This window comes from Macrosteles quadrilineatus, unplaced genomic scaffold (assembly GCF_028750875.1).
Source record: "Macrosteles quadrilineatus isolate MER2022 unplaced genomic scaffold, UCM_ALF_1.0 Scaffold_2__2_contigs__length_208266976, whole genome shotgun sequence".
Taxonomy (NCBI): Eukaryota; Metazoa; Arthropoda; class Insecta; order Hemiptera; family Cicadellidae; genus Macrosteles; species Macrosteles quadrilineatus.
Genome location: NW_026542595.1, coordinates 12845603 through 12989781, shown reverse-complemented (window position 1 = coordinate 12989781; position 144179 = coordinate 12845603). Strand labels below are relative to the sequence as shown.

Below are 144179 nucleotides of genomic sequence, written 5' to 3'. Positions count from 1 at the left end.
GCATGCGCCCCGCGTTTTTCGTTTTAAATCTTACAAATATTTATTCTTTCCGCATATTTATAAATTATTTTATACTTTTTAGTGCGTTTGAAAACGTGGTATTTACAAACAGTTTGTATTTATAAATTATGTTTTTTACATTGATCTCTTAACGTTTGTCCGTTCCCGCACATATTGATTTACATATAGTTTTTAACGGCTGGTTTTCACAACAGCAAAAAAGTCATTTTGTGCTTATCTTTACATTGTAATTTTAGTTTTGTAGCTTAGTTGGTTGAAATATTAGTCCAATATGACGAAAACATAGTTCATCAAACGGGCCAAAAAGTCTCATTAATTAAACTTGAGGTCGTGTCAAAATGGGCCAATTTACGGCCTAGTGTTACATTACATCTTTTACAGTACCTAGTTATTGCAGCCAAACAGTAAACGTTTGACAATATATACAACATATACACATACACCGATCGTGGTATAGTCGAGGCTGTAAGTACTCAGCCCATGTGTTATTTCCCGTACATGAGTTTAAGAGTACATTAGTGTCACGTGGATCGCTACATCTGTCTCTGTGGCATTCCTGGCGAGCTAAGAATGTGGCATGCGATTGTTTAACTTTACGTGTACAACTGGTGTTTGAGATTGTAATTGAATAGTCGTGCCACTGGCCATTGATTCTTACATGGCAACCTTTTTTTGGTTCTCACCCCTACGCAATTCAACTGCCTAGGACTAAATTCAAAAATGCATCACTTGGGGTGTATAATAATGTCTCTCAGAATATTGCCATACAGTAAAACTTATCCGCTAAAACATTTTTTACAAATAGAATCCACACGCATGGGAAACTGCATTGTTATTCACAAAATCACAGGTCACCCTATTGTATATTTCCATTTTCAATACCTCAGTCTACATCACAACTAAATAAAACGCATGCATCTAAGGACGCTGTGATGTACGCTTCATTAAGTAGATATGTAAGGGTAAGTAGATAAGTTCAATTATAGATTTTAAGGGATAAGTAGGTGTACGAAAGCTGAGATTAGGCATTGACGCACGATCATTTATGATACAAACAAAATAGTCCTAAATTGTGCAGAGTTAAAACTATGTACGACTTGGAGAGGATATATATTTTATGTCATTTTTACCAACGCTTTTTAACGACTTTTGCATTTAACAGTGTGATAAGGACAGACAATATGGATTGCTACAGCTTATTACCTTGAATTTAGATTTGTTAATTTATTTGATGTTGAATTGTCCTTTAAACGTTTGTTCTAGCCTACACATACTAATGTACATATAATTTTAAAACCTTAAAATATGTGATTCCTGGTATACAATATAACAGCCCAAACAGTTTTAAATTTGTAACTGTAGACAGTGAAATAGTTCATATTAAGAGCACACAATTCAATTGTTAGTATGATTGTACGGTTACTAATAAAGTAATTTGTATTGTAAAATACACCTACCACAGCAAACCTACAGATAAGCAAGTTTTAATTTGTCTGATTGGATTTTAACTGAAATATTTCCGAAAACAAGACTTAATCGTATTTATTCGCCATTTAAATCACATTATATTAAACGAATACCTAGGTTTGCTGTTGCGGGGAAGGTAAAAAGTGTTTTTTTTTTCACCAAATGAATAGTATAGGATTAAATAAAATAATTACAAATTTAAACAACATACATTAATAAAAAGCAAACTAAAATAGTTTTCTTTTTCTCCATAAGAATATCATGGGAATCTTAAGTGTGCTGTTATGGGGATTTTCTCTGTAACGCTCAATTTTACAATGACGATTGTAAAATTGTTGTGTGTACACAAAATTAATCGTATTTTTAAGCTTGACATGATAGTGGTAATGAAAATTGGGCAGTTCATGTTTTAAGGGAAAAAGGGTTTATTTATTTTTAACATTAAAACTATACTGCATAAAACAGTTAACTATATTTTCAAAGACAAAATCTTCCATCAACCAACTCTAGAATGTTTTTTATTGTGGGTGTCTCTTATTGAGTTCCTAATTTAATTATGCCGTGACACAAGCCTTGTTAACGTATTCATGAAAGCTTTTAATTATTACCATCCAATTTAGCCAAGGCAGCTTTAAACTGTACAGTTGCAAATTTAACGGGTTATATCCTTATGATAAATCATGTTAAAAAGAAATAATTTTGTTTTTGTTTTTACCGATTAACTTTATAGTATATTTAATACTTTACGAGGACTGGAAGTACAATACAAGCATGATATTTCCCGTAGAAGGCTTGCCTATTACGAAAGTGCAATGTGCCTGGTACAAACCCATCTGGTATTTACTATGTATCTCGTTGAGAACCTAGTAAAGAAACTCGGACGATGCCCTGCTGAAGAAAATTCCAGTAAGAGTGATTGGTAATTTTCCAAACTCAAACTAATTTTACCTATCCTTTTTGTAAACAACTATAGTTATTAATGAGAGCGGCACGGAAAGACCTAGATGCAGGACCGATTTACTTTTTTATTATGATTTACGGAAAGTAAATACGTTTCTTTTATTTACTTTCCGTAAGTTTAATAACACGTACAATGCTGATCAAAAAGTTATTTATTATGATGTCACAAGAGGCCAAAACCCCTATTCGTTTAATTTGTTATATATTTTTGAACATATTTTTTCACATCAAAAGAAACAATTATGTTTATACAAAACTTCGTTGTTTAATTAAAGGTTACAGAGAAAATAACTGTACATTTAAAACTACCATCTCATTCTTAAGGTGAAAAGAACAATGTAGTTTACTTGTTTATAAGTGTTTTGATGAAATTTAGCGAAATTGATTGATTTCATCCTATATTTTTAATATTTTATCAAAAACACACGTTGTTCCGTCTCCATCGCAGCAAACCGAAGTACTCGTGAAATCTAATGTTATTTAAAAGCAGAATAAATATAATTTGTTTATGGGAATATTCTTAGTTAATCCAATCAGACAAAGATATTACCTTGGTCTGCAGGTTTGCTGGGGTGAGAGTAAATATTTGTATTTTACAATTTAGACATGCATGTTTTAATATTTAACACGCTTATGGAATTGTTACGATTGAAAGTAAGATGTTATGCTCGTTATACCTTTTTTTCATTCAATAGAATAAGTATATGGAATCTCTACACTAGGCTGGAACATTTTCAGGTTTTAGATGACTTAAGTCTTTGAGTACTTTGGTAGCATATTGTTAAGTGAATCTTACGAAGCAAACTTGAAAGAGAAAGTAGACCCAAGAAAACAGAGGGTAAAATAAAATATATATTGAGACCGATGTTCAAACAGCAACTGATGTATAATGTCTGCATTTTCGATTCCTATTATTACCTTATTACCGGATAATTAGTTTGTTCTAGCTAATAAAAATAATATATTTTTTCACTTTTTACAATAATTAATTATTTCATAAGATTTTATATTTTATTAATAATTAATAACTTTCGACATAATATTATGAAGGAGACTATAAAACAAAAATCCATCAAATTAACAACGTATGTGTGTGGATCGTTTTTACACACTTAAAACTATAACATTATTTAGTTCAAATTATTCAACATTTTTCAAAGTCATAAAAACTAAATCACTTAAATACTGATCTTAAGCCAATATAAGAGCACAATACTGTACGTTACAAGTTTTGCTTGACTACAGCAATTCCTAGCCTCGGGGTGGATTAGCCGTTCTGGTGGTACATAGGAGGGCACTTATCGACCTTGTTAAAGGTATGATATAAATGTAAATAGATTGATACATCAGTTAGTACTTACCTTCATTGTTATTGGCACGTCCATACATTTTATAGTATTGGTCACAACCTTACAAATTTATAATGTGTGTTTCAAACATCATAAACTTTAGCTTACATTAATATGCTGTTTATGGGCGTGCAAATCATTCAAAATTGTTGTACATTGTACTGTACCTAATTTTTGTTTTCTTACTCAAGACATAATGGTTTAAGGTAGTAGATATCTAAGCTGAAATATAAACATAAACCGGGTGATTTACATTATACAGTTTCAGAATAGACAGGACGGTGGACGGTACAAAGATTTACGAGTGGTTAATTGACTACATTCAATTCTGGTTTGTTATGTTAAATGGGCGTTTTACACCCATCATGTAACACAAAATACAATATTAATTATGCCCTTAAAAACAAACTTACAATAGAACTTATGCATTAACTTATGTTCTTATTCTATGGGATATTTTGTTTGGACATAGAGTGGTTTAAATGGTGGGACTTATACTAGTGGGTAACGAGTCAGTAAGGACTTTAATTTCAAACAATGGTGATTCAAATTGTAAGCGAATTGAAGTAAATAAATGTAACTACTGTAAACTACTAAATACGTACTTGCGAGTAACTCAACAATAGACATTCCAAACCGATTTATTTTGAATGTGTACTCTTCAATTATTATTTATTGTTATCTTGTCTTTTCCCCAGTTAAGAGAAATCCTTAAATTATAGAGTAGGGGAAATAAAATAAAAACTTGACATACTTTGTCAGTATAACGTAGTTTTGAAACTATTAAAATCAAAGTATTTACTTTTAAAAAGAAAACGCAAATCACTAGAAGTACGTTTAAGTATTTAGAGTTATTGTAAGTAGGTATTTTGTAATACAGTAATTAAGTTAGACTCAAGAAGTAATGATAAATTAATCCGAAATAATAATATTTATACTGTATAACAATATTGTTTATACACACAGATACAGGTTTTATACCCAGCCTATATTACTTTGAAAGTTTGATCGGAGTATTAGTGGCAATAACCCCACAAAGCATCGCACCTAGTCAAGCAAAATACTCTCTCCACTAAATTAAGAGAACTGTTGGGTTCGGTGTCTAAAGGAAGGTCTTGGTCTGTAGATGTGTTATCAAAAGAGGAATAGGGTTTTTTAAGGCCAAGCCCCGGTGGCATTTAATGTTTCCTCCCCATGTAATTCTTATGGAGAAACGTATTGTTTATTTTGTCTTCACTAAATTGAGAGAACTGTTGGGGGTAGAAACCTGGTTGAGGTGTCTAGAGAAATGTCTTTGTAGATGTGCCATCATAAGAAAATTAAGGTTAAACTCCTTTTGGGATCAGCCCTAGTGACCTTTAAAGTAAGCCCCCTTCTCATATTATTACTATGGAGAAAAGATTTGTTTATATTAAGATCAGCTAGGTAGTTTTACTCTATCATTTATTAAAACAGCTGTTCACATTTGAATTGAAATTCAATTATGTTAAATATAATGATTTAGTTTTTAGATTATTTTTGTGCTTTTAAACATAATTTTTACTGCATTTTGTTAAGAGGGTTCTACCCGGCAGCATGAACTTCAATTCAAGAGGGCGGATTATATGGATCGAAATATAGTTCGGGATTGAACATGCCTTTATTGTAAAAGCTCTCAACATTCTAAAACTAATTTGTTTCCAATGATTTTGAGCTGTTTGTGATCTTAACATATCATAGCTTACAATGGATGGAGAAAATTAATTTTTAACTATTATTTAGAAATTAAAATAACATATAAAAAGACTAATTTACGAGTTTTCAAAATTATTTTGTAAATACTTAAAGAAACAATTACGAAGTTCCAGTTCATCCATAGCTTGGATCATTGTTGAATATTTTACAGTTTATTTCAACTCGATAAACACTTAACACTCCATAGTGCAACGAGGTATTTTTTGTAGGACCATGTTTACGTGGAAACAGCCGGCAGGTGGAACTCCCTTGGATAGTTTAAGGAAAATTGAATTTTAAATATTTCATTGTGTCATAATATTATAATCTATGTTTAATACAACTAAAATCACAAATTCAGTGGACAATATTAATATTATAGGAACGATTGAATGTCCTTATTGAGTTATGGGGATAGTTTCTGCCTTTATCAACCACTTTCACAGCTTCAACCTACAACTGCCGAAATGTAATCTGTGTTTATTTCGATTGATATATTGAATTTGCTCTATATTTGTATTATTACCAAGCTATTGGTTCATAACATAATTATTGATCTCAGCAGCAATATTGATAGGACAAGCAAAGGGATGAAATTGACAACTAGAAAATTGGCGGTGAATTGTGATTTTAATTGTATATTGCAGGGAAAAAATGGATAAAAACGGATAATGTGAAAAAGAATTTTAGCTAAAACACAAGTTAGTTATTAAAGGTCCACATTAATAGTTAAGTACTTATTTTACATAATCATTGTAATATATCAGCCAATTACCTTAAGTGAAATTTGACGACAAAGGAAGCAAGATATTCCATGGAGAAAATAATAAAGTTGTTAAGAGTATTAAGTAAAGAGTCCTTGAAGTATTTTACTGTTCTTCATCCTACGAAGACTTTTAGCCTATAAATGGCCTGGAAATAGTTTTCTTGGTGAGGATTTTCTTATTGAAAAAGGATGAAACAAAATAAAAATACTGCCCAGATTTCTTTAATATTTACTTCTCATTCATCTTAAATTTTACCTTTACTGTACATCTATATATTAATTACGTAAGCCGATTCTTTGAGTCAAAATTGTGGGCGACTGGGAAGTCGTAGAACGACGGGAGAGGGCTCAAATTAAAAGGAAAAATAGTGAAATTCCCAAAATTTTAACACAACATTGGATATAACGTAAAATGTTCTCCATAAGAAATGCATTAGAAGCCATTTACTGCTGATTTTTGTTTACTTCAATACAGCTGATCGTGATTAATCATCAAACCAGTAAGCAATATTACATTTGGATTACTCATTTGCCAGTCAATTCTGCAATGTACTGTATACTATATAAAACCAGGGATAACTTTAGGCCTACCTATAATAATAAATACTTTTTAGTTACGTCTTAGAATGTTGAAATCAATTATTTTACTTTGCAATTGGCAAACTTGTGTATTTTTAAGTAAATTCGTTAAGCGTATGATAAGTAGTAGAATCATAGGAGATGGCTCAAATCAAAGGAATTAAACTTAGAATGGCTGAAAAAAATTATGAAGTTTTTTTCTTCTAACTTAACGGTTATTGTTGTGTTGAAGGAATGTTCAACATGAAATAACTACATTGACTAATTAATAATCGATTCAAGATTGTTGAAAACTTCTGCTTTGTTTTGATTTCAAAACATTTGTTAAAGATTTATTCTACACTTTTTTGTATACTTCCTAACATTTTGAATTTGAGATTTATTGTAGTGTTTACAAAAGGAGCATGCACTTAGAAATAATAACTGGGTCGGGGTGCTAATTTAGCGGTTTCAACTAAGAACTAAGCTTGTCTCAACACACCTTTATTTGCCTTTTCATATATGACGAAGAAAATTTCCAATATTTTAATCAGGAAAGCCTTTTTATTATCAAAAGACCAAAGCTACCTTAGTAATTGCTGCCTTTAGCAGAGTTAAACCTTTGGAGTAATTTAAATTAATTAAAAATAACATCAACAAAAGCAAACAAAGACCAACAACAAACTATTTTTTACACAAAATATATGTTGTACTGGGATATATATCTGATATATGTATTAGATTTATTTAAGCTTGTTTATACTGTATTACAATAGTTTGTTTTACATTTGAGCTTTTCAGGGACTTGTGTCCCTTCAAGCCACTAGTTTCATTTTAAATTCAGATAGTTATTGATTTACAGATACAACCCTTTTAAAATTTACGATACATTATGTTTTCAAATAATAGTTAATAAAGCTATCATTTCTTCAATTGGAGTATTAAGGAGAATTTTGGCTGTATTATTGTTCTTTTAAACAATTTAAGCCTATATACAGTAAACTAAATTATAAATCTGTTAAGTCCTTCTAGTTAAGTTTGACGAATTATTACCCTAATTTTAAATGTTGGAATATCAACACCGGATAGTGACAAAAAGACCAAATCATAAAAATATATCATTACATATAATTTCAAATTTTAATTACGACAAGCAGCTTAAGAAAATACAACATTGAATGTGTAATCTATAATATTAAAACGAAACAGTGTTTTTTATTTCACGATTCTGAATCAACCACTCGACAGATTTTCATGATTTTTTTGTTGATATAAAGATAATTTTGAGAACTTGAGAATGTCGAAGCCATAATTTTATTTAGGGTCCCAGTTTTTTAGAAATTAAATTTTAATTTTTAAAAAGTCTAACAGCCGACGCTAAGATTCTAAACTAGCTTTTGTCATAAAATGATTTGCTTAACATAACAGCTGAAAACATTCAGCTTTTGTGTCACAAATTCAGCATTTGGATAAAAATGTAAAGACATACTAAGGGTTGACTTATTTATTCTATATGTAATGCTAATCAATGATACGTTCAATTCTTCGGTAAGAGGATTACAATATAATTAAATATACATAGTAAAATACTAGGATATTCAAATTATTTTTTAAAGCAATCTTTGTAATCTTCGATTTGTTTTAGAGCAATATAATTTGTTTTAACTAACAGCTGGTTAAATATAAAATATGGAACTATGAGGTTATTTTATTTACTTTTATTTTGTCATTGATTATAGGAAATAAGTAAGATTAGTAGAGATAATTAGACCACAGTTTTAACCAAAATTAATTAAACCAAAGTACAAATCGAGGCTCTGTACACGAGTCTTAATAAAAAAGGATAAATGCAAATTATTTTACTGTTCCACTTTTCAAGGAAAGATTAAAAAAATAACAGTGTTTACATGTATTAATTCTTAATGGTAGCTTTATGTTTACAATTAATGTTTGTGTTTGTCTGCTTTAACTTTGTTTGGATTAGGCCCGGAAATATTTATGTCATAAAAAGAAGATCAAGAATAATCAGGAATCACGATTTTAAATTACCACCACAACCTCAGCCGGGTTTTATACAAAGATAAACAGATGGATGACAGATTGAACACAACGTCAACATTGAAATTGACCAACATTGACCTAGGATACTGCAATTAGACAAACCATCCTTTTATGAAATCGTGTTCAGTTGTGGTTACGTTTCAGGGTGCCTACACCAACGCCCCCAAACGTGAAAATATCACTTTTATTTCAACGATGAATATATTGTAGTATTGTAGTAGTTTTTAAATTAACTAATTACGATGTACATTTATTCAATGAGGGTGGGTAATTATCAAGGATAGAACTGATAACGGTATGGAATATAAACATTGACAATTACGTCATTAGCTTTACTAGCGTGTTTACTTTTTATATTCCTGCTACATGTGACCAGTTCTTTTTTCAAATGAATGTTATTTGAACCAAACAGCTGTTTCAAAACAAACTGTTGTTGTTTTTACTTTCCTTTGTTTACACTTATTTATTTAGCAATTAATGCAGTGAAATTGATATAAAGGATAGGTGTGACGATTAGTTTTGATGTCAGGACACCTAAGTTAAATTATGTGTACTGTGAATTTTTATGGATATTATCGTTTTATTTTAGGTCGTTTCTATTCAGACCTACTGGAAATTGTGTATAGTAATTGTATTTTGCTGATAATAATTATGGAAGAGGCAGGTATGCTATGGAAGCTGGTATCGTTGACGAGGCCTATACACTTCTCAATTGATAATTACTCTTTCTACTGTAGGCTGCAATAGAATTTGTCTTTATACGTGTAAACTAGCTGTTCTGAATTATAGGCCTACACAGTTTTAACTGACTACTCCCGTACGTAGGACGGGCTAACACCTCGTACTTATTTTATTATTATTGTTATTATTTTATTTTATGTTTTATAAAGAGGGCCAAGGCTTTTAAGTAGACTATTGGATTGCATCGCAGATGGAACAGCTTATCGTGCACCGTCGTTCTAATAGTTTGGTTTTAGGTGTATTATAATAAATAGTAAGGCAATTTTTGTTGTTTAACCTCGAATGAAATGTCTCGCGTAAGGAGTGACTTTCCAGTGCAGCTTTAATCAGCTGTCTACTTTGGATCTTGTGTTTTTGTTAACCACTTCGTATTTTCCAAACAATGTCTAACGTTGAGGCAATTCGCTTTGGGTTGTAACAGCATCTTTTTAACTTTGGCTTTAATTTTAGCTTTTCATTAAAGCAAACTTATTGTGCGTATCATAGTTATGTAGCCTTTATAATTCATGATATTACTGCAATGCCTAATATATCATTAACTATTATTGTTATACATTATCCAATTATACCTTTAAACTTTATGCATATAAAGCCTTTACAAATTTTATCAAATTAATTTTTAAATCAAATATTGAAGTACTCCATAAATAGGATCGGTGGTTAGCTAGGGCGTTTAGTAGTAGGTTTAGTACTTAAGACCAATTACTTATTTACCCTAAATTTACTTTACAGAGGACCACTGTTTCAATGATGTTATACAAAGTTTTAATATTACATATTTTTGTTAGGATGATGTTGTCATGATTGTGTAGCTACATAACCAGATGATTCTTAAACTAGATAACAAACATTGACTTACGTGTTAATACAAAATATATGTCTGTATGTTTAAAGCGGAGTGTATCACATACTAGTTGGATACTGATATTTTTGGCCTACTCCATTTAATGGCTTTTCGATTTTTAAATGATAAATACATAAATACATTATTTAAAATTTGTTGTATAGTGTAGTAACTTGAATACAACGGTCAGAAGTCACATAGAGGTCTTTATCACAAGGGACGTCAAATCAATTTAAACGGCAACACAATCCTGAAAGTAGGCGTAACGTCAGCAGTGCGTATTACGTTGTGACAATTCCAGAGAATTGAAGGTAACCTTATATTTCCCGGTGCTCAATTTAGCTGAATTACCCTGTTGTTTTCCGACTTTTGACAACACGATACTAACGTGTAAGTGTAGGAAAGAATTCTCCGAAATAAAATTTCCTAGAAAGTTGAGCCTTTGTAGAGACTAACTCTACATCAAGCATTATATCTTTATCACGTATGTTTCTGTGTTTATTCTCTTCAATAAATTGTTCTATCACATTTTATGCAATTGTCTAAAAGTTAAAACTTCATCCGTAGTTATATTTCCCGTACAAATAAAGAGTTTTGCTAATTTTAGGTAAATAATTATTAACTTATTTTGTATGTCTTTTGTATGGATAATATATTTTAGACTATCGTGTGAATGTAAGTTTAGGATGTTAACTGTTAAATGTTTAACAAGTCCAATATCAAAACTCTATAACAATATGAAGCTGAGGAATATCTTACCAAAAGAATCGGAGATATAATTAAATACATTAAGGAACTGAAAAAATTCTACAAAATATTATATTCTTATCAATAGAAGAAATGTGTTTAGAAAGTAGGAAGTAACCAAAAAATGTTTTTTCTCACTTTTACCATCAAAACACAACATTTACTAAATTCTCCCTGGACCTTTTTAAAGAGCGTAAACAAATGATTTAGTATACCAAAGTGTTTTGTACGGTTCTTGGTAATGGAAAAAACAAACAATTTTAAAATTCCCACGTTATTCTTATGAAAAATATTGTAAAATGTTGTAGTTTGCTTGTTTGCTTGTGTTGTGGATATATTTTTATAAAACTTAGCAAATTTATTTATTTTATACTAAGCTATTAATATTTTACTAAAAACCACACTTTATTAGCCTTCCTGTAGCAGCAAACCTAGGTACTCGTTAAACCTAATGTTATTTAAATAGATTTGATTAAAAATCAATTCAAACAAATATAAATTCGCTTTGTCTGCAGGTTTGCTGCAGAGGGGGTATTTTTAAGTTCAGCTAATAAACTACTCAACAACTTTTGATAAGGGGATCAAAATAATCCTCTTAACATAAGATCCATAACGAAGGAGGGCACTCATTATCTCTAATAGATGTCTGCTCAAATTTCTCGACTTTTCAAGAGGCAATTAATCTTAGGTTTAAAACCATGTCTGTGATATTTTCGTATACAATCCTGTTTATATGATCACTTTTTTGAATCTTAGACCATGTGCCACTCAGAATGTTGGGTTGATAATTAATTTATTAAAAGAACATATTATGTTCCTATGATTATTCTTGTATTAAGAATGAAAATTATGCTTGCTTTCAATTTAAAAAGTCTTACATATTTTCTGCACCTTTTTGAAAACGGAATATATTTTATCGTATGAATGAACAGTAAGGTCACAGTAAAATGATGAGAGGGGTAACAAAACTATTTATAAACATATTTTAATCAAGTAAAATATATAAAAACATAAGTCCTATAAGAACACCCCATCCACACGAATGGAGCATTTGAATTTTAGTGCTAGAAGGAGGTTATTCTTTGAATCGGCACTATTCTTGTGATGGAAAGTTTTCGAAGACTTAATCCAAAAAACACTTAAAAAATAAAAAGACTAAAAATTGTACAAACGAATATGGTTTGACTTAAAAGAGTACACCACTGTTTTAACACGAGTATTTGTAATCGTTATGGATAAAAGGTACGTTCCTTTTACTTATACAGTAGTATTTTTTGACATAGGCTACAATAACATAAACAAATGGATATACCATAGTAAGATGCCTTATCTTATAATCTTATCGATCGTATTACCTAAATGATAGTTAAATTTAATAAGTCTTAATAACTAAAACGACGACACGCTGTAGTTGGTTTATTAAACCGGGTTTAGCTAATATTTTCTGAAAATATGCCTCTTATTATAAAAGAAGAGTACTATTTTCACATAGGTTACTTAACAAGAAATAATAAAATGGATATTATAAAATAACATGGAAGAGTTAAGTAATTGTAATTGAAATTTAATTAAACAAAGCAAAATAAAATTTGCTTTTAAAAATCTGTTACATGAAAGCAAAAAATTATTTAAATTTAACCCTAAATTTCAAAATGTAAAAGGATATTCCATATAGGCTAATTCAATAAAACCATTAAACATGCAGAAAACGCTGTTGTAATAATTACAAAGGTGATTCACTTAATGAGTTTTCTGTTTTAGGATTACTTTTAAATGTATTCTGCTAATTGGATGTAATTACGAGTATTATGTGTTACTGCCCTGTACAAGGAAAAGAGATTAGTTAAAATCAAATTGGATATTGGGAATCGTATCTGTTAATAAAAATATATTTTAAAAGCCACAAAAAAGCATTGTTTTAGATAGCTAATAAAACATTAAAAGGAAATTAATTATTATATACTGTATTAAATTGTATACAATAAAAGGTATAAACAAACTGAAACATACCTTTCCCATTTGCTTATCATCAACCAACCCTTATAAGGGTAAGCGGTGGGAGTAACTATGATATTTTATGGTGAAAATAAAAGTTGAAGTACATTTTGCCACTTAATTTTCTATGGGTAGCCTGTGTTCGTGCACACACACACACATTTTTGGATACAAGGGGACCCAAAACGGAAACCAGGACATTAAAAACAAATTCATACTATTTATGTAAACCATGTTAGGAAGGGAAAGAAATAGTTCTAAAATTAAAATAAATTACTATTCTTCCTCATATGATACAAACTATAAAATATGCATAGTAGACTGTGTTGAAATCAAAGATTACATATAACCAATTAAATGGAGCACGTATGACATGACACAGTGTGAAGCAAGGATATTTCACTCATCTACAGCAAGATGCTGAAACGAGCCCTAGTTGCAAGCTCTAATAACAAAATTGGTTATTGATATCAACAACTACTCGATATACCTGTGCTTCGGTGAAGAAAAACGATAGAGAAAAACTTGGTTCTTTATACCATATTAAAATAATTACACATCTGTCATTGATTTTAAAGACAAAAATTCAATTTCGCTATATAATTAATAAAAGCACCGCTAAGTAAAATCAGGTATGTAAATAAAAATGATCTGTCACTACTTATGCACTAAGTTCGAAGTCAATCGCTTAAGGAGCTCAAAGGCTACGGATACATTATTTGTAAAAATCACATACAGAAAGACAGAAAACCAGGCATTTCAGAACCATGTCTATATATTATTTTTTATTGTTTGGACCTAAGGAACAAACATGATAAAGCATTCCAGAGAGTTTGTTTGTACCCTGCATTAATTAATGATACACTGTACAATCTTAAAATAGATGTTGTTACAACAATCTACAGAACATTCTTGATCTAGCATGAACAAGCAATTGAAATACACCACACAAAACTAGAGCTCTTATAAGTTGAACCAAAAGCACTAGAGGATATCAATCACAGTTAAACAAGTAGATCCGACATCAATGGCATGCCGGGAATGCCACAGAGACAAGTGTACGATCTCTGCGACACTTTTATGTGTTCTTGGATTTATCTGTGGTATAAACGTAAAGCGATTTACACTGTTGGAATAATACGTCTACATTGTAAACACGGTACCTTATATGTGAAAAATGAGTTTGAGCATTTTTAGATCTACTGATTAAAACTGTCGGATCAAAATATAGTTATTGTAAAGTGAATAAGTCGTGAAAAATAACAACTTTACTTTATTTTATTATCATTTAGCTGCCTGATAGCATTTAAATAATGAAAAAATCATGCAAGTAGTTGAGTTCATGCAACCCAGAATATCGTAGCAAGACAAACTAGTTTCGACGATAAAGTGACCATCTTCAGGCTCAAAACTGGATGTCTTGTCGCTTCACTGTGTCAACCGTAAAATTAAGTGAAATTATATCAAGGATTGACCCTCAAGATGACTAATAATTTGTATCGTCTAAATTAGTTGTTCTATACCAACATTATGGATTGCATGAATGCAGGTTCTTACTGGTTACTATCACCTAGAAAAATTTAGGTTTAGGATTAAATATAAAACCACTAAGCACAGTTTAGCAATGAGTTTAAATGCTGGGGATCAATTTATGATACCCTATTTCCTTAGGTTGAAAGGTTTTCCTTAAAACTTAACAAACAAGGTATTTTAGTTTAAAGTTAACAACTGTGTATTAAACGTCAATCTGTCAAGAAAACAATTAATAAACGTATACAGAGTTGTACATAACTTGCTAAAGTAAAGAGGTTGGTGGAACTTAATCAAATATACTTTACTTTGTACATAGTGGGAGCCATTTTCTAACAACAAAATAAACTAGGTGTACAATGCAGTTATCTGCTTGCGATTTTGAGAGATGCTAGCATATTAATACAATATAATTCACGTAAATGAGATGTCTCCTTACAGTATCCAAAGTCAATTGTACATCTGCTTCACATAAATGGAATGTCTTCTTGCAGTATCCAAAGTCAATACTTCATATGTTTCTCATAAATGAGATTTCTACTTGCAGTATCTAAAGTCAATATTATATTTGTTCATCCTATGTGCAGTATCCAAAGTCAAAGCTTCATTTGGTTCACAAAATGGAATGCCTTTTTTCAGTATCCGGAGTCAATGGTATGTGGTTTACATAAATGGAATGCCTATTAAAATTTCTTAAGTCAATGGTGGTACATCAGCCTAATTCCGGTGACCCTATTGGTTATTTATATTGTAGTAAACTATGCTCAACAATATAAATCCGTATGTTCTTCCCTTTTGTTTTGTATTTGTAATGTAGTGGTTTAGACAATTAATTCGTTTACTAACATTATGTTACAACTCATTTGTTTAACTTTTTATTGCTATCTTGCAAATGATATCATGGTGAGCAATAAAACCATAAGGCCCGTGTTAAATTTCAAAAAAATAAATTCACGTAGAGAAAAGCCCATAAGTTCAATTTGTACCTTTTAAGATCTATACCTTCCCATATTTGGTTACTATAGCTGTGCTTAATTTCAAGTAAGTGGATCCATTCAACCGTCCAGGAGGAGTATTTGTAAACCAAAAGCAGAAGTGAACGCTTCAATAGCTCCGTTCAATAACATAATTATGAGACCATAACATTTATATATAGTTTTGAGTTGGATACTATCAAATACCTTCGTAGTTTTTAAATACAAAGATACTTCATACTTTTCAATGAAATTGTGACCATACAAAATAGGTATTTTAAGCCAAGTATGAATGGAGATGAGTGTAGGATGAGTGGTGTGATCTTGTAGTCTTGTTAGTGACTAAGGCCGACATATTCCTTAGACACAGCTGTTAATTAATAGCCAATACAGCTAATGGCAACTAAGGGACCTACAGTTTATAATGGAATCCGAACCACATTTTGCCTTTGGTATATATGAATTGGTCTAATTATCAGGATAGTACTTAATAGTTTCTTACGAATAAAAAACCACTAAATTTAATACATTAACGTAGCACAGCTTTAGCTTCTTTAGGAAATTTAAAACTGGAATAGAAAGATTCTGCATATCATGTTAAAAAGAAAAATATCGGAGTGTTTTTAAAAGAGGAAACAAAATTTAAGGAACGATTATAGACAGCGCAATCGCCTCAGGCTAGGAAGATGAAAAGCAACCTTAAGATTGAAACTCCTTTATAATAAAGTTCTACATTAAACTATTTATATACAGACCATTCCAACTCTGTTTTATATCAATAATAAATGTTTTCTATAAGAATGTTTTGTCTTAATTGTGTTATTGACGATAAAAAAAGAAAATCCCAGTTTTCCCATTGAGACCTCCGAAATAGTGTAAATGTAAAACAAAATTAATTTAATGAGAGAAATGTAGAAAAAGTAATGGAACTTTATAATTCACTAGGAATGTCTTAATCGAGACTACTAGAATAGTATTCGAGGATAATCCTGTTATGATCAACAACACATGCTCAACAAGGTAATAGAGTAGCTTTAGTATTGAGCATGACTGTTGATCATATTGAAAAAGCAGTCTGGTGTAAAGAAGCTAACTATGTAATAAATAAAACTATAATACAATATGAATTTTGGACTGATTTGGGTTTTTTAAATTAGTTTATATCATGCAAGGTGAATTATGTTCAAAATATAGGCAGTCTTTTAGTTGCTATTTATCTTTTTTTTTTATTAGCTGTTATAAAATGTTCAAACCATCCAATCAGATGGTATTTATATGTAAATACATGTACAACATTACACATATTTACCTTATAAAACTATAGTGAAGGGTTATAATAAAATGTAAGTATTTTTTTATAAGAACAAAAATAAGATCGGAGTTGCGTTAACGTTGTTCAAACACTGCAATTATCTGGTTAGACGACCCCGAAGCTAATTAGAAGTTAATTACTGATATCATAATTATTCAGAGAGACTAACAACCACTTTCAGTTTGTAATATTAGCTAGATGTTGCAATTACTGTAAACACGATCAAATTTCTTGTAATTAAGCTGGAGTAGTAATTAAACAACTAACTAATCAACATCATGAACTATTTAAAACAACCTTTAGATTATACATCCACACATTTTTTTTAATGAATATCAGCATGCTTATGATTTTTGAAATACCCGCAAAATAAATATGAACCTAATAAGTAAAAATAAATGAGCAAAAATTATATTTAGCAATATTACTATAGTGTGTTATTTAGTTTGATTAACACCGTTTCATACTGGCCGAGCATATCCCATATTAATAGTAGTTTACGCATCGATCGTGTAAAGATAGTGTTAACGACATCAGTAGAAATTCAAGGTAGGAGCCTTGGCGAGGAGAGATAGCTCGTATTAGAGAATACGTATAATAAATAGGTATAATAAATAATAAATACGTATTAGAGAAAATATATAATAAAAGGCCTAGAAGTATAAATGCCAAGAATATTTCCCAGACAGTTTCATAATATTCACCAGATGTAAAATCATTCCATCCAGTTACGACCCTCTGAGTTTAAACCCTCTAACATAACACTTAAAGACGGTTTATGATGAGCGGACCAAATGAGATATCCTAACTCTTTGAAAATACCTATTTCCGGCAAGTTATTGCTGGGGGGTTGCTACTGAAAAGTAACAAAGGGAAGGATTTCTAAAAGTCGTTTTATCTGTGAAATAAATTCACATAGTATCATGCAAAGCAGCTGTATTCAATAAATCGTTAATATTTCCATATAGTTTACTGGGACTAAATACCCCTTTGGAGGAGGTCCTGCGTTGGAACGTTATGAAACAGACTAGGGAACAAAAGAGAACACAGATTTAAACTACTTCGCTGGGTTGTGACGGGAGCTCGATTTAATCTTAAATTTTTAGCTTACGCACTGGCCTCGTACATAATTTTGAATAGATTATAAGATAAAATTAAATACTAATGACATCGTCCATGTTTTATGCATAAAGGTTGGTTATCAAGTATTTTTCAAATCCAAGAATCAATCATGGCAGCTGTTGGGATGATTTCATGATGTGTATTCGTGTCCTTAATAGGGGATTACAGAGGGACGCCACAACAATCAACAGCTGGGACATTGTCTGGCTGTCGCAGCCTGTCGCAGCCAGCTGGCTACACTGCCGACTGCTCCACTGATCGGATTTGACGGCAACATTGTTGTTAGGTAAAGAGTGGAAAATCATCTCAATAGTGCTAAGAGCAATGTCAATTCAAAGCAACTTACGTAAATTTATATTTACTTAAAAAAAAACTCTTACTTTAAAAAAAAAACCCTGTGGTTATATTGATACAGGGTGAGTCTTCTAAGCTGTCCTAAACAGATTACAGACGAACGGCTTGACATTCAGAGATGAAACAAAACTTTTCCCCACTAATTCATACCCAAGGAACAACGTAAAAATATTTTTACCATTTTTAAAATACAGGGTGTTCAAGAAACTGGGGGTCATGGGTTCGAATCTCAGAGTTTTCAAATGTAAACATATGTCATGTTATGCATCATTTTAAAGCTCTAGACTAGACAAACAATTTAGTGAAAACAGAACTCATTTATCTTTGTCCGTTTCAAAATGGCGGCCATTTTTATAGAAAATATTGATACTTACAGAATACCCTGTATCTTGAAAACCACTAAACTTATTTTCGTTCTGTTTGAAAATTCTTAATCCTCGTAGGTTCAGCTTTAATTTGATATACAACAAGTCAACATTCTAAAAACTTAATATTTTTTCTATGATTTTAATCTTTTTTTTAAGTTGGTAGCCTTGTAAATGAAATTTTTTAAATGGCAACATATGTAAAATTGTGTATCATTTTTAGGGTCTTGTAAAAAAAAAACAACTTTTGAATTTAAACCTACCGTCTATCTTTGGTAGTTTTCTAGTAATAAACCAAAAACCCCAATTGCCCATATAAAACCCATGTTAAACGTGCAGTACTGAAGATTAGTGAATGCAGATACACTATTCCTATGATACTGTGCGTTTAACATGGGTTTTATATGGGCAATTGGAGTTTTTGGTCAATTACTAGAAAACGACCAAAAAAAGACGGTAGGTTTAAATTCAAAAGTTGTTTGCTTTTACAAGACCCTAAAAATGATACACAATTTTACATATGTTGCCATTTAAAAATTTTCATTTACAAGGCTACCAACTTAAAAAAAAAGATTAAAATCATAGGAAAAATATTAAGTTTTTAAAATGTTGACTTGTTGTTTTGCCTCTTTATCATGTCATGTTTTGCAATATAACGTTCTATTACGAAATCAGTGGAAAATCCTTTTATCACAGAAATTCTTAAATTATTTCTTATTTAACTATCTTATATCTATTGTACGGGTTGGTGTCTGACTTTTTCACCACTTTTGCCTACATTTTATCATATTATTTTACACATATCAAGTATTTATGTAGAAAAATCTGCTCTTATCGTGTCTAATAAAATCCAAACATAGAAACCTTGCCTAAAATGGTACCCATCTTGACAAATTATATGCGCCTGCCTATATTACGGACTTTGGTGCACTGGGTTGGTAACATTATTGAAAATAACTCTACATTTTGGCTGTAAAATATGGTACAAAGAGAAAATACGATTTAAGCAGCTACTGTCATGACAGAAAGGTCATATTCCTTTTAAGCTAAATCACATAATCCTTTATAAGATACGTTTTTTTTTTTTTTTTTGTCCTAGGACGCTAGGCACGAGCCTGGGATTGTTTTACACATTACTTCAGGCTAGACCTAGGGGTTGCGGCATTATCACCTAGATAAAATCCATTGGTGACTTGGCGGGGATCGAACCCGGGGCCTCACGGACCGAAGTCCCGCGCTCTAGCCACTACGCCAGCTCGCTCCCCATATATCACATAATCCAACATTGTTGAATGTATTATAAGATACGTTGCTGATTACCAATATGTTAACGTCAAAACGTAACAGCCAATTTACAGTATTTTTGCTTTTTGGAAACGTCCCATTGCTATGTCATTTGCATTATTTGTTGCCAATGAAGCCGCCAAGACCATATAAATGAGGAGGCCCCTAACAGTTCAAGAATAAAAGCCAACTTCACTTCAAGTATTCCACTACACCTAACATTCCGTAGAGAGATTATTTTGACAACTTTATGTTATTGATAAGGCTGAGACAACTAACTGACATCCCCCATGTCAAGGAATTCCAGCTTTAATAGTAACCCCACAATCAATTTCTCAAAACTATGCTAGAGGGTTCATTCATTGGAACAGAAGTACGATATGAGCTGACGCGACGTGACGAAGGAAAAATCAAACTTACACTGTAACGGATATACCTCCCTTTGAAGTTAGAACATGTCTTCCCAAAAAATATTTTCTTTTCAAATAAAATCATATTACACTGATGAAATCACAGAAGTTTTTAACTACAAAATACCCACCAATACGATTTTAATACTATTTAAAGGTTCTTCCAAAGGAAGAGATATCATATAACATACTAATAATAACTCCGATGAGTCAAATGACGTACGGTATGGGAAATATTTTAATCATTGAATGATCAACCAAATTTCGCAACTAACGAAATTAAAATCATTATTGTTTTCACACTTATTACCCTTTAAACAATGCTAAATGCTCAAAATATGTATATTTCACCCAATTTATCGCAGTTAGATGAATCAACGTAAGCCTTGAAAGTAACCGTCGATTTTGACGGGTTTCCCCTAGTTAAATAATACGAGCTGTTGGCCCGTTCTACGTACGAGAATCGAATAGTCCATTAAAACTGTATATAGTGAGTCTAAATTCAATCATAGTTTAAGCAGTTCAAAATTGTATAGTAAATAAAAAGCTTCCAAGATGAATTAAAACATGTCATCATTGTAATTTTCCCTACCTTTCCTCAAAAAGTCGAGTAGTAAAATAATTTTCATAAGCTTTCTTTTGAAGATTCGTGAGCTTTGATTCGTATACAGCAATGGTTATAGAATCTTACTTATTTCCTATAATCAATGTCAAAATCACAGAGTAAATAAACTAACCTCATAGTTATATAGAATATTATTTATTCAACCAGATGTTAGTTATAACAAATTATATTTCACTAAAACAAACTAAATATTTTAAAGACTAGTCAAAGTAATAAATTAGAACATCTAGTATTTTACTATGTATATTTAAGTAAACTCTAATGATTATATCATTACACACAGTATAAATAAGTCAATTCTACGTATGTCATTTCATTTGTATCCAAAAGCTGAATTTGTGTCAAAATGCTGAATGTTTACAGCTGTTACGTTAAGCAAATGGTATTATACCAAAAGCTACAGTAGAATGTTAGCGTCGGCTGCTAGACTTTTTAAAATTTTAAACTTAATTTCTAAAAAACTGAAACCCTAAATTAAAATTATGGCTTCGACCTTCCCTAGTTCTCAAAATTATCTTTCTTTCAACACAAAAATCATGAAAATCCGTCAAGTAGTTGATTCATAATCGTGAAATAAAAAAACCCTGTCACGTTCGTATTTTTTTAAAGAGTACTTTAACTACATAGAAAGTACATTATGTAGGCCTATCCATAAAAATAAACTATGAACTGGAAAAACAGATAAGTTAAGCTAGGATAAAAATGGAATATTATCCAAAACTATGTAAACATATATACATTTGCTATAAGTAAAAAAAAAACGGTTATTCATCCATACTATGTAACATTAACATAGATCTTGGCTACAAGTTAGTATGTTTTTAAACAGCTAAAGAATCACCTTTGATAAAATGAAGTTATCAGAGTGAAAACTGTGTAAAACAATAAATTCGGCTTTTCAAAGAACCGGATGTAATTTATAGAAGCGGAGTTTTATCTCGACGTTATTACTGGGCCAACAAAGAAACGAAAACACTCTTGAAGCCGAGGACGGGGAAGTCTATTGATTCACCAATGTCGAAATAAAGTTAGAATTTAGGAAATGATGCCAAATACTGCATCTCATTTAGAGATAATATGTCGAAGAATAAAAAATGTTTTGGATATAATAGAGAATAATAATAACATTTTAGTCGTATTGAATTAAAATTTGAAAAAATATAATTTTCTGAATAAATTCTTTATAGAGTATAAGTACTTATGGAAATGTTTGTAAGTAGTAAATTTAGTAGTTATTAGACTGATTTCAGAATTAATTAAATTACAAAGAAATATTTTTGAACTACAATAGAAAACATACTACGAAATAAAAGAAAAAAAATGGGGAAAAGTTGAAACAAAGACCATAAACAGTAAGTAGTTTTATGAATTTTAAATTTTAAAAAGTCATAAAAACTACAGAAATAAACTCTTTGAATGAAATTGTATTATTATCTAAGGTTCCAAAGGTTTATTAATTATGAAATTTGTTGCTAAAACTGTGTTGCAAACCTACTCAGATCAGCCAAGCCCTGACAAAGAGGTCTGAGTAGAATAAACAAAAGGCAGGAGTTCACTTACCTGGGTTACAGAGACTGTTTTTGTCTCTTAATTCTCGGGGAAACAAAAGAACAAGGACAATTACTCTGGCCAAATAATTTCTGTTGAAGAACGGTTGAGGGATGATTACAAGAAAGATCCACCTCCGTTGTACTTGCTAAACTGAATATATTTTCATCTGAAACATTCATATGGGACTGAGAAATAGGTTTCATATAAAAATAAATTAGGAAAACCTTTTGATCTCTGTTTTAAATAAAAAAGTTAACACAAAGGGATTATAATTACAATCATAAAGATTAAGGAATTTTCACTACTTATGTTAAAAATAAATTGCCACTAAGTGTAGAAAATACAAACAGCGTAGCGAAGCGCAACGTAGCGCAGCGCAGCATAGCGTAGCCGAGCACAGCATAGTCCAATCATAGATCTCTATGAAAAATAATTCGAGGAGACCAATTGGTGCAGAAAGGAGACTAGTATTAACTTAAACGTTAAATGTCGAATGCGTTCCAATACGCTCTGAGAAAAACAAAATAGTTTGTTCCTCGGTCGTAAGCTGCGCTGCAATGCGCTACGCTACGCCGAAATACGCTACTACAGTAGTATGTCATAACTAATTTCAATGCATGGTTTTGATTTAAAACATTCGCTGCGCTAAGCTAAGCTGCGCTGCGCTACGCTGTATGTATGTATTTACAAGATCGCCAACGTTAACCTAAGAATACTTATATTTTTTGCTTTAAGAAAAAAAAAAACATTCATTGCATTTTATAAGCCCACAATAAAACAAGGAACTTCCAATGTTTAAAGTTGTATTAAGATTAATAAGCAAGCAGCCTGCAGAAATCATTTCATCCCACATAAGAATAATCTTGGGGTACTTTTGGAAAGATGTCAATTTTAGCAGGCTTACAAACTGCCTCTCCCCCTAGAAAAAAACCTACCCATTTATGAGTATGGGTTTTATTTATGAGGACGTTAATCCACACCAGGGAGTGTCATATCCACAGTGCATTCCTATGAATATCCAAATTCGTGACCTCCAAGTAGTAGCTGGATTACAGGACGACGCTACCGTTCCAGTCTTACTTACAGTGTCACGTACTTTATTTAAAAACTTTACAAATAATAGCTTATCTTCTGGGAACGTAATTCTGTAAAGCGTGTAATGTAATGTAGAAAAGGTGACAAGGACGCCCCAACCTCATATATCTAAGCGTTTTGGATGTTGTTAGGCTGTTACTTGCTATACATCTACCAGTCGAATGCCCATTTTAATCATTCTCAAAAATTTAATAAATAAAAGGCTGACAAGAATACATTTGGAACCAGTAAATTTAAAGGAAATTATTTAAATTTGTTAAAAATAGAGAGAAGTAGTGATAGCTTGACATAATTAATATACAAGTCCTTCGTACGTCCTATAATTTAAAGTTTAGGAGCTACGCTCACCACAGCAAACCTGCAGACTAAGCAAATTTCCATTTGCCTGGAAATGGGAGTAAGTACCGAATTACTCATTACGTTTAGGCTAGCTACTGCAGGGAATGTAATAAGGTGTCTTTTTTACTGAAATGTAGCTTAGTAAGAATATAAATGAATATCCCAAATTTGAATTAAAATGTATCCCTGCACAAGCTTACAACAGTTTATTTATTCCCCACAACTATGACGTAGAAACAACCAATAATTTTATTTTTTTTTAATTTTTCCGTAACCTTTGGATTTACAACAAGGTACTCATTTACTAAATTATTTGTTTTCTTTGTAAGATGTACACATTGTTCGGAAAGAAATTGCAAAAGCTTATGTTTTATAGCTTAAGAAATGGGAAAACCCATTTTTCACCCACTATAAAAAACCCGTTCTCGCTATCCGACCATGCTGGTTCGTGTATACGTTTGGTTTGCACATGCACATAAATACAGGGTTGCTGAAAAGTAACTTGCACTCCCCCCAGTTAACTTTTCAGCCATTTGAGATATTTGAAATCTGTTTGCGGCATTATTCTTAGATATGAGGCGCTACAATAGTTATGGTCAATTTTTTAAATTTTTTCGTTAGGGGTAGTGGGGGTTGGGGGTAGCAAAATTTTCAAATGTCAAGTATAGTCGACTTTGGTATCATTTTACAGGCCTTGAGAAAACTGACATAAAGAAAACCAAAATCGGCCCACTAATAACCAAATGGCGCCCTAAAACGTTTCGAATTAAAAATCTTCCTAATTTTCAAAATTGACCATAATTATTGCAGTCCTTCATATCTAAGAAGGGTGCCGCAAACAGACTTCAAATATCTCAAATGGTTGAAAAGTTAAGGGGGTTGCAAGTTACTTTTCAGCCACCCTGTATACATATGTATGAATTTGAACGGTTTGTCAGCCAAAGTGAAAAGTAAACTGGTTCCTTGTCTCAGTCTTACCCTGAGATCCACCGTAATAGCTTAATCCCTATAAGAATTTCGTAATATTCCTTATATAGTAAATTCGCTTTATGAATTAAGCTTGCAATGTCTTAAGGCTGCAAGCTTAGCTTGATCTGAAGCAAATAGGGAGGAGATTTATTAGTTCCGGGAATGTGACGTAGAAGTCTAGCGCCGGGAGAGAAGTACTAATTACTTTCTATTGTTTGGCAACAACAATGAGATTGATAGGAACTGGCTGGAATCCATCTAGAAGACTAAGTCTTTCATTGATTAAATGCGATGATTATTATTAATGGCTTAGGAGTATGCTTGATTGTTTAACACATTTACAAGCAATCCATCGTCTGACTAACTATAATACCTGTTCAAATAATAGCGTCTGTGATATTTCTGTTAGATAATTTTATAAATAACAACGTAGAACAAGGGTATGCATTTCTAACTGTCGTAAAAAGATAATTCGAGAACTAGTCAAATTGATATAACGTATAAACTCTACATTAACTCTGCCTGGTAAAAGTATTTCCAGAAGGAAGTAGATATAATTAAAATAATGTACTGTAAAAGCATCATCAGCCTTCATTGCCATAACAATAGTGTTAGTTGCACCTATGTCATCCCATGGTACGGCTAATCCATGGTTTGACTCGTTTTCTGCATGACAAATTTAAAGTAATTTAAAGCACAGTTTGCGGAATGAAAGAGCCCATAACAGGAGTAATATTTTCCCAACTTTGTCATCTGTACGCTTTATGCCGGTTTCCACCAAATTACCTTTTGTAAACTGTTGAGAGTGGTTTTCTTAAACTTGAGTTTTTCTAAACTGAGATAAATTTTAGTAATTATTAATGAATTAATTTGATTTGCATTTGTGTTTGGTACAGTGAAACATAATTACATAAGTTTGGTGGCTTATGTTTGTTTGTAGTCTAAGTCATAAAGCAATATTTAACACAAAATTTGCACTTTGAAGAGTCGGACGTTTACCATTAGGTTAGTTTTACCGTTTTACTTAGTAAGGATGAATTGATAATCCTATAAGGTTGATTTTAAATAGGATATGAACAAGGAGAGGGCTGTTATATATCCTTTAAATCAACAGAAATTATATAGTTTATAAAAGGCTTGTCCAGTAAGCAAATTAAAATGAATTGAATTTTGTAGTTTTTCTAACACAAAATGTTTAAAGAGTTAATTTTTATTCAATTTACCAATATGGAAAAAGCTGTTACTTTAGAAATATTTAAAAGTAGTACGTTTAAGATAGCTGTAAGTTATAATTTTAAGATTGCCAGAAGTAAAATTAGTTTTCGTCCAAATAAAAATGCTACGATAACCATTCTTCATGTGAACCAGTTCATGTGAAGTTCTATAATTATTAGTACACCAGCTCCTGTTAGTATGAATTTGCGAAATTACATAATACGATAATGGAAAAACATCTTAGCTTAAGTTTTCACTCAAAGAATACTTGTAGGGAATTTATTTTTAGCGTTTACTAAAACACGTTTGAAAACCGTTGCGCACTCATTTGAGGCCAACCGTATTCTTTTATACTATTTTTTAGTGAACTTCCCATATAGGACATAACCTAATACCGTGGGTCTCATGATAAGTCCCAGGACCAATTTATTTTTAATTTTTAGTTCCCCAGAAACAAAAAACACCAACTGTTCGAATAAATAGGCTATGTGTGTACAGTCCACGATGACAACTCTAGTAAAATTGATCCGATATGACGAGTATGCCAACCTGCATAATCGAATTAAGGGAATGGGATTTAAGGGTTTTAAATTAGGTTATATGTAAAAAACGGGATTTTTACACTCAAAACAAACATTTTCAATTTATTTCCAAATAATTTGGTGAATCTTAAAAAAATTAACAAATAATGAAGAATATTAAAGTGTTGTTGAACACCTAATGATTATGGAGAAAATTTGTAATTCACATTTTCCATGTTATTCTTATGGAGTGTAAAAAAAGTAAAGTGTTGTAGTTTGCTTCTTTGTGGATATTTAAAAAATCCTATTTTTCCGTTCTTCCAATTTTGAAGAAAAAACAATACTTTCTCTATATACTATGGTATAAGGGGGAGAAAGTGATACATCTTAATAATTTCTTTCCGTCTTTATGTACTAATCTATTGAAATTGACATGTTTATAAAAACTTACTTTATTAGCTTACCTGTAGTAACAAACCTAGTTATTACTAAACACATTTTTTATTAAAAATATAGTAAATCCGAAATTTTCAAGGAAATAGTGAAAATAAAATTAGGCTAGTTTAAATTCACTTGGTCTACAGGTTTGCCGAGTTGGGAGTATTTTCCCAATACTTAAAGCATTAAAATAATTTTCACAAAATTTTAAATCTTGTTTAAACATATTTTTTATTTTTGGTTTTAGACAACAAATTTGTCTGAATGCCATATCATGTCAACAATTTGGTGGCCTTAAAATGCATTGGCATCGAATAATTAAAGATAGTTATAATTTAATATTTTTAATAATTCTAATTAATTTATCCTTTCGTGTTGGACTCAAGGTAGCAATAATAGCCGATGAAGCAGACCGTTCACTTTAGTTGATTCATGAAGAAGACTCAGTGAGTCTAGCACCCTTCAATGTTGCTAATTAATTGCAAACATCGTGCGATTGGTGTTTACAAGACCTTGAAACTGATTTCAGCGCAACGATATCCGAGGAGATTGGTTATTGTGTTGGGTTAAGTAGATTTGTTCAAGAAATTCAACCCCAGGATGTAAAATGTACTTTTCAAATCACCACAACCAATTTTTAGAAATGTAAAATTTTGTTGTGCGTGTTGGTTTTTAAATCGATTAGCAAACGTCTTTAATACTATTTAAAAATTGTAGTATAACCTTTTTTATATTAAGTACTATGATACAAATAAATCATAGTTCGTTTTGAAACGTTTCAACTCAAATAATTCTGGAACTGTCGAACGCTTGAAAATATACTGAAAGTGAATACTAATTACAATAAAATATTTTACTACAATATTCGTACAAGTTTTACTATAAGACGTTTATGAACATATAAAATATAATTTCATCATATTGTTCGGAAAAGAGACGTTTTTAGTTCTTTAAAATCGTCCGCACAGTTATCTTTTTCGTGTAACTTCAAATATGGACCTGAAAACACATATGGTAAATTTTTCATTTTGTTAACAGCACATTATAAGTGATTTACTATTTTAAACGCACATTATGAAAGCGCTGCTAATCACTCGAAATTTTATCTTATGTTTGTAAGCAAGATAAATGTAAACATTGATGACAACTTTGTATCATTCAAATTGTGTGGTATAATTGTGTAATGCAGATTACAATGAAAATTCTTGTTCATTACACGGAGCGAAAGTGTCTTTTTGGTAAATAATCGTATTTCCAAAATTTCTTGGATTGCGTACCAAAAAAAACTACTTACGCTCCTAGTGATGAAATATACCATGCTATATACATATTTAATGAACAGTACTTTAACTGCACGTCATATATTTTTCTATGACTCACGTCATATATTTCTCGTTACGTATATACTGTATTTTTTCCTTTATGAAAAACCCCCCAAGTGTTATATGTTAAGATTCAGGAATAAAATCCATTTAACAACATAAATTTAGCAGCATCAGTAATTTTAGTAATCTCAAATCCTAACTTGACTCATATGCTAAGGCTAAATTTTTTAATTTTTTTATCAACAACGTTATGTTTACTTAGTTATTTTGTGGTATTCAGTGTATAGTAAAACCCAATACAGCAAGGTTTTTCACGTATTTGGTCTGCAAACTAACCACAATATTACTAAAATACCTTTCACACTAGGATAATATACATGAATACACATGCACCGTGGTCTTGCATACAAGAGTTGGCCTTTGGTATTTGATGGTTTGACCTGTAGATGTGACTGACAGGGGCTGGCTGGCTTGACGTGGCATGTCAGAGGAAACATGTGGTATTGGGCTAACCGCTTGACAGCTACCATTAGGTTTATGAAGTAAAGGATTAAGTTCATAGTAAAAAAATGTTCTGTTGATACAAATTGTATGCTTTTTGATGGCAGTTCTATAGTACGAAAAAGGTTCTATTCATTGAATATCCATCTTTTTCTATTTCCTGGAAGGTGAACCAAAAACTTAATTCGTCCTTTAAACCACCAAGTCACATAGTGTTGTTAGATTGCTAACAGTCATATCTAACAAATATAATTGAAACCCCTGACTCTATGACAGAATATCTCTGAATGTTTTGTAGAGAATGAAATTAAATGGAGATTATAAGATGAGAAAAAAATGAACACACTTTTGGGATAGGAGAACAAGCACTGTTTTTATTTACTTTTTTATACACAACATGTGTTAGCAATAGAGAATAATTTAATTTGATTAAGAACACATGTTAGTTGCCAGGAAAAGAGATGTACATTAAATAAAACATAGAGTGTTAAATAATATGAATGGTTAAAGTTTACTGAACATACCGGGGGCCTTGAATCCCCAGTGGATTCAACAAAAACAGTTCACGAATCCACAGTTGGCAGGGGAAACACTTTGTGGGCAGATCTTCTGAGGTTGCCACTTGATGTTTTTAAGTCTATCACTCGCACAACCCCATCAGCCCCTGGATGAACTGCTGTTATTCGAGCGAGAGGCCACGAGAGAGGTGGTGAGTCCATATGTACCAAAACAAGGTCACCCACTTCAAGATTTTTTGATTTCCGAGTCCACTTGGTACGTTGTTGCAAGTTGTTTAAGTATTCTAGGTGCCATCTATGCCATATGCGTTGATGAAATGCTTGAACTAGCTGCCATTGCTTGAGACGGTTTTCAGGAACTGTCAGGAGATTAGGTTCAGGTACTGCTGTGAGGGGTGCACCAATCAGGAAGTGTCCGGGAGTCAGTGCTGCGAGATCCGAAGGATCATTTGAAAGAGGTGTCAGTGGTCGGGAATTGAGCATTGCTTCGATTTGGGTCAACAATGTGATGAATTCAATGAGTGTTAAGACTGAGTTTCCCATTACTCGACGGAGATGATGTTTCACATTCTTTACAGACGATTCCCACAATCCTCCTTGATGCGGAGCGGCTGGTGGATTAAAATGAAAATTGATGCCTTTAAGTGAAGAGAATCGTTGAATCTTCCGTTTGGAGTCTTGACAATAAAGAGATTTTTCAACAATCTTGCGTAGGGTAGAGTCAGCACCAATGAAGTTGGACCCACAATCCGAGTAAATGTCGGAAGAATGTCCTCTGCGAGATACAAATCGAGTCATTGCAGCAATGAAAGATTCAGTCGTTAGGTCTGTTACTACTTCCAAATGTACAGCTTTCGTGACGAGGCAGATGAAAGTACAAAAGTATGACTTTATGTGTCTCACTGCCTTGAGGTTGAAGATTTTAACAGTAAAAGGCCCTGCATAATCTATGCCGGTGTGGAGGAAAGGTCGAGCAGGAGTTACACGAGACTGAGGGAGATCAGCCATGAGAGGACACACATTTCTAGGTTTGACTTTGAAACATCTGACACATTTATGGATACGAGAGCGTATGGCACAACGGGCAGACAGTATCCAAACATGTTTGTAAAGTAATGCTTGAGTAAGCTGAGGGCCTGAATGAAGATTGTAGATATGGTAGTGGTCAATGAGGTGATTTACCACATGATGCTTTTTTGGCAGAATAATGGGATGTCGAGCATCTTCAGGAAGTGATGTCTGAGAAAGACGTCCTCCAACACGCAATAATCCAAATGAGTCAATGAAAGGTGAAAGACGTTGTAAACGAGTGGAGCAAAATGATTTCCGTTTGAGGCAGTTGATTTCTTCTGTGAATACTTCTTTTTGTACAAGTTTAAAAATGTGATATTTTGTGTCTTTCAGTTCCTGTGTTGAGATGAAACCTTGGCGTTTTTCAGAACCTTTACAGTTGTGTATGAAACGAAGGACGTAAGCAAAAATCCTAAGAAGTCGTTCCCATGAAGAATATTTAATGAGAAGATTGGTCAGCGTAGATTCAGTGGTAGTTGACACAAGTACAGTTAGAGGAGTGTGTTTTACTTCATCTAATGTTGAGATATCTGTAGGTGAAAAAGTTACATCAGGCCAGTTTGAAGGGGGAAGAGAAAGCCAAGAAGGCCCTGACCACCAAAGGGGGTGAGACACAAGCTCAGTGGCTAGAATACCTCTTGAAGCACAATCAGCAGGGTTTTCCTTGCTAGGGATGTAACGCCAACAGTGATAGGGGACAAGTTCTTGTGTTTGGGCGACTCTGTTAGCCACGAATGTTTTCAGCCTGTAAGATGGAGTTTGAAGCCATGTCAAGGTTACTGAAGAATCACACCACAAATAACATTGGTTGAGTGAAATTAAGGGTTTGAATGAAGAACAACAGAAGTTTACGAGTTGAGCTAATAAGTGGGCAGCGCAGAGTTCTAATCGTGGAAGAGTCACCTTCTTGAGAGGGGCGACTCTAGTTTTAGATAAAACCATACGTGTAGTCACTTCTCCGTTGGGTTGGGAACATCGTACATAGACAACAGCTGAAAATCCACGTTCAGAGGCGTCTGAGAAGCCGTGAAGTTCAACACTAGAATTTGGAGAGATTTTCAATGCTCTAGGGATCTGAATGTCTGCAAGTGCTGGTATCGCTGAGATAAAGTTACTCCAAATTGCACTAAGTTCTGGAGTGAGAGGTTCATCCCATTGTAGACCGGTCGTCCAGAGAAGTTGAATAAAACATTTCGCTGTCATAGTACATGGGCTAAGAAATCCACAAGGATCGTATATTTTAGCGACTAGACTGAGAACGTGACGTTTAGTTAGTGTTTTTGGCGGTAGGTTGAGATGAAATGAAAAATTGTCCGAGTCTGGAGACCAGTGTAGGCCAAGAATTGAGAAATGGGGATCAGGTGTATTTTCAAGAAAGACTGGAGAGTCTTTATGAGTGTCTGGAAGAGACTGAAGAAGCTCGGGAGAATTTGAAGTCCATTTTCGAAGTTCAAAGTGTCCACGGTTGAGTAGTTGAATGAGTTGATTTTGAAGGTTCTTTGCTTCATCTACCGTGTCTGCTCCAGTTACAATGTCGTCTACGTAAGTCTGAGTGCACAAGACATTTGCTGCTTCAGGGAAGTCTTTACCTTCGTCTTCAGCTAACTGGTGGAGGGTACGAATCGCTAAGTAGGGTGAGCTATTTACTCCAAAAGTCACTCGAGTGAGTTTGTATGTGGATATATCTTCAGAGGGATTGTCACGCCACAAGACGAGTTGGAACAGTTGATCGGAAGGTTTGATTAAGATTTGAAGATACATTTGGCGAATATCGCAAGTGAAAACGATATTGTGTATTCTGAAATGTAGCAATATATCACAAATGTTGGTCTGTAATTTAGGGCCGGTCATGAGAGAATCATTGAGGGAAATTCCAGAGCTGGTTTTGCAGCTTGCATCATAAACGATTCGGAGTTTAGTTGAGGTACTGGATGGTTTCACAACTGCATGGTGTGGCAAGAAATAGTGAGGAGAGTTGATATCTAGATGAGGTAGTTTTACCATATGACCTTGAGAGATGTGTTCATTTATATTGTCAGAGTAAGCTTTATACAAATCAGGAGAGAGCGTAAAACGTCGTTCAAGTGAGTGAAAACGTCGTTCTGCGATGAGTTTGGAAGATCCTAAAGGTGGATGATTTTCTTTAAATGGTAGATGAACTAAGTTACGGCCATTTTCGTCCCTAGAGTGGGTAGCTTTAAACAGATCTTCACACTGTTGCTCTTCAACCGATATCTTTGAGGGTACAGAAAATTCCTCTAATTTCCAAAATTTCTGTAGAGAGTTATGCAATTCGTTGTCAACCGTTGAGAGCAGAGAGATGGATGGAGTGTTGGCAGGCTGGGAATCGGTTGAACAAGGTGCATTCCCCATAACAACAAAGCCAAAGTGAGTTCCCATCATGTTAGGCATGTTAGGGCCGAGAGAATAGTTTTCATTCGTTAAAAGAAGAGGGAAGAGAGAAGCTCCGATCAGCATGTCAATGGGCCCTGATAAGTGGAAGCTGGGATCAGCAAGGGGGTAAGGTTTTACTTTCAATAGAACTCTTTGTGATATTTGAGATCTAGGGAGATTGACAGATATTTTATCAAGTATGTGCACTTCATGGTTGGATGCAACTAATTTTCCTGCCAGTGTGTTAACAGTGAGGTTCACAATACCCTTTGTGAGAGTTGGAGATTGAGAAAGACCAACTACTTGTAAGTTGGATTTGAAACGAGGTGCATTCAGTAGTTGAGCAGCTTTTTCACTAATAAAATCACACATGCTGCCACTATCAATCAATGCTCTGAACACATGAGAAACGTTATTTTGAGCAGTAACTTTAACCAGTGTTGTGCCTAAAATTACAGTTCTAGGGATTTGATTAGCAGGACTGGCTTCCTGTGAGCAAAGAGATACGGTAGGTTTTTCATTCGAAACATGAGTGGTTGATGGTTGTGATGATGTAGAACCTTGAGATGTCTTGTCATGTTCAAAATGAATTAAGGTGTGATGACGTTTGTGGCATTTGAAGCAAGATGCTTTAGACTTACATGTTTTAACATCATGTTTTCCGAGGCAAGAGACACATCTGTTGTTGTCCTTTACGGTTTTAAAACGTTCATTTGAAGAAAGAGAGAGAAAGCTAGGACAAGCATAAACCTTGTGGCCAGTTGATGAGCAGACAAAGCAGGGAAATGAGAAAGGATTTTTTGAGTTGTCTTGATTTGATGGAGTTGGAGTAGAGACCATTGTAACTTTCTGAGCTTGAATGAAAGAGGGCTTGGATGTGAAAGATTTGGGTTTAAAATTTGAATTGTGGTTGTTCGTACTTTGAGCAAACTTGGTATGTAACACAGCGTCTTCCATTTGGTTACACTCTTGATTAAGAAACTTGACTATTTCGACTACTTCTGGTAGAGAATGTGTTTCGCATTTTATATTAATTCTAAAAGCCTCTAGTTGTTTTAGAAGGTCATTGTCTAGTTTTCGTAAGAGTATGGTGGACAACAGAGGGTTAGAGTTAGAAGTAATGTCACAGTCAAGAGCTTTAAGTGCTTCTGTGTGTTCATAAAACAAGTTGAGGAACGTTCTGAGACATTTGTTTGAGGTAGAGGAAATGTCCGGTAGGTCGATCAGTTTGTTGAGGTGAAGTGTAGTTAACCTTCGGGTGTTGTGGTATCTGTCTCTGAGGAGCTGATAGGCAATTGAGTAATTGGCTGAAGTGATACTGAAAGCTTTTACGAGATTTAGTGGTTCATTTTTGAGCACGCTGAGAAGATATTGAAATTTAGTGACGTTTGAAATGCTTTCATTCAGATGGATGCTAGTGTCAAATAAGTTGATGAAACTTACCCACTGTAGAGGAGAACCATCAAACGTGATGAGGTCTAGTTTTGGGAGTCTTACGTGAGCAGATGATGAAGCTGAGATGTCACTAATTCTTGTTGAATCTTTACTTTCTTCTGGAACATCTTGCGGCTGCTGTTGGAGAAGGGCTTCAATCCGAGACTTGGCTTCGACGAATGGCAGTCGCAGTTTGTCTTCAGTGTCACTTACTGCATCCAAATCTAATTCTTCTGATATATGTTCCAAGGCTCTTTCCAGGTAATTTTCATAGGCTTCATGTTTCTTTTCTAACTGGTTCGAGAAGTTGTTTAAAGTTCTGATTTGTATCACTGACAAGATTGAGGGGGAAAGTGTTTCAAGCTCTTGTACAGATTTGAGAAACTTTTCAAAAGAATTTTGTATGAGAAGGGTTGATTTGTTGAAGTTTGAGAGTGAAATTGATCTGGTAGCCATATTGGACAAAACAGATGGAGTGAAACTTTACTAAGAATTAGATAGAGTTTGTGACACTATGAGAGTGGGGAGAAACATAAAGAGATTGAATGATAAAATAAAGATATTTCGATAGCTTGAAAGTGTTCTGAAAATTTAATCCAAAGACTGAAATTCAAAATCCAGGCTCGATTAGGACCAATGAATGTTTTGTAGAGAATGAAATTAAATGGAGATTATAAGATGAGAAAAAAATGAACACACTTTTGGGATAGGAGAACAAGCACTGTTTTTATTTACTTTTTTATACACAACATGTGTTAGCAATAGAGAATAATTTAATTTGATTAAGAACACATGTTAGTTGCAAGGAAAAGAGATGTACATTAAATAAAACATAGAGTGTTAAATAATATGAATGGTTAAAGTTTACTGAACAATCTCTGCTTTGACTTACAAATTAACAGTGCTCTTGTTTTGTTTAAAAGACGTATAATAACGTAGAGGGACTTGAGAGGTTCAAAACATTATATTTGAAAATAATTTTCGCAAACTAGTTATTACGTAATATTGTTTACTCACAGAAATGAATAATTGGGCACATTTAAAAGGATAATTGATTTTTTGTATTTTTTGTTTTTGAAACAATGTAAGTTTATCCTATTCTCTAATACGAGAAAAGTCCGTGTGTCTCTCTGTCTGTCTGTCTGTTTGTATGTCTATCTGTCTGAAATATGCTTCTCGAAATCCAGCAAATGGATTTTAACTAAATTTTGGAATTAAGGACTTGTAACCTTAAAAACGTGATTGGCGTAACCACTACCCTAGAAAAGTTCATATGTAAGTTACACAACATATTTGAAAACTAAAAATTTTACATTGTTCTTATGGGTTGCCAAGTAACTATGTTGGTTGAACAAAGTAAAAAGTAAGCATAAGCCTTGTAAAATGTGTTTATAACAAGTCATACACAGTATACTAGAACATTATAAAATACAGTACAAAATGATAAACATCAGTTGTAACTATTGAGCAAAGATTACACCGAAGATTACTCGATATAGGGAAAATAGAGCAAGTCAGTGTTGATGAGTAATAAGTGTTTCGTCTTGGTGCCGTTTGAGTTCACTTGTGTCAACTCAGTATTTCACTCTTTTTTAAGGGAATATTTTAAAATTTGTATGCATTCTTTTTTATAGATTACATAATTTGGACAGACTCATTGATAATCAATTTAAATTAAACTGTATTTTAAATAATAAAAATCTAAATTAATTTTAAAAAATTTGAGTTTACTTTATATTGCTTTTACAATCGGAATAAACGATTCCGAGCCATGACTCGGTCCTCCGGTACTGAAATTTTAAACGAAGATACAGAACGGAACTCATGGTAAGTTCTTCACCAAATATGCAACTTTAAAAGCCTTTTGTGTTTACAGCATGCCAATAAGGAGAATTAAGATTTTCTTTTGTGTTTTTTTTGTGAATATTTATTACTTTAACGCCATTGACAATTTTGCGTGTTCAAGGGGACGGTCCAGATCCCAACTTAGCAATTCTAAATGTACACTTCAGTGATGTGTTATTTCCATCGCCTCCGATGTGGTGAATGCCCCTCCCTCCTTAATCACCATCGTGGAGAGTTAGTAAGATAAGGCAGACTATCTGATGACTGGAGTAAGTAGTTTTATGATGAGTGTGAGTCACCTGGTACATAACCTCGCTGATTAATGACATACCCTCGGCATGCAAAGGCAACTCAATTAAATAAATGCTTTACGACTTCCTGAAGGGTGGTGAGAAACCGCTGCACTCCCCGCGTTGAACAGACCGCTTAGTCAAGGAACATCTAAACGGAACACAACTTAATGGCGTTGCTTGCATGTAGATTTCAACATGGGTTTTGATCCCTATTTGATTATAAAATAGGGTTGGATGAAAAATTGAACAACATTTTAATCCGATTCAATGGCATATTAAAATCGATGTGGATTTTGATATATAAAAAAAATTATGGATTTATTATTATTATCCTTCGTTAAATGGATTTATAAGAAACTATTTGTTGCACCCGTGCTTGGCAACGGGAAGATATACTATATTACCTTGTTAAGTACTATACTTGTTAAGTAGTTCAAATTTATAAACAACAATTTTACAAAAAAGTATAACCTACATTGTAATTGTCCTACTGTTTACATGACAATATATCAATGACATGTTATATTTTCATAACTTAAGACACTTTAATAAATCGAAAGCAGAGCCTGGGTTTATACAGCAATGTTTATAGAAGCTTTTTTTTCATAATATATAACATAATTTTAGAATAAATAAACCTACCACATGGTTGTGTGAAATATTATACGGTGTTGAATTTGTTTGGATCAGCTGTCTAAAACTGTGAAATAAGCATTTGACAGTTCTGACTGTTTACATTAAAGTGTCAACGCAAAGATAAACATTGTGAATTTTCTCATGCTTCCATAGAGATCAATTATTAATATTTACTTTTGAAACCCTCACCTCAAAACTTTGGACGTACAAGGGGCGTAGCCCGAGAGGAAGTCAGGGAAGTGTATAGGCCTATGACATTCCTAGACATGTGGACCATCTTTGTGCTTAATTTTGACTGTATTGGTTTTGTATTTTTATCGTGAAAGCTTCCTATATAGACAGACACCACCTCAATTTTAAAATATAAGAAGTAATATAAATAGAAAAATGGTGAAAGAATAAACGTAGCATAGCAACGAATGGGCATAATACAGAAAATTAGCTTAACTAAATACACGGAATGTATTATTATTTTATTCAATTGATTTATTTTAGCTCGTATAATATGTTTTGGGTGAAGTAAATAGTTTGTGTGTGTCATCGATCTCTATTATTACAATGCACATATTAACACTCCGATTTACATGAACATATCTAACAGTATGTCCTTAGGAAGCTTTTTCAAATTTCAGAATATTTAAACTGATATTTGACTTTCTAATTATAAAACAGCTATAAAATAGTCAAAATATGCTTTCTTTTAATATTGATATGATCTGATAAACTATGGATAATTAGTTTGATAAATAATTATAAAACAAAGTTTGGAAGGGAAATTCAAGTTTGGTAACAGAAAACAACAAACATTGTAACGAGTAAAACTTTTCTGAAAGAAGAGATTTATCTTTTAAGGCTTAAATAATTGAGGCTAGATTGTTACGAAGTTGACATCTGAAGTCCTAAAATGACAATGGAACGGAAAGTGAACAAATCCAACATCACACCTACCTTCGGTTGGTTCTATTTTAAAAAGATTTTTATGTACACTATTTTATGTATGTTGTATGCTTTAATATACTTCATATTGATATTTTTAAAACATTTAATTTAATTTTGAACCTTGGAAATAATTTCTGTAAAATTTATGCCATTAAATTCGCATTTTAAATCGTTAGATCGTATGTGGCCTGTTTTAGATGTAATAAAACCTCATTAAAGCAACAAACAGAGTGTGAACTAATCGTAAATAAACATTTCTTTCTTTTGCATTAATATTTTAACCATACAAAACCAAACAAGTAGCTTGTGAACTGCAGCATATTACACGCCCCTGTCAACAACTGTTGCAGGAAAGTCAAAAGAGAAAGACAAAATCCAAAAATCGTACACTCTGAGGGACTCATTACACCGTGCTTCTTTGAGTAAACAACCCAACTAAAGCTGATTTTAACAAATAAGAAATATAAGTACTTAGTTCATAGGATTATTCGAAGCCAACCCTTTTACTTTGCATTAGATTAAATCACAAGCAGGCTTATAACTATTATGTGTTATAACTATGATAACTATGCGATGCACCATATTCTGTGGTGGGTGAATTTTTAAATACAAGTATAATGTTAAGCGGTCCAACATCAGTTGCAGGAAAAATGCATCAAGTCCACCTGGAAACTTCACGTCAAGCCGAGCTCCAATAACTCTATGTAACAAATGAAACCCTAAAGATAATTTATAACTGCTACTTGGAAAAACGAATAGCCTGTGCAGATGACGGATATGGCTGAGGGGAGGTAGGTATTAAATACGTTGCAATATGAGTCATCGTGGGTGGGTAGCGCAGTCAAGCATCTAAATATACATCGTTAGGTTAAAGCACGTATCCAATTGTAAGTGATGTAAGGAAAAATATTCAATACTGGTAATAAACCAATGATACTCACTGTAGTCTATTAGAAAATTGATTGTACAAAATGGGAGATCGATAAGTTGTGTGTGTGTCTTAACGTAAAGTGTACAAGTTATAATTAAAATATTTATTTCAATAAGGGAATTAGGAGCGAAAAGACAGAAATTTACTACACTAATTATCTTTAAGGCAGTTGTAAATCAATAGGATGAATACTAAAATTACCTTTTGTTTCTAAAAATTATTATGTAATTGTGCTTTAGCACGTTGGTAAAATAAACATCTATATATCTAATTCCGTAAGGCCAAAATTTTACAATGAAATTGTGAGCAAACGGGAGGCTGTAAGCTGGGAGAGGTCTCATTTTAAAGGTCTAGACATGAAATTTTGGGGGAAATTATTCATTTTTCATAGTTTTGCACTAAAAGGTTGTTACGTAATAAAAAAAATTCACATTTAAATTGCATGGGAATCTAGATCATGTCTGCTTTGTTTACTTTAAGACATATGTGGTTTATCCTTATTTAAAGCGTATGGTAAAAAGTAATATGTACACAGGTATAAAGCTGAAATATACCTTTTCCCAATTTTATGTCTTTTATTGTAAAAACTAAATATATAAATAACATAATGTAAAATAATACAATGTAAAAATATAATGCGGAAAGTTTACATTATAATCACACCGCATGAACAGTTCTTTGGAATTTTTATTTTAAACAGAGCAGACATCAAAATGCATTATCCAGGAATGTATCAACAATTTTACATATTATAATATACAAAAGTGACGATAACTCAAGGTAGGGTCTCATTGAGTCTGATAATTTGTACAAAATAATTACTAGAATATATATAGGGGCCATTGCCCTTTCAAACCACTAGTCATAAGTAATAATGCACATAATGCCAACGCAATATCTAAAAAAAATATTTATATATTTTCTTTTTAGCTATAAGCTAAGTAAGTAACATACCTTCAGTTCATAGATTTACCATAAAAAATGATAGTATATCAGGTGATATAAGTAAATCATAAAATTCGTAGATGTGTGTTTCTAATAAATATTTTTTAAGGAGGAAGGTATGATGACGTTAAGGGACGTCATCAGACAACTGTACCTGTGAAATAGAATTAGAGGTTCACTCATTTCTTTCTAGGAATAGTTTGGTATACTACTTAGGTATACTCTACATGAATAAAACATAAAAGTTAGAAATAAGCCTTGTCTTATGTCCAATATCATACTGTACTAAAATGTTATTTATATGAATATTGATCTATACATATAGTCTGATGAGTAAAATAAAAAAAACTATATCGCATGATTATTGTAACTTATGAAATTAAGGAAATGGATGCAACTGTATAAACACTAGCTTCATATTTTAATCTATTACAGTGAAATAGAATGAAACAGTTGTAAATTATCACCTCTGAATACAGGTTTTTTTAATGTAATTTATTGCCAGTAACCCTCAGGTTTACTATGTAATTATAGAGGGTGACATAATAATCACATCCTCAAGCTAATCCTAAGGCGTTGCAGCTATGATCGATGGTGGTGGTCTGTGACGATACACGTGTCTCACCAGCTGTGTCTACATCTACAATGCTCATGAGGGGGGGGGGAGAGAGGGGGGCTGCGGTGGCCCTCCTTACTTGTTTACAGATTCTTGAGAACAGAATTAAGTCATCATCACCACATGTTGTCACTCACTGGAAACCATAAGTGAGTCACACGGTTCTCCCCAACGTATGAATTAGCGTACAATGTTTGTTCTTTAGGTCTTCAAATTATCATGTATAGTGTAACGTATCATATAACACACATAAATATCTCATTACAGTATAAAATATAAAGTATCACATACTCGTACCAAAATTCGTACAGTTAATATTACAACTGTATAGCATTGAAAGTATATTTTATTTTAAACTTTTCCAAAACTTTTAGAAAATAACCAAGTTTATATACAATAGTAGATTTTCCCCTAACACAAGTTGCCGGTAAGAACATGAATTAGAAGGTCCTTGGTAGGGTAACGTTTATTGATTGTGACACCGTCTGATTTGTGAAATTTAAATAATGGCACATCACCATTATCTATATAAATAAAATTAGAGTTTTGTCTGTACATTGCTCAGAATTATATACTTTTAGGTTATTTTTACGTTTTATACATTAAAGAAGCAGAAACGAGTCTTATCTCAATTTTTGTCTGTCTGTCTGTCCCTTTGTCTGTAACACTCAAGATGGCATTTTACGCAATCTTCTCCGTGAAAACCAGAGTACATATCAAGATCCAAGCCATTTTAATGTATTCACTGGATTGGCGAGAGTGTCTTTAGTGATTTAAATATAGCCTCACTACTTTGTAAATAAAATTATGGACGTTCAAAAATGCAGTTTTGTGCGATTTTTGTCAAATTTTCGTTCAATTTTTATCACAGAATCGTCTATGAAATAACGAACAGCTGTTCGGATCAAGATTATTTTTTCTAGCTGTCAATGACATATTTACAAATGCTGTTTACAAATACCGCAACTATTTCGAATCACGTTTTGAAAGCAAATCCCAACCAAGTGAGATTAAAAACGTTTTTCTTACATAACGGATTTAATTAATCGCAAGTGCAATAATATAGTCTAATAGTGTAACCGTAAATGAAATTAAATAACTAGACATCGTCCAAATCGGAACCAGAAATTCTTTGAGTATAAAATGTTTCTTGAGTTTTGACAACCAGAAAGAAGAAGACCTTGAATCAGTGTTGTATAGGGCTGTGACACTGAAATGATCGTCGCCAATAGCTTATAAAAAAGGTTTCCACTCATTAACGGCGCTTCAATGGCGATTGTGTAAAGTGTAAAGTAAAAAATCACAACTGCAGTGGGTGATTGTAACAGAGGTTTAACAGAGGAAGTGCTAAACTCGCTTTTCCAATGTGTCACTTTCTGTTACTACTCACCGTGTGATGCAATCGCTGGACCATACAGCCAATAGGCCCATAGCTCATATCTTGGGTACGTAAGCCTACATATTTATTCATAACAACCTTTTTCACGACGATCCTTGATACCGGTACTTTTCCATAGAATACATGGCCTACCTACTTAAAAAATAAAATTACAAATGACCAAAACCCCAACATTGTGTGATTTTCGTCACATTTCCTTCTAATGTTAATAGATATACTAATCATTGTTTAAAGAATGCGTAATCTATTAAATAACAAAAAGTTGTTTGGGTAGGTTGTTTTTTTTTTTTTTTTTAACTGACACCGATAAGTTTACGCTATAACTTTTTACGAGAAAATCCAAAAGCAAGAGATCAATAACCTCGAAGCTAGATATTAATGTATTTAATTGGTCCGATTTACTGTAATTCTTAGGTAGGTTATTACGTAGGTACTGGTTCTTTTCCTTAGAACCGGTAGTTTACAAATTAGATATCGTTGGTGTTGCACCTTATTTATTAGAGCCGTCCGTATTCAATTTAAGTGATGTCTTAACTCTGAATAAGTTTTGCTTTTTCTGTCTGGATTCCAAATCTTAGCTTACCCGGTATGCTAAGAAAATGATAACCTATTTGAGTAAAACATTTGTTGGGCAAACCATCATGAATTGTTTACGCCTTTATATTGTTTATGTATCAATAGTTCGTGGCCTTTGTTGGATTGTTGTATTGTGTTGTTTTGTTGTATGTTGGTAACGCATTAATGTCCTTATTTCTCAGTGTTTCACGGAATGGACAAGAGCACCTTTGATACTGAAAATGTCAACCGGAATAAAGTGTTAAATGGTGAGGTTGAGGTAGTACTTTAAATACGTTTAAGTTAACCGATGTGGAAAGTAACTTTCAATTATAGGCCTACTTTAGGGCTACGCTTCATGGATCTATAAAACATTTTTAAGTTTAATCATTGGACATATGGACCAACACGATCCGGGTGACATTTAATTGCGAAGCATTTATTTTGGCTTGAACTGTCAGATACTGTATTTGCGAAGGTTTATATATAATAGTTTTGCCAGCATATCTGCAAATATGCAAACTAATTGCTGCTCTTAATATTAATATAAGAAGGTTTCAACTGACTACTATAAGATCCCCGTGCGTAGAACGGGCACACAGCTAGTTAAAAGAATAATACTTAACACCAGGCCACTGGCTGTTTTGGTAAAGTAATGATTCGGCTGAATCATGCAGACCTAAGCAATCCGGAAACTCCATTCATTAAGGCCAATGATTTACTACTGTAATCCCAACTAAGTGATTTAGATTGTCAGTTCTTGCTACTGGATGTCTGAATTGCTCGCTTCAAATGCCTTTGTAGAGAGAGACCTGAGACGACAAGATTTAATATGTTTTATGCTTTAATTTAAAATCATCAAGTACTAATTGCTACAATTATAGCAACAATTACTACGAATATCAGAATTTCCAAGCGTGACCTACATTATTTTAAGAGACGTGCCCTTTTGTTTGATTCTGTGTGTTTTTACATCGTTGGCAATTGTATGGTTTGTTTGAAAAGGAACGCCAGCCTTTAGTTTAGCATAATCAATTAATTAAAGGACCAACGCCATTTGATCTCTGGGTGCAGGTACTATAACTATACGCTATTAATCATTAAACCTATATTATTTATTTAAGGACCATACTAATCTGACATGTTTAAGGAAATTTTTAATGAAATTCCAATCGGGCGAATGGAAGTTAGCTTAGTCTGCATGTTTGCTGTGGCGGGGTAAATGTCCAATATTAAAATGACTTAGAGTGAAACCAATAAAGATCGCAGCCTGATGTAAATGCAAGGCACGTTAAAGCGCAGTAGATCAAAGAGTGAGGTTCTGTTTTACTGTGGTGAAGAATGATATCACGTAGGCACAATAAAACGTACCAGGAATTCAATAACAGCTGCTACGAGCAGCCGAGTTACACGGGCGTCTTCTCTGCTGTGAAGTTTGTTATTATACAGAGGCTGTCATAATTCTCGGGGCCGATTTAAGGGAAATTGCTCTATGGGCCAAGGCGAGCATAAACAAACATGTGTCTGCAGTGACTATATACTTTGAGTGTTGTCACAGACAAGAAAATAACTACTTGTCACTTGTACGCTGCATGCTCACAGATAATTTCTAATTGAAATGGCACATGATATTAAGATAATTATGAGTCTTCGATTCTTATAGGAGAATTCCAAATTGTATGAAAAATGTATATATTTAGTTGACAACATATAAAAATACATAGACTAAAAAAAAGTCGATAGATATATGCCATCTATAAAATATTTCTTATAGCTTACAAGCAAGGTGAATTAGGATATATCCATTTGCAATAATTGTCTTGCGACTTGTTTTTATATTGTTATAAGATAAATTGTATATTCGTTATGTATTTCTACTTGGAAACAATTTTTAACATTGTAAATATTCATACAAATCCCAAATTATCAATTTAAAGCAAAACTTCGAGTTTACATAATTTTTGGTAATTGAGCCTTTTAACCAACCCTTATTTACTTCATCAAGTAGTACTCAGACAGAGATTTATTTCCTATATATTGCGAGTAAAATACAATTTTACTGAAGACGTGTATTACCAAAATATTAATTTTAGGTGACATAAAACATGTTTACAATACCATTTTTTTACAGTTATAAATAATAAAGGGCAATGTGTTATGCGAGCTTAAGCATATAATATACATGTAATGTGTGCAGTAATTAAAACATTTAATGTCTTAGTACCAATTTAAGAACGCCAGTTTATAACAGTATTTTATACAAACTGCGAACAATATTTTAATGTTCTTTTAAAAACTTGACATGGCATGAAAAATCAGAGATACTTCCTTACTTCGCATAATTTTACGCTCAGAGAACAATTTTCTATTCCCTCACAAAGAAACAAGAAAGTCTTATCACGTTGAGTTTCTTTATTTATTTCTTTCCCCCTTAATGTGCATAATTTAAACTTTTGCTCAAGATTTATTCTAGTTTTTATTTTGTTTTTGTTTGTACAATACTGTTACGATAAGATTGTTTGAATGATACTGTCACATGCTCGAATATTTGAATGTAAAAATACTTGTCCAATAAGTTTATCTTTCAGTAGTGTTAGTTTGCACCTGTAAATAAATGCTATTGGTACTTATGTGGAAATGTTTCCTTTATTTATTGTATGCTTTATTCTTCACACAAATTAATATAAATAAAGTACAACGTGTTGGGGACAGATAACCAATTAAATGTTTAATAATTAATTTTATATCTGAAAGTAACTTAGTAAGAAGTATTAAAATATACTTAAAGATATATAGTACTGAAAATGAATCTAGAACATAATTATTGAGCTGATACTAAAGACGTTTGAAGTCAACTAGGCTAACTACATTCCACGCGATAGCGCAACATTTACAGGTTCAGATGCACCTAGTAAGAGAAGCCTTACTAATGAGGGACTCGTCATAAGTTTATTGAAAGGGGATATTTCCTCTCTTATGTAAACTAATTCGTATTTTAAACTTCAATAAAAGATATTTATCATCAACATTATTTTAATTAAATATAACTCATTCTAGAACATAATTTTGAAGTTCAAATGACGATTATAAATCCCATGGAAGATATTCTCATTCATGAAGAGAAACAAATTAGTACATTGATACATATAACAGAGCAGAGTATTCTAGCCTGAACGTGCGACAAGGGACGTATATTGGATACTGAGGAGAGCGAGTCATATGGTGGCACTAAAAGTGACAGTTTAAAGAAGTTTTACTATGACGTCAGAACAGCTGTGCTCTTTACGGTGGTCCAAAATGATTTTGAGTCATCACAGTTATTTATTCTCTTTTGTTATAGCACATTATTTTATAAATGACAATGGAGGTGGGTTCTAGTTTTATTACTTTTGTATTGCTTTCTGTGAATGTATGTGTTAGATGGATTCATGATTCATTAGCTTTGATTATATATGAATTGTATATTTTATAGCCTTGATATAACTTCGAATTAGTAGAATATGGTGTTTTTTTACTGCAACAATACTTGGTAGGCTTTTCAAAGTGATCAATCAGTATGTATCTATTAAACATATCGTAGTGTTCTCTTACAGTACAGTTTAAGGTCGATTCACACACATCAGTACAGTCACAGTTCCGTTACAGTCCAGTTGCAGTCCAGTTACAGTCCAGTCACAGTTGCATCCGCAATTTCTCAGTCAATTGTCCGTCAGTTGGTTTCAGTCAGTCTTCCGTCTCTAATATTTACAGTAATTTATAGTAAAAAAATTTAAATTTTAAACCTATATTCTATTAAATTATCATTGTCCATCTTGTTGATTGTTACAAACAGTACTCAAAATACAAACACAACCATTTAAATAACAATAACACTATTTTCTAACCTCAAACAGTTCCGTCAGGCGTCCGAAGAATCAAAAAGTATCGTTGGAAAGAAATCTGAAATTGACTGACGGATGCCAGCATAGTGACTGACGGGACTGCAACGGATGAGTGTAGATAGCGCAATAGAAAATCCATCAAAGAATATTTTTGTTAACTGTGACGTGCCTGAAGTGACTTTACTGTGACGTGCTGTAACTGATGTGTGTGAATCGACCTTTATACAGGGTGACTGCCGGGAACCGGACGAATTTGCAACAGCTGTTACATTGTTGCTACACGTGCTAGGGAGATTGAGGTTATGTCATTGTTTTGAGTGAGCTTTACCATTTTAGTCACGATGGATCAGTGGTCAGTTCAGCATCGTGTTTTTGCATATGACATTTATTAAAATGACGAATCCGTTATCAAAACACAGCGTATCTTCCGACGCCACTTTAATATTGCGCGAAATGACTCGGTTCCAAGCCGGAATACATTGCTAAGATGGGTGCACAAGTTCAGAAAAACAGGTACAGTATTAAAGAAAAAGCCACCCGGTCCAGCAAGAACAGTGAGAACACCAGACAACATCGCCACAGTGAGAACTGCTTTGATGAGGAGCCCGAAGTTTTTTGAGGAAAGTGGAGTCACAGTGACAGTGAATTCTGCACGCTATGTTCATATGTTGGAAACATATCTCAAGCCACAACTTCGGAGGTGAGGAATAAACGTGAAAAATGTTTACTTCCAACAAGATGGAGCCACAGCACATACTGCCGCTGCATCGATGTGAGTTGTGAAGAAGATGTTCCCTGGCAAGTTGATTTCACGTTTTGGTGACGTGCCGTGGCCGCCGAGGTCACCAGATTTGTCACCCTGTGACTATTTCTTATAGGGGTATTTGAAAGCTCGTGTCTATGTTCACAAACCATGAACATTATTACAGCTAAAAGATGCAATCACCGAAGAGGTGAATTTGATTGGGCAAGACATGTTGATGAGAGTGCGTAATGATTTTCTCCAGAGGTTGGAAACCTGTATCCAGGTTAACGGCCATCATATGCATGATATCATCTTTAAGAAATAAACCCAAACTAGGATAAAAGGTTCCATAAAACATATGTTTTTTGAAATGGTATGTTTTCACCAATATATATTCAACAAATAAATAATTTTACTATATAAAATAAGGTTGTACTATTCATTTAAAAAACGTCCGGTTCCCGGCAGTCACCCTGTATTTACAGTTACAGGACAACCTAGAAATTTACAGATCACTCATTTAGGGCAAGATTAAAACTGTCCTCTTCTATTTTATTTTTACCAATTAAAGAAGACAAACTATAGGTTAATGTTTAAAAAAGTTAACCTTTTCTATCTACAACTAGGAAAGAAGGTTTAACAAATATAAACTGAAGTGTGTGAAATATGCTTTCTATTTTCTTAAAACAACATTAACTTCTCCAGTTACTTCTCAAAGTATGAAGGTAAACATTTTGTACCTAAATAACACAAAGCACAGTTTGAGTGGCTTATTGTGTATCGCTCAGCTATGGTGGGATAAACCGATCTTCCGATCCTGAGAAAAATGTGTAGCTTTTTGATGGTTGCAAATAACTTGTATAGTGTTTTATTTAATTCATTTTTATATTGCCTGTTAGAGGATCATAAATATAATAAAGAGACAGTTTATAATAGTGAGGGTGGGAGTGGTGATTCACGCCAGTTGTCGTATCCGGGACTTGCACCCTTCGTCCTTGGGGGGATGAGGGTCATTTGTCTCTGACACACGGAGGGTGGTGTGATGTACCTACAATCAAGGTGGGGTGACGTGGTGCAACGTGGGCACTATACACCCCTAGTCCACGGCCAAGGATATGTAGTGTGGTATTGTGGTTATGGGGCTTTAAACATTAGATAACAAATTGAAACTCTGAGAGAAGCCGTAGAGTTGAAACGCCACTTTTATGTTGTTAGTATTTAAGGTAAATTTTGAGCATAATGGCTGGAATGATGCGTGATTCAATAACCACTTTATACAGCAGCACACGCGCAATGAACGCCACCTTCCACGTGATACATCACCTAAGGTTGATCAAGTAATCTTACATTTCTTATAGAAAGTAGACCGTTAACGTCAATAACGTGCATGCATCAAAATGCATAGCCGTGAAAGCAGAACTTCACAGAGTCTCTTGGTATATTTTGAGTTTATAATATTTTTAAAAGCCCATAAATTGATAAATGTATGGCAACTTGAATAAATTATTTTTTAATCTTCACTTGGTGATTCTCATGTTTAGGTACGCATCTTTCTGAAACTAAATAGCTCCCGTATCAACGTCATTCAACCACAACATTAATATGCACGATCGCGTTGGATGCACATTCGGATTACATTAAGCTACAATCAGCTAACACCTATGTGTCCAGATTAATAATTTCATCTATGGCATGGCATTTCCCTTCCAATAAGTACAAATACTAGCTCACTATCAAATCTTTGTTAGAAAATATTTAAAATAAATATCCGTATAAGTAAAGTCCATCTGTTTCTCTAAGCAAGTGTTAATTAGTCACATAGAATCACTAACGTCAAGGACTGTTTGTAGGTCTAGCTATGTTCTCATGATACAACAGTGGCTCTAGACACAACACAAGATCTCCCAGGACCAGAGAGTCCCCTGAGACTCGACCCTCTCACATGACACCTCTTTAGACACTGTCTTCCGTCTACCGTCTACTGTATACAGTACTAGGAACACGACTACACTGACTGCATGTGATTAATTGCATAGTATTGTACTAGCTTAGTTCTTGCAAGAAGGGGCTAATTGTTTGATGGAACTTTCATATAATATCTAGAGAAGAGATTGTTAAATGAATAATATTAATTATATAATTTATTTTTATACAGAATACACTTATGGATCGCAGCTGTATTCAATATGTGAAACTTCAATATTTTTATTGACTTACTGCTGTTTCAGTAGTGAGGTTTCTATTGCAAATGAGTGTTATAAAGAAATCTCTTAAATTTTAACCTAGTATGGTAGGAGGAAAACTGTTTTAGTTTCCAGCAGGTAAATTATGACCATAAGGACACATCCCAGCAGTCAGCAGCTCCAGAGATAACAATTGGCAGCACTGACAAATAGCAGGGGTCCAACATGTGGCAGTTTGGCCAACGTTGCCAACGGTAATAGGGTTTCATTGAAGCTCTCCACTATCTATCTTCCTATTGTGTAACAATTGTTAAAAATAACCATCGTACACTCAACATGACTATTTACAACTCTATAAGCTCTTGATGTTTTAGTTTAAACCCTATGACTTATTTTACTTTTATTACACAATTTACATAATCCGAAATAGTTTGTGTTTCCATACAAAAGAAACAGGTAAATTATCTCAAAAGTAAAATTATAGGCTACACCCTGCTTTAGAGCAAAATTTGTTTCAAAGTCCTCCACTTTTACCCGGTAGAAGTCAAAGGCTTAATATTAATTTATGTTCCTTATTTTACACGTTCCACGTTACATCAGTAGTCAAATGCAGTACGTGAGTGCTTACTGCTCAAATACCTATTCGAAATGTATGAGGATTTAGACTGTGGGGTTTTCAAATAAAAAAAAATTGGATATTAAGGACAGTTTTGAGACTTTACAGAATAAATATTCAAACCCTGTAAAGTTTCTAGTATTTTATAAAAAGAGAACTCAATAACTGTGTATTTATTTGTGTTGCTATTAAATGTTTTCTTTAAATATTTATTCGCACTTTTATGGATCAATTTTATATCTGTACAAAGGTTGTTACAGTGGTATACGTTAATTACGTCTGAAAAGACCTGTGGTGAATGGGATGACTATAAATATCAGTTCCGGTGGTGAATACTGACAGTGCCAGCGAGGACAAGAAATGTGACACTCTAGCTTGACATCTTCTATAAAACTGCCAACAACAATAGTCTCAATGTTTCCCTGAAAACAGCAGCAAGTTGAAAGAAGAGCTGAACAAGTGCACAAGTTCACAATGATATAAAACGACCTCAATGACATTAACGTTAAAATTAAGTTATAATCCAAAATAAAAGCATTATCACTACTTTCCTTTACACAGTGCTTAGTTTTTACTTAAAAACGAATACACTACAGAGTAATTACAATATTGCAAAAAATCTACAAAAAGATATAACAGAAAACAAATGTAATTTATTAAGAGAGAAAATTAATAATTATAAATAACCAATAATATACACCGAAGCAATAAAATAAAATAAAAAAATATTCGGTAATACGTTTGGTATACTTATATGTAATAGGTGTTTATTTATATTCTTCGTATAGCTTCCACAGAATTGTTGATACACCTTCAGTAATTTAAAAATACAATTTATAGGAATCAGTTCTAATTGGTTAGTAATATATGGTTTGTCAAACATAAATATACGGCTTTAACGTTTATTAATGTCCTAAAAACTCTTATGAGTAAAACTTTAAAATTGCATGCTAAACTAAGCTTGAAGTCAACAATTAAACACTAAGTAATGACAAATTCATCCTTTCATCTAACGTTATTTACCAAATAACAAGCAGGTTTATGATTTAATGAGTAAACTGTAATTATATGTGTTAAAAGACAAGTCTAAATCAGCGGCATGTCCTCTTGAAGGGTAGTATACTTTTAAGGCCATATGTAACGATTCAAACGTCCTAACATTTTTATTATTTCAATTACGGAACATAAAAGAGCCATTGTCCGAGGTACATAAGGAGACACAAACCACATTCTGGTCATTGTGTTTGGTATTGTGATCCAACAATGCTATGCTCCACGATCTTTATCTTTCTATATTGTTGACTGGGTTATGGATACTGGAATACGTGCCTTCGGTTCTATTACTATCATCTCTCTGGCGGGATTAATAGTAATTCAGTATAATGCTTGTTCTGGATTTGAATCAAATGATAGCATTAAATCTGGACATATCAATAAATCCATATATGTGTCCACTGTAAGTATTAAAAAACGAACCCCACAAACGGGCAAGTAAAACTTTAACTTATTACTAATACCATTGAACGTGAATATAATGTCCGTAGTACTCTATATTTGTCGCATGATAGAAGACAAATCAAAGTGCGTCACCTGTATATTTTCACAATGATTTAATTTCTTTCCTCTTCACAGTGTTATTCATTTTCAACTCCGATGTTATTAAAATTCATATTGAAAAAGTTCTACTGCATAGTAACTTATGCAACCTGTTTGTAAATCTGTTAAAGGGGGATACAAACAAGTATTCATAAGTTTTATGGACGGAATCCTTTTGAACCTCTCAACTTTTTAATACTATAGCTGCATCAAAGACGTTTTCAGATCATTAAAACCACATTGAGCTCCGAATAGACCACATGTGCATGATTAGTTCACTTTTTGTGGATCGGGGAGGAGAAGGGACAAAGTTTTATTTCAGGAATGAGTGGTCTACCATGTAAACAATTCCCTTTTATTGGTTTAACTTACAAATTGTATCTACGTTAAAGTATTGGGATTTTTTCCCCTTAAAAATATATAGAGGGTATATGTCTGCATTTTTACAAAGAGCATTATGGGTTTTGTATTAATACTGTCAAAGTTATTGTATAACAACGCCTACACAAATCAAAATTCATAATGAGAATATATAGTCTAGACTATTTCTTTGCATGATCATTTGAATAGTCATGCTTATAAAAGACATATTTTTATTTTGTTTCATCATACTTGGGTTAAACAGTCCCCAGAAACTACTAATGATCCGCAGACCATCAGAATGATTCATTCGATGAAAGCTGTAGTTTCGAAAGAACTGACTGTGGGTAGAGGTCCAACTTTTCAAGTTAGTCTTGATTGAGGGTAATATTAATAACAACAAAACAGTGAAGATACTGGCAGTGGTGGGACGAGGTGGCAATTGTGAGTGAAGGCGAGGGGAGCAAATGGGACTAGTACAACAGGAAGTATTAATCTACAGACTCAGACAATAGTCTGACCGTTGAGAGGAACTTGGTGATAAGTAATCTTTACAATTTGGAAAACTGACTCTCGAATGAAACATCTGGACCATTGTGTTTTGTATTCAATCTTATTGAGCTGTTTCAAGAATGTACTTGCGTCCAGTTATGTATTTGTTGAGTAGTAGTCAAGTCAATGAATGATCCAAAAGTGGGTGTATAGGGCGTGAGTAGGTAATCAAGCGATTCCTTCAGAAACTTGTTCAGGGGACTTAGGGTGTTAACATACCAAAAGTCCTGACTCCTAGGTGGTGAGCCAGGGGGGAAAGAGGGGGGGGGTAAAGGTACGCATTATGGGTTTTTTTATTATATATCGAAAACTATAAACTTTTTGTATACTATACTAAATTATAAAATTGAAGAAGATTAAATTTTCTACAAGAAAAGTATATAAAGTGTTTATTTTGGTTATACAGATTACGAGTTATTACTTATTTAATTAATATATTATTAAAACACTCCTTCCATAAGACATACATGTAAATTAGTATGCGAAATGGGGCGAATCCTAACCACCCAAAGGAAATATAACCGATATTCTGGAAATCTTAACATTTCCAGTAATTTGACACTTTTATCATTAAAATTGATCCAAAATTAAGGCGAGGGCGAGGTAACAAAAATGTCGTGTTTTGCTGTTTTTTATTAAGAATTATTATATAAAAAAACTCAAATCTTTCCGTTTTTAAACGCTCACCCTCCCTCCTTTTTAATTTTTGTGAAAATTTTATGATTAAAGTGTCAAATTGCTATGAAATTTTACCAAGATTTCCAGAATATCGGTTATATTTCCTTTGGGCGGATAGGATTCGCCCCATTTCGCATACTAATTTACATGTATTTCTTATGGAAGGAGTATTATAATAATATATTAATTAAATAAGTAATAACTCGTAATCTGTTTAACCAAAATAAACACTTTATATACTTTTCTTGTAGAAAATTTAATCTTCTTCAATTTTATAATTTAGTATTATAGTGTACAAAAAGTGTATAGTTTTCGATATATAATCAAAAAAACCATAATGCGAACCTTTACCCCTGAACAAGTTTCTGAAGGAATCGCTTAGTTACCTGCTCACGCACTCTACACCTCATTCCTTGACTGGACCATAGTATTAGATTTTAAAATGAAATACAAATATGTTAAAAAAGAACATCTACGATTTTAAATTTTGTTGAGTTTAATTGAGATTTAAGAATGAAAATAATATTAAATATGAATACGTCGGATAAATAATTTCATAGATAAATATTGTTGCAGTAAATCTAATAAAGTACAACAAATTGGATGCAATTTGTTTTAAACTGAATAGAAATGAAACTCTCTTTTATATAACATTCCAAACAACCATAACAAATTAACGGTATTCGAAAGTCCGAATCGGATATTTCCCAATTTGCTAATTTTAGATCGCCAACACGCCTGCTTGCTGCATAAAAATTCTGCCTGGTTGCCTCTGACCAATGCTCTTACTGAACTGAACTGATGCAAATGTAATCACTTTTGCTTTTTGGAAAGTTTCTTATAAATTGCACTTACATTGAAATAAAAAATACTACGTAGCTTCGTTAGGTTATACAATTTAATGACGGTAATGAGAATTCCATATTTAGTTATACCAAGACTAAATTTTATATGACAATTTTTGCATTGTAAATATGGACGAGTTTTTAAGGCTACAAGCCCGTCTAGGTAAATGGTAAAGAAAACAGGTTATTTTTATATAATATTCATTCAGGATAGCAACACACTCATTATATTGCTTTGGTTAAAACGAACCTGTTTAAAATTTTACATTTTCGCACACACAACAGATTTGACTGCATTATCACGATACACATAGGGAACAAATGAAATATGATTGACATGATAAAAAACAATATTAAAGGCAAATCGTCCAATTTAGGTTTTACATGTATAAAACTGTAATAACGATATTATATCTTACATGACAGAAAATGTCTTTAAAAATATAATAAATCATTTAAGGAAATTTTATACTACCTTCGAATCTGCTGAGCTGTTATGAGAAATAGTATTATTTATTTGAAAAAAGGCTAGGAAGTAAAGATAATACTATTCATATCTGCTGTAATTAAACAGACAATGTAGCAATTATAAAGTTAAGCAGACTATATCTGTATATAATATAACCATTTTATTTTCAAATGACATAACTAAAAACAAGTAGTAAATACATATAAATTACACGTATTAATTGTACGAGTTTTCCCTTCATTCAACATTATTTATTTCTTTTGAAATAAAGTTATTTAAATGCATTGCCTCGTATAAGGCCAGTAAAGAGATTCATCCGTTCAATAAAGCTAATTTTGTGGAAATCGTAAAGCCGAAAGGCTTTTAAAGTTAGAAAATTACTGCGGATAAGTAATGGTCTTCTTACTCCACCTTTATCTTTTAATGGTCTAGATACTGTGACACAAATATACAGCCTGAGCACTCTGTATTGCCATCTCTTTACGCACATATTTTATTTACGTCTATTAGTAACTACAGTAAAGTACAAACTACAAATGATTGGAATGAAGCCATCGTGAAAAATGCATTGCTTAAAAATGGTATGGAAAAAAGAATGATGATTATACTGGCATAAAGATAGAACATTTTCAAAATTATGGATAAGATTTATAAAATATATCGTTTAAAAGAAACGAATAAACATTTATATTTCCTCGTTTGATCCATCTCAATATTCAATCAGTACCGAGAATCCATTACTTTTTTGCAAATATTTGTATGTTTCTGTGTAACTTATTCAAACATCATAAATAATACAGTGAAGTGCTTTTTATTTGAAAGCTTGATAGAAAGAAAATACGTTTCAAAACATATTATAAGTTTTTTTGGGTCGTCTCTGTTCTTTTACACTTGCGTTAAAAGTGATGTTATTACAATACGAGTTTACTTGATATATTACTTACTTATATGTAAATCAATTTCACATGGAAAGTTAAAAAAAATGACATTCCTGGGTAGAAACTCGTTTGGTAACATGTATATTTATACTATTATCTTATCTTACTTCTTGTTTAGATGAAGAGTAATTACGTTTTAAAATTATAAGTATATATTTATCTTTTCAATATGATAATATAATATGTTTAGTGCCATAAAACTACGAATAAAGGTACAGTTTTTCATAGCACTGATGCCAGTTCGTCGAATTTGGGTTTATAAATAAAAACCGTTTGTATAAAAGTAGCTAAAACAAAATAAATACATTATACCTATAAATGGGCTTTCTTCAATATTTTTATCGGTTAATAAAACTACCTATTTAGACCATGTTGGTTGATGTGGTTTAGCTTAAAGCCACCTAAAATAACTGAAGGAGTCAGACAGTAGGTAGACTATTTTTATTGTTTGTAGGCCTACCTTGAAATATGTAGTGTATTACAGAACTAAGGCATAAAGTGAGTTTTTCGACCCGAGCCTTAAGTTTTTCGATCGAGGCTAAGCCGAGGTCAGAAAATGAGCAAGGGTTGAAAAGACGTTTCCCCCGTCATATTGCACCATTCATTATTTGAACAAACTACTTTATGAAACCAAAATAGTGTTCTTTTAAAGATAACCCCTCAAAACTACTTCTAACTTTTTTCAATTAAATTTGCTAATGGAAACAAGCAGCTGTTTACTTAGTGATTCAATTGTTTCTTCTATTACAATTGTGTTAGTATACATTATATTATCGATATGTCGAACAATTTTCAATGAGGCGACAATTAACTACAATCGATTAATCAAGCAATACTTACTTCCGATACATGCGATAATTTTGTTTACAATCGAAATTTCCAAACGAGTCGACAACAGCTGATCTTGTACTCCCTAGGGATTAAAGATCTGCAGTTGTCAACTTGGTTGGAAATTTCGACTGAAAACAATTGCATTTATCAAAATTATGTTTTGATTGTTTGATCGGTTTGAGCTTATTCTTGAATTCTTGTTAATAATTAGCAAATTAAATTGAAAACAATTTAGAAGTAGTTTGGAGTAGCTTTTATATTTAAATAAAAACTATTATAGTTGTGTAACATAGTTTTTTCCAAATAATGGTGCAATATGAAGAAAAAATGTAGTTCATCACATGGGCAAAAAGTGTCTTTGCGACCCTCGCTCATTTTCCGACCTCGGCTTCGCCTCAATCGTAAAACTTGAACTCGGGTCGAAAGGAGTCACTTTAGGCCCTAGTGATGGAATTGTACTATTACAACTTACAAGCTCATATTAGGCTCATATAAATACGTAATTACATATTATTAAGTCATATAACGCCATCCCCAAAATGTAGATATTTACTACTTAGGTAAAATTTTATTATTGGGCTTGAGTAGCCAAAGTTTTGAGGTACTATGGAAAAATAAAAAAAATGTATTATTGCTAGTATCAGAAATTAATGTTAAAGCGAGTGTGATTAAATTCCTGAACTAGACATTTTGTTTATCAAACATTGGTTTTGAAAGCGTATGTTTGTTACTTTACTCCGATTGGCATGGTCCAGACAGACGGTCCACCTCATTCTGAGTTTTCAAACAAACATTTCTATAAACACCTTATGCTCTGAATGAGCAAACCCTAAACACATAATCATCTTGGTGCATAAAAAGGAAAATGGTTGTACTAACTGTCATGCCAAAAAACAGTTGTTAAAATCAAAATTGTTCTAAACTTACTTGGCCAGTTTTCAAAATTAAAGAGTGTTACTGTTCCATGTTACGTATCTTTTATTTTTTAAATTTACCCCCATAATATACCAAATGAATCAAATGTATAGTCATAATTAAGTCTTTAATAACAAACAAACAGTTAAATCTCGTATAGAACAATTAATCATGTCACCAGTATTGCTAGATAATAACTCTAAACAACATTTTATGTGCTAATTCCGAAGAAAGCTGTGTTAATTAAAACCGTAACCGATTTTGTGATAAAACTAATTTGTATGTTGCTAATAGCCGATAAAATCCATTATGAAGGGTTGAAGCCAGTGGAGCGGAGCGAACTGTGGACGCGACCAAGCGTGGAGACTCAATGACTTGCGACCTGTTCCGCTGTGTATTAGGTCATACAAACCGTGACATTTGTAGAACAGTAGTTTGTATATTGTTGCGCGTGGTTCAAATAGCTGCTTTTGCGTTCCGATTCAAATAATTCTTCGTTTTGAATTGCAAGGCGGTGTAATAAATTAATACAGAATGCAAATTAAGTTAACGTCAAATAAAAATGTACGTGGAAAATTATTCCATTAAATGTACGATTCAAATAAAACTAGGTGATTTACGATGCATTTTTTAAAAGTTTAATCAATAATCATGGGTATAAAGTTGATTTCCAATGTGATGTAATCGTTGCGATTATAAACAGAATCACCATTGTAACTAAAAACTGCTGCCAAAGATCACAAATTAAGGATTATCAGGAGAAACATCTGACTTTATTGTCAAATTGTCAGATTTCGAGAACAAAAGAAGTAATCGTATAGAGAAGCAATAGGCGGGTGTTTATAGTGAGGGTGGAAATGGTGATTCACGCCATGACCTTGCACCCGCGCCCCTATAGGGGAGTGATGGCTCATTTGTCATTGACACATTTACCGGCAACAGCAGCGGGGTCACCCACACATGTGACCCTAGGTCAAACTGTATAATAGTGAGTAGTTACACGTTACTTGACAAACTTACTTGCGTCTGCAGCGGGTCACCCACACATGTGACCCTAGGTCAAACTTTGAACTAGTGAGTAGTTACACGTTACTTGACAAACTTACTTGCGTCTGCAGCGGGTCATCCACACATGTGACCCTAGGTCAAACTGTATACTAGTGAGTAGTTACACGTTACTTGACAAACTTACTTGCGTCTGCAGCGGGGTCACCCACACATGTGACCCTAGGTCAAACTGTATACTAGTGAGTAGTTACACGTTACTTGACAAACTTACTTGCGTCTGCAGCGGGTCACCCACACATGTGACCCTAGGTCAAACTGTATACTAGTGAGTAGTTACACGTTACTTGACAAACTTACTTGCGTCTGCAGCGGGTCACCCACACATGTGACCCTAGGTCAAACTGTATAATAGTGAGTAGTTACACGTTACTTGACAAACTTACTTGTGCTGCAGCGGGTCACCCACACATGTGACCCTAGGTCAAACTGTATACTAGTGAGTAGTTACACGTTACTTGACAAACTTACTTGCGTCTGCAGCGGGTCACCCACACATGTGACCCTAGGTCAAACTGTATAATAGTGAGTAGTTACACGTTACTTGACAAACTTACTTGCGTCTGCAGCGGGTCACCCACACATGTGACCCTAGGTCAAACTTTGAACTAGTGAGTAGTTACACGTTACTTGACAAACTTACTTGCGTCTGCAGCGGGTCATCCACACATGTGACCCTAGGTCAAACTGTATACTAGTGAGTAGTTACACGTTACTTGACAAACTTACTTGCGTCTGCAGCGGGGTCACCCACACATGTGACCCTAGGTCAAACTGTATACTAGTGAGTAGTTACAAACTTACTTGCGTCTGCAGCGGGGTCACAAATGTACATAAAAATGTGTATATTTTAATTTAAAATTTTAAGAAAATTATAAAATAGACTATTCTCAATATACGGCCCACTGAACGAGTATTGCGGAGCTTTGGATTATAGTGAACGTAAGCGTGGACGTGTTGTAAGGAACTGTCCCGCTGTAAAGTTAAACGCTACCCATTCTAGCAAACATAGCGTTCATGGAAAAATATAAACCGTTAAACAAAACGCTTCAGCTCCGAATTCAATTGGGAAAGAGAACCTTCAGGCAAATTTCCGTTCTGCAAATTTCAATCTATTTTCAGTAAAATTTGTTCGCTTTGAGATGTTTATCGCAGAAAGTATCAAAAAACGTGTTTAAATTGAAATAATCTACATGCATTTAATATAATGTGTTAACACATTATAAGTAGATTATTTTTGACTTTAATGAGTAATTTTACATATGGACCATGTCAATTATAGATTTTAAGCGTGGGTTATATTCAATTATCTTTTTAAAGGTGATTTAAAGATTTTTTTATGAAGAATATTTATACATTTTTGTAAAACCTTAAAATACTTATGAATAATTTATTCCTTCTAAGGTCAGATATTGCCATATAGTCCCCAAGTTTGACTTGGACTGTAAACAAGCTACAGACTTAGACTGTAGACGCCGAGAACAAGCGTTTTATGAATATGTTAGGCTTGTTGTATGACACGTTTGAGAACAACAAACTGTTTTCTTGATCAAATATTGTTGGTCGAAAGTAAGTTCCACTAAGTTCTGCCTTATTTATTAAAGTAGTTTTAGCATAAAATGCAACACAGAGAGGGGGAATGTCAATGTATTACTTACGGTGTCCTCTAACTGGAAAATGCTTCTGTAACAACAATGCAGTTCATAGGCTCATATTGAGTGTAAAAGCAATATTTTGCGGATCCCACAATTAATTACCATAATTGCCATTTCCAGGGTTGGACACACCCTTAGCGTGTGCGGCAGCCTAGCGAGCAGACCTACGTACCGCAAGATATTAAACATTGAAACGCCTTCAAAACATTTCATTATTTCAACAATGGTTTGATGATAATATGAATAATTTTTGGGGAAAATAAGTTGATTAAGATTTGTTATCTGTTATAATTATTATTATCTAGTTGTATTAATGGCACGAAGGAAATTATTGGTTATTGATGCTGCTACGAAAAACAAAATTTTGTAATTACTATTTTAAATATACCATGAAATTTTGCAAAGCACAAAATAAAATAAATTCATTTTTCAAATCTAGATAAGATTAATCCACATATAAACAATCTCTTATAAATTATTTAACTCTCCCTAATAAACATACTAATTGCAGTTTTTTTATTATATCTGCAACAAACGTTTCAAAATATGAAATATGCACAAAATTGATTAAATTTTAACCTAAATCGGGCAACGACTTAGTAGGCTACATTTGAAAATGTAAAAATAAGCTAAAAAATTTATGATTTTAAATACCCATTCCATAGTCAGATAGAGACATTTCTTATTACTTTTGGTCAAAATGGCATAAAATTTGAAGCATTTTGACAATAATCTTGCCTAATTACTACTCCTGGAGGGGCTTTAGAATACCTTTTAAGTAAAAGAAAATCACAGCAGGAAGCAACCAATCATCATATTCCAACAAATGCCAATAAACGAGAGGCTGAGTTTTTCAAAGAATGTTAAAGCCTTTCTTTATTCTTTAAGGTTGTCACCCTTAACACTCAAAATGTCAACTAATGAAGTGACATGTAGGTCTCGTTATCGAATATTTCATTCTTCAGATGTACGCACGGGTATCTATTTTTCATATTTCAAACAGTAGGGTAACAATTCAAAACCGTCAATTGAACACCAATAAAACCGTAAATCGAAACGTTTTGAAATTTGTAAAGAATTCATAAAGACTCTGCTTTGTACCTCAGGGTCGTCACCCTCAGAATTCAAAACACCAACTAATAAAGAGATATGTAGGTCTCATTATAGAACACTCCCCTCTCCAGTCGCACGCACGCACAGGAGCACGCGGGCCGCGCGGCACGGCGGCGGCGACAGTGACGGACGAATGTATGTGTGGTGCGGGTGTGTTATACCATGCGTGTTGTTGTTGTGTGCGACCATTGTACGAAGGTGGTTAAGTGATAGATAGTATGAAAAGTGTAGTTAACGGCATGTGATTAATGGCTACTTTGAGTGTTAACAACTAATTTAACTATTTAAAGAAATATACATACAATTAGGTACCCAATAAGTTAATATACATTAGGACACATTTTGGATAAAAAATAAGCAAGTTTTAAATCAACAAGAGATATGGTTTGGTTTAAACTTAACTTAATTCTATATGTGGTCTAAAACAGGATTGCTGTTCTGATGTGTTTTTTAACAAGCTTAAAATAAATAACTCCTCTGCAGATCAGGTGTTAACCTAGCCTTGCCCCACACAAGTGGCTTGTTACGAAATCATTAAGCGCTACAGCCTCAGATCAAACATTGAATCAGGTGTTCCCATAAAGAACTGTTGATCTACTTCGTGTTGATATCCTACGTGTGGCGTAGTACAAAGATATTATCTTATTTTGTGGGTTTTAAAACTTTTTAAGATGTTATTTCAAATTTGTTTTGTATAATGAGTGAGCAATGTTACAAAACGTTCGGGAATATGCAGTTAATAGGCATGCGCACACAACCGGTTTACTTGACACAATAAAGCTAATATCTGAGCAATCTAAAATTTAAAATAAAAATCGCATAACCATACGGTATGTTTTATTTGTTCGTATTATTAAATGCTTGAATAAAAAAAAAACTGATCCCTTCTTAAATAACACTTTAATCTTAAAATTCATTTTTATGACTTTAAAGTTCATTCAACGTATTTCTCGAGGGCTTCACCTTAATTTATTGTGCTTTGATGCCATCTAAACCATTTAGACATAAATAATTACAACTTTAAAATATAATTTCAATTACACATACGTCTATAGGACATATTTAAATACATTTTCATTATTAATTGTGTTTTAATTTCAGCTTAACTCTTGACATAATTTATAATAAGAAATGAAATCCACCAAATAAATAAAAGTTGGATGATTATTGACTGAATTCAGTCTATATAAAAGTGTACAGTGACTTGTAGAGTGTTGATTACCTCAAATGCTGGAACATTGACAGAGCAGAGTAGCCAAGAGTGCACATTGTACACTGTACAGGGTGGATACGTAGATATGTGAGCCAGAGTGTAGGAACCATGGAGGTCCTAGTGTGTTTTGCTCTTCTGCTCAACCTGGTGGCAGGCCTGAGAGGCGATCCTCAGGGCGACGACGCGGTTGTCTTTCAAAGAAATCGTAAGTTTTTCAATTGAATTTACATATAGTTTCATTGATTTTAAATACCATAACTAGTTATCGTAGTATATAAGGGTAAAATATCATGATAATAAGAAACATGTATTGTACGAACACATTTAGTTTCAATATTGACTTTATGTCACCACTAATTAATTCAGTTTTTTTTTTTATAAAGGAAAACTATATGTGAAATAGAAAGGTGATACATTTAAAATCACTTTGCCGTTATTTTTAGTATTATTACAAAGCTTTTGATTACAATTTGAATAACCTTATTTTCCTTAAGTTAGAGTGTAACTTTTCTATAACCTTTATCTCTTTAGATAAGGATAGTTTCTAGTGATAATCGGCATCTTAAAAAAAAAAACTTTCCTCAAATCATTGAGAATTTGGTGGTAAACCAGATTCCATGATTGCCTTTCATCGTTTCAATATTTAACTGTCGATAAGTGATGTTTTAAACAATTACTAAACAGTTTAATTTAGTTTAGCTAGTTAGTTAGATAAAAATGATCTCAGAACATTAATAACCTTGTTAGTTCAATTTGCCTAGTTTTAATTACTAGAACCCCCCTAATAAGACCCCCCCCCCTAATAAGAACCCCCCCCCTATGTGCTGCCTTCCCCAAACAAATAAGACGTCATCGGCCGTTTCTACAATCAAGAATTTTCAATGTCAAGATTTTTAACAGGTCCTTATTAGGTCGGAAGAATGAGATAAGTAAGGACAGTTGTGTGGATTATTGTTTTTTATTATTTTCTCAGTAAGCATTTTAAACAATTAACAATGCATGGGATAGAACACTGTTGTTATTTAATTATTGACAACCACGATGGAAATTGATTGTTTTTTTTACTCTGTATTTTAATTATACTCATGTTTAACGCTTCGATAGCTAAAAAATCTTTTTTAATTCTCTCAGAAACAGACTGAAAAGATGCAAATAGTTTAATAGGCTATTGTGACAAAATCCATAATTCTATAATTACATTTTTAGCTATACTACGGTTTAAAAACGACTAAGAGATAGGGAATAGGGATATGCCAATGATCAATTTAACATTTATCTCCTTATGGTACAAACTGTTTCAATGAAACTTACTGCTCTATTGCCAAGTCTTGAAATACACGTTAGTAAAGCGATACGTAAAGAATGAATAGGATACGTCTAGTTAGTATAGAACTCTAACTATGTCCTATTGTTTACACATACAATGGCTGTAATAATGTCCGGTGCAGGTAGTGGACGTTGTTGTATTTTGTCAATACTCTCTTTAGGTTTTTTAAATCATTACAGCAAACGAGTATTAAAGTCGTGTTGACAACCTTATTTCTAATTAAGGTCAATAAATAAGTCGAATAATATTTCCTAGCATAGAAACATACACAGTTATTAGTAAAAAATGCCTAAAATACTTAGAACTAACTGTATGAATATTTTGACGGATATTTATGGATTCAATCAAAGGTCGGCGAGCCTCAAGATGGCTGCTCAACCTCCTTAAATAACCCCTACGACGTAGATCAAAACAATATGAGTATTTATGTATCTGAATAGTAGGAAGCATCATACTTTTATTACCCACGATTACTGGAGTGATTGTTCTTAACTGTAACTGACTTTTAACTTATTCGAATAACACATACATTTGATATGCGTGAATGTGTTTCCTCAAATATCAATATGTTATGCGATTTTATTTTAGAAGTAATCTTACTCAACTGGAATTTTAAATCAGTAACTGATTAAATGTTAATCTACTTGTTTACTTTTTGTATGTTTTGGGTTTAATGTATTTTTTCCCGTACACCTTCTGGGCTATTACATTCACTAGTGATTGTAAACTCTAAATGTGTAGAAAATATTGTAAAAATAATAATTGTTTTAATGCATCGTGTTCTAAAAACGAGTTCAATTTATGGTAAGGAACACATTTTACTAAGTTATCATTAGAATGTATTTTTCAAGATAAACTCAACTGAGTAACGTTTTATCTATGTTTTTGTAATCTTTGCTCTGTTTGTTGAAAACTTTGTGATCTTTCGTCGTTTACTTTTAGACTCTCTTTAGTCTTAGTTTGTCTAACAAACTTGACGAAGCACTTCTGAACGCTTGACGTTGTAAGTGACTCACTTTTTATGCTGGGATGGTAGTAATTATCTCTTAAAACTGCTGGTGATTTCCGTCCTGATGCTGCATGATTTTTGTTTCATGTAAAATATTTGGACATTTAATATGTTTAAGTTTAGGAAAGGATTTTGTCTAAGTAAAGGTCACAGCAATAAGCACAAACCCATTGTGATGTTAGTATGTGTAAAAATAAATATATTCAGTTGTTATAACCAACCAAAACTGGGAGTGTTTATGTTGCAAATATTAGGAAAATAATAATTTGAGAATTGGAACAATATTTACAACAAAATTGTTGTAGTTGTGGGATAGAGAATTGCTTAAAAATTAAATAAAAAAACATCTTATTAGCTTTGTTAAAATATAATGTATTGCTATTTGTGAGTAAGAAAAATCAGAAGCACAAAGAAGTTGTGGGTTTCTAAGTGCGCAATCTTGTAATGAATTCCATCAATATTTATAAAGATAAGTTTAAACGGATGGTGTTTTTTGCCTTTGGGGACATCAAAACGAAAAAAGTAAATCGGTCCTGGGTGTAGGTATTACCATTAGACATACGGTAATAGCTATTCCCTATATGGGAAATTCGTCAAAAAAATTCCATTAAGGTGATTACTAAACAATCAATGACATGTTTATGTAAACAGACTTCAGTAATTACCTATAAATTACATATACTTATAAGTAAAATGTCACAAACCAGGGCTGAAATATTTCCTTTATCAGGTTAATGGAAATTATTTACTTAAGACCTCCATAACAACTAAACAACAATAAATGTAAATTGCAATTCATATCCACCACACGGGTTGTAGTCGTAGGTAAAGAAAGGAGAATAGATTGTAATCAATTAATGGATTTTTCTCTATTTAGTTTCAAAGGACTGTATTCTGCGTATTCATCTTACTGTGAGCACGTGTACATCACTCTTGCTTTATTTGTACAAAGGAGTTAATTACATAACAGTTAATGGCAATACATAATGTTACTCTTTTGGTGGTTTCTATCAGAGTAAGGAGTAATCATTTTTCTTTCCCAACTCATCACATAATACATTCAAACTTAATTCCATGATATTATTACTTCTAATCAAGGTGATTCTAAAAAAGTATTTTGTTTACGAATGACACTTGTGAACTTTGAAACTCACCCGCATCTCGAAAGAGGTGCGTGGGACGTGATACGAAGTTGAAGTACTTCCCTTTCACACAACTAAATATACAAAAAAAACTTAAAATAAAATTAGAAATAATGCCAATTACTGGGAGTGCATCTTCACAACTCTACAATCAAGTTAGTATACTTAAAATAATATTACTTACATCATGATAGGGATGTTTTATTCTTAAAATATTCTCATCACTCGCTTGTATTAACAACCAATAAAACGATTTAGTTTTTAACATCAAGTTTATGAATTAGTGTTTCCACGCCGTTGGACGTATTTCGTAAGGGAACCGTCCAAATCCTCTTACTGTTACCTTTTGTTGGATAGTATCATCATTGCTAGGGTGAATACCTACCAGGCTTTAGAACATGAACACAAAATTACCAAAAATTGAAGCAAAACTGAAAAAAAACTTACACTTTCACGTGTTAGCCTTGAGCCAAAAATGAGAAAGAGTTTGTTATGGCTAGGAATCAAATCAGATATGGCTTCATTTTTTTAATTTTTTCATTGTTTATGCAAGAATCTGAGAAGCTGAAGTCAACATATAATACGATGTGTTTCAAGTAAGAAAGTTTAAAAACGATGAGGTAGGTAGCTCATATTGCTTGACGATTCTGCATTGGTGCCAGCTTTCAGCTACCGGAAACTGATATTTATAGTCATTCCGTCCATTCAAAGCAGAGGCCCACTGCTCTACTTTGTCAGGTCTAAAACGTCGAAAGACGTCGAAATTGTATATTCAAACAATTTTTAAGGTTTATGGCCGTAATGCTTGTAAAGAACGTTTAAATATAGATCAAAATTTGATTCAATTTATTTAAATTTAATTAATTATTTAATTAATTAATAACTAATTAATTATTAAACATAATTATTTAATTATTTAAAATATTTAATAAAATTTAATTTCTTTTAGAGGATTTTACTTGTCGGCAGATTCAATATAGACAAATTGAATAGTAAAATTTTGTTTTGATTTCCTAATATTCCAGCTTTGGAGTGCTCATTGTTAACAACTGTCGTATGTTAATTTGTACATAGGTAGCTTTCTTATTAGGTACAACTATTCGTAACGGATTACCCTTGTGTTTTAAAATGAAGTAAGAATGCATTGTAAAAGAAAGTGTAAAACATAAATGTTTATGAAAGCTTCATTATTTAAGGTGCAATAATTATTTAACTTAATATTGTTTAGTGTTGGGAGCCTCAAGAGAAAATTTAAACATTTTCTATTAGTCTCGAGAATATTAAGTTCCAACCAGTTCTCGAGAAAAATAGGTTCCAACCAACTTTACTGAAAAGTGTAAATAATATTAAAATGTTATCTTATTAATATTATAAATGTGAAAGTTTGTGTGTTTGTTTGTTTGTTTGAAGGTCAATCACGCATAAACCACTGGATGGATTGGGCTGAAATTTGGCATGATGATAGCTTACATTCCCGATTAACATATAGGCATATTCTTATCTCAAAAATCCCTTCGGGCTCCGCCCCAATGGCTCTGTAGTTCCCCATGTTAACCTTATGAGTATTCATATTTAAAGGGAATTAAAGAATTTAGTCAGCTGTTTCAACTAAAAAGTTGGTTCTATGATATACAAAAGCATTAAAAAGTTATACCATTTACCAACAGGGTGCAGCACTATATTTTCTTTTGCATTTATGAAAACAGCTAATTTGAACTAAGCAGCAACAAACAACTGTGATACACAATGAGAACTGTCAAAGTAGGATTGTTGTAGTAGGATTGTTTACAGTTAGTTACTTATTAATTTGTAATACCTTTTTAGCGAATTTCCCATATAGGGAATAAGCTATTACCGTAGTACTCATAGTAAGACCTGGACCCGGGACCGATTTTTTTTTGTTTTGAGGTCCCTAGAGGCCAAAAACACCATCTGTTCAAATTCATATATATATATATATATATTAATAAATAATATGTAAAATAACATGAGTACCCTTTTTTTTATTCTTTTTTTATTTAATAAATCACAACATGTTTCGTCTCTAAGGACATTTTCAAGTGTGTTAACCTAATTTCAAACAAAAATATTATGTTATGAATAAATAAAAATATATATATATATATATGTGTCCGTTAGCGCGATAACTCGAGCAAAAATGATCCGATTTTGATTAAATTTGGTACAAACTTGTAAACCTACGTTTATTCGAACGAGTTCGCGAACCAGTGATCGGACCATGGGAACGGGGGTTTATGGGGGGTTTTATGGGGTAAAAATGTGGTTTTCCCATTTTTGACCCAAAAAACATCAAATTTTGCAATTTCTTTCTAAACTATTTTGTAGAGCTTAAAAAAACAAATAATTTAGTATATTGAAGCGTTATAATGCGCCTAATGGTTACGGAGAAAATTCCAAAAAATTGCAAATTTAAAATTCCCATGTTATTCTTATGGAGAATAAGTAAACTGTTGTATTTTGCTTGTTTATTAACATATTTTGCCCAAATTTGGAACATGTTTTTATTTCTTACTAACAATTAACATTTTACATAAAAAAACACTTTTACCCTCCCTGTTGCAGCAAACCTAAGTATGTGTTAAACTGATTCTATTTAAATAGGGATAAATGTGATATTTTTAAGGAGACATTTTAGTGTAAATCCAATCAGGCAAATGGAAATTCGCTTAGTCTGCAGGTTTGCTGCGGCGGGGGTATTTTCTTTATTGTTTAGGTGAAGAGGTAGAACATTATGGCTATGGTAGATGTGTAATACCATAGTATACCGTCAATTTAAAGAAGCAAATTTTATCAAACTTTGTCCTCCCCCATTGCAAACGCAAAGCTTGAGTTTACTGTAACTGCAATATGCAATTTAAACTTATATGCCAACCCCGTACGAAGGACGGGTACTCTGCTAGTAAGAACATATTGCTTTATCAAGATCACGCAATTTAGTTACTTTGCAAGTAAAATTGATTTTAGAAGCTCTGGATAATATTGCAGAAAGTTTAAAATTAAAAATTATGTCTTAAAACGTCTACGCTACGATAGTTAACTAATTAAAATGAACCACCTAAAACAAAATAAACATCGAATGAAGTAAAAGTATTAGAGCATTACTACACTAAGCATAAATACACCAAAATAAATTTTTTCACGTATCTAAAGCCTGTACACAGTATCTATGTAAAGCCTAAAAATGTAATTTTATACAATCAGAAATAGTTGTACGTTATAACATGAAACCTATGACAGAGAATCTAGGATGCTTTAGAAGTGAAACGGCAAATCAATTTAAATGGAAACTCGAGATTCAAAGCTGTTGTTACGTTTGTTAGCTCTATTACAGTACTGTGAAATACCAAGCTGCAAAGGCACAAATTTATCGTAACTTGATATAATTCGTTGCTGCGTTTATCTCAACAGAACTATTACAAAGTTATCAAATAATTTCAATTGTTATACTTCTATTAACAATGTTATAATTACTTTTATAAAAAAGACTATCTGTAGTGTTAGTGATTTAATAATCCTTATTCTGCTCACTGAGTTAAAAAAAAATATATTGTCCTCGCATTATTAGTTTTGTTTAGGTGCGGTTTGTTTTATGAACGAAAATTACCTATCCTATAAAAATCATCTTCGTATAACACCACGAAATTAAAAAAAATCCCTGCCACAGCAAACCTGTGGACTAAGCGAATGCAAATCTACCTCGCTAGATTTCTACTAAAATATTTCCTTAAAATTTTCAGATTATTACGTATTTAAATAACTTTACATTTAATGAGTACTTGTGTTTGCTGCTACAGGTAAGGTAAGGTTGGGTACAGAAGGGAAGGTAAGGTTAGGTAAGGTATGTTACCGGGATTTTGTGCTTTTATTTCAATGTTGATAGCTTAGTATGTAAGATACTAAACAGCCAAATTTCATTTAAACATAGCATATTCATAAACTATTTATTCTCTAAAAGAATGACATAGGATTTTTATTTATACAATTTTTAATTTTTCGCGTAACAGTTAGGCATTTACCAACTAACAGGAATATTAAATTGACATTCAATTACCATATGAAACAGTTTGGTTTATTTTAAGTGTAGTATTGGGTGCTCTTCAAAACTAAGCAGAATCTTTGTCTACTAATTAAACGAATGTAATGACCAGTTTTCGTAAGCAATTAATATTTGTAAATTTATCAGGATTCTTTCATAGGCAAATTTATCTGTGTGGAGATTAAAATATGGTTTAATAGTAACAGTGCAAGTCACATAACTATTTGAGTTGTATTTGCAGGCAGATGGGTGGAACCATAACTGGGGTATGACGACCTATTGCTTTAAAGTATCTTAGATATAAGTTGGCATCCCCATCTCAATTGATAACGATCAATAATGATATTGATATCATTCTTATACCAAATATCTGGAGCATGACGCCGCATTTCTTAAAGTTTCTTAGATATAAGGTTTCGTCCCCATTTCAATGGATAGTGATCAATAATAATAACTACATTAAACGGTTATTGTTAAAGTTTCAAGCAAAATCATTTGACTATAAATCGGCGATAAATAACTAGTTTTTTACAATTAGGGTTGTTAAATTATACGCTTTATATGCTTTAGGTAGGTCCGATTCTAATAATCAATAGCCTAACTAAAATAAAAGATGATATTACACTTAAGGTTCTTAGATAAAAAAATAGGGTAGCGTAATTAGAATTAAATAAATAAATCCAAATTTACATTTCAAATTTACGCTTTTTATTGAGTAAGTCTGTATTTTGAACTTAACTGATTCAAACGTTCAATATCTCAAAGGAAAGCCTTCATTTCTAGGATTATTTTAAGACCTAAACATTAACTGAAATAAAATAGAGTTACGTATCATTGATTGTATATAAGTCCTAAAACAAATTATAATTATTGTTGATTCGTGATTTAGCAGCATGCTTTAGGTACGTCCTATCTTAATAATCAAAAGCTCAAACGAAAGCTAGTATTTCACTAAAGGTTCTTGGACCAAAATATTTAGGATAATGCAATTTTAGAACTGTTGAAATAGATCTTTAATTTAATTAAAAGGTTCGGAATGGATCGAATTTATGTTTTATGGTCGTGCTATGTAGAAGATAAATGAATGATGATTCTTGATGACAAATTTGTGCGTCCATACCTTTAATTTAAGAACAATATTATGAAAAAATGTCAGGTAGAAGAGCCAACCCGACTCGAAAAAGAAAAACCAATAACTTTTAATTTATAGATAATAATCCTCTTAACAAATAGGGTAAATAATGACAAGATCTAAAGTTTAATACTGTAAAAATATATTTAAGTGATAAAGTTTACGTTTTTTATAATACCGCAGTTTGACGGTAATGTAGCTCATTGTGAACTGATAGTTGACGTATATATAGGAGTCCTAAAAGGAACTATCACCTCGGATAAATATAAGGAATGGGCACATTCGTCGAGAAATGTTAATACAACTCCCTTATAAATGTAGCCAGAACAACGTCCATAAGGAAATACGAACTCGTCCTTCCCGGAACAGTTTGAAATACATTGTGTACTTTAATTAAGATGAGTTAAATCTAAATCATATAATAACATTCAGTTTGTAGAGTAGCAGATTGAGTACCTCTCCTACATTTCTCTCATAGTAAAATACGTGAATTGTTTTATAATAAAACTATGTAAATTTTTATAATAATCTTAATGCTTACGTGTAGTGTCTACTTAGCAAAAAGATTTTATCTATTGATGCATTCAGTTAAATTATAACAAACTCATCTGTTTAGGCTGAAGTATAAAAATACCTCTGTTAAAAAAGATACCTTTCGATTGCCAGTAAAAGAGATATATTTCATGATTTTAACACATTGTTCTGATCTAAACTCGTTTTGAAGATATTTTCTGCGCTTTATTTAGCTCTTAATCCAAGTACTGTGTGTTTTAAAACAACTTTCCTTAACATATATATTTTATCTCGAATGTTTAGTAGCTATTCAAACGGCTTAAAGATGTATAGCTTATAAATGTTTTAAGTTATAAATGTGTAAATTCTTTTCGAAAGGTTTGTAAAATATGTTTTCCAACGGTAGGTGTTTTGTATTGAAACAAAATATGAATCGATACAATAATTATATATTTGAACTATTGAGTATAATACAATTATTTTGGTCATCACACGACTTTTATTGAAACATTTAAATAGCTTAAATCTAACACAATATTCGATTACGTCCATGGCTCACACACGCGCCCGTGCTTAAACTACTCTTCTAACTACTAACAAAATTATTTTAGTCGGTTCCTTCAAAGTTAGTTCCATATTTATAACCCAAACTGCGCACGTGTTAAGCAGACCTGCACTCTGTTTAAGCTCATCAACTTTGCTGTATTATCATAACAGTAAATACTATATTGTTTACCTCCATTCTATTATGTCGATGTACAAAGCACTTTTAAACGGAATTAGTTCGTGTTTGTGTTTGCCAAAGTATACTTTATTTCATCCCTCAGGATAAAAGTTGTAGATTTTGTTTTTAACCAGGCGCCAGCCCAGGATTGTTTTTTAATTATTTGAACCTAGGCATAGTGATTATGACATTGAAAAATAAAATCAATTGGTAATTGGTGGGATTCAAACCCGGAACCTCGGAGACCAAAGTCCCGCGCTCTACCACTAGACCAGCAGACACGTCTTTATTATCCGTACATGAGATATCCATGAGATATATCTCTTTGTGATGTATATTTTGACATTATTAGTGTGTTTATAGGTTTAAATTATAATTGTCCTTAAATACTATACTCTGATACTAGGAGGTAATGCGTTTACTCCTATATTTGAACATTCATTACACCATACCTCGACATACGTCGTACAAAAGAACTGCTATACAAGAAAAGCACAAACCGCCAAAGACGCTGAAGTCATTGTGTCTGGTATTGTGGTACAACAATAGCCTCAATATATGACGATCTTTATCGTTCTGTTTTGCCGACCCCATCGCCGTCTTTGTTCAACTCTATAAATAAAGCCTTGTTGAGAAATTATTACGGTTATTGAATTACTACATCTGGAACTAATTGCATGACACCATAACAGTAATCGTTCTGGAAACTATGTAGTTGACGTTTGCGCTTAGATGGAAAATATAGTGTGATTACTATAATATTATCTGATAAGGAAATATTTCTCTTTATATATATAATTAAAATATATCTTAAACTGAATTCAAGATGCCCACCTTTATGGCATATTCGTACACAACAAAACCAAAACTCACTTTGCATTGTTGCTTGCACTAAATAATCGTACTTGAAGTAAAAAATAAATAACCTTCTCTGCATTGCATACTTATTTAGATTAACAAAATTGTATGAAGTTTTTTTTTGTCTCTTCCGTTAATGTTTTACTTATGATTCGAGTTTGATACAGTAGTACATTTAGATTTATTGATTAAAGTTTATTTTAACAAGCACATTTACATTTCTCGAAGAAAAACCAGTACACAGATAAATTTTATTAATATCAAACTTGTTGCATTACATATTGTTTACTGCTTAAATCATTGGGTAGTTATTTTAGTACTATTGTTTTATTATAAATCATATGTTTGGTTATATGTATAGTTAAATGATGTGTATTAAGGTATAAACGTAAGGAAATATATTTTTTCTTCAAAACAATTGTATTCAGTTTAGATAATCTCAAATATGCCTTTATCATATCATTAAGTTACTTAGTTCATATTTTTGTATAAACTTATTTATTCTATTGTTTCTGTTTCATATAAATGTTTGTTTAGTATAAATTACTATGATGAACACAATAATTATATTACACCTTACGGTTCAAAACTAGACCAACCCTTGAAATGTGCGTAATAGATATAGCAATTATGTAATTATATTTTAAACGGAAAGTGCACTTCTGAGCAATCAATAAAAATACTGTACATGTAAAAGTTGCAATTAAAAAATGAAGGATATAATTTTACGCAATTCTAAATCAATTTTAATATTTATTCTTTTAGTCGTGATACTGAAGTACCCAATGTCTGGTTTACTACTCACTTGGCGTTTACTACAAATACAAAGGAATGAGAGCTTAGTCTATGTCTATGAACTAGATGTAGTATGTGGGGTTGTGCTCTCTAATAATCTTAAGCTAAAAATATGAAAAGGAATGTGTACAAAAGAGGAAGGGTGACTCATTTCACTATCTCTATGATTGTTATTTTTATTCAAATTTGTAAGAATAAAATAAGTTTTCGTTCATGTTTTTCAGCTGTGTTCGTTATTAGGCACATAAGTCAAAATATAAGCTATTTGATTTTCTTGAAAAATTAAAATAATACTACATAGTGACTACTTCACAAATAAGTGATAGACACACTTATATCCAAGGAATGACTTAAAATAATAATTCAAGCTGCAATTTAAATTAATCGACGAACTAATGTATCCTAAAAGCTTCAATAAAGAATGATAAGGAAATAGTGAAAATATTTTGAGTACAGAATTGTTTAACACTATTAATTTGTAAAGTATTGGTTTAATTTTGAGTCATAATAGTTGAGATTATATTAGAGCTTAACTTGAGCGTGAACTGTAAGTATAAAGTAGAATCGTAATGATCCTTTGACAGAATAACAAGGAAGGCAACAGAGTTTTCTGAAAGTTTGCTTCGGCTCAAAGTCTCGATTCGGAACTAGAAACTTATAATAAACAATGCGAGGGAGCCAAGTTGGGGCCTGGGGAGTCCTGAGGGTCCGCGATCCAACATTCCCCGAGTCTCTCAACAGGAATCTGATCCGACCTGTCAGATAGCTTACAGACAAGCTAGCGTACTTATACAATGCACTATACTATAAACAGACATACCAGTTGAATTTTTATCATCCCTACGAAGTACAATATAGTCATTTATAATAATTGTAGTGTCCAACAATATGTCACTACACGGCTTTGTCATCTGACAATTAATATTAAGGGATTATTATTGGTTTTTGTTGATAAAAACTATACATCCGTTTATTTTTGTTAAGATTATAAACATCAGTCAATCAGAGTTTTGTTGATCTTGTAAAACATCAAATTGCCTCTCAACATTCGAAACTATAAAAAAACAGGAAATGTATAATGATTTTAAGGTATTTAATAAGTCGAAATGCGTTTTACATATAGAGATTTAAATACACCCAAATAAGGCATTCTTTTTATCAAATTATGAGGAAAACCACATCACGTAAAATATATAAAAACAAAGCCGAGAAGAATTGCGATGTTGGATTTGTATAACGAGGAAACACTCGTTAGAATCTGAGTTTCACATTTCTGCGTCTCGCTGGCAAGAGTTCGGCTACCGGAAACTGATATTTATAGTCATTCCATTCACAACACACGGGGCCCGCTGCCTCGCGATCTCGACACAAATTCAGGAAAAAAATCATAGCAAAGACATTTTTTAAATATCATATATTTTTACATGAACGGGACTTCAAATCACAAATAAATGTTCTTGTGGCTGTATATTGATCTATGTCTCTAACTAGCTCACCAATACTGATTAAGGGTGACTTGATTTTTCACACTTTGTTGTAGGCATAAACTTCAACATCACAATTAAACTTTAAATCCTAAACACTAAAAATGTCTTGATAATTATTGGGCCAACACCTTCATAAAGCCAATGAAATGTTTTAAATGGTTAAGTTAAAAGTTCGTAGTTTTATTACAAGTTTTACCTTAATAACTGACCTTGGGGGAGCAAGCTGGTGTAGTAGTTAGAGCGCGGGATTTCTGTTCCTGAGGTCCCGGGTTCAAATCCCGCCACCCCACCAATGGATTTGATCTAAGTGACTATGTCGCAATCCCTAGGTATAGCCTGAACTAATGTGAAAAGCAATACCGGACTTATGCCTAGTGTCCTAGGACAGAAACTAAAATTTACTAGCCTTAGTTCTATTTTAAGTCACACAAACAATTATTTGGACACACTTCGTGTTCTGGTTCCTTAAGTAAAAGAAGTTGTTGCTCGTTCAAGGAAACTACTTAACTAGCTGTATTAGGCATGCCAATCATAACTACCCTAGCTCTGATCATAAATCCCTACATTATAAATTAGTGATTCATTCTGACGGTTTTGAAATGGAGATTACAAAATATTTATTTATTATTCATAAAGAATCAATTAGCTGGTCAACCTTTTACTAATTTCAGTTTTAAATGGCTTTAAAATGAAGGTGGAACGATAAAAGTACTTCGGTGTGATAATAAATAGATACAATAAAGATTACTCTGTCAAGAGTTTATCTTAGTTCCATGGTTATTCTAAAAAAAATCATTTCTGATAAGTAAAAAAAAAATACTTCGTTGAAACTACTAAATCTAGAAACCCTTACAAATTATAGCTCTGCTTCCTTTAAATAACAAAGGTAGCGGAATAAGAAGACCATTACTTCGCCGCAGTACTTTCCTAACTTTTGCCTCTTGGCCTTAAAACGATTTTCACAAAATTTGCTTTGAATAAGAAATGCAATGAGGACATTTCTGTCAGAGTAATGTATAAAATTGTTTATGGAGTTATTTATAATGACTAAAAGAAACATAAATATTTTAAAAAGTCTTTTATAGTTTTTTTTTCTTTTTTGCACTAAAATCTTTGGTTTAAAAAATCTTTTTCATAAAACTATCGAAAGTAGTGTACATCATGTTTTAAGAGTTAAAACTTATTTTTAACAAACTTCAGAACACCCTTAAGCCATCGCCTTATTTTTCTCGATGTTACATTAGCAAATTAGTTTAAATAGTAGCTTGAAGTAGTAATGATTAAAAATCTCAAATAAATTTGCTTGTTGAACAATATTAATATTTTATCACAAACTAGTGTCTTATTGAAAACTCACCTCAAATCAAATGTAGGTATGTATAAGTAGAAGACATAATATAGAAGTACAGTACGAGTATGCGGCATTGTTCGTTACACGTGTCTAATAATTATATTCGAGTCACCCAAACAATTATAGCTACCATTGGCTCCTCTCTGGATTCAATTTAGAGGAGAAGGGAGAACTAACCTCTGGCCGACATCGCAATTATCCTTAGACTAAATTACTCGCTCAGCGATATCAGTATTGACTGCAATGCTTCTGTGGAGGTTAAAATTCAAAGCTGTTAATAAAGCCACTGAAAATAGTTTTACTTGTAACAACAACAATGATAATTGTTATACAACTTTCATTACACTGTTTACACGTTTTTCCTAAAGGAGAACTAATTAATAAAATATCAATGAATAACTAATTCTTTATGATTTGTGCAGGTGCATTCGTATGACGAGTTCGTCACAGTTGTGTGTAGTTCTGTGCTGTTTTCAGAAAGATTGTGACTTTTTGTGTCTTAAACAATAATTTTAGAATTAGTTTACTCAGACACTGTAATACATCATAAAATTAGTGAAATGTCTAACGCAAGGCCTTTGCATTACTTTATAGAAAAGGTGATTAAAAACTACTGTTAACAAAATAATGAAATATTATACGATATTTATTTATTAAAATAATAACGAAACATATAAACAGTTAATCCATGAATGATAACAGTAGTAGTAGATGCCGTATTATATTAAGGAAAAGTATAAGGAAAAGAAATTTAATAAACAATTTGACAGCACAGCTTAACTATTGTTTAAAATATATGTGAATATGTTTATTAATTTGAAGTGTGAATTATTTTGAATTGAGTATTTATTAAGGCAAGCGTGTTTCTTTAAAACCTTATTTCTCACCTCGTGTGCATTGCAGGGTAAATCTATGCATGCTATTATAAATATATTTTCCTGTGAATGTGCAGAATCCCTTTGTAAGTTGAAAAAAATATGAATTTAAATTTAAAAAAATAACATGGGCCTTGTGTTGCCATGCTGGAAACGAAATAACAGCGAGATAGGCTATAAATAGAAAATCAAAACAAATGGAAGAAATTCCAATCGCATGTTTTATTTACAGCGTAAGGTAAAAATAGATAAGTCTGTACATAAAATATTTTCGGTCGAGCTTTCGTCCACTAGATGACCTCTAGTAACTACAAAAATAACGAAATTGTCAATTAAATATCCATACAAAATGTCCACATCACTAGTTGTCCCAAAAACATTCGATGAGAGAAAAAGTTTCTGTAAATGTGTTCAATTGACTAAACCTTGTTGCGAATATAAATCATTCCTTTCGAAAGAAGAAATATTGAGCGGGTTAAGCTAATATAAGATATTAATTGCCAATATATATGCAGGCAAACTAAACAGCGCCAAAGTACATACAGATAACGCTAACACAGTGTTGGCCTATACCCTGGAGCTCGGACCGGGAGTTCAGTTTAACTTATGTCTTGTCGAATTAATTCTAACACAACAATAATCTTTGTCAAAATGACGAGATGATGCATCTTTAGTATAATTATATGTAGGTACCTTTATTTTCAAGTATTCGTTTTAAAAGTGTAAACTTAGGTTTGAAATAAAGTGGCCTATGCATGGTAAGTGTAACTTGCTATTCAGAATTATAATTTAAAGTATAGTGTGATACTAGAACATAAAAATGTACAACTCTGTATAAATTAAATATCGAAAATAATTATACTTAAGTTACGGCTTATCTTCTAAAATATCTAAGAAAAAATATTAAACCTAAAAACCTTCGTGAGAAAATGCTGTGGTGATATTATTTATTGTTACTGGAGAGCAGTTTTGGTTTAGTTCAATTTAAATTAATGGTTCAAGTAATCATTAAAGTATGATAGTATGAAGTATAAATGTGAAAATAAAACTAACTGTAGCTGAACAAAGCATAGTATATAATAGACACATAGAGAAGTTACACAACCCAAATATTATAATATGCCAGTATTATAATAACCAACTGAATACAGAAATATCTTTATTCGACGAAATCTATTATGACTGGACCTCCCTCATTCAGGGATCATATATTACAAGATATCCATCTGGTGGCTAAAATTGTTTGTTTTAATTTACCCGCGCGAGGTCGCCAAATGAAGGCACGGCCAGATGAGCATCGTTTTGACTGAAGGCCAAATCTCGCTACTTGGCTCCAGGGCACGTGCACTGCGATTTGTTACTGAATACAACATATTTTATAATCAGTAAACACCTTTTACAACTACGAGTTGGCTTTACTAGTAACAACTACTTTATGTGTACAACAGTAGTGGACGAGTAATACAGTTCACATGATGCCGTCTAGAGTTGGTATCAGGAAAATAAAATAAAAATACCCCCGCCGCAGCAAACCTGCAGACTTAGCGATTTTCCATTTGCCTGATTGGATTTAAACTAAAATGTCTCCTTAAAAATATCACATTTATTCCCTATTTAAACAGAATTAGTTTAATGAGTACTTAGGTTTGCTGCAACAGGGAGGGTAACAAAGTTTTTTTTATGTAAAATGTTAAAAGGTACTGTGGTTTAGTAAGAAATTCCGATATAGTTGTAAACAATTTCGTGGGGATTTTTGCAATTGAAATATACATGGTATTTGAGGAGTTTTTCATAAAAGATTCGCTTGGATTTTAACCTGCTTTACTATCCTAGCGGTGGTAAAAACAGTTTGTAAATACATCATTCAAATCTGGCAGGAGTTGTAGATACAGTGGCCACAGAAAGATCCCCCGCGACAGCGATCTCTTATAAATACTTGACTATTTCTGTTCGGTAGAAGTTACAGTGTACAGTTTATCGACAGCAGCTGCCACGAATGATACGTATAAAGATCAAATGTTTCTAGTATTTCTTTTTGTATTATTTGTTGGCTATTAATATACGAAAACTAAAACGGTTTATTGGACAAATTAGTTAGTTACAGCGTATTTTAATAATTTGTTATACTATGTTTCTTGCTAACATTATTATTTTTATGCCGTATGTTTTCCTGGCCTCTCACCCTAAACAGTTTTACACATTACTTCGGGATACGTCTAGAGGGTTGGCATCTATTGGCTAACCTTTGGTGAATGGTGGGATTTGAACCCAGGGCCATAGGGACCGGAGCCCCACGCTCTACTAGTTTACCCGATTGCCCCTCTGAAATAATACTATCTCATTTAAATCCATAAAAAATAAATACAAAAACACGTTACAAATAAACAGTAAACGAAATGTCGGATTTAAATATACTATTGGTAACATTGTAATACAATATAAAGATGTACAACTAGATGAGTGGATCCAATGTAGATGTCTCACCAATAAACATTCTAGAAAAATTAAAGTCTGTTGATATACTGTAGTACCTCACCTATTTATAGATTAAATGACTAAAATACTAAATTTATTGAACCAGGCCTATGTCAAATGTTTTTAAACCAAATTCTGAAAAAATCATATCTTTTTAAAAGGCAAATTGAAACCATAAATCCGCATTTAGTTATACCAGCTTGTTGTATAACATTGATACATTACAACATAACAAAGTTTATGTTTTTTGTTTCAATAGTAAATTTCGTACCTAGAGCCGAAAATGAGGTTTTGCCGGCTCGAGATTGTTTTTTCGAGAGCTGCCAAACCATTTCGGTCCGTGGTACGAACGCTATTTTTCACCGCAATATACCCTATTACCACTATTCACCACAATAATAATGCACACTGATAGTCAACACAACTACAACTTGGTTATGTGAAGAAATAATTTGAGGAATCAGCAAAAATAATAATAAATATTTGCTAGGCAACGGTGACAATAAAATAATTCTATTGCAAAGCTATGGATACTGATTGTGTATTTAATGTGCATTCATGTTTTAAAGTAAGTAAGCGGGTAGTTGATTTTGCGACCCCAGGGATGTAAAAACCTGCTCGGTCCCCAAATAACGATTACAGCTGGCATGGCCAGCAAAACGTAACTTTCAGCCAACAATTAACACAGCCAAAAACATCATAGTGTGGTGAAAAATACTTTAATCCAACGTTTAATCTAATGTTTTTCATTGGTTTTATCTCATGAGCCGAAGGAAGTCTTAACAATAAGCTGATTTTCCTTGTCTTAAATGTTGAATGCAAAAATTAATATAGGTTCTTCCAGTATTTAAAACAGGACATGTTAAGTGAGGACATAGATAAAGTTGAAATGCCCAGAACAAAAAAATCTAGAATTAGCCAAAGCAAGGTAAATTAATGAAATGAGATATCTAGCAATAAGATAGGAAGTACGAATGGTTTTATGATTACGCAAGACTCACATGAAAGATACGTGAAAAGGTCGAAGTGGAGACAGAACGACAAGTGATCAAGCGAAAGGCGAGGAAGGTCCTTGATGTCCTTTGAGTTGAGTAGATCGTGGTTGGTATACGTGGTAAAGAATTTTGTCAAATTTAAAATAACTAAATACTTAGATCAATATATAAAATTTAGTAAAACTATATTTTGGTAACTAATATTACCACATTGTTTGTACTCAAAGGATGATGACTGAATAAGCACAATAGCTAGAGTAAAAATCCTTGATTTTATTGAATCCTTTAGGTACATGTAAACATAGATATATTCGAATGAGCACGGATGAGACTATATACTATGTACTATATACTATATAAACGGGATTTCATAGAATAAAATTGGTTTTCTTATTTTTACATCTAAAATATAAAGTTGTACAGCTTATTTCTGAAGTATTTTGCACAGTTTAAATCAAACAAATAATTTAGAGTACCTATTTAAAAGGTTGTTGTAGGCCTAATGGTTACAGAAACAAATAAAACAAACTGTAAATAAAAAAATCCCATGTTGTCCTTATAGAGAATAAATAAACGATTGTAGGTTGCTTGTGTAATATATGATATATTTTGATCATATTTGGCGATCTAAAAATGTAATACATTTAAATAAAAACACTCCTATTACCTTTCCGTTTTAGCAAACCTAAGTACTAATTAAAGTTCATGTTGTTTAGATAGAAAATAAATCTGCCAATTTTTGTGAAATATTTTAGTGAAACTCCAACCAAGTAATGGAAATTAGCGTAAGCTGCAGGTTTTCTGTGACGGGGGTATTTAATGAATTCGAAGAAAAGTTGTCTTTGTTAGTTTTTTGGTATTTTTAAAGTTACAGTACTTGTTAATAGTGACTACCAGTCTTTTAGATATAACCTCATTTGAATTTATCACGAGTAAAACTGTAAATCCATAATACATATTTATTCTTTCCGTTTGCAATTGTAAAATATATAGTTAATGTATTCTTTTGCAGAACAAGTTATATTACGCAGACCATATGAATGTTTGGGCTTTGTGTGTATAGGATGTTGATCACGTGAACGGCACAGAGGAAACGAACACTTTGTCGAGAGGAAATTATAAATCTCAAAAGCAGAATTCTGTTTTAAAAATAAATAAAGTGTTTATTCACTGTTCACGCATTCCCAACATTGTCCCAACGCTATTTCCTTATTTATAAGATTATAATTCGGCTCCCAGCCAGTCTTTAAAATAAAATATCCACTAGTTTAAATGAATTTTAAGTAGTAATCGTTTATGTTTTGTTGTCTGTGTTTAATTGTATTCTCACATGGTTCAAACTAGTGAGAATGAATCCAAAATATTAAAAATATAACATTTTTATACGTTGCAATTTGTTATATACATAGGCTATCGTGTGTATATACATATATACCGTAACCAGATGTAAATGACAGGTAAAACAATTAAATCAATTACTATCGGCAATTACAGCTCATGTTTGAATTTAGTAATTCTTTGCCTACTTTAAAGATCAGTAAGATCGTCCTTTTCGCGCAACTATAATTTTTTCGTTAACAAATTACTCTATAAAACATATTTTAAAAAGATGGAACAGAAATAAAACCAATAGTTAAATAACTTCTTGATTAGCATTGTATTTTGTGCTATTAAACGATTTAGCAGCAATCTTTCACCCAACAATCCACAAGAAGGCAGCCTTTAAATCTTTGTTGTACCAAGCATACAACATCTCACAGCTGTGAAGCTAATGCGGAAAAGGAACTGAATACCGTAAAAAAAGATTGCGCAAGTTAACAGATATCAACTAGAAACAATAGAAGACATCGCAAGAAAGACGAGACGAAAATATCGATAACCATAAAAAGCTACACAGCAGGACAACGATAGAAGGAATAAAACAGGAAACTATAAGATATTCTAAGTTTAGTTACGTACTTGGGAACAAGGGCACAACAGATTGCAAACAAATTCAAGAAATATGGACTATCAATTTCTTTCAGAACTCAGAACTCCTTGAGTAGAATACTGTCTCCACAGATAAAACAATAATATAGTACACTAACAAATTCGACGCTTCATGTATATACAAATAAATTGTTACTATTGTCATAGCTTTTACATTGGACAAACAGTAAATTTGTCAAACGTTTCAAAAATCACATATGGTAATTTTGTTGGAAGAATTGTATATTTATAATAGGTAAAATGTAAAAAATATAAATAACCTAACTAATCAAGAAGTAAGTTTTGACTCCAGCTGTACTCTTAGAAACTTCTTGCTCGAAACTTCCGGTAGTCAATAGTATATAAACAGGGTTGCCATCAAGGTTCTTGATCTTCGCATAATTATTCGTCTGATGATGATTTCAAATGTTATTAGACGTATAATAATCAATAATTAATTATCGTGAGTAACTTCAAGCTTGCCAACTGTATAGAGATACTCTTCACTACTCGCTACCGCTACTGCTGTGTGTTATTTCTAGCATGTAACTGCCTACAACTATTAATATACAATCTATTTTAGCCTCTCTGACACACCGATAAATAATGTTAAGCTTATCGTGGGCCAAGAGTGTTACTAACATCTCATAACGACCGTAATACTCCCGTCTTAGCACACCTTGGGGGTAGAATGGCTCGTAAAGGTAATCAGAGTCAAAATAAGTAATGCTATTCGGGAACAATATTTAGATAAAAAGGCTTTCCTGAAAATCATAATAATTTATTTAATTTGCATTCACTATAGTATAAACGTATAAAAATTGGAATAATCTCTAGCAAATAAAATATATAAACATATTTCCTTAGTTTTATTTAGTTTCACAAAATAATGCAGACCATTCAAGATATAAAGTTGTTATTTGAGATACATAAGACCGAACTGACTTCGTTTCAGTTTCCTTCGAGAAATATTGTTGTGAACAGGTTAAAATGAGCAGTCATATTTAACGGTTGTGATGAATTTATTTATTTCTCCCAGCGGTTACATAATTGTACAATAACATACACGAATATACTGTAAAAGGGATGTGTACATATCTAATACATCGCAGAAAGAAAAATAGAGTAATATAATATAGCAATAACAAGAGTATAAAGAGATTTGAACGTATAAAAGTAACTCACCTTTGGCTCGCTCGGGGCTCCGCCCCCAGGCCAACCTTTGTGACTAAATAAAACATGACATGTGAGTGTTAATAACGTTACCAAAATCTCAAATAATATTAAGAACAGAAAAAAGGTATAATAACATGGGATGACTGGTAGATTTCTGCCAATTTCAGATAGAATATAAATCTGGTGTATAGATTGTTATAAATTATGTTCTTAATTATCTTATGCGAGAGTGATTGGTAAGTGACTAAAATAAAAAATGATCAAATAAACCTACATTTTAACTACAATGAAATAAGGTTTTAATATTTTTGGATGATCTTTTGATGACTTTAAACTGTACGATTATTTAAATTTCATCTGATATAAAGTATATGCAACGCTAAGTTACATGAAAAGAAAATGTATGACAAATTATAGGCTCTACAATAATAATATTATATTTTGCATAAACACTCGCTATGCTCATATTCACCTAAAAAAAGAAACGGTATTGCCAAGAATAAATGATATTTTATTGTAAAAAAAAAGAGTGGGGCCACTTTTCTGCCCCACTACACCCTTCTACACCTCTAGTTACCTCTGAAATGCTCTGGTTAGATAATGTAGGTAGTGTATATTCAATTATTGGTGCAGACAGTGTATCTATTATTGGTGCAGAATAAGTAACCTGTTGCTTGTTTTAGAAGTCTCTTGTTTAGTCCTACTGGAAGCTAATAATATTCCATAAAAAACACATTCCATTATGAAAACTTGGTATCAACCTAATTATAAGCCTTGGTATCAATTTATAGCTTTGATGACTAACATCACTAATTTTTTTCAATCAACTTTATTTAACTATGGAAATAAGTTAACAATATATAATCTATAGTTTTAACGGATGGTTCCATAACAACTATTAGCCTGGTATGTAATAGAATATTAATATTTTATAGATTAGATGATTGAAAATCTTGATAAATTTTTAAGAACTGAGTTGATTAGCATAAAGGTTTTACTTATGAAAATAATCAATTTTTGTATTTAAAACACCAAAGTTTAAATTATCATATACTATATTTATACCGTGTAAATAGATCTGCTACATAGTCAAATTTACAATCCAAGTTTTTCTTTGTTAGTCAATAGAAGGCTGGTGGAGTACTGTATTTGAATGATGTATAGAGCGAAGATGGCGCTAAACTGACGATGTTTTTCTTCGTCCCGGCACCTTGAGTGTTTCATAGGCAATTAAACTGAAGCATTTGGCAGAACGGAGCGGGCGCGATATCGGGACTGGAGCCAAACTAAACAGAGTTTGCTAGTCTCAACCTGTCGAACCTGTACCGGTGTTGTAAATGTAGCGTATCATGCTGCAACAGTGGATTGGTTGGGACACATGTGTTTGGTAAGATTTGATATGATACGTAGCTTAGTTAAGAAATCCTAATCAAACGTTCTTTTCCTCACTTTCTCGCTTCACTTATTAGCAATCTAGTTGTATTGACATTAAAAGTCGAAACAAAGCCAAAATGCATGTCAACAACATCGAAAAGACATTTGTTGATATCCCTATGTCCCCCCTACCCTTATTTCTACGACGGCTGGTCAAACATTCATCGGTTAGCTTATAGGATCACAATTTTCCATAAATTAAAAATAATATTTTCGAGAAGTACCATTGTCAACTTTGAACACTTACATCTTAATAACTTATACTTATGTTCTTATCTATATAAATAAAATTAGAGTTTTGTCTGTACATTCAGAATCATAAATTTTTAGGTTATTTTTACGTTTTATACATTAAAGAAGCCGAAACAAGTCTCATATAAATTTCTGTCTGTCTGTCTGTCTGTAACACTCAATATGGCATTTTACGCAATCTTCTCCAGGAAAACGAGAGTACCTATCAAGACTCAAGTCATTTTAATGTATTCACTGGATTGGCGAGAGTGTCTTTAGTCATTAAAATATGGCCTCACTACTTTGTAATTAAAATTACGGACGTTCAAAAAATGCTGTTTTGTGCGATAAGTTTTCGTCAAATTTTTATCACACAATCATCTATGAAATAACGAACAGCTGTTCGGATCAAGATTATTTTTTCTAGCTGTCACTGAAATATTTACAAATGTTGTTTACAAACACCGCAACCATTTTCGATCACGTTTTGAAGGCAAATCCCTTCCAAGTGAGATTAAAAACGTTTTTCTTACATAAAGGATTTATTTAATTGCATGTGGAATAATATAGTGTAACCGTAAATTAAATAACTAGGCATCATCCAGGTCAGGAACCAGAGATTCTTTGTGTATAAAATTGTTCTGGAGTTTTGATAACCAGAAAGAAGACATTGAATCAGTGTTGTATACGGCTGGGAAACTTAAATTTACTAATGGTTGAATAGCTTAGAAACAAGGTTCCACTCATTGACGGCTCTTCAATGGTGGTTGTGTAAGGTGTAAAGTAAAAAATCACAACTGCAGTGGGTGATTGTAACAGAGGTTTACGGTTGATGCTAAACTCTATTTTCCAATGTGTCACTTTCTGTTCCTACCATTGACTATATATAGTCAATAGTTCCTACTCACCGAGTGATGCAATCGCTGGACCATACAGCCCATAGGCCCATAGCCAGCCTAATGGCTACGTGTGGCTATTGGGTACGTGTGGTACGTATAGGCCCCTGAATATGTGGTTTGACCTAGAAATAATTTAGAACACAGATGAAACCATTGTTGTTCGATAGTGAAAAGTATTGTGAATAACATATCAAAAGTCTCCAAAAATATCTTTGGTGGAACACCACCATTTTTCCAAAATGGCGGCCAAATCCAGTAGTTTTTTGCTTTTTATTGAAATTCTGACTTTCCAGTCAATATTGGTGAAAAGTCGTCAATACATTTAATGTTTCTCCTGAAATTACCTTTAAAATGATACCAAATACAAGTACCTACAACAAAAAATAAACCCCATAAAAATAATAAAATATTTCAAATAAAAATGTTTGTTATAAATTAATGTAATAGTCCAAGCAAACTAAAAAAAACCAGACACAGGGATCGTATACAAATTTGCAAGTAAACATTTTATGGTTTTATTTTTATTGTAGTGGTGTGCAGAGTGACATTCCAAAAGTTGCAAAAATCAGTCCACGGGAAACCCCTAAATTAAGGAAAAAATGGCGGCTTTTCCCAATATTGGACGAATTTTGCAACAAAAGATACCAAATGTTTTTTTGCACATTTTTCGATATATTGACTTAGAACCACGACCGATATTTATTGGATGGTCCGTACTTAATTTCAATAGGGAATGCTTTTTGGGCCGCCATCTTGGATCAGCCATATTGGATCTGCCATATTGGATATAAATATGGTACTTCAGTATTAAACGGAGGCCACATTTTGTCAGCGCGCTGCGGCGGTTATGTTAGGTTGGGTTATCATAATAGAAAGTATCGTTCGATTCATAACGAAGCGAGGAAAGTCCTACACACATAATATTTACGATAACCCAACCTAACATAACCGCCGCAGCGCGCTGACAAAATGTGGCCTCCGTTTAATACTGAAGTACCATAAATATTTTTTAATGTAATTATAGTGTTGTGACACATCATTATGAACTAGGTTTCCACGCTGATTTCAATGCTGAAATCCGTTTTTAAATAAGTTTTTCGTTGCTTAAGATATATTAAAACGAAAACTCTCCCCTATACATCAGTTATGGACGTATCGTAAGTTACTCTGAAAATGCGTTTGGATTATTTTTCTCCAGGTATTATTATTGCTTGCAGTTCGTTCTAGCCTTAAAATATTCAGTGATAAAAGATCTTTCATTAGCTTTCATTTTGTTTTATTTATAGTTAAAACAGACTAGTTATAGACGAGGTACAAACCCCAACACAAAATTAAATTAAACTTTTTTTATCAGTTTTTTTAAAAGATTTATATCTCGGGTTGTTAATATGTTAACAAGTTCATTCTGGTATCAAAGTACTCAGTAAATGTTTGGCTTTAATTTTATTAATTATTAAATGACACATGACAAATTTAAAACGAATCATGTAGGCCTACCTTCAATGAACTATTGTATGAATTATTGTTATTTTGAAATTTGTCTTTAGTTAAAGACATTTACCCCCAATTCTAAATAGCTCCCAATAAGGAATCCATAGCTAAAATAAAAGTCAATACTTGAACGAATCGCTATGACGAGTTTTTTCCCATTTTCACTCTGCACAACACTACAAAATATAACCATAAAACGTTTTGTTGAAATTTTTTAAAGGCCATATCCTATATTTATCTAAATATAATTTCCAAGTTACACAGTTACAGTTATTTATAAGTACAGTTATTTATAAGTACAGTTATTTATAAGTAAGTTAGTCATATGTACCATCAGTCAAACACCACTCCCAATCTGTTGGATCTGCTGGTGAACTATTTCCACGCCATACTTGAACCTGATAGTACAACCTTAGACTGTGGTAGTTTTCAATGTGTTTTTAAATTGTCAAAGTACCAAACGTCCATAAGAAATGTATGGGGAGAGTTTTCGTTTTTATATATCTTATATATAGACTTTTGATATGTTATTCACAATACTTTTCACTATCGAACAACAATGGTTTCATCTGTGTTCTAATTATTTCTAGGTTTTGCTATTTATTTTCTTATTTTAAGGCGCCTAGTACGCTTACCCAATTATTTATAACAACCTTTTCGACAACGATCCTTGATACCGGTACTTTTCCATAGAATACATGGCCTACCTAGGTACTTAAGAAATAAAATTACAAACGTCCAAAAACCCAGCGTTGTGTGATTTTTGTCACATTTCCTTATAATGTTAATAGATTTACCAGCAATCATTGTTTAGAGAATACGTAATCTATTAAATAACAGAAAGTTATGTTGTATAAGGTTGTTTTTATTTTAAAACTAACACCGATAAGTTTACATTAAGAGTTGCGTACAAATAAAGCAATTAATGGGAAATAACATTTATTGCCGATAACTTTTTACGAGAAAATCCAAAACCAAGAGATCAATAACCTTGATTAACGCATATTATCGGTCGGATGTACTACAGTTCTTAACTGTAAACGATGGTTTTTGGTACGGTACTGGTTCATTCCTTTTAACCATTGGTAGCAGCAAGAATCATTTTTACGTACCAACACATCACAGTAATTTACAAATTAGTTATCGTTGGTGTTGCACCTTATCTATTACAGGCGTAGGCCTATTCAATTTAATTGATGTCTTAACTGTATAATTTTTGCTTTTTCTGTCTGGATTCCAAAATGTTAGTTTATGCTAAGAAAACAATAACGCATTTTAGTAAAACTTTTATTCCGCAAACCATCATGAATTGTTCAAACGCTTTGAACGTTGTTTACGTATCAATAGTTCGTGGCCTATTTTGGTAATTTTTATTAAAAATTACCAATCTAATTCGTCTATTGTACTTCGCCTACTGTACTTCATTTCATATAGCAAACCGATTCAGATAGCATTTCGACAGAATTTCGGGTCATCTCCGGTCCAAGCAAATATAAATTGTTATGATAAAATTTTATGACATTAACAAAGATTTCAAATACTAATTTTATATGTACTTTTTTATTAAAGCGTAGCAAATTCCCTAATTAAGTTCTGTATTTTTGTGTGTATGTCTGTTGGTAACACATTAATGTCCTTATTTCTCAGTGTTTCACGGAAAGGACAAGAGCACCTTGATAATGAAAATGTCAACCCGAATAAAGTGTTAAATTATGAGGTTGATGTAGTACCTTAAATACTTTTAACCATTATGTTATAGTCCTTTAAATTCTGAACAAAATTGTACAAATCCCATTTCCGTATATTTACTCTCACCGCTTACACATGATTAAGGTTGTTGACAAACTTATGGGAGATAGTATGTGTCAGAATGCTGATACCGTTTATTTAGTTTAATCATTGGATTTATGGACCAACAAGATCCGGGTGACATTTAATTGCGAAGCATTAGTTTTGGCTTGAAACTGTCAGATACTGTATTTGCGAAGGAATAGTTTTGTCAGCATATCTGAAAGTATGCAAACCAACTGCTGTGCTTTATATAAGAAGGTTTTAAGTGACTATGATAAGATCCCCGTGCGTAGAACGGGCACACAGCTAGTAACTTATACAAATTTTGACGTCTAGATTCCTAAACTAAGCCAGCACAGAGCACAAATTCAGATTGCAAGTTAATATTACAAGTAAACTCGTATATATAACACGATTATTCGTATATCAAAACACAAGATACGTGAACGTGACACGTGAGAAGCAGCACATTGCGGCCCTGAGCGAAGAATTACACTATTGCCACTAATGGGTTTTACACCCTCAGTGGAACCATTATAAACAGACGATTAAATACAATTTAATACTAAGTAACTATTCAATGGGTAAGCGATTTGTCATTCAATTAATCTTTATTCTCTTTTAACACATTCGGAAAACTAAAGCTCATCATTACAAAAATGTTAAAAAATAAAAGATATGCTGAAACAGGATTGGCCTTGTGTTATATTGAAATTATTTAACATAACTACATTGAAACAATCGTCAATTTGTTCTGCTGTTCATACTATTGGAGTTTCAAATCGCTTGCAGATTTATAACTTACAATAAAACATTCATATTTTTACGACGTTAAAGTAACCTTCTTTAGTACGTTAGGATCAATTTAGTTCCTAATTATACTAATATGAAGCAGAGTATTTTAAGACATATTGACACATTTAGTTTTTCGTTTTATTTACTACTAGCAGAGTACCCATCCTTCGTACGGGGTTAGCGTGTACGTTTAGAATTCTTTATACAGTTATACTCGTGCTCTGCGTTTGCAATGGGAGAGGACACAGTTTGAGAAAATTTTGTTCTTTAAATTTACGGTATGCTATGGTGTAACACATCCACCATTGCCATAATGTTCTACCACTTCAGTTAAAGAATATTAGGTAAACAATTATAGGTAAGCAATAGAAAAAAATTATAAAACATTACGAATTATTATTTATTGCATTTAAAAACATAAACATAACTGTAACCAATCCTACTTCAACAATCCTCGTATTGTTAATGATACATTTAAATCTCAGCTTAGGTCGTATAATTATAACGTTAACTTACCAGTGTATTAAGTATGACAAATACAGTATGGACAAATGAAGAAATAAATCTTCATACGGTTATAAAAAAAAGAAAAAAAAAGAATAAAAAATGCCATTTCAGTTTATAAAGGTTTTGTAGCTTTTTTTAAGAAGAATAAACTAGAAGAGCCAGACGATTTTTTAAAGTAGAGCGAGATACAAGACTGAGAAAATGTTTATTGTCACTCGAGTCTAGGGATCAATGGGCTTATCTCTGCAGTAAACACCGCGACTTGAGACATCGTCGTCGCTGCTGAGTTTGCTGAGTCTGCTGATACACGTTACCTGCCTTCACTTACAGTTATACTGTTTATTGTCACTTGAGTCTAGGAATCAATGGGCTTATCTCTGCAGTAAACACCGCGACTTGAGACATCGTTGTCGCTGCTGAGTTTGCTGAATCTGCTGATACACGTTACCTGCCTTCACTTACAGTTATACTGTTTATTGTCACTCGAGTCTAGGAGTCAATGGGCTTATCTCTGCAGTAAACACAGCGACTTGAGACATCGTTGTCGCTGCTGAGTTTGCTGAATCTGCTGATACACGTTACCTGCCTTCACTTACAGTTGCACTGTTTATTATCACTTGCGTATAGGGATCAATGGGCTTATCTCTGCAGTAAACACCGCGACTTGAGACATCGTTGTCGCTGCTGAGTTTGCTGAATCTGCTGATACACGTTACCTGCCTTCACTTACAGTTATACTGTTTATTGTCACTCGAGTCTAGGAGTCAATGGGCTTATCTCTGCAGTAAACACCACGACTTGAGACATCGTTGTCGCTGCTGAGTTTGCTGAATCTGCTGATACACGTTACCTGCCTTCACTTACAGTTATACTGTTTATTGTCACTCGAGTCTAGGGATCAATGGACTTATCTCTGCAGTAAACACAGCGACTTGAGACATCGTCGTCGCTGCTGAGTTTGCTGAATCTGCTGATACACGTTACCTGCGTTCACTTACAGTTGCACTGTTTATTTTCACTCGAGTCTAGGAATCAATGGGCTTATCTCTGCAGTAAACACTACGACTTGAGACATCGTCATCGCTGCTGAGTTTGCTGAATCTGCTGATACACGTTACCTGCCTTCACTTACAGTTATACTGTTTATTGCCACTCGAGTCTAGGAATCAATGGGCTTATCTCTGCAGTAAACACCGCGACTTGAGACATCGTCGTCGCTGCTGAGTTTGCTGAATCTGCTGATACACGTTACGTGCCTTCACTTACAGTTACACTGTTTTTTGTCACTCGAGTCTAGGAATCAATGGGCTTATCTCTGCAGTAAACACCGCGACTTGAGACATGGTCGTCGCTGCTGAGTTTGCTGAATCTGCTGATACACGTTACCTGCCTTCACTTACAGTTATACTGTTTAATGTCACTTGAGTCTATGGATCAATGGACTTATCTCTGCAGTAAACACAGCGACTTGAGACATCGTCGTCGCTGCTGAGTTTGCTGAATCTGCTGATACACGTTACCTGCCTTCACTTACAGTTATACTGTTTATTGTCACTCGAGTCTAGGAATCAATGGGCTTATCTCTGCAGTAAACACCGCGACTTGAGACATCGTCGTCGCTGCTGAGTTTGCTGAATCTGCTGATACACGTTACCTGCCTTCACTTACAGTTATACTGTTTAATGTCACTTGAGTCTATGGATCAATGGACTTATCTCTGCAGTAAACACAGCGACTTGAGACATCGTCGTCGCTGCTGAGTTTGCTGAATCTGCTGATACACGTTACCTGCCTTCACTTACAGTTATACTGTTTATTGTCACTCGAGTCTAGGAATCAATGGGTTTATCTCTGCAGTAAACACCGCGACTTGAGACATCGTTGTCGCTGCTGAGTTTGCTGAATCTGCTGATACACGTTACCTGCCTTCACTTACAGTTATACTGTTTATTGTCACTCGAGTCTAGGAGTCAATGGGTTTATCTCTGCAGTAAACACCGCGACTTGAGACATCGTTGTCGCTGCTGAGTTTGCTGAATCTGCTGATACACGTTACCTGCCTTCACTTACAGTTGCACTGTTTTTTGTCATTCGAGTCTAGGAATCAATGGGTTTATCTCTGCAGTAAACACAGCGACTTGAGACATCGTCATCGCTGCTGAGTTTGCTGAATCTGCTGATACACGTTACCTGCCTTCACCTACAGTTGCACTGTCGCTGTATTTGTAGTTCAAAACCAATCTGCCTTTTATATTTCTTATGACTATATGGAACAGTGGAACAGTATATTGGATTACAATCTTACAATCTTACAATCTTACACCTCACCTCATTAACCTCAAACCTCCCAGACGCCAAGTTGCTTTAAATTGTCCAAACAACGTGAGGTACTAATCATCCTACTTGTACGTGGATAGACTTCTTATAATGTGGGGGGGGGGGTATTTTTTATAGCATACCCTAAAATGACATTGATAAACTACTGAGTTTGAAAAAATCACAACAAGATATCTCTTAAAGTTTATGGGCAATTTTCTTCCTAAACAATGATCTTTGTCGCTTGACAAATATTTCCCTGACAAATATTAAGCTGTTTCAAACCAAACTTGATGTATTGTTTCACCCATTAGTACCAACTTTACTGTTATATGTTACGTAAGTATAATAATCCTATATATTAAAACGTGACTGGGTTTTTTTTAATTTCACGATTCTGAATCAACCACTTGACGGATTTTCATGATTTTTATGTTGAAAGAAAGATAATTTTGAGAACTAGGGAATGTCAAAGCCATATTTTTAGTTTAGGGTTTAAGTTTTTTAGAAATTAAGTTTACAATTTTGTAAAATCTAGCAGCCGACGCTAACATTTTACTCTAGCTTTTGATATAATACCTTTTGCTTAACGTAACTGCTGTATACATTCAGTGTTTTCTACACAAATTCAGCATTTGGATGAAAATGAAATGACATACGTAGAATTGACTTATTTATACCATAGAATAACTTCATCTATGTTTATACTATGTGTAATGCTATAATCATTGATACGTTCATTTATTCGGTAGAGAAATGAGAGATTATTTAAATATACAAAGTAAAATACTAGATGTTCTAATTAATTTTTTGTGCAGTATTTAAAATATTTAGTTTGTTTTAGTGCAATATAATTTGTTATAACTAACAGCTGGTTAAATAAAAAGGTATAACACCTCAACATACTAGACAAACCCTAGTACCCCTAGTTCTATACTTGTTCACAGTATAGAACAATGAGGTTAGTTTATTTAGTCTGTGATTTTGGCATTGATTATAGGAAATAAGTAAGATTCTATAATTATTGCTGTATACGAATCGAAGCTCAAGAATCTTCAAAAGAAATCTTATGAAAATTATTTTACTACTCGACTTTTTGAAGAAAAATTGGGAAAATAACGATGTCTTGGATACATACATTGTTATGAAAGAAATAAAATTTTTAAATCTCACCTATCATAAAGTTACATGATATATTCATCGATCTCTATTACTACAACGATATGTTATAATTCTGCACGTCCCTGTCTTCATAAAATATATTTGAATAAACGTAGTCAACTCTTTACAAATCTAGTTATGGAGCAATAATCGTGACAATCATCAGCAGCATCTTTTTTATGAAGCTTAACATACAATTGTGTACCTTTTATTATTAAGATGGAGTCCTAGCACAATATAACACGATTTTAAATTTAAAGGCATTCGTAGAGCAATATTTATATCTGAATACGATTATTCTAAAGGCTAGTACTCACTAGGACACCCGGTCGCTTATCAACCGGCGACCTGGTTGACGAGCGACTAAATTGATGATTGAACGTTTTATTGCTGGGTGGTACACACTAGGATACCTAGCACTTTCAACCAAGCTGGAAATCAATCAAAATTTGGTGGGGATAGGCAATTTGTTTTGTTCTGGTTCACGCTTAAGCCTATCAAAGTGTGAACCTCAATGACAACACTATGCCCCCGACGGAGAGGAAATAGCTGCCGAAGTTTTGATTATAATACCCCCGCCGCAGCAAACCTGCCGACTAAGCGAATTTCCATTTGTCTGAATTGATTTTCAGTTAAATATATTTTAATAACATTAGGTTTAACGAGTACCTAGGTTTGCTGCTACAAGGAAACTAATAAAGTGTGTTTTTGGGTAAAATATTGATAGCTTAGTACAAAATAAATTAATTTGCCAAGTTTGATCAAAATATATCCATAAACAAGCAAACTACAACATTTGACAATATTCTCCATAAGAATAACATGGGAATTTTAAATTTACAATTTTTTTAATTTTCTCCGTTACTAATAATTGAACAAAAATACTTTTATATACTAAATTATTTGTTTTTTTAAGCTCTTTAAAAAGGTCTAAAGATAAATCGGGAAATTTTGTGTTTTGAGGGTCAAAAGTGAGAAAACCCAATTTTTACCCCATAAAACCCCCCGTAAAGCCCCGTTCTCATGATCCGATCGTGCTGGTTCGCGAACTCATTCAAGTTTATCCCGCTTTACACCTTTAAACCAAATTTCATCAAAATCGGACAAAAATTACTCAAGTTATCGCGTTCACGGACGTATATATATATATATATAAAAATTTGAACGAATGGCGTTTTTGGCCTCTGGGGCCATCAAATTGAAAAAGTAAATCGGTCCCGGGTCTAGGTCTTACCGTGCCACCTACGGTAATAGCTACTTCCCTATAGGGAAATTCGCTAAAACTGTGGGAAGTAGAGAAGAAGAAAGAAATTGTTTAGAAGATTTTGGGTTAAAGGGTGGCTTTAAAGTAGAAATAGTTACAGCCAGCCACATCGGCACTCCTACGAGCTTTTCGACTTAAAAATCCTCAAGATTTTAAGAACTATTTACATATGTCAGATGACAGTTTCCGTCATACTAAGCAACCAGTGACACCCGACACCTCACATAGAAAAAAGGACGTCAGATTGAGATTTTAGCATGGTTTTGTTTCGTCAGTTCATTTTTCGTTGTACTGCGCATGCGCTAGCCGTCTTTAGTTGATCAACTTGGTCGCTGAAGCGTACACACTCTAGTTTTTTGAGAAATCTGATTGCCTGGCGATAAAATGGTTGATCGGAAACCCCCAGGTTTTCGATACATGTCCGAAAACCAAAAAGTTGCCTGGCAACCTACAAATCGCCGTCAACCAAATTGACAGGCACGTACACACACGGCGATATTTGTGCAATTTGGTCGCTCGTCAACCAGATCGCCGGTTGATAGGCGACCGGGTGTCCTAGTGAGTACTAGCCTTAAGATAACAGAATGACCTTTACAAATGACATTTGATTTCACACGTACGAGTTAACAATTTACCTATTAACTTCACGATAGTAACGCTATCGTCTGTAATCAATGTTGCACAATTGAGATTTACTCTAGTGTTCTCAAATTACATTGTTCGCTACAGTAAATTGGGATCCAGCAAGTCTGGCCAGCAATACTAATTCAGCTTCGGGAATTACAACACAGCTACTTTAGCCATTCATCATTATAATTCGGGTTATATAAGCAAAACACAGAAACGCATTATTTTTTATATAAAATAATATGGGGTAGGTTTCCGGGTCGCCGGAATTTTATCCCCCTGGAATTTTACCCCCTGGGCAAAGCTGACGTCACTATGACGTAGTAACCTGAGTGGCCAAAAGTTTGTTCGCGGCCGGAATTTTACCCCCGCGGATTTGGAAGTCTAATGAAAATAGTCAGAGCGTGATTAATTAGATTAGCGACAAAAACCGGAATTTTACCCCCTGTCCATATAACTAGCGTTTAGGCAACTGAAGATGTACGGGCCGGAATTTTACCCCCCGAAATTTTACCCCCGGAATTTTACCTCCCGGAATTTTACCCCCCGAAATTTTACCCCCGGAATTTTACCTCCCGGAATTTTACCCCCCGGAATTTTACCCCCTGGCTGATTTTAGAAATTGAATGATTGATTTTCTTAACTTCTGTTTTTAATTAATTGTAAACATTTCATTATTTAGTAGCTTATCTTTATTTATTTATTTTGTAATCTCAACTGAGTAAACAGAATTCGCTGTTTTATTTTGATCATATTAACCAACAGTTGGCTTCAATGACACTCGAATCTCAAAATTAATATTAAAACCCTGTGCGATTAGTTAATGTTACATATAAATTAAGATAGGCTTCTTAATAATAAAATGTTTACCATTAACTTAAAACTGAATGACGATAATTAATCATTCACACTAATTTATATCTGGCCAGGGGGTAAAATTCCGGGGGGTAAAATTCCGGGGGGTGAAATTCCGGGGGTAAAATTCCGGGGGGTAAAATTCCGGGGGTAAAATTCCGGGGGGTAAAATTCCGGGCCGTACATTCTAGGTTTTTTAATTTGATGTGTTCTGATTAAACTCACAACCGTGAAAATATATGTTTAATTCCGCGTTTAATCCATCGAGCTGATGTCGCGAAACTCAAATGTTCGCGGCCGGAATTTTACCCCCTGGTTTGTGACGTCACGTTTGCCCAGGGGGTAAAATTCCAGGGGGATAAAAATCCGCTACCCCAGGTTTCCTACCTTACTGTAAATTTTATACAGTATTTTAAGTTTTTAATTTTCAAAAATGTTTGCAACTATATTATTCTAAATAAGTTTCAAATACAATTTTGATAATCTTTATGACATTAACATGCATTATTAATAAATCACAATCTGTGGTTGAGCAAATAACTATGTTGTTGGATACATTGACCATACCCCTCATCATAAAATAAATAAACCATAAAAATTATAAAGAAAGTAGGTAGTGTTTTCCTTTCAGAAAGGGATTCATGTTATGTTGCCTTGTTAATGGATACTTTTACTGTCAAGGCAAACCCATGCACAGTAAAAAACGGCAATTATTTTACCAACGTTAATCAACTTATATCTATTCACAATTTGATATTAAATGTATGTGTTTAAATGGTTATGCATGCATTAGTGCACGTACATAAGTGTCACTGAATTATTTAGCTATATTATTCAATATTATAACGTCTTATTTATACACTTTATTTGACCATTGGACGTTCTATTCTTAAGGATTAAAACACAATAAAAACTGATATTTTGTAACCTGTTTGTTTCTTTATTGGAAATACGTTACTTTTAAGCTGAAAAATATGGAATAAGATTTAAGTTGAATCTTTGTCTCGAGAAACCCTTTGTATTTTCATAAACATCTTTGTTAATACCGTTCCCCCCTTGTACGAACTCATTTTTATGTTTTTAACAATTTTATGAAGTGACCAAATAAAATCGTAAATCTTTGTGTGAAATAATTTTAGCGACCTATTATGATTGGCTTTAAAGTTTTCTCGCTACAATTTCCAATAAAATGGTGAAACAAAATATAAATGCAGTTTTTACTAGAACTTAAATAGTCTAGTTTCCAGTCCTCCAAAATTGAGGAAATTAGTTTCAGCTCCTTCTATGATTATAAAGGTCATACATTTCAGAAAGGACGTCACCAGAAAGGAAAACCTGTATAGTATTATCAGTAAACTGACGGTCTTTTCCTAAACAAAGCGAATAATGTCCTTGAGTTGTACAAAATAGTGCAATGTTACGAGCTAAAACGAGCCACGAAACCTTAGCACCTCATACTTGGTTATCTTAACGGATATATAAACGTACGTTTTTCAATTTAATTTTAGCGACAATTAAATGTTTGTATTACATGTGTTTATAACATATCACATCATTTTTCTTGTTTACCCTTTTTTCAAGTTTAAGCAATCTGTCCCTAAGAAATACTTAGAATGGATTATAATCAGATATAGGTACGCCTAACTCAACACTTGCATTAACTTAACTGAGCCATTCGACAGTTTTAACTTGCGGATGAGTAAATTAATCCCACGATGAAGCCATTTCCCAGAAGCTGATTCTGAGGCAGCAGGTGTTTTAGTGACTATCACAATATTTACCTCTCGGATGTTTGTAGCGTCAGTCGCGACCTGCTTTCATGTATTGCCGACATGTTTGGGACTAACATTCGTAGAACACAGCATTGATATGTTATTGCAGGTGTGTTCCTTAGATATCTTTAGACGTGTTAGTATCCTTAACTTATTTGATTATCAACCTTTTTAAGTCAAATCATGCACTTAAAAATATATAGGAAAAATGGATAAGTTAAAAGATAGTATTTTAATTTTCCAATCACAAAGAATGTTTATGGACCTTTGTATACAGAAATTCCTGAACATGGGTATCTTACATGTTTATTAAAATAGCTAACTTTATAAGAAAAGGTAAGAAAAGGGCCTGTATTATATCGCCCAGAGAGAGAACGTAATTTTTTTATTCTTTAAAAAGGATCCTTGATATTTGGAAGATGTTTTGAAAAAGGTATTTCTTGCATAAACATTATATAGTAACAACAGAATACATTGTTGGTAAATATTTTATTACGTATTGAGAGCTTTAACATGATGTACGATATGCTAAATGTTTGAATTTAAAAAATGCCTCAGTTTTCGGAACATTCTGTATTAAATAAATTAAATAAAACACTACAACTAATTTTACATCCTAACTATATTTTTGTGGTCCATGTTTAGTGAGAATTTGGTGATTATCAACTTTACTAGCATTTAGTAATAAAAGCCCTGATTGTTTACAACCGTAAAATGAAACCAGGAACAAAAGGAAAATTAAGACAATTATTTCCATCGTTGCTCCTAAGTTACATTAATTAATGTCTGTGTTAATAATGAGCTAATACGACTTGGTCAACAAAGCATGCTATTATAAGCGTTAACTTATTTGAAGTCAATCTGTATTAACTTTTTTCGCATATTTGTCAGGAACAGTTTTCACGTCTCAACATTGGATTGATCTTTTGAATCTTTCTTATAATGCATTTTTTTTATTTTTGGGAGGAGTATGTAGTCTATATATCATATTTGTTATTTTCTAACGTCTTAAATTAATGGTTATAAAATATAAATAAAATATATTTTTTTTTAGTGTTTGTCAAGATTGCCTTTGCAAAGATTCCAACAAGACCTCTGTACCAAGCAATCGCTGTTTACAAAAAATAACCCAATAAACGTGTGTTTTTTTATTTTTTGACTACTAAAACCAAGCTTAGATTTTGATATCTTACATTTAAAATGAATACATCACTCTAATACTTCCACAGGGTTCAGTTTTGGTATGCATGAATACTAATTTAAAGTTATAAACATTCGTAAACTGTTTTATAATTCGGGTATTGCGTTTTTGTTTCAGTCCCAAACGCGAACTTCGTCGGGACTGGTAAGTTTATGGCTCAGACTATTTTTCACTAACGAAAAAATCGCTTCGTAAATTTTGTATAATCTTGGCCAAATTGATTTAATCATATTTGACTTCTTTTTTAGGCACAATAAACAAGCAGTTGGATATGTTTATATTTAGTTTGAAAGTAATAATAACACATTAGAAACCAAGTCTCCTTTTAGTTCTTCCTCTCGTGAGTGTTTGTAATAAATCGCATACTGATAGTTCAAATGGCTTTTACGATTATGTATATAATGTATTATGTATTAGGTTTAATTATAATAAAATTTATGAACCGGAGTTGATGAACTTTAAAAAAAAACTAAGCATCGTATTTAGCTATTATATTTAGACTGGTATGTTTTAAAAACTTGAAGCTACAATCGTAATCATAAAAATAGTCCTTTATTTTATTAAACAAAACAACAAAGCAATTATTATTTAGCATTTCCTGTTAAGCTATACCTAGGTAGATGGACCTAATGTCACTGTAGGATATACCTTAAACACTTAGCATTCCCTAGGTATGTTTTACTAGACTACAGCTAAGTAGAGGCAGCTATGTAGCTAACGTTAAAATATGACATGGAGAATTATGCGTTGACACCCTTGAGTGGTTCAGAGATATTCACCTCACAAGTGCCAAACCAATGAAGAGCAGTTTATTTATACCTCGGTCCAAAAATACATACCTTAGTAAATAAGTAGGTGGACATTTGGTTTACTCCAGGCCGTACTACACGACGCTATAAACATTTTGGATAGGTGGACGTAGTACGATATAAATTAAAATAGTATCAACGTTAACATATTACTTTAGATCTTAATATTTCCATCTATTCAGTGCCTAAAATATATGTTTGTAATGCATTTAATTAGTGGTTAAAAGTTTACTTAACTTATGACTATAATTCGTAGAATTAACTAGCTTTACGCTCTACGCGTACTGTATATGGTTTTACGTGATGTAATCGTTCACTGCTGGATGTTGAATGGTTTTATATATTTTAAATAGTTTTTGCTTTATAATTAAGAGTTTATAAATATTTGAACTATTCTTTTAGATGTATTATAAAAATGTTATAACACTCTTTGTTACACGTCCTCGTTATTCATTGTGAAAACGTACGAAAACATGGCTCCCAGTACTTTAAGAATTATATTTTCATCGATGAAGAAATTGGGAATTTTCCCTCAAATAAATGTGGGAATCTTTATTTTGTTAATGTAATAACACAACTGGTGGTTCAACTGTAATTTTATTCCATTCTGTAATTATTTAGATTGCAAATATAACTTAGCATCATTAACTTCAAGCCAAGTTGCAACCATCCGAAAGTTTCCCGAAGTGAAGTTGTAACACTGAAAAGTTCCATCAAAGGAATAAGTTTGCCTTCGGACCTTGGCAACTAATATTCTAAACAATGAGTCAATAGTAGTTAATTCTTGCTTTTAATTTAGCTTTGGCGTAATTGAATACCATCTCAATAATTATGTGTAAAAAAATAAAGGATTTCAAACCACAATGTACAAAGAAATATTTTACAAGAATTTCGACAAACAATAAATAACTAGTGTACATGTTGCTCGAATTCGAGCAATTGCAAAGTATTACAGGAGTTATTTAAAAAGAATAACAGTCATATTTACAATGAGTTTAAAAGAGTCAACTCAAAGATTATCGGTGTGTAACTCTGACCTTGTTTATCTTCGTTATTGGTAAACCTAAAGCATTCCAGCCAGTTTTCTCCTTCTCAAAATGCCTCACTGTACAGGCAACACATGTCATTGATAGAGGGCCCATTGAGAACAAAAAGTCTTTTTGGGGTAGTGTTAGGGCGCATTTGTAACCTAATAGTTGAGATTATCCAGGGTCAGGTGCTGACTGTGATGAGTTAAGCCTATTACCACAGAAAACATATAGTCCAGGAATTTTAGGGATTCAAATGCCATTCGACCTAACAAATTCGAACTACCTAGAAATTTTGCACAGCTGTTAAGTAAGCCATGTTCTTGAAAATGTCAAAAGTCCCCGGAAATCCCTGCTGTGCTTCAGCCGCCATCTTGGAAAATGGCGGCCAATTATCACTTTTTTGACAATATTTCCCAAACTATTGGTATTAGAGAATTTTTGTTAATACAAAAGTTTAAGAACACCTAAAAATACACATTTTTTTTTATACAAGGTTTGCTCTATCTCTAACGGCTATTGAGATAAATAATAAAAATAGTTTTAAATTTAAAATTCCCATGTTATTCTTATGAAGGAAAAGAAAATTGTTGCAGTTTGCTTATTTATAGATATATTTTTATCAAACTTGGCAAACTTATTTATTTTATACTAAGCTAATGATATTTAACATAATTACACACTTTATAACCCTTCCAATAGTAGTAAACGTAGTACTTGTTAAATTTAAAGTTATTTAAATAGGGATTCTATCTTTCATTTTTAGGAAATATTTTAGTAAAAATCCAGGCAGGCAAAATGGAAATTCATTTTTAGACACGATTGTTAATTTTTCCTTATTAGTATTAAAGAGAAATGGAAAATGGTGGCCGATTTTTTTTAATGACTCCTTAATTGTCAACATTATCAAAAATTACCAAGAGCTAAATAATATCATAGATAAAACATACTCCCTTATTCGCTACTAAAAACTGAAAAAATGTTTGTATTTTGTTTATTGATATTGGCAGCACTTTTTTAACAAGAATATTTGACTTGTTCATTGTTAGTCAGCTGACAGTATAATAAAGTATGATAGCTGAGAATGTTTGTTTGTTTTACAGATTCTGAAGTTATTTAATAAGAATTAAAGGCTGTTTTTAAGTGTGTTCGTGTTTATTTGAAGTTGTTTTATTATTTTTCTGTGTACATTGTTAACGTTGTGTGATATATATAACCATGCCTGCCTGGATTTTTATTAAAATAATACCTAAAAATGAAAGATAGAATCCCTATTTAAATAACTTTAAATTTAACAAGTACTACGTTTACTACTATTGGAAGGGTTATAAAGTGTGTAATTATGTTAAATATCATTAGCTTAGTATAAAATAAATAAGTTTGCCAAGTTTGATAAAAATATATCCATAAATAATCAAACTGCAACAATTTTCTTTTCCTTCATAAGAATAACATGGGAATTTTAAATTTAAAACTATTTTTATTATTTATCTCAATAGCCGTTAGAGATAGAGCAAACCTTGTACTATAAAAATTGTGTATTTTTAAACGTTCTTTAACTTTTGTATTTACAAAAATTCTCTTATACCAATAGTTTGGGAAATATTGTCAAAAAAGTGAAAATTGGCTGCCATTTTCCAAGATGGCGGCTGAAGCACAGCAGGGATTTCCGGGGACTTTTGACATTTTCAAGAACATGGCTTACTTAACAGCTGTGCAAAATTTCTAGGTAGTTCGAATTTGATAGGTCGATTTTCCTAATATTCTTCCACTAATACTACTATGGTATGTTTTCTGTGCTATTACGCACCACCGTTCTGTAGCTGCGGTCGTTATCACGATTACGCCTCCTGTCTATGTTTTGTTGTCGTCGCGTCGGAGGAATTTAAAAGAAAAAACAACAAATAAACAAATTATAGCTACACAAAACAACGATAAACGCACAAATTTAAGTTACAATCATGCTAACACGATCCGCCATAGCGACACAAAACAACGATAAATACACAAATATATAAGATACAACCATACTAACACGATCCGTGTTGGGGGTTATGTTTACACAATCTCAAATAGTAAATAAATGTACTCAATGCGTTTCGTTGAATTGAAAAATAAATGACAGCAATTATCAGCTGATCAAAACGTAAACAATTATGTTCTCCATAAGGATAACATGGGAACTTTCATAGCCACTGGGGCAGAGCCCAAGGGACGTTTTCAAAAATGTAAGGCCAGTTTGCAAGTCTACGTGACACGCTCTTTCCAATGAGACGTCAATGGATAAAATCGATTAAGAAATGGCGGAGGAGTTCAACCGACAAAGTTTCATGTCGCGTATTAATTATATAGATATAACTTTGACAATCAGTGTCTTTAATAACTTTTTTGATGAGTTTATCTTAAATAACTAATTAAGGTGGTTAGATAAGAATGTTACGAAGACATGGAAATACAACAATAGTTTTTGTACTCATAAGCATTGACTATATACCACAACTTCTACTACCATAAGTTATGGTATATCGTCAATGCTATTAGCGGTTATTGGCATGAATTTGAAAATCACCAATTGGAACTACCGGAAATGTTTGTTAACAATTGGTTTTACTTACACGTACAAGAAACAACTGCTTATGACACAATTTTAGTTGTAATCCTTATAGAAGGAGAGGGTAGGAGGCCTATGTGGGTATATCCAATATCCATCCTTGTCTCCATAACACCTCACTTCCAGCCTCTCATGGTTGCAGTAGTAGGAGGATCTTGGAGGATAACCATTTCTACATTAACACAGGCTCTGCTTCTAAGTTATCACAGTTAACCTTATGAAATTATTTTATTAGTCCTTTTTAATGGAAACTCCTTAAAAAAACCGTTGGCATGTGAAATTACACTTCTTACAATTTTATATGAATATGCAGAGGAAAAAAGAGCGTGCGAATGACACAGAAAAAGTGAAAGTAAAGAGGATTTAAAAAGTGTAGGCTAAAGAGGATTTTAGCTTAACGCTGGGAAAAGTGAGATACTGTATTGTATTCAACGTAATCACTAGATTAATCGAAGGAAATACAAACATTATAAGAGGGGTAACAATTTTTACAATCAGCCATCATCGCCATCATCGCATTTCAAGCATTTCTTTGTTAAAAGAGAAAAAATAATACAAGTATTTATATTGGCCAAATTATAACCGTATGCAAATATTGCAATATGAAACTTTAAAAATGAAATTGCATGTGTGTGCCGTATTAAAGGTAAAGTCAAATTACAACCATTACAAGTACCACCACCACAGCTAATAAGAACGGAGCGATAACGGACTTCCATTTTTAAACTAATGGTTTATACGCCGATATAATTGTTGTTACTTTCGAATTAGTTTTAAAACCATTATTTTGCATTGTATTGTTGGCGTCCCGGGCAACGCCGGGTTTCGGTGCTGGTTTGGTATACAACAATAAAATATCAATATCGTAATATTTGTAATCATTATATTACTGCTTGAGCCACCCTCATTTGAAAAATATCATTGCCATCAGCAAAGTGTACGTTTATTTTATCGTATCAATTATTGAAAGAAAAAAAAATATTACAACACAAACGTTTTAACAAAACTTAATTCTTTATCACAGCGGTATACTTGTTGAGGTTAATTACTAGTAAATCCTATTGATAATAGTTAACAAGACTTTTACTTAAGTATTCTCTTTTTTAATTACTCTTCTATATAAACAGTAATGATAATTAATTGAAGAAGCTTGAGGTTGACAACTCTCAAAGTCTGATATTCATCAGCACATTCTAATGACGAACTATTACCATTACTATTTATATGTGTAGCTTGAGTCTTATTACATCATATATACATATTAGTTAAATCTTTATTTTAAAAATTAACTTTTTCTGTGTAATTGTTTTACACAATTACAATTAAAAGTAAGCCTATAAATTTAATATTCATGATCACCGGTTTATATCCAAGAACCTACCTCATTCTTCATTCCTTTGTGTAATTTATTTAGTCATTAACCTACGAACTATATTTACCACGTCTTACTAATTTTCTGACAGTATTAAGCTACCAACATATTAAATAGCAAAAGGTGTTTTAATATACTGCCTTAAATTGTATGACATGTACTATGCCACTCATCCTACACTCATCCTTCATGCATATTTTGGTTAAAATAAGTGGCGTCCCCATCTTATATAATTGATTATTGATTGATAATTACTTTGTTTTCGTAACTATTCCTTTATGTTTCCTAAATATTACAAGTGTATTTATAAACCTTTAATTAGTAATTTCTCCACATTAATACTATACAGATTTGCGTTAATCATAACCAAATTGTATCATTGAATACATACTACATTAAGTAGCCTACATGCAGTCAATGATTTAATCCACTCCTTAAAATATGCCACTAATGCTAAAAACCTTAATGACTGTTACGAAATAGAATAAAACAGTTGTGTAGTAATCGTGGTTGTGTAATAGAAATAAGCTACGTTTGGCAGGTCGTAGTTATCTTCTTAATTTAATGATTTGTTCTGGAGCAAGCTGTGGCCCGGAAGTTGGAGTTAAGGGCCAAAGTTTTGGCTTCTTCTTCAGCTAAAAAAGTTTCCGATAACGATCGTTATCAGAAGACTGTACTAAAAATACATAGTTGCATTTTGTATATGTCTTTCTTATACTGTATTAGTTTACCATCATACATACCATTTTGTTAGATTGATTTAATTTTAAAATTCATTGAAATTAATTTTTTTAATTATAAACAAGGGTCAAAATACTTCGATTTAAATCATAAAACCCGGATATGGCTAGTTTCTAACGACATCTTAGCAAACACTCGAACATATTATGGATTATTCCTCTATTTTTTCCGCTTGTAAAAATCAAAAGACAAAACTGAACTGCAAGAGATAGGAAAGTTGTTTACTAGCAAGACATGTTGCTGGGACTGACGCTACATTATGATATAGAACCGACGAAGGCACTAATAATAAAATTAGTCATGAGTTTGGTATACAGTGTGCATATTTTGTTCACGTAATGTGGGCCAGATTAGGTTGTTTGATGCTTTCGAGGACTTGTCTAACCACTTACGCCGACAAAAAATGATATTTGAGGTAGACAAATATTTTTTTACTATGGCAAAAGTGCGAGCGAGCCAGGAGGCAATGACCATTGATAATGTTATACATAAATCTTATTTAATTTTATGAGGTTAGGAGAATTAATTAGTGAAAATCAAATTTTTGACAGTAAAATCAAAAGTTTAGGCTGTACTACAAATTGCTCATTGTTGGTGCTGACTAATGCTCGATCTAGCCAACGATGCAAACTAAAAAAAAACTGCACTTTTTACCTTCTTTAAGTTTTAATAAATATATTACTACGTTTGCACACTTGCTGTTAATAAGAAACTACTTGATAATCATTGTAAAACCTGATCCGTATAAAAAGTCAAAGTCAAATACAAATTACTCGTGTAAAAACCTGGCAAGTAATGGAAAGCCTAATGTGCTCTTACTAGAAGGAAGGCGTCGCATTTGAATTGCTCATCTTGCATTATCGTCGCTTTGAAGCTTAGAGGATTCGATTATTGTTTTTACTATGCTCTCAGGTTTAAAAAGCCTTTGACTCTTTTACACTAAAACATAAAATACTACATCATCACGAGGGTGTTCTGATACGTTTATAGCCATGTATGTCAAAACATAATCTAGCCAAAGAAAAAATCTAACCAAATACAATTTCTAAACCATACAGATTATTTAAACGTGTTTAATACTGCTAAGTTTTCAATTAGAGAAGGTAATGTTGGTGAACTATTCACAATCATGTTGAATTCGAAATAATTAAAAAAAATATGCTTCGACAATATATCTTATTTTTGTAAAGAATAATCAGAATCCACAACTTATATTTCCCGTAAATCTGACCTTGCATTGTTAGGATAAGAGGTAAGGCATTCAGAGTAATAATTTTGTGTTGGGCGGTGCTGCAGGATGCGGTGGAGAAAGTTGGGGTTAAGGGCCAAAGTTTCCCGCAGATCCCAAGAAGAAAAAGTTAGTTTGTAACGATCGGAAGCCGAATTATACTTAGCATAGAAATGCCTAATGGATCGAAGACAATAGCACGGACTTTCCTCAACAATTCCTTATCGTAAAAAGTAACGGTAGTAAAGTCTATTAATGAAATGTAATTCTTACGATAATAGATAGGTAAAATTTATGGGATTAAAAAGTAATACATGGCTCTTTGTAATAAACGAGTTAGATTTTTACCTTACCTTGCCATACACTGTTTCTGTTTCGAGTATTTTGAACTTATTTGCACCTATATGAACCCAAATGTGTGTTTGTATATTTCCAATTTAAGTTGGTTGAACTTGAATTTAATTTATTATCAGAAATGAACTAAACGCCATTCAATTGACTAAACGAAATATTTCAAAATCTATAAACGTTCTTAAAAAACATATGAAATGGTATTTGTTTAAAATTAATTCAATTCGCTTTATAAAATATAAAACAAGTTTTATGAACATATTCCGGCCATATCAAATACTGCTTTTCAAACTGTATCCATTACAATTCGGTTTATTAGCCAAAGATCCCCTTACATTTACAACGGATCGATGTTATCAGGTGTTAATTATTGGCAGGGACTAATTACAATCTCATCACGCCAGCCAATCAACGGTGTTTACAAAGCTGCATCGAAATGTTTCACAGGTGTTTAAACAACTATTTCTATTGGTGCACATTTACTCTTTACAAAATACGTTACTTTGTAAAGGTTTTACTTTAGTACGATACATATAGGTTGTATTGTATACACTTATCCTATCAGTGACTTTGCTTTTTATTCAGCCAGCACTTAATTAAAAGAAAATGTTTTATTTTTGGATAACGTAGACAGCCATGCAAAAATAAAAAAGATTATGACAGACAATTTCCCTTACAAGAAAAACCATTATTTCGCACTGTTACCAAAGTAAGTAGTATAGTCAATGGTAGTATGTACAAAGTAAATTAATTTGCACCATCAACTAGCTTGGACAAGAGAAAGTGGTCAACTTTAGTCATCAGGTGAAACTTGAGTTATAAATCAACCAAAACAAGCATCAGTTGGCTAGTTGCCTAGGAACACAACAATAGCGTCACTGAATGGACTCCATTGACGATTTCCTTTGGCAAAGTTGCTTGAAACAATCAGTGAATGTCCCATTCCTCCTACACAAACATCTGCATACATCGACCTCTCTGTAAGATTAATCATTTAGGCAATCAATAATGTTTAATATTAAGGTTTCTTTTAACAAAAATATTTTTAGAAATGTTAGCGTTAGCAAAATTTTTCTGATGGTTGATCATAATTACTGTTATGGAGGAAAACAAAAAGTCAGGATCATAGAGAATTTGGTCCAGTTATGTGGAGGTCTAAAAGAACCAGTTATGTCATGGCTTAAACTGTTCTTCTTTTATATTTATAATCACCTGCAATGAATTGTAAATTTTTCTAAGCCAAGAAATCGTGACTGCAGTTTTAGTTTTATCATTCTCATAATTGATAAATAAACTACATGCTCAGTGGGTGTTTACATATATACAGTGTATAGTTTAAGGTGCCAAAACAAACCATTTTTGACCAAATGAGAGAAGTAAATTTTGCATAAAAATAAAATTAAAGAACGCAATTCAGACTTCACGAAATCGTCAGTTTTCTTTGGCATAATTTTGTACTACCATTGCGATATTATTCGTCACAAGTGGTATGAACCTACCAGGATGGTAGGGGGTGAGGAAAAGAACATGCCACCGAATGGGGGGGGGGATTTGGCCGGGCTCTGTATTCGTATTCCACAGAGCAGGTAGGTACAATGCGATCAACAGTATTTACAAGAAGTAGACATTTGTTGCAGTACCAGCAGAGGTAGTGTGGGCCGTGCCTGGTGTGGACGCAGAAATACCTTTTGACTTTTCAATTCCTATAGGGACAGAGTCATTATGGAGTTGTGGTTTGAGGACAGGCTTTGAAGTTCTATTCCACAGAGCTGGTAGCTGCAATGCAATCAACAGTATTTACAAGTAGACATTTGTTGCAGTACCAGCAGAGGTAGTGTGGGCCGTGCCTGGTGTGGATGCAGAACTACCTTGTGACTTGTCAGCTCCTCATGGGGATAGAGTCATCATGGTGTTGTGGTTCAAGGATGCCACAGGAGTGCCATTGTACAGGTAGGAACAAAATATAACGTAAAAATGCAAATAAACGAATTAATAAGTTCTCATAAATATTCGGTCCTCTTTTGTAAATGCCCGGTACTGTACAGTTCTAAACAGAGTAGCTGTGGTGGTATATCATCTGGTATAAAAGACGAACTTTCCATCAATATATTTATTGAATTGAAAAAAAAAAAAATTAGTCAAATTTAACTTCAGCGAAATCTCAAATAAAATGCAAATTGTTTTGAACGGCAAGAACGTATACATTAATGCAATATTTTAATCAGTTTATGGCCAATGATTTAGGTGATAACACTAAATTTCTTTCTTACAATCTGAATATATTCCTCACATTAATATTTACCAGGATACACGAGTGTGATTTAAGGGGCTTTTACTTTCAACTTATGTTTGTGAAAGTTAGTTTATAATTGGGCAGAATAACTTTTACTGGAGAACTGAATAGCTTGCATATAGAAATGTAAGTTTGACTTTAAGATTCCGACTTTGTATAAGTAGTCCTCACAGTGACTGTGTATCCCGTTTATGTGTCAGAGTGGGGGGAGGGGAGTACTGTAAACCACATATGTGTGACAGAAGGGACGAAGTTATATGAACGCGGTTTATAGCAGGAACATAACTAATTTAAAGTATCCCTGACGTTTTGCAGCCTTGACGCCCGTAATCACACCCTAGGCGACGCCCCTCTTCACTGGGCCAGTACAGACTCCCAGGGCAAGAGATGTCACTTCCTGCTGCGGTCATCCGACCCGGACCATCGCGCCGCCCTCAAGATCACCAACGTCCAGGAGAGTGACGAGGGAATCTTCAGGTGTAGAGTCGACTTTCTAAACTCTCCAACGAGGAACTACAGAGTCAACCTTACTATGATAGGTAACTCAACCGGGAGCCAGTAAGCTGGTTTTATCAATTGAGTACAACCAGTCAACCAATTTTACAAACATTTGAAATAGTTATGAAATCATAAACCTCTAAACGTAACAGGCATTCCACATCAACTTAATAAATCGTAAAATTTTATGTTTGCTGTTAATTGTTAAAAAAAGTGAGTGTTGTTGTATACAATTTTCAATAAAGATAAGCTATAATGCTGCCATCAATACATTTAATGTATTTCATTCTATAATTTGAAGTGAACCATGAATAGGATAGTAATAGTACATTGCACCAAAGGAAAACTATAAGTTGTAATCAGTTTGACTCAACACCAATGTAAAAACCTCCATCCTCAATAATAACTCTAGGGCAGCATGCAGCATCTCCTTATCCAGGAAACATTCAGACCTCTCTTGGTAGTCACATGTCAGTCCACGGCCACAGCTATGATAGCCTTGCCAGTCCAAGTATAAGCTTCGTACGATTAAAACTTTGCTGCTAAAATCCAAAACACGAAAGTGAACAGCTTTCAAATAAAATGAATCCATGAAAATGGTTATACATGTTGTTTTTCACGTCAGTGTTATCAGTTTAACGATATTTAAGTTGTAAACAAATAAAAGCAATTAAAGTTGACAAGATATAGGGTGAAAATACGCAAAATAATGATATATATATATATATATATATATATATATATATATATATATATAAATTCTGTACCTGATAAGTATTACCTTAAACTGCTTAAACACTGAAACTTAAATTTAGTTTATGCAGTTCAAATTTACACAATTAATTATGCATTAAAACGATGAGAAAACTAGGGAAAGCGACAATCTTTTACTATTCTAACACATTTAAAACATTCAGATTCAAACAAAAATAAATTAAATCATATTATTTATTCCTTATCCACTGTCCATCACAGAGCCTCCGTCCACTCCGCAGATTATGGATGCTGAAGGCAATGAGGTGATGGGGGTGGCGGGACCGTTCCTGGAGGGCTACGACATGCAGATGTCTTGTCACGTTAGTGGAGGTAAGACAAGTACTAGCAACTGACCATGTTCTATATAGTGATCATAGGTCGACTAGGTGATAGCAGTAAAATTAATCTAGCTGGAGGCTAGATTATATTAATATCCTAATGTATATATCATGTTGCCTTATTGGATATGCGTATCAATCATTGTACGCATTATTATCAAGTGTATCAATCTAATACTGTATTACAACCATTTGTATTACATTATTCTATACCATTATAATAGTGTATATTAAGACAATACTTTACAAAATAGCAATCTATTTATGAATATTATTTGTGGGCTTCATTCACCTTTATTTTTGACTATGGTGTCCAGGACTCGTCAAAACACACACAAACAAGCAGACCGGTATATAGAAAACACGCAATGGCCCGTCGCATCAAATTAAGAGGTTTCGCGGAACTCACAAAAAACGTTGTGTTTGGACGAGTCCTGGTAATCATAAACAAAAATAAAGATGAGTGCAACCCACAAATAATTTACATAAGTGAATAACACCTCGCCTAAAAGAATGTAATTTAGAAACGAAATTGTTATTTGTGTAACTAGTGCACTAAGTGGTACTTTGCTGCAATTGAGAGGCGGCTCGTGTGGAAAGTTTCTCGAGTGCAGCCAAAGAGACTTTGCACTCGTGCTATATATTATATTTTCCTACAGTTACTATAAAGCATGAATAATGGGTAATCGTATATTGTAGCCCATAACTTATAAAAATGGAGATCTGACAAATGAATTCTATACACTTTGATGAGGCATTGTGTATAATGCCACGTTGTCACTTGTGTGTCTTAGGACGACCCAGGCCGGATGTGAGTTGGTGGTCGGACGGTCTGTTGGTGGATGACAGGAGTGAGAGTGTGTCTACCAGCTACGTTGTCAACCGACTGTTCGTAGGCACCGTGATCAGATCCCTCAGAAACACAGTGTTCGAATGCCGAGCTCAATCCATTCCTTCGGCACCTCCCGTGTCTAGGAAGGTTTCGATTGAAATATTTCGTAAGTATTTTGTGACTAATGTTAAAGTTAGAAACGGACTTCCATGTTTATTTTGTTTAGCACCGGTACAGACGGGAATGGGCACACGGAAGGGACTAAGGCTAAAGGTGTAGTGACGTCATATCTCTAGTGGTTAATGTCTTCTCTTGAGGCGACACGATTACCGTAACGAAACGATGTGATTTCTGCGGCGTTCGTGGCATAGTTGGTAGCGTTTCGGTTTGGTGTTCAGGAGGTCCGGGGTTCGTAAACCGCCGGCAGCACTAACTTTTTGTCAACAAATTTTTCATTTCAGCAAGTTTGGTTGGTTAGGTTAGGTTATGACAGTTTAATTTTATAATACTAAATTTTAAAATTAATTTTATAATTAATTAAAAATTATAAGTAATCATTAATTTGGATGTTTATCTTATATGGTTTTTATATTATCAGCAAGTCTGGTTGGTTAGGTTATGTTATGACAGTTTAATTTTAAAAATTAAAAATTAATTTTATAATTTTAAAACAATATTTTATAATTAAAAAGTTAATTTTATAAAAAAATTAAAAATTAATTTAAATTTTTTCAACTTAGCAGTCCTATCGGCGAACGATGACACTACAAGATATGTTAGCCTTAGTCCCTCCCGTGTGCCCCACCGGGTACAGACGTATTTATGTCTTTTGACTTAACACGCTGTTTATTTTTAGTGAGCATATACAGCCCAACGGGAAAAACATACAATATACAGTATAGTGTCCCAAAACCGATGGTCACTATATAGTGACCATCATTATATAAATTGAATTGGTCTATCATAGGTTCAAATTAAGAGATCTCCCATTATAAGGGTTGCATTAAAATCTTAAATCCGGTAAATACAAATTTTTACATCGCTACTTTCTGCTCATATACTCCTGTAAAACTCGAAATTCTTACAAGGAACGTCCTGGACGTTGTGAAATCTTTGTATTTTAAATTCATTATGGGACAATTATGAAACCATTGTACCCGCAATAGTTTCTTAAATACAGTATCAAGATTCCCTCCTGTTCTAAATCTTCTACGTTTACGCTATTACTAATTGCTCAGCTAAAAAAACGATATACTAGAGTATGCACTCTTCTTAGATTTAACCACCAAGCTTAAGAAAGCAAGGCGAGTTACTCGGTTACTCCGTTGATTTTTGGTATTACTTGACACATTGTATTGTTACAGTGTTTACTGCAATAAGTGGATAGTGTTTGAAGTTGTGGGTATAATTCAGGTTTTGTATTTAGCTTATCAGCTTATTTGAGATTCATCAATTACTCAGATTGTTCTAATTAGGAGTATATACATGCTTTACAACAATTTAAGCAATTACTTAATTCGGTAAACCGGTTGATATTTCAAATACTAGTTTATGCAAACTAGATGACCTGTTAACAGTATACCATTACTGTTATATAGGGCTGGCGGTAGCGATAGGAGACAACACATACACATAGAGTTAAGCGACGCTTATTACAGACATAACAGTTGACTGTCGATACAAATGTGTGTATCTTATTGCACGACGTGGCACTATACGGTTACCCTCATACATTACACCACCGATACTGCAACTATGCAATGTATGGGATGCGATCCAGTCATGATTTGGCTCATTCCTGTTACTAATTTGGATGATAATATGTAAAGTTCTACTCCAAACAGTCGTTTTTAAAACATTTTGGACATAGTAATACTGTTGGATTAAACCACAGACTAGTTTGGTTATTTTGTCCCTAGCAACCGTACATGTTGACGTCAAGAAAATGCGTTGTAAACCTCTTCATTCTGTTGTATGCACACTCCTTAAAAGATTATATTTCCTAGCGTTAAGTCACGATAAATATTTATTCTTAAATATATTGTAAACAATGCAGCTTCACAACTGTATTTAACGTATCTGAATCAGGTCATTAGTTGTTTGTATTACTTGAGCAATTAATACTCACGACTAAAGTAAACTCAAAGTTATAAATGTTCAAATTAAGCCTTTAAAACTATAAAACCAACTTAAAAATCCACCATCTATCTACATTTTGTTTAAAACTGCTGATTCCTTATTGATACATGCCTAACCAATGCAACTTAAAAAACTGTACGAACTTTAAATAATATAAACCATAAAATATTCTAGAACAATGTATAGAAAGGTACTGGTACACTCAACAATAAGTACTAGTAAACTCGTAATAACTCACAATTGGGCCCTAATTAAAGCTACGTTCTTGTAACCAGTCGGTAGATCTAACTTAAAATAAAATTTACGATTTGAAAATTTTTAGTTTATTATACCCATAATTACAATTATATATAAATACTAGCAGTTACCCGGCGCGCGTTGCTGCGCTAACAAAATACATCTGTCTGTGTGAAAAGCATGCTTTTTCTACATTTAAACCGACGATAGTTAGGGATTGCACTAGTACCTTATAATGGTGACTGCGAAAGCAAGACACTAAGGAAATTGTAGTTGCTTAAATTCAGAGGGTAATTCGGATGAAATCATCAGTATTCTTATGATTAAGACTATTTCTCCCTTAAACCTACCACTGATAATTTTTGCTTTAATAAATTTTGACGTCATTTTTTTTATCGTTAGTCTGGTAACGTTGTACAGCTTAAGTGGATTTAAATTTTGCATTAGTATTATTGGAGTTCCTCCTTTTAATGACAGTAATGTGGTGGGTTGATGACAAATTGAGAGGCATTTGAATACCCGAGATAGCACGCACTATTATTATTAACTTAATAATTTATGTTAGATTGTGTGGGTATAGAACGAAAGATAAAAATATTAAGGGATTGTCCCTTTTACTGTTTATAATACTTTGATAAAGGTTTTTATGTTTTTAATATTTAACATTGGAGAATTTAAACGTTGTTGAGTGCACAGGTGTGCTGTGATTGGGGTTTAATACATTTGGACTTATTATTCAAAAGTAAAATAGTTTTCTGTGCTGCACTCGGTAGAAACACTGTGGCACTATTTCAAATCATGAGTCATGAATAATGCTAATACAGAATGTTGTGATTATTCAAACCTACAAAACAGTTGGTGAAAGTAAACATCTGCTTTTAAATTATATTTATTTGTAAACATTGTAGATCAAAAAGTCTGACATTGGCCCACTTAAAACTCTGGGGCAGAGCCCTTTTGGCGGATCTGCACCAAACTTCACTCGAACCATCCTTGAAAGATGCTTAATAATGCCTGAAAGTTTCATTACAATCTGTCGAGCGGTTTCGGAGTCCATAACGTATATACATACACACATACATACATACATATTTCCTCTTTTATAGATATAGATGTCTAAAGCTGTAAGTGAAACTTAGTTTTTGTTGAAGGAATTTCGCTTACATACAACAGTTAAAAATATCATTGTTATGAAACAGCAAAAATAAGCGGAATATGTACTGATGGATTAATTGAAGTTAGTGTTAGTAATTCATGCTAATCATCATGTAAAAACGGGTCACTAATTACGTAGACTAAGGAATTACTTCAAAAACAATTAGTATAAACAACGATAGTCAAATTAATCTATTATCCCTGAATGTATGATACACGCTTTCGAATTTAAACGCATCGCTACAGATGACTACATTAAATTTGAAATTAGCTGCTATACATTAATTATTTATTTGACTTGTTGTGTATCAGTGAAGCCGTTGACGGTGAAGATCACATCGCCAGTGGAGGTGTTGTCTGCTGGCAAGTCTAAGCAGATATCTTGCGAGTCTACTGGTTCGTTCCCCCCAGCACGCATCACCTGGTGGTTGGACGGCGAGATAGTCCGACACGCAGTCACCACGGTAATTCAACATGTCTGATTTTTACCATAACTATTTTATGTTCACACAAGCTGCTATGCCCGTGCTTTGCAACGGGAATAAAATGTGACCTAGAGAGCTATTAAAATAATTCTGATGTGTGTTTTAAAATACAGCAACTCTATGATATAATTTGAAAATATAAACTGATTTAAAAGTGTAAACCTACTTACTTTCAAACCCCTACTTTTTATGTAAATAGGTCCAAAAGAATATGACAACATACTGTACCTTAGTGTAGCAATAGCATCAAATGCTTCATATTGTTGCTTCGCGAAAGACATGTTTACCACCATTATTCAACTTTAGTCAAGCCTCTGCATTTGTAGCTTACTATATAAATTACAAAATGAAACTTTGAGCAATACTTTTCAAAACGTATACAACCTTTCTTTAAACCAAACATAACCCTCCTAAATCTACATAAAGCGTCACAAACATATTTTTTTAGTAAATAAACAAACACCAGTTCATTGTACTGACCAGCTGTTTCATTAACTAAATTAAATTTAATCATGTAAACTCTGGAAGCATGCCAGGCGTAGCCCTTTGGAAATCAGCCTGTGGGGCAGAGCCCTTTGAAAATTCGTCCATATCAATACTTTTCGACAAATCTACACACTCTAAGCTTCATTTTGATGTGCCATATGCCTATATTTTTATTTAGTAAATGGCCTTAACCGTTTACATACAATTTGATTGTATCACTTTAATAATATAATAGATAAATATGTTAAAGAAATTTTAAATGTACAAACAATATTAAATTTCCAATCATGTTGCAAATTAATCCAGTCTAACATTGTTCCTATATGGGTAACGTATATTCTTAGAATATCGACAGAATTATTTAGCTTCGACTTACACTAACATGGAATATTTAAAATGGAGATTGGGGTCGAAACAGTGTATTAATGAACAATCGGATATTGAAAAATTTAATGTTCCTAAACAATATCGTAGAAAGGGTAAGGAAGGGTAATATTTTTAGCAAATGATGACATTTCTAATTACCTATGTAAAAAAAAAGTTCTCGAAAATAATACACTTATGACCGTAAGCTTGTTGGTGTTGATCATGAGTCTACTTAAACTTATCTCTGCACTTCGTAAGAGACACATACAGTGTTTTAGAGATAAAAACCATTTGCTGTGTCCTAAATGAAAGTGTTCAACTCATTATGAAACAACACATACTAACTTATGTAACATTCCTTCATTTTACTGATCTGTAAAAAAATTCTAAATGAATCAATAAAAATGTTTTAACTTAACATACATAAGCGTCTAACATTGCAAGTAGAGAGTTAGTATTGCAAATTCTTCTTTATTCGTAACTTCCTTAAATGTATGTTAGTACAGTACAAGAATGAGCAATGCGTTTTTGACATATGTTTGTATGTGGAACTAAACAAGAATCCGCCATTTTGTTAATTACTAACAGTTTACGTGTGACAGATTGGTAACCATGGCAACAGCACCTCCAGCACACTCACGCTGCGGCCTGAGGCGGGCGATGACAGCAAGGAACTGGTCTGTCGGGCGGAGAACCCCAAGTTCAAGGGAACCATCATAGAGGACCGTCGCTACATCAGGGTGGCTTGTACGTAGCTGCTTTACTCAATTGAGAATAAATTATGCAATGGAAGACATTACTTTTTCGTGAGCGGATGTTATACTGTTGTAAATGAATTGCTATGTGATTAATCAGTATGTTTGAAATGAATTTCATATGTAAAACATAAAGAAATTCTGCTGATTGCATCATATACTAAAACAAAAAAATAAATACACTTAAGAATAGAAACCATGAATTTATTACAGGCACTTAAATGTTGATGTTCTGTCTACCAAAATTGGCTTACCTGTTTCTGCGTAATCTAATTGTTACATGTTACCGCAACTAGGTTTCGAATTCTAAGGAAGTCATCTTCAGCCATTAAAGGATGTCATGACCGTTTCATATAAAGGTTGTCAAAATAAGTACAGTAACTAAACGGACATGAACAAACATAAACATTACAAGTGTGGACATTTAAACTATAAAACCGTACATTTAAACAATTAAACGACAGTAGGCCTTAGAACAATATCGGTGAGTGGTTCTACTCGGATGGATGTTGAGTCTAGGTGCTTCTTATTACTGTAAATTTATTTAAATAATTTTGTGTTGCATATCTAGATTTTAGTAATAACAAAGCTTCAAGATTTTAAGTGTAGATGTACTTGTGACAGTAATTAGTGAGTTAGTTTAATTTAGCCAGTTTTAAAATTAAGAGCGTGATTTTTGTAGCATCAACAAAATTTGCGACTCAGAAGTAAATATCTGATTTCAAATCTTTTTTCTTGCAAGTCCATATATAATATATTTACAATATATGTGTTACTGACGTACACACGATTGTTCTGGCCCTCCAATTCTTACCTAGGCATCGCACATTATTGTTTTACTGCCAACTACAGTAGCATTGTTGTCACAGACCCGCCCGTGGTGTCCGTGTCCCTGGGATCCAACGTCGGCGTCTCGTCTCTCCGCGAGGGCGACTCTGTGACGCTTACCTGCGACGCCCGGGCCTTCCCTGAGGCCGACCGCATCACTTGGTACCATGGGGTGAGTCACCAGTCACCAGCCACAACGATTATATAAAGCATGTCTCAAAACTACTTCGGTAACTTAAATTCAATATTGTTTAAACGACACTATACACTTCCAGTCTCAATATAGTGGATTTGCAGTTGCTTGGTAAACTATTCTCTAAAGGTTATGTATGATCTAGTCTATACATAAATCTAGTTGATTTTGTCCCTATAGTTTATTTTTATTTTCAGATTGATTTAAATACATCAATTAAGTATGAGGCTGTGTATAATTTACGAAGAATAGTATAATTATTTCATCGCTAGGACGTAAAGTGCCTCTCTCTTGAAAATACATTTTGTCCATGGGATACACTATATTTTCCGTCATATTGCATAATTAAATGGTAACCTAAGCTAGTAAACGAAAAATATTTTTCATGTAGAGACAACCTCTCAAAGCAACTTCCAGCTTGATCACAATTAATTGTGCTAATGTTAATAAACAGCTTCCTAGGGGCTAAAAAGGCTTTGCCACTTTAGACCTGACTTTTTAGCTGAAGTATGACGAAAAAAACAATTTTGTTGTTTAAATTCTTAACATACATGTAATACTTTTGTCATCTGTCTCGTTTCTTAAATATTTAATCACAACACTGAAAAACATAGTTGTTTGTGCACATAATCATAAATGCATTCAGTTATGTGCTTGAGACAAATCTCTAAGTTCGGTTCCTTCAATCCCTCGAGGGAATTCGGAACAGAAAGTGCAAATTCTATTTGCTTGAGTTATGCGGGTGTTTCCACGGTAAACAGAGGTGGAATGGTAACGCAAAACAAACAAGGCGGGGAAAAGCACTCGACCGTCACGGGGTAAATAAACCGTCAAAATATCCACTTCCTAACGTTTGATGTTGCCTACTTTGAGGGGAATAGCTGAGTAGACTAGAAGCCAACTTTTCCCATGTGTAAGCCGAAAAATACATTCTTCCGAAGATGTTGTCGATTTTCAATCGTCAAACAAATACATGTTAGTCTTTGATATTGCACTGTCTGTTTTACTGCAGGAAAACTGAGTTATGAAAATAATTCAAACTTTATTTTTCAATTGTAAGACTTATTTCTTAACAGGTACATTATTTTGCTATATTCCTTACGTTAAAAAGTAATTTGTGATTTGAGATACTACTACATGGATGTTATATAGAGAAAATACCAAATTCGACTCATAATATGGCTTGGAGTTTTACGTCGTCTTTAAGGTAGTTAAATATATTTCTCGTAGACCAAAGAGGCAGTTCGAGTTCTGGAGATGGTTATTGAGCGGAGCGAATCGAAGCTCTTATACTACACTCCTGCTTTTGTTTTAATATAATCCTCCTGAATGGCTGATGCGATCTGCATGAAATTTAGCACCGTCATAGTAACCAACTATGGAAAGGTGTAAATCTCAATTGGTACAAATCAGACTAAACCCCCTTTAGTCTCTGCATGAATTTTAAATGTTTAGAAATTTAACATGGACCTTTTAGGTTTATTGGTTCTCATTACAGTATTTGCTAGATAACAAAACAAAGGCAAACAAAAGAGTCGTATGCCTAACATATGTTAGTCAACAAATCATCTAAACTATCACCTATTTTTTTTATAGTATATTACAAATACAGAACAAAAAGGAAGAACACTCAGATGCAGATAAGTAAAGTTGAATTAATTTAATACGACATGAATAATCAAGTACCTTTAGAGTCTTAAAAGTATATAGTAAACAGTAAAAAAATACTTTCATGATTAGTTAAAGTAAAATGTTCCTGTATTTGCAGTAACCTGTGAGTAATTGTTTAACCATGTCTCTCATACAGACCAAGATGATGTCACGTGACGAGGCAGGGCGAGTGCTGGAGCTGAAGAGATTGTCCAGAACCTCCTCAGGAGAGTACGTGTGTGTCGCGTCCAACAGCGAAGGAGCCTCCAAAAGTCCCCCTATATATCTGGCTGTGCAGTGTGAGTAGTCATGGTTTTGGTCATTATATACAGAATCAATAATAGGAATCAAACGTTTGGGCTAGCTCCGGTACTATCCTGTTGGCTTTACTAATTTTACAAATAAAAGTTTACGTCATTTTGTAAGAGAAATTGGTTTTAATTCAATTACAGTCTGAAAATGTAAAAACAAACAAACCCAAATAAACAATCTGTAAATCAATAATCAGTCTGTAAATAAACAATTCCTCAAGTGAATATAATAACAATTTGAACACATGCTGGAAATAAAATGTAAATAAAAATATATATTAACAAAACCCATGAATTTACAGTATGTATCCTAATGTATTCATCTCTTACTTTTCTCTTACTGTGAGATAGTTAATGAAAGTAAGTAAATGTACGCCCTTAGTTACTAGATTTTTGTACAATAGTTATAGATATGTTTGCCAAAATTGTAATAGATCTTATGCACTATAAAAATGCAATTTTCCTGCCGTTTCTTATTTTGAAATGTTGCAGACGCCCCAGTGTGTAGACCAGGCACGGAGAACGTTGTGGTAGGAGCTTTACGTCATGAGACGGTAACAGCACGCTGCGAGGTGAGTCTAGACAACGCTTAACGCATTCTGTCACGCTTGTAACTGCGATATTTATACTATTAAAGCATACCCACGCAAGTGATCAGTATTCGATAGGAAATTTACGAAAAAATGTTTGAGATATTATCCGTAATTAATAATTCTAAAGAGATACTGTAAAATCTAGACCAAATAAAATATGAGCTTTATAGTTAAGCTTCAACGGGTATTACCACTCTTATCATCTACATATCAACTGTGAAAGCACTCACACAACATATCTACTCAGGTGCTGGCGGACCCAGGGGGTGATACGCTAAAGTTCTCCTGGACCTACAGCAAAGCCAAGGATGTCCTCCCCATCCCCTCAGACAGGGTCCGGTCCCTGGGACATGTCAGTTTACTAAACTACACTCCCATTGTGGAGTCGGACTTTGGCACCCTGGCTTGCTGGGCCTCCAACCCTGTGGGTCGTCAAGTCAAACCTTGTCTGCTGCATATTGTGCACGCAAGTAAGTACAATCTGCAAGCCACTTTCTCTTGTTTCTATTTAATGATTTATTGGTGGAGTATATTGCTTACCAAAAGAATATTTTATAGATGATTAATTAGAAATGTTTCACATTTTCTCATTGATTTTTTGACTACTTTAGTGACAATTTATTTATGGTCATTTAAACCATGTTGATACGTAAAGCTATGAGTTTTATTATTGTATAACATATATTAGAAAATGGTAAAAATTATTCAGACGAATGTTTAAACTAATAGAGTAGAAATTAATATGGAGCCTTGTAGCGGTTATTCCAGGTTTTAAGTAAATCATGGACCTCTATTCCTGTGGGTGTTCTATTGAATGTGCTTTACTATATTTATTTGCTAAATTAACAACCCGAATGGAACCCAAACACAGATCTAAAGAACTCAACTTTCCCCCATGGTACATGGTTCTTAGATGGTACATGGAGTTAAGACGGTTTGTTTGATAATAATTAAGTATATACCACTTTGTTGTTATCATTATATTAACATGTCATTATATTATGTAGCACTGTCCTTGCTCTGTTTAGAAGCCCCAGAGCCACCGCGAGACTGTGGGGTCCACAACAGTTCGGCGGGTCGCCTAGAGGTGGTGTGTACTGCGGGCAACGACGGTGGACTGGCTCAACACTTCGTACTGGAGGTATACTTAAGCATACACAATCAGACTACCTTTTACTACCATATTTTGGCTAAAAAGCCATCTTCTTGTGTACCACGAAAAAATAAAGCGTGTAAATCAACGACAACTTTTATCTAGGACTTGCTATGCTACAGAAAACCTTTATATCCTGGCCTCATTATCAAATGGCGAAAACATATCCAAAACGAACCTTTTGTTATAAGAGTACCTTTTGTTTTAGAGGCAAGGGATCTTTCTTCACAGATCAACTGCGATAATGGTATAAGCTAGTTCTAGTTGTGACCATTAAAGTAAATGTGACTCAGTTGAGCATGGATGACAATAAACCACTTTAAGGTTCAGTAATGTAAAATCATACCGAACATTACAGTTGTTATGCTAAATATTCTAAATGACCTCAGGTGCGAGAGACGGACCGACAAGCGGACCAAGCGACCCCCGGCGGCAAGGGAGGATTTAGTGTGGGAGCTCCTCTCTATAGAGACCTCGGTAGTATTCCTCGGTTCCTGCTGCACTCTATGGAGCCCGGTGCTGAGTACCAGCTGCTGATATACGCTAAGAACGCGATGGGAGTCAGCGAGCCTCCTGTGCTGATACAGGGTGTCAAGGTTTCATCAAACTTTGAAAAACTTGCACACTCAGGTATAGTATAAAAATGGAAATGCGATTATTTTGACGCACGTTTTGCAGCAATATAAGAAAATAGCTAGACCAACGATGAGATAGTGAGTCGTAATGAGTGTATTTATAGTGAGTACTTAACATCATTGAATAGACCAGTAATATCACTAATACGTTATCAGTGTTTTGTAGTTGTATTTAATATGGAGTTTAATGCAGTAACAAATTTAATAAATTAAATTAGGTAATATGGTGACGAACGTTTGTGTGCAGGTTCAGTGGTAGAGCTGGCGACGATGGCTGCTGACTACATGCCAGATCTGCTGGTGACGGGGCTGCTGGTAGCTGCTGGAGTTATCCTGGTGTGTGTTCTGGTGGTTGCTATGGCGACTCTCGTGTCCTGCCGTACACGTCCAGACCCCGGGGCGGCTCAGTTCCGTCTCAACAACGTCCACTACGGAGGCGGCTCCAGGGCGAGCTCTGCCAGTCGCGAGAAGCGGAGAAGTAGAGCCAGTGTCCAGGATGAGGGGGGTGGGGAGTGACTAGTATGACGTCACTTGTGGACCTTATTTATTGTACATATTGGAACAAAGACTAAGTGAAAGACAGATGGACACTATTATCGTTGTAATTAACCGATGTATATTTGGACCGTACATTGCATACATCTAGGACTGCTCGCTAGCTATTAAATGTGTGGTAAATGTATGAAAAATGTATTATTTAAAAGGTATAACCATTTTTATTTTTGTAAACTTAGATGTAATATATATAATAATACACTCTATAAGTTCCTAGGTCTTACCTCTAAGAAAAAAAAATTACTTTTTCATCACCAAATAATTTAAATAGAACTACGGATAGTCCTGTAAACCGTATAGTGAAGTCTAATTTTACACACTAACTAAATTGTAATTTAACATTTTTAGTTAACGTTGTTACATCTAAATATATGTGACAACGTAATGAGTAAACCGGTAGTCGACAATAATTATTGTATAAAAGGCCTTTTCGTCCAAAGTTAAACTTAGGATGTGAAATATTCTATTTAAAACTCAAACGCCAATTCAACCTCTTGTAAAGCTTGTGAATCTTTGTTTGTAAATGATCCAAAATTAGTGTTTCAGACAACACCAATTATTGATACTACATGCTAATTACACAGTCAGATATTGTTAGTTATAAAGGCGTGTATGTATGATTGCACGCTGTCGGTGGACAACCAAACACCAGCCGGATACGAAAAATCTTCAAATTGAACTAGTAATGTCGAGAAAATGTCTGGCTTTGGCTCTCTGGGCTTATTGTATTGCAATACCCACTGCACCACGCAACGATGATGCCAACCAATATTTTAAGGGATCACGGTTGTTTTGATATTTGTATCACTCCGTTCGTCGACTTTGCATAGGTCGTATATTATGCACTTCATTTATAATAATTTAAGACCAAGAAACCGAAACTTTATTTTGTAGAAAAAATATTTATGGGCTATGTGTGTTAAAACACAAGAAAAAGGTGTGTTTAACTGATAAGAACTCTCCGTTTCACTGTTAGCCAATTTAAACTAGGATAAAATGTATACTTAGAATTACGTAGGGTTTTTACAAAATAAAGATTTGTAATGTTCCTCAATAGTGCGCGTACACAACGTTGTCATTATAGTACTGTACCGTAATTTCATTGTTAAACTGTATATTATCAAGTGTATATTTATTTTTGTACTACCTCAGTGTTGAATGTTACCTTTAGTTTGGATATAAATCAAATTAAATAAACAAAAATGTGTTCAGTTTCGTCTACTGACCAATTTTACCTCAATAATAGCTATTTATAACAATGTAAGCCACATTATAAATTAGTGCACAGTGAGTTATCAGTGAATGTATTGTCCTAGTTCCAGGAAACCAGTCGCTTTGATATGCATTGGTGATATGAACGTAAGTTGATTGGTACAGATAGGTATAGTTTATTTGATGAATCTATCTTTGACGAAAATATATCACTTTTCAAACACTTAGTTCATTTATATAACATTAAAATATGCCTAATTGTTGTCTCCTTTAAATTAGATTGTACTATCTCAAACACATGCAAAACTATACTCTATAAACTGTGGAGCATTCATGTTATGTAAATGCTATATTTATAACATATTCAACTATGTGTTTAAATATACAGTACCGTGTCTTAAAGATAAGTTTTAGGAATGAAAATATACGATACTAAACTCAGCAAGTTGAGACTTTTAGGTTACCTGACAATGTGCTGATGTGGAAGTTTCTATTTTTGGTTTGATATTCAGGTTTACCCTTTTCCTTAGACCGTCATTTCCATGCAAAGGAGGCAAGATAGAGTCCATTGAACCAACCTTAAGAGATATCAACTACACTGGACATAATCTTATCGTCTCTTGAATAGTAAGTTTAAAATATAAGTTACACAGACATACAACAACAAGCATAGACAACAAAAAGTCATAGACCAACAAGAAATAATCACTGGCCAAATGCGTAAAACATAGTTTTGGTCAAAGTGTTACGGTAGTTTAAGTAATATACTATGATATCTTATCAACTATTATTTTATTAAAACGTTTATATTAGCTCGCTATCTTTCCGCATCAAATTTAGCAATCGATTTTAATCTAACATCCTCATAAGCTAGATACTTGAAACTTGAAACATCTGTTTACAGTTAAAAAGGTTTTGGTCATGTATTAACAGGTCATTAATAAAAGAGATTTAATATATTTACACTTAATGACTAAAAAGAATAAAATAATTTATAAAAAACCTTTTAAAGTACCACGTTTTTAAACAAACTAAAACGTAGAAAATAATTTATAGAAATGTGGGGAGAATAAAAAAAATACTTGTAAGATTTAAAACGAAAAAGTGAGTTGAATGCAATAAATACCACCGCCGCAGCAAACCTGCAGACTAAGCGAATTTACATTTGCCCGTATTATTTATAATAATATAATATTTATTATTATTTATAATATTTTAACCCCCTTTACCCAATTGTTACGGATAAATTGAAATATTAAAATTGCTTATATAGTTAATAACATATAGAGTCTAATTACAACTCAAATCCGTGGCAAGCACAGAGCAAACCATATATATATAATATATACAGGGTGGCTCGTCATCAGTGTTACACAAATTTGGTGGTGTAATTACGAAGTAAATTTGTGATGATGCATATAAGTGTTTCCAACTCTAAAATTAAGCTTCCCAAACAAGTATTTTAAGTTTAAAAAAACCAAGATTTTAAACACAACACAGTAATTTCTCAATTACATGTAAATGGATTTGAGTAGATGATGTAGCTTTAATGTTCTAAATTCAATATTAGTTGGTTAAATTATAAATCAAAAGTTAGTTTTGTTGTACTCATAATTCGTGATCTACAATTATTTGACTGACATACTTCATACAATCGTTGAGATGCCTTCCAAATATCAAATGTCCGATTACATCAAGTAGACTACTTGATGTAATCGGATATTTGATGACTACTGTAGTCATAAACATTTGACCATATGAGGAGGGGTCCGAACGCCACCAAAATGGTGGAGTTACTTTGTATATCAAGTACAGATTCAAAATTTGTATATAAAAAAAAAGGAAACCTCACAACTAAACAAACACATCCAAAATTGGTAACACAAAAATAAAGTACTGAAGAGAAAATAGAGTTAACAAAAACAAGCTGTAGTGTCAAAAAGAAGTAATAAAAAGTATATTAGCCCAGAACACAACACTTAGAATACACACAGATAGAATAGATGGTACATAATTAATGGTAAGACTTTAATGCCCATAAGAATAAAATTGGAACTTTGGCTTGCAGGGCGTATCACTTTAGTATAATCATTAAGGAATCTTTTGAACTTTCCTACTTTTGACCTGAATAATTAGTAAACCAAATTTTAGCCTTCTATACGGGTGGCGTCGTCCTGTAATCCAGCTACTAGGAGGTCACGAATTGTGGATATTTATAGGCATGCACTGTGGATGCGATACTCCCTGGTGTGGATTAACGTCCGCACGAGTGAGTACCACGACCATCTGCAGTACTATCCTGATAATTAGACAAATTCGTATATACCAAGGAAAATGTGGTTCGGATTCCACTATAAACTGTAGGTCCCTTAGTTGCCATTAGCTGTATGGGCTATTAATTAACAGCTGTGTCTAAGGAATGTCGGCCTTAGTCACTAACAAGACCTCAAGATCGCGCCACTCATCCTACACTCATCTCCATTCACACTTCGCTTAAAATACCTACTATGTATGGTCGCAATTTCATTGAACAGTATTAACAGTATAGTCTGAAATTCTGAGAATCAGTGATGAATAAGTAAGTCAGTGAGTGAGTGAGTGAGTGACTGAGTCAGTCAGTCAGTGATGGACTTTTAGATTTTTATAAAACTTGACGGTACACACATAACCCCTACGACGAAGTTGGTAGGTAAAATTTATTCCTTTAGTTTTCAGAATACGTAATATTATTTACATTCATGGGGAGTAAACACACGAGGACAGTTTTGTTGTAAACAGATGTTCCACCCAAAACCTATCCAATTTGTCTGAAGGCAACAAATGGCACAATCGACTGTGCATTGAATGCGAAATGAACCTACATCTCCTACTTTGGTCCGTAAACAAATGTGGCATAGTTTTATAATTGAAGTTGTAGTTTTACGTTTCTAGTATAATTTATGACGTTAAAATTTTTAAATTGGTATAATTTACTTCCTAATGGAGGTAATTTAAAATTGGCTCTTTACACCAGTGTATACATTGCCATAATTTCTAAGACATTCGAGTTTTACTAATTAATCTTTAATTTTTTTAGTTCAAATAAATATTAAAATTATAATTATAGTTAGCTATGTTATGGTTACCTTGTGTCATGGTTTGCATTGATATACGTGCAGCGTATACATAAAGAAAAATGCTCTTCTAAAAATTGGATAAAATAATATCCAAAAAACCTTTGAAGTGAACGAAAAGAAAAGAGGACTGGTAATGGGCTGGAAATATCCTGATAAATGTTTTGGCACATCAATACCTCATCGTCTTAAGGGATTGGAAGCTTAGGCATAGTGCCTATAAATTTGATCTCATGAAACAATAGAGGTAGTTTCTTTGATTTATTTTTGAGACACAGTATCCACATGATTTATAAAAGTAAAATTAGTCAGCAGTAAAACTTGCACTTAGGGATTAAATCTGAAATGTCTTTTTTTGTGAAGTTTGTTTAACTTTCTTTAGCTAAAAAGAAACAATATTCAGCACGTTATTATGTTTTGTGAACTGTGGTGAAAATATACACATTTGGTTTCAATAATTCGTCGTATCAAATAAAAAAGAGAAATAATGGTTTGAAAGAAGGCGTGTAAAGGCTTTTAGTCCAAGAATTTTAGGAATAATAAAGCCATTCGACCTAACAAATTCGGACTAAGTGGAAACTTTGCACAGTTGTTTAGTAAGCCTAAATAAATAAAATTTCAAAAGTCCCCATAAATCCCTGCTGTGCTTCAGCCGAATGCGGCTGAGGCACAGCCGGTATTTTTGGGAACTTTTGCCATTTTCATCAACTAGTCTCACTGTGCTTAACTGTGCAAAATTTCAAGTTAGTCCGGATTTTAAGGTTCAATTTCCTAATATTTACCGACAAAAAATTATACCGGGAGTAATAACGTAGGTACCACTTAAGTTTTTAGTAGTTACATGGTAGTGATAAAATAGTAAGTGGGCTTTAAATCATAATACTAATAAGAAAAATGATTGTTAATATGATTAAAAAATGAATATCCATTTGCTTGAGTGGATTTTTACTAAAAATATATCCTAAAAATGTAAGATTCCCTAGTTAAATAACTTAAAATTTAACGAGTACTAGGTTTACTGCTATAGGGAGGGTACTAAAGTGTATATTTATGTTAAATATCAATAGCTTAGTATAAAATAAATAAATTTGCCAAGTTTGATAAAAATACATCCATAAATAAGCAAACTGCAACAATTTTATTTTCCTCCATAAGAATAACATGGGAACTTTTTATTTAATACTAACTTTTATTATTTATCTCAATAACCATTAGAGATAGAGCAAACCTTGTAATAAAAAAAGATGTATTTTTATACGTTCTTTAACTTTTGTATTTTCAAAAATTCTCTAATACCAATAGTTTGTGAAATATTGTCAAAAAAGTGAAAATTAGCCGTCATTTTCCAAGATGGCGGCTGAAGCACAGCAGGAATTTATGGGGACTTTTGAAATTTTATTTATTTAGGCTTACTAAACAACTGTGCAAAGTTTCCACTTAGTCCGAATTTGTTAGGTCGATTTTCCCAATATTCTTCCACTATTTTCTAAAACCACCTACATAATTTTTTGGCCAGAAAACTATTCTCGCTGTTTTGCTTTTACATTGGTTTACTGGTTTACACGCTTAAACCTTATTTTCCAATAGTACTGTCAGATCCCCCATACTTTATTGGGAAGTGTTCCGTCTTACTGTATCTTAAAGTAACATTAAGTGACATAAAATCCTTTCACGATGTTTTATTGTGGTTCTTATAACCAAACCTAAACAGTTGCAGGGCTACAGTGTCTATGGTTTGATAACCAATCAGAATGTACTCACGTTAATGTCTTTCCTCAATATGTGTTTTTATAGTATGCATTTCTTTACGAAAAAATCATAAAAAGCTATTAGTTTTTACATAATCCGCAAAAAACGTGAACTGGGATTCTAAAGCAACATACTAATCTGAAATTGCATGACCATGACATTTGTATTAGCCAAGGGATATAAGTGATTGAACTGATCAAACATCTTCTCTCTTGAGCAATCATTATAAATTATCACAAAGTAGCCTAGTGATAGAAGAAGGCAGATGCCATCCCTTACGATATTTGGTGAAACTCGATTGCAAATAATCATTCCTTTGACATTGATACTCTGAACACATTAAATAAATAATATATCAACTATTATTTAGTTGCTGAGAAACAGATCAAAGACATCAACAAATAGTAAAGTAGGTACATCTCGATTTTTAAATTCATTTAACGATTACAAAAAGTGTTATGCAGTTAAACTAAACACCAACTATTTTCGAGCCACAAAATAATGCAAATATTTTCATTCTAATCAAATAAATACAACCAGCTGTTCCTAAACCAGCTGTTGGTAACCAAACAGTCAAATATTAATTAGAAATGGTTGATGGATTCCATCTTAATCAATGATTTATCACAATGAAATGGTTTAGGACAGTAGGCCTACATTATGAACTAAGGATAAAATCGATGTAATAAATAGAAACAAAAGTTTAGCAAAGAGTTGGGAACTTGGTGCTCCCTGGAGCTTTGGCCGATTTGTCTCAGAGCAACAAATGCTGCATTCGACCGGGACCAGAATGAAAATATTTACTTTCTCAGCAATTTTAGGCTTCTGATAATATAAAAGAAAACAGAGTTAGTAGTTTTGTTTGGCAGGATAATAAAAGTAATAAAACTGTTAATTGAAACTGAAAGATCTTGAAGTTCTCGACTCATACGTGACATAAAGGCATGTAAGAGAATAATAATAAATTAGAAACTTAGAAAATCGTAATTCTATCATAACAAAGAAACTCAACGCACTCATTGACATCGTATTTGATCTCAACAAATATTTAACCTTGGTTGGTGAATATAGTAAACATCAACCTAACATAGGTATCCATATATAAAGCCCAAAGTACCCATTAACTTTTGAGAAAACTACAAGTCACACCCCCATAAACCATTTACTAAAAATGTTCGTCATGACGAGAAACCTTGCGCAAAACTATACATTCTTTCATAAATTGCCCTTTAAGGTCGTTATTCCTCTCTAAGGGTAACTTTCCATATACCTAATGTAAAAATTACCTCAGCTGTACTTATTTCTTTGTTATTATTTCAATTTAATTCTGTATTCTGTTTTGTTTATTTCAGATTTTAACCAATCAATAGTTTCATTAATACTCATAAAGTCAAACGGGGTGAAGCCCGTGGGTAACAGCTAGTTAAGGATAATGTCCTTTTTTCTAAGAAAGTATAGTTACTTTTAGCGAATTTCTCATATAAGGAATAAGGTATTACTGTAGGTCTCTAGTAACACCTGGACCCAGGATTTACTTTGTCGGTTTGAGATCCTAAGAAGCCAAAAACACCATCCTTTCAAATTCATACATATTTATTTTAACATTTCACATTTTCTTTTCAAACCATTTTGTACAGCTTAAAAAAGAAATAATTTAGTGTAATGAAGCATTGTTGTATACCTAACGGTTACGGAATAGATTCCAAAAAAAGGTAAATTTCAATTCCTCATGTCATTCTTATGGAGAATAATATTTCAATAAAAACACACCCTATAATCTTCCCTGTAGTATTTTCCATATGGTGGGGGTATTTTTCACATGTAAACTTTCAATGGCAAAATATTAGGCCTACTATAAGTATTTTTTTTTTCATTCAAACTATGCAAGTTCCAAATTCTTCCACTCTAAAATAAACCCACGGTAATAGCTCACAGGAAAATTTGTAGAAACATGATTTGGGAATGCCCAAGTTTAGGTCATATCGTAAATGTAACGTATAGTTGACACATGGATTACATATGGAGTGGTAAAATTGTAGCCAAATTTAGAATGTCTACGATTAACGTTACCTACAATGACACTTTTAAATTCACTTAATAGTTGTTAATTTCTCACCCAAGAATGGTATTTTGTGCAGTTTTATTGATTACTGAACACAATAATTATCTAATAAAACCATCGACTTACTGTAATTTTTTTTAAATGAAGATCAACGTTCCTCTGACATTCTGTTGTTTGTTATCAAACTAATAATTTCTCGCTTTAATTAGGTATGATTAATACGTGGGTGTTTTTTAAAGTACTATAGGCCTACCTTTGCTAATAATTATTAATTTAAAACCCCTTTACAATGGCCTAAGAGCTCTATTCCTAAGACGATGAGGCATTGAGGTGCCAATACATTTATCAGGATATTTCCACTCCATTACCTGTCCTTGTTCGCTTGCTTCTCTTCCTTGCCTTCATCAATTTATCCGCCTTCTCTTTATTTTAAGTACAAAGTTTTCCAATGAATTAAAGAACCTTCTGCAACAGAAAGTTTGCCAAATAGTCATGAACGTCTTACAAATAGTGTAATTATGTTAATTTACTATTTCATTACGCATAGCTACATCTATCTTCGTTATAATAGCTACTATTTAAATAATGCGAAATGCCTTTACCAATTTCATTGCTTGAAATACCGCAAAAAATGAACGAAAAACGTAAAAATGAACAGGCTTTAACACCATTGACTATATAACACTATTGTTAATTATAACACTAACGTGTAGGTAAAGCTAATCTCTAAACCTAATTTTATTAGCAAATCGGTAGTATTTGTGGTCATCATGATGGACATTGGTGAGAGGACTTTTATTAATAATAAACAATCCATACAATTCGTATAGCGCCTTTAATCTTGTAATGTAATTAAGACTATCAAATCTTATATGGTCTCATAAGGAATGGTCAAATTTATTTTGTAGGTACTAAACAGAATAATTTATTGTAATTGGGTCAATGAGAGTAATGCAATTAGTTTACTGAATATCCACTACTCAGATTACTTACTGAGTAACATGCGGCACTTTAACTACAAAATTACTAAAACTAAAAGAGTTTTATCTAGATGATACTCAAAATAAAGGTGAGTTATCCCATTAATAAAAATAACAGTTTGGCAAATGTGAACGGGTTAGTGGACATTTTGTGGAATATATGAGTTTTATTACGCACTTTCCTAGTTTTACGGCCACTGAAAGAGGTTTATGACCTTAATAGTTGATCCTTTATAGGAAGGAGGACCGTCTGGCGTGCATAAAATAAACATAACAAGAATTAACTAAGTATAAACACAAAATATAACTCAAAATTAATAAATAAAAAATGTTACGTCACTGAGTTAGTACTTAACATTTTTAAGTTTGGTTTTTAATAGGTTTAAGAGGGTTGGTTACTTTAATTATCCCCGAAATATAAAAGAAGTTTATTTTCATAATGTTCAAAATTAAATTAAAGCATTTAATTAAAATCCTTGTATAAAATAAAAGTGGTTTATCTAGCCTACCTTTACTTTCGTCCTAGTTCATGATTGTTTTCGCGAATAGCGTCGAAACCATGGTTGTAGATAATAAAACTATTTTTGAACTGGGACGAAATTTAAGGCAAATAAACCACTATTGTTTTATATTTGTCTTACCAGTTCAGGGGCAAGCCACAACAATGAGTAAAATCAACTACAAATGTATTCCAGAGAGATAGTTATCAACGTGTGGCTACCAACCTTTATACACTACTACAACTACTTAAGCCTTGCTGGATACTACACTAGAGGTTAAGGTTCATAACTATTTGGCCTATGCTTTATAGGTCGTAATCAAAATGTCTTCGTCCTCCTTATTTATTATTTCATAAGTACCCATACATTCTTCTGCTAGGGCTACGGGGTACTTGTCGTTTTTTTTATATTCATCCCAACACATGATCTTAACATTGAAAACCCGACCATAATTCACTATCCACGGGAATTTGTCATTCCAACCTTTGCCTACAGGGCGAGGACGGTGTCTCGAGTGTGGGTGTGGACTGTGGAGCAGTGTAACGTTCGAGCACAGACAAAGCATTAAAGTATTATATTGTCTGTGGTTCGAGTCTCACGAAGTAAATATATTGAGGTAAAGGCAACTCCCCCATACTGACACCTTCCTTTTTTATAAATAATATTGTTTTATAAATTGTTATAAATATTGTTTTATAAATTATTAATTTGGTTTAATATTGTCCATTATCTAATATTAGACACTTGCCCTTAAAAAACAAATACTATTATGGTAATGAAAATATAAAGTGCATATTCATTGTTCATAGTATTAATCGCAACTTGGATCATGTAAGTCCAACATTTTTTAATAATAAATAAAATAGGACAAGTAGTATGGAATGAGTTTGTGTTATACACGTGTGGTTTATAAAACTCATCAATGTATAAAGTGTTCAGACTATGAAGTTAATCTCAATACACCGTTCTATAAATGCCTGTACCGCATATCTGGGGTGGTTTGATGGGCTGTGCTCGTCAGGGATTATGTGAGCTATAGTCAGGTATGCCAATACATTTGGTTCACTCAAATTATAGATCATCTAACGGATTATGTAGGTATTTAAAAGAAACTATTAGTAGGGCCGTATTTAAAATTCAAAACTAATTATGAGTGTTCTCATGAACCAGAAACATGCTACTAGAAAGTTAAGGACGATCAGCTGACGTTACCATATTATATTATCTGGAGCAGACGTCTAGTGGTTGTAACTCCCAGAACCTCTTGACGCCAACTGACAAATCGATTTTTTATTTAGATCAAAGCCTACATATGCTGCGATGCCACTTCATTATTTACATGCGCTTATAAATACATTATTGAAGTATCTATCAAATATTCAATTGCTGTAAATAAGACTCAATGATCTTGTTTTTATCATTAAAACTTAAATAAATCATACATGTTTTAAGGAAGACAATCCTTAACAATTTATGACCATAGAATTAAGTCTCTAAGAATGTAATCATTAAGTTTAAGTATATACCAATATAATATACATAGATAAAACTGAACAATCGTTTTGGTTAAATATCAGAAACAAAGGTCTAATTACAAGTGTTTTCATGTCCACGGATTTAATCAAAATGTAAATTTATCTTGGTGAAATCACTTGGACGCTCAATGAATATTGACGAGGGCTACAATTAGTTTCACCAGACAAAATCAATTTATTCTAACATCCTTTCATGTCAAACTTGATTGAAAAAAATAACTCAAGATTATAATAGTTCTAAGAAATAGTTTGTCTTATTGAAGCCAAGTAGGTTTATACAATCCGACTTTTAAGGTTGGAAACTGATAGTCTTTAAACATGTTTTACAGACCTAAATGGTTTAAAGAGGACAGAACCCAGAAATAGCATTGATATTTTTTTATGACCTTACTATTTTAGAATTGTGATCAAGTTCACCTCACAAAGCTGTTTTTCGTATGTATATTTTTGATCGAATTAGTCCATCTGATTTTTAATTATTTTACCATAAAAATCCCAATGAATTTTTTATGAAGAAAATATTATTTTTGTTTACTATAAATAGGCGAATAATGTGTATTATTTGCACTCTGAAATAGCTGTTCATTGTAAACATATGATACACACAAGAGCGTTCGTTTTCAGTTTCGATAACTGGAGTGGAGTGATTTATTACATTATCTTTGAGTTGACTCTTTTAATTCATCGGATATTATGACTGTTATTTGTACGCCTGTAATACTTTGCAAACTGTTTTGTAATTGTATGTTTTAATAGGTTTACATTGGTTAACTTCCAAATTAATATTTTTTTTCGAAACTTGTTTGTTTTATTTAGACTTATTCTATCTAAATGTGGTTTAGTATAAAAAGGAATCTCTTGACACTGATTTGAAGCATATAAGGCATAGGCTATACACTTAGAGATTAGAGTAAAGGCTATCCTATTTTCGTCTTGCAAACACTTAAACTTAGCCTTTGAAACTATAATATCTAGCCTAGAACCATATCTTAGCGTATTCAGAGTGTTTATGTACAGTTTTGAATACTTTTATCTTGTTTACGTTACCTCTACATTTTAATACATTTATAAGAGTAGATTTACAACATTCATACAAGAGTTCATTGGTTTCGATAACATCTTCTGAAGGCCTGGCACAAAATTGTGTTTATTTACAATGGTTGTAACCAAAAGGCTGTTAACAAATGCTGTATAGCATATATATAACCAATTCTTGAAAATGGTAGAATGTTATTACGTATATAATTTATTTTATTCCACATATTAGACTTTATTTTATACTATCATGGACACCGTATGTTTGTAGGCCTATATTTGATTGTTTTACCTCTTGAAACACCTCGAGCAATTTTTGGTCCTCTGGTACTCAAACGAAGTAAAATGTATCAGTCACCATGATACACCTCATAACTTCATAGCAGTCACCGTTTTTTAATTTAACAATTGAATGTTTTTTGTTGTTGTTTTATTTTGGAAAACTATAATTAATTGCTGGATTTGCCGACTGGAAACTTTGAAGGTTTGACCAATAGTTAATTACCCTAAATATTAAACTTATGATAAAACTAATTCCAGAAAAAAACATAACTGCTTAACTAAATCCGACAAAAGATGGCATAAAATAACTATCGAAATACATATACATCAGTTCATGAACAGTCTTTTGTAAGCATAAACAACCATTCCTTGCTGGATTGAATATCTGGATGGAAAATACTCTCTACATAACAGTAATGTTCAGAATATTTATCCTTAATGAGGCTTTCAATAGTTTTATTTGGACGATTGAATATTGTATTGATACAAAAGCTACTTCGAACCCAAAGCACAAACTCATTTGTAAATCTGTAAACATGCAGTCCGTTTTCTGAGGGTAACAGGAAATAACAAGAGTTGGTTCGATTGTTATTGTTCACAAATCGAAACTGCAACAAAGGAAGCTTTTGTGTGCGGTGTACAAAAGTTTACGACGCATGTACCTGAAGTTCAAACACTACACTTTTTGCTAGCCTAGTGGTTACCGTCTCGGACTTCGGTGCGGGAGGGACGGGTTCAATCCCCGGCGCATCCAGAAAAATTTAATGGCTTTGGACCGCTTTCCCTTAAAAGTGTTTGACTTCGACTTCATTACAAAAATGCAATTGGCGTAGATACGAAAAAAGGAAAAAATACACAAAAGACAATACTTAATTTTCAATTAGGAATAACACTGTAAAAGATTCTACACACGGTGCAAGGAAAACCATGATAGTAAAGTAAAAGATATTGAAAAATCTTGAAAACAATAATCGCTAAAAAAGTAAAAATACTTGTAAAACTTGGACAACTTTGAAGTATATAGAAAAAAAAACTCCTAAAGAAAGTGTGAATACTCAAAAAAGAGTTTGTTTAATGTTATCTTTTACCTTTTTTTTATTGCTTAAAATGTTTTGATTGCGTGCTTTCAGTAAAGTCATAGATTTGTAAAATGTCGTTTCAATGTGAAACTTAAAAACAATTGCTAACCTAAGAAATGTGAGAGAGAATCTCACTCAGTGATATCTGATATTTTTGTTAGACTCTTGAAGAAAGGCATGTTTGTTTTCTTTTTAGTAGGAAAATGTTTTGATTCGAGCTACTTACGTACCTTACTCGTTCCATTTTATAAATGTTGATTTTTATGGTTGTATTGAGGGCACGGCTTTACAATTCTTCATTTAAGAATTGCACTACCTTACAATATAAAACAACAATATTAGAATCATCGTTATAGTTCCTTCAAACAATCCATTATTGATGTAAAAGAGCATTAAATATTTTCATAAGGGAAATTATGGCACATGAAATTATGGTTCACTTGATGCTTGAATATTTTTTACCTCAGATTTCCTCTGAAATGTTTTTTAAGGCAATCAGTTAGGCTTGTTGTCCAGGAATAAACGTATTGTAACATTGATAATATGTGGTTAAAGTGTTTGTTGTCTAAAGACAAATGTGATAAAAAGCACAGCTCCTCTAACAACCATACAACTACATTACCTCTGTCCACAAATCATAAGCGACCAAATACATTTCAAATGAAATGCTCCCAATATCTACAATCAGAAAGAGTCTTTCCGGAGAACCCATTCCAATTTTATGCATGTCTGAACATGAAAAGACCTTCGCTTTTATGTTGCTTTCTTTGTAAACACAACGATAAGAGTGCTCTTAAGAATCCAATCCTTTAACTTTTACATACACGTTTGGACGAAGAATCTCTTAATACATTTGATTTTGTTTTGACTGAAGTATCGGGTAAAGGAAACCTACGATTTTCTATAATTAGAATGCACTACGGTTGGTTCTAAGATTTTATGTATGTAATATTTTTGGATAACTTATTATTTAGTTATTAGCATTCTCATATTCAAACCTTGAAATAATCACCGCATCTGAAGCAGATTTTAATATATGTGAAAACTCCAAAAGTTTAAGAAATGAAGATTGATTTAGGTGTAAAATTTTCTTTAGATTTAAGATATAAAGGAAAATGTTTCTACTTAGAATACTTTTGAGATCCAGTACGTTTTAATATAATAGTTCAAATTATTTAACAACACCATATTGGTAAGATTAATATTATATTTATTGACAAAAGCTGTATTGGATCTCAACTAATTGTGGTAGCCTTTGACTTTGTAATTGTGGTGAAGGAAGAAGTAAAGGCTAGCAGTTCAGATTGTGGGAACCGTTTGTGGAAACTAGACTTATATATCTGCAATCCTAAAATGTCATGGGAAGCGAGTCCACGACGTAGGAAGTGGTGAAGGAAGTAGTAAAGGCTAGCAGTGCTGGTTGTGGGAATCGTTTGTGGAGATAAGATTAATGTATCTGCAATCCTAAAATGCCATGGGAAAGCGAGGGAAACAGGTCCATGACGTAGGAAGTGGGGAAGGTAGTAGTAAAGCCTAGCAGTGCGGAGTGTGGGAATCGTTTTAATTGAGATTAATGTATCTGCAATCCTAAAATGGCATGGGAAGCGAGGTAAACAGGTCCACCACGTAGGAAGGGGTGAATGAAGTAGTAAAGGCTAGCAGTGCGGAGTGTGGGAACCGTTTGTGGAAACTAGATTAATGTATCTGCAATCCTAAAATGGCATGGGAAGCGAGGTAAACAGTTTCACGACGTAGGAAGTCGTGAATGAAGTAGTAAAGGCTAGCAGTGCCGAGTGTGGGAAACGTTTGTGGAAACTAGATTAATGTATCTGCAATCCTAAAATGCCATGGAAGTGAGGTAAACAGGTCCACGACGTAGGAAATGGAGAAGGAGGTTTTGAATTGATCAGTGACTTGATCTACTTTCGGTTTATACAGTCTGTATTTGACAAAACCAGCTCCAAGCCCGTCGGAAGGATTTTGGATTTTTCTTAAACAGGAGCTCTGTCAACCTTAGGATTTTTACCCTGGGTTAATTAGCAGAATTTTTTTGTTGATTTTTTTTACTTCTTATAACCCCCCTCTTTTGCTTTACTCGTTTCGTCTTAGTCATTGTTGAACCTTTTTTTAGATATTCTGTTTTATAATCTGCTAACATGTTCAACATCTGTAGGTTCCGTGGACACTAAAGCTTTGATGACAGGCCGATGTACATCAAAGTAGTCGATATCGCCACGTACTTATCATATTGTACATCACTGCTGATATTGCCACTGATCAAGCTCATACACTAGTGCTTTCTCTTCACCAAATAAACAACATACTTTCCATTCAAAAACACTTTGAACCAATAGCCGAACAATTCAGACACTTCAGTCAAATCGCAGGTTGAACTAGTGGTTGAATTGAATTGAATTAGTGGTCAGCATAAGAACTGAGTAAATTATCTTAGTAGTCTTTCAAAGTTATCCAATACATGGTCAACCACTCTTTGACATACTTGTCCAGGTGGTAAATAATTAGTAATGAATTAGTGGGTCAGTCATCAGTGAAGACTTTACCTTTATGTTTAAATGCATTGAAGGACAATAGGAAACCTTAATCAGAAAGAGGTAAATTAATACGATTTCTCATGAGGGAAAATATGTTTTAGTCATCGAGATTTATGAGTTAGGAGATAGGTGTTTTACGATGAGGTCAAGTTATATTTTAAAAGCTTTTGTTTTAAAATATATCCACAATATATTGTGTCTACAGTTAATATACAAAGGAGCATTTTGTTCATTTAAATTAGTTTGCATAACTGAATTCTCAACGTTGTAATTTGCGTACTTCTAATCATTCATTGGTCAGAATGACAACTAAACCATACCAAATTTAGGCAACTTTTATTTTTATTAAAAAATAATCAACAAGCAGCTCGTAAAATCGTACGTGGATTAATTTTTTTTCATACATGTAAAATGTTAGTCATGTTGGTTGCCCAACATTGTAAATAATTATTTTTAGAAGACGATTGTATGATGGTTTGTTTTTAATCATATATGTTAATGGAAAGTAGTTTTCACTAGCCAAATCTTGCGGTTGGCAGTTTCATAGTTCACCATGTCGCTTCAGTAATGCAACAAAGCCTACATTTTCCTACATTTTAATAGTTAAACAACAAAAATTGTGCGTGTATAAAATGTAAAAATGAGCTTAATAAGTTCTTTAATTACGTTGTCAATTATTTAGTAAAATGTGAACCAGTAAAGGAAGATTTTATCGGATAAACCGCCTTTATTGCGCGGTTAACTAACTTTATTGCTACAGTAAGAGGTTTATGGTGTTCATATGTAACCTTTGTCACGTTCATGGGTCGATACAATATCGCCTACTCACGTGACTAACATAGTCAACTTTATTAAAAGTATAACTAACTTGTAAACACTGACGTACTTTATTAATAAGTTAGGTTTATATTTTAAGTTCTTAATAAGTTAGGTCTCGGACAATAAGTAAATTCTTTATATTGATAAAGTCCCCGAAGTGGGTAAATACCATTGTTTATAATGCTGTAAAATATTGATATAATTTATTTTAAAAAATAGCTATTTACATTACAAGTGTAGTAAGAGCGTTTTTACATCACGCAGGTGAAAGTTGTGCAACGAGCGAAGCGAGTTGCATAATTTACCTAAGTGATGTAAACACGCTCTTGCGTAACGTGTAACGTACAAGATTTTACCTGACCCGACAATATACAGGAAGTTACGAACAATATTTTTCATTACCCATTTAACTCATCTTATAACAGTAAGGTTCATTTACAAACAAAAGCTAGGTTAGGAAAATTCTCCAAAACATAACAATAACAATAAAATTCAAGCACACAGCTGATTTCTAGCGTTAAACGTCGTTGGCTCCATAGAGTTATATTTTATAAGTTATCCACTCAATGTTATTTAAATGGGTTTCATTACATCACCGAGTGAGTTTTTTGATACTTTACATCACTCGAGAAGTAAGGAAGTTGTATACATCACGCTTAGGATAGGGAAGTTTAACATGGCGGGTTAGGTAAATTATGTTTACCTAACCCGCCATGTTAAACTTCCCTATCCCAAGCGTGATGTATATAACTTCGTCACTTCTCGAGTGATGTAAAGTTGAAAAAAACTCACTCGGTGATGTAATGAAACCCATTTAAATAACTATGAGTGCTTAACTTAAAAAAATATATCTCTATGGAGCCAACTACGTTCAACGCTAGAAATCAGCTGTGCGCTTGAATTTTATTGTTATGTTTTGAAGAATTTTCTTAACCTAGCTTTTGTTACTAAATGAACGTTACTGTTAGAAGATGAGTGAAATGGATAGTGAAAAATATTGTTCGTAACCTCCTGTATATTGTCGGGTCAGGTAAAATCTTCTACGTTACACGTTACGCAAGAGCGTGTTTACATCACTTCGGTAAATTATGCAACTCGCTTCCGCTCGTTGCACAACATTCACCTGCGTGATGTAAAAACGCTCTTACTACACTTGTAAGGTAAATAGCTATTACACTAAATAGTAAATACTTGACTTTTGTTTTGTCCCAAATTATGTATTATAAAAAAATTCATGGTTTCTGAAATGTTGGTACTGTTACGTTGTTCGCTCTTAGTAAAAACAACAATGCCAAGTAGCTATACAAGAAACATTTTTTATAGTCTGATGTATGTCAGTGTCATTATTATTTTTGTTAACGCACCACAAAAACGAACATGTTTTTCTTAATTAATGTACCGTAGATAAAAGACCGTGATTTAAGGGCAAATTAATTGGTTTCTCTGGTAACTTTAATATTGCGTCCATGGTACGAAGCTCTGGATAGGCTAAATACATAATGAACCAAACGTACGTAGATGATGTCATATGTCTGTTTAAAGGTAATCAGAGGTAAATCGAACTATTTATCTAGCATATCAACCCCGCTGAACCAAAAATAAAATTCAAAAGTGAAATTGGACGTGACAATAAAATAACTACTTTTAATTAAATACTTGTATTTAAAAATAAAAACAAAAGAAAACAGGCACCAGTTTAGCATTTTTCACAAGACAACCCAGTCCAGCCAAAAAATACACGCTACTTTCAACCACCCAGTTTCCCAGGGAATTAAAGCTTTTATTTCATTTATACATAAATTAAACCACGACTAACATCAACTGCAACAAAGACCTGAAGAAAATTCTGCAAGATAATGGCTATGAGAGCAACATAATAGAGAGGATACTACAAAATAATATTAAAAAAACACATGAAACGTGTCCTGAACACTTCCAGAGATAAGAAGAAATTTGACACAGTAAGGTACAGTAATTGGCTTAAGTACAATACCAACTATATCTATATAAAAAACATGGTTACATAGTTTCAGAAACTTACAGAAACTTCAACAAACTAGGAAATCTCATTAACCCCAGGAAATAACGTAATGGTGACAAATTACAGCAGACACCACTGGGATTCTTTAAATTATATTGTAATGAATGTCCAAAATACCACATAGGACAAACAGGAAGATAATTCAAAACCCGTTTTTAAGAACGAATCCTTAAGAAAATGGTCACCCGAAGTCAAACTTTGCTGAAAATCT

At 33.0% G+C, this 144179-nt stretch overlaps 2 protein-coding genes across 2 annotated transcripts; one reads left to right on the top strand and one right to left on the bottom strand.

The window, feature by feature from the left end:
• Window positions 1–29715: 29715 nt before the first annotated feature.
• Window positions 29716–35025, bottom strand: LOC128983948 (uncharacterized). Its single transcript, XM_054403225.1, has one exon. It carries the CDS (start codon window positions 35023–35025, stop codon window positions 29716–29718), a length of 5310 nt encoding a protein of 1769 aa, XP_054259200.1.
• Window positions 35026–62452: 27427 nt separating this feature from the next.
• On the top strand, window positions 62453–125224 carry LOC128983947 (neural cell adhesion molecule 1-like). Its single transcript, XM_054403224.1, has 14 exons — window positions 62453–62588; window positions 110572–110701; window positions 111360–111583; window positions 112518–112628; window positions 113431–113634; window positions 117312–117463; window positions 118939–119083; window positions 119961–120091; window positions 121920–122061; window positions 122566–122645; window positions 122914–123136; window positions 123695–123807; window positions 124209–124449; window positions 124702–125224. The coding sequence occupies exons 1-14, from the start codon at window positions 62492–62494 to the stop codon at window positions 124968–124970; spliced, it is 2262 nt and encodes a 753-aa protein (XP_054259199.1). The 5' UTR covers window positions 62453–62491; the 3' UTR covers window positions 124971–125224.
• The last annotated feature ends 18955 nt before the right edge of the window (window positions 125225–144179 follow it).

Excerpts from the sequence above, each read along its gene's own strand:
- LOC128983947 (XM_054403224.1), top strand. The coding sequence starts at position 62,492 with ATGGAGGTCCTAGTGTGTTTTGCTCTTCTGCTCAACCTGGTGGCAGGC. Across the intron at positions 110,702-111,359 it reads ACAGGAGTGCCATTGTACAG|CCTTGACGCCCGTAATCACA; the intron begins GTAGGAACAAAA and ends GACGTTTTGCAG. Across the intron at positions 123,137-123,694 it reads GCTGCATATTGTGCACGCAA|AAGCCCCAGAGCCACCGCGA; the intron begins GTAAGTACAATC and ends TGCTCTGTTTAG.
- LOC128983948 (XM_054403225.1), bottom strand. The coding sequence starts at position 35,025 with ATGGCTACCAGATCAATTTCACTCTCAAACTTCAACAAATCAACCCTT.